General features: G+C 39.7%; 1 protein-coding gene across 1 annotated transcript; it reads left to right on the top strand.

The window, feature by feature from the left end:
- Positions 1-48,904: 48,904 nt before the first annotated feature.
- Positions 48,905-133,616, top strand: TGFBR2 (transforming growth factor beta receptor 2). Its single transcript, XM_074267632.1, has 7 exons — positions 48,905-49,425; positions 88,532-88,700; positions 93,223-93,413; positions 114,359-115,155; positions 120,705-120,846; positions 128,198-128,325; positions 131,104-133,616. The coding sequence occupies exons 1-7, from the start codon at positions 49,332-49,334 to the stop codon at positions 131,281-131,283; spliced, it is 1,701 nt and encodes a 566-aa protein (XP_074123733.1). The 5' UTR covers positions 48,905-49,331; the 3' UTR covers positions 131,284-133,616.
- The last annotated feature ends 10,563 nt before the right edge of the window (positions 133,617-144,179 follow it).

The following is a 144,179-nucleotide window of genomic DNA, read 5'->3' as shown; positions in this document are numbered from 1 at the left end:
GAGTCACAAAAAAAAGAATATCAGGGACACTTGAATTTGAATCCAGCCTCAGATACTTCATATCTTTGTGACCCTGTACAAGCCTCTACAAATTTCTGGGTCTCAGTTTCCTAATCTGTAAAATGAAGAGATTGGATTCATGATCCCCATTGTCCCTTTTGGTTCTATGACCCCTTGAGTCTATACTTGGTGCTGAATCATCCAGTGAGAGCTCCAACATCAACAGAGAATCACGTCACCACAAAGCTATTGCAATCAGCTCACTGGATGGGACCTCACCTTCTAACACCACAAACTGGCCCTGCAACATTCCATACCTTGGCACAAATGTTGGTGCAACAGAAAAAAATATTTTCAAAGAATCATCTAGGAGAGAATGGGGGAAATGTGCCTCACAAGGCATTTCAAGCCACTTTGCCTCTCCCCTAATTTCCTTTTCACTTAAATATAGTCAAAAGCATAAAAACATGGACAAAGCAACTTGTGGCTACTATGCATTTAAAAACCCTCTGACCCTTTGGAAGTTGATGAGTGACAAATTCCTTTCTTTTCTGGAAACTTGTGAGGTGTATTATAACCCTTCACTAATATTTTTGGGTGCTATATTCTCTCTAAGCAACATGATAAAGTGGAAAGAGGATCCACTAGATCCAGAGTCAGTAAAACCTGGATTCAAATCCTGACTCACATTGGCTAGTTAACATGGACAGGCTTTTTCCCTCCCCCAAGCCTTAGGAAGTGCTCCAGACCATGAATGTATCCACTCACACCAAAATCAAAGGTCCTTGGGCATATTAAAATCAACTTTAGAATTATGTTTCCTTTACTTTGCCATTCCTTTTGGGAAACAAAGATGGAATTAGAAACGTCCAAGTGACACCTACAAAAAGAAGAATTAAGATGGTTGCGAGCAAGCAGTGAGGATATTTTCTTACTTCGATTTTGCCTCTTTGACCTCTCCAAATCATGCTATTTATACCATTATGTGGAATAGGAGGGAGGATGAGAATCACTTCTACTGAGCAGAAACATAGCTTGCTCTGTCCTAACACTGTGGCCAAAGACATGTCCTAGAAGAGCCAGGATGGTGCTACTTTATATATATATATATATATATATATATATATATATATATATATATATATATATATATATATATATATATATATAAATTTATATTTATATATATATTATATATATAATTTATATATATATCATATATATAATTTATATATATATATATCATATATATAATTTTATATATATATATATATATATATATATATATATATATATATATATATATATATATATATAGTTTTTATTTACCAGATATATATGCATGGATAATTTTACAACATTGACAATTGTCAAACCTTTTGTTCTAATTTTTCCCTTCCTTCCCCCCCCCCAGATGACAGGTTGACCAATACATGTTAAATATGTTAGAGTATAAATTAAATACAATATATGTATACCTGCCCAAACAGTTGTTTTGCTGTACAAAAAGAATCAGACTTTGAAATAGTGTACAATTAGCCTGTGAAGGACATCCAAAATGCAGGTGGACAAAATTAGAGGAATTGGGAATTCTATGTAGTGGTTCATGATCATCTAGAGTTCTTTTGCTGGGTGTAGCTGGTTCAGTTCATTACTGCTCTATTGGAACTGATTTGGTTCATCTCATTGTTGAAAATGGCCACATCCATCAGAATTGGTCATCAAATAGTCTTGTTGTTGAAGTATATAATGATCTCCTGGTCCTGCTCATTTCACTCAGCATCAGTTCATGCAAGTCTCTCCAGGCCTCTCTACTGGTCATTTCTTACAGAACAATAATGTTCCATAATATTCATATAGATGGTGCTACCTTTAAAAAAAAAAAAGAAGAAGAAGAAGGCAAGGATCTCCACACCTAATAGATGCTTATATCTCTATATAGAGAATATGATGTAGATCAGTGGCACAAGTTGTTGCCAGCTGCCAAACATCACAGAAGGTCATAAGACTTCAGAGATTATTTGGACTGCCCTTCTTATAACACATGAAAAAACACTAGAGCAAAGAGACCAAATGACTTGCCCTATCGCTGGTTCCAACAGATCTCTGACATCCTGTGCCATACTTAGAAAAGGGAAAGGAATGGATGAGATGAGTCTGACTTCTCAGGCCCCAACAGACACACAGATAGCATATCCTCAGGCACCAAATGCATATTAACATATGCCATGATTTGGGGCTCTATTTCTCATAATATAGCTTCAATTTAGAGAATTAGCATAGCATACTGACTTGGTTGTCAGAAAGGCAGGGTGTAAGTCCTGTCTCTGGAACATCAGTAGCCAGATGAGTCACCTATTTTGCTTCAATCAACTTTCTCAATGACAATAAATCACAGATAACTGGCTAATACAGTAGAAGGAGGGAGCATGATTGAAGTTTCCCAAATACCAATGAAATCACAAACCCTAAATCACTCCTTCTCTCCACTCTACCTTTAAAAGCAAACAAACAAAACTCCTTAGATGTATGAAGGGATTTTAGATTCAGACCTCTAAAGCAGGCAGTTGTTCACCATTTTTTTTGGGGTGTGTGTGTGTGTGTGTGTGTGTGTGTGTGTGTTTGGACCTCTCTGGTAAAAGCCTCTAGGCTCCAGCTTAGGCTAATGTTTTTAAAGGCATAAAATAAAACATACAGATTTACAAAGAAAACCATGTATATTTTAATATAGTTGTAAAAAAATATTTTTAGATTCACAGCCCACAGGTTAAGAATTTCTTAGAAGAGTTTCTATAGGCAATTTAATCCAATTCATTCTTTTTACAAGGAGGAAGCTGAGACCAGAAAGAGGTAGATATTTCATCATCGGGATCCCCAAGGCTGTCTAATTAGGAAACTAAGGCCTGGTTTCAAAACCACTATATAAGACTATCTATAGTAAATATCCCATTTTAAAGCATCAAAAATGAGAAATAATAACCTTTACAAATTTCAAGATACAACACGAACTCTTCCTAATGTAGATTTCCAAGTGTTTAGAAAGTTTCCAAATGAACACCTTCAACAAGCTGCCTTTGTAATATCCTTGTCCTTAAATGTATATAAAACATGAAACCAATCCTAACACAATTACCCTTTCTGTCCAACTGCCTCCTTCCGCCCCACTGCACGTATCCTTGCTCTCATTTTTATACCATCATTTATAGCTAAAGCCACCTGTTTCTCTGCATCAGAATTTTGGATGCCATCTTTTCCTATAGCACCAAGACAGGATTGGACCTTTCTCTGTTCTTTGAAAGACCCCATAGCATCTATTTCAAAGCTTTTCCAAGGATGAGTATTTCTGATCAGAAGATGAGAATATGTTGCCTCATGAGATCATGTGCTCATCAGGCTTTCTATCCATGCTATTAGTATTTATAATAGACAGACACAGATAGAAAGACTTTAAGTACTTAGTATATCCCAGACACTGGGGAAATGATGTGGAAGCTTTATCATTGGTAATACAGTGGGAAAGAACTAGAGCTTTAGAACTCAAAGACCAAGTTTTAAACCTCACCTCAGGCAATTAATATCTATGTAATCTTGTGCAGATCATTTATCTCTCAGTTTGTTTCCCTTCCTCATCTGTAAAAAGGGGGGGGGGGGAGGAGTGGAGGCAGCCTATGAGATCCTTTCCAGCTCAGTGAAGGGGGCTTCAGAGAGGTCATTGTCATTACAAAATCACAAAGTGCAAAGGGCCACAAGAATCCCCTCATCAAATATCCTTGTCATGTGGTCATCCAACCTGTCTTTCTAGTCCTCCAATGAGAGGGAAAGCTATTCCTGTCCAGGCAGCCCATTCCATTTTGTCATCCCCTTATTGCTAGTTAGTTGTTCTAGGCATCAAGCACAAATTTAGGATTTTGCAATGCTCACCCATTGTTTCTGAAGCCAAATACAATGTTTTAAGACTCTTCCCAAGGGCATTCTTTCAAGTATTTGAAGCCAGTTCTCATATACCCATGATTCTTCTCTCCTTTGACCAGTCCTCATCGTATATATTGGCTGTTTAGAATTTAATTCAGGTTAAAGCATTATCTACTCTTCCAGTAACTTTCACCCCTCCACCAAGGGCTACACCAGCTTTCTAGGTTGTATGGCCTTAGCACACTCAGGGAAGGTTGTGCTATGTCATTGGGGGAATCCCTGAATGTTCTCATAATGACTTATGGAGGGGTGGAAGGAAGTAGGGTAGAAAACCAACTTCAGCATTTTGATCCAGGAAAAAAAACTAGATTTTAATAGATACTTCTATTATTAACAATTTGACTTGACCCATTGATCCCTGAATTGATTTAGGTCAGGGGTTCTCAAACTACGGTCATATGCAGCCCGCTGAAGACATTTATGCGGCCTGCTGGGTTATGGCAAATGGGTTGAAGAGAGGAGATAGAGAGTGAGGTTTTGTTTTTACTATAGTCCAGCCCTCTAACAGTCTGAGGGACAGTGACCTGGCCCCCTATTTAAAAAGGTTGAGGACCACTGAGTGATAGAAACTGGAACTATGATTTAATCTGAGGAGAGGGAGAAAGCTAAGTACTTAGCAGTAATTAGAACACCAACCCTGGAGTCAGGAGGACTTGAATTCAGATCCAACCTCTTACTAGCTATGTGACTCTTGGCAAGTAACTTAACCCTTATTGCTTCAGAAAATTAAAATTTAAAAAAAGAATTGGTATAGGAAGCTCTCGGTTGAGGAGACACCATGCAAGTTAGCACTTGCCAGTATTTTTTCCTCAACTGATAGTTTTAAAAAATTGTTTAGGGCACTGAGAACTTATGACTTTCCGACAAACTATGTATATATGTATGTGTGTATGGGAATAATATATGTAATAATTCTACTGTAGATGGATTTTATATTCATATATATGAATATGTAGACATTAATATATAGATAATTTTTAAAACACACACACACATATATATATATGCACATGATTACAAATACAAATATGAAAATGTGTGCATATATTTTTTCTATTTTAAAAAATGAAATATGATCAATTCTATCCAAAGGAATATTTAATAGTTTCTAATTTACCAATAGGGACTTTATCATGAGTTTAAAAGCATTTAAGCATTCCATTTGAATTCTTAAATATGCAGTGGTGATGAGATTTGGGGTGGCTTGGTAAATTCATCGGAAGCATTCTATTAATCATTTCTATATGCAAATGTTCCCAGTAGACAAATGCAGAACTTAGAAAAGGAAAGAAAAGTGTGTGTGTGTGTGTGTGTGTGTGTGTGTGTGTGTGTGTGTGTGTGTGTGTTTTAATTTTGGGCTTCCTATTTATTGCCATCACATGTGAAAATGACGGATGTACCCATTGCAGCCAAATTCAATAGGAGACTCATGAATCCCGTGACCTATTTTCCATTCTCCTTGTGAATACAATTAAAATGATTTCCACATTAAGAGCAAAATATTGTGGGTTGGAAACACCATCCCTCCCCGGAACCCCCAGTGTGAACACCCACAATGCTCAGACCTCACTGAAAACAAAGCTTTCCTGAAGGATTGAAGAAAATATGCCAGATGCTTTTATTTCACAGAATTGTAGCAGGGCGCTGGTGGAGAAGATCATTTCGTAGGGTGAAGGTCTGAGTGTACATATTTTCACCTATTAATCGTCTGTCCTATCAAGTGTTTTACGAGTTAAGGCAGGGGAGGGGAAAAAAAAAAAAAAAAAAAAAAAAAAAAAACCTCTGACTCTGGGAAATCTCATCTGTTCCATTTGAATCCCCTGCATTTCCAGCAGGGGCCATTTTCTGCATTTCTCTGGGCCCGAAGAAAAATTAGGAAGTTCTCAAATCTCTGGCTCTTTGCAGGGCCTTTATGATTTTCAATTAATTCTCATCAAAATGCTGGGATACAATGAGGCCGATATTAATCCCATTTTCCAGATAAGGAAATGGAGGCTCAGAAAACTTACCCACAAATTTCCAGTCAAGGGTTCTGATTCTGAGGCTGGTGCTTCTTCTTCCATCTGTCTCTCTGGAGAAGTGTCACAGAAGATTCTAAGTCATTGAATGGTCCTTAGATGTCCCAGGTACCTAAACAAGGAAGGAAGGGAATAAACATTTAAACAGCACCTACTATGTGCCAGCCACTGTGCTAAGTTTTTACAAATATCATTTCATCCTCAAAACATCCATGAGAGGTAGATGTTGTTGTTATCCTCATTTTACAGATGAGGAAACTGAGGCAGGCACACATTGAGTGACTTGCTTGGAGTCACACAACTCACAAGTTTATGAAGCTGAATTTGAACTTGAGAAAATCCTCACTGTTTCATTCTAGACCACTGACTATCCCCAGTCTTTATTGTAGAAACTCCCACTACCACCCCAATGATAGGAAACCCACTACCTCCCAATTCAGCCCACTACCTCCTAATTTAGTCCATTCTATTTTTGGATAGTTCCTATCCTTAGGAAGTTTCCTTTCACATAGATTCTTTTTTTTTATTTTAATAGTTTTTATTTACCAGATATATGCATGGATAATTTTACAACATCGACAATTGCCAAACCTTTTGTTCTAATTTTTCCCCTCCTTCCCTCTACCTCCAGATGGCAGGTTGACCAATACATGCTAAATATCACAGATTCTTTGCTATTTTCTCCTTAATTTCAATCCACTGTTCAGGTCTCTAGGAACTGATAGGCAGAAAAAGAAGAATCTTTAGAATAAGAGCCCTACTTCCTGGACAAGTCACCTAACCTTAATTGTCTTATTCCCCCTTCCAAAAAAAAAAAAAAAAAAAAAAAAAAAAGTTGTTCTTTTTTAATTTAAGCACCTACAAACACATTCTAACTAATTTCCGAACAAAAAAGAGAAAGCACGAAAACATGAAATATAGTTCATTTCCTCAAATGTATATATGAAATTGACCTAAAAACCAAATTTGCTCCATTTGTAGCCCATTTGTAGTCCCTTCAGAACTTCTTTTGATTTACTTGGAAGCCCTTGTCTAAGAAATAAGTGTAATCAAGAAAAACAAATCAATATCTTGCCGTGAATGAAAATATTTATCTCATTCTTCCTGATTAGATTGTAAACTCCTTGAGGACAGGGTTCATTCTTGAGTGGGGAGTGTTATAACTCTTTGTTATAAAATCTGGTGAGACTGTTCCATTGTGTCCTCTGGAGCTTCTGTTTAATGGTCAACTGACAGTCCTTTTTTTTTATTAGATTCATGCCCATTTCTAGAAATTACTTTGTGTGTGTATGTGTGTATGTGTGTGTGTATACTGTGTGAGTATATATATATATATGCAAGTGTCTATGCCTATATATACATGCATGTGTGCACTTATATACTGTATATATCAACATATACATAAAAACAGAGACTATTTCATTTTTCTTGGTTTTTCTATTTATTTTTCTCTTAACACCAACAGTGTCTGCAGTATAATAATATTTAAAGAATATTTGTTGACTGGACAAACAAGGAAGAAAATATACGTGTTATTAGTCTCATTTTCCAGATAAGGAAACTGAGGTACATTCCTCAAGTAAATTGAGGAAACTGATTTACCCATATTCACTTCAATAGGAAGTGTTTGACACAGGATCTAAATTGCATATTCTCCTGAGTGTAATCCCGGCACTATTTCTATATCACCCAGTCTTCATGTGTTAAATTAAGGAGTCTTGTTAGCACATTGTTTCAAAGGCTTAGTCCAAATTCAACAACTTAGAGCCTAGATGTTTCCCTTCTCTCACCTTTTCTTCCCTCACAGACTGTGGCTGTTGCTTCCACAATGATCCTTCTAGTCCTTCAGACTAGAAAGTGATTTCCCTGGTAATATAACAAAGTCCTGGCATCTTTATGGAACAATAAGTCCACAGCCTCTTTGTTCTAATGATTCTAGCAGACTTGGCTTGCTTCCCAGGTGTGGTTTGTAGAGTGATCTCAGATAGATTGACTCTGTTCAGTTGTGTGATTTCAGATACCTGAAGTAGCCTCAGAATCTCAGAGTTGGAAAGGACCCCAGAAGCCATCTATTTCAACCAGTACTTGAACAAGAATCCCCTTAAAATATGGCCTACAAGTGGCCAACCAGCAAGTGATCAAAGACCTCTAGAGGATAGGAGTTCAATGTATTCTAAGAAAACCCAATCATACATACATACACACACATATACATAAATATATATAGTTATATATATACATATATATGTGTATATAAATGTATATGTTTATTTATATATATATATACACATATATATATGTGTGTGTGTATATATATATATATATATATATATACATATACATATACATATAATATGTATATACTATGCCAGGCTCCACTATTTTTTTGTTTAAAATAATTTTTAGTTACAATCCCAGCTTTCTCAGGAGCTTCTCCCTTACCTTGGACATCAACTGCCTCTTTGTTATATTTGTTCTAGGTCAAATATCATTTTCTCTTTTTTTGTAAGTAGTACTTTATTTTTTACAATTATATGTAAAGATAGTTTTTAACATTTGTTTTTATTAGATTTTGAATTCCCAATTTTTTCTCCTCACTTAGATGGCAAGAAATATGATATACTTATACATGTGCAATCACAAAAACATATTTCCACAACAGTCATATAATGAAAGAAGAAACAGAACAAAAGGGAAAAGCCACACACACAAACAAACAAACAAACAAACAAATAAATAAATAAATAAAAAGTGAAGCTACTATGCTTTGATCTGTATTCTTTCAGAATCTTCCAGATTCTTTCTCTGGATGTGGGAAGCATTTTCTCTCATGAGTTCTTTGGAATTGTCTTAAATCATTGTATTGCTGAGAAGAGTTAAGTCTGTCAGCTGATCATTGCACAATGTTGCTGTTACAGCCTTCTGTACACAGGTTCTGTTTATTTCACTCAGTATCAGTTCATGTAAATATTTCCAGGTTTTTTCTGAAATCCACCTGCTCGCTCATCATTTCTTATAGCACTGGAATATAGTATTCCATTATATTCACATACCACAATTTATATTCATAGACACTCAATCCAAACTGTTGCCACCACAAAAGAGCTGTTATAAATATTTTTGTCCATCTATGTCCTTCTCCCTTTTTTATAATTTCTTTAGGATACACACCCAGTATTGCTACTGCTGGATCAAAGGATAGCTCATTCTCCTTTTAAGAGAAAACAGATGCTAAATAAAGGGTGAGGAGTTCTATCTTCCATCCATCATCTATTGTCATCATGTCACCTGTCATGGTTCTATCCCTTCTTCTCTCATCTTCCCTTCCCCAATTTAGCAAAAATAAACAACACTCCCCAGCAAAGCTTCTAACACTTTGTGTTGATTGGTTAATAAGAGTCAAATTCAATTAAAAATAAAGTCAAGCTTCTGCTACACATTGAAGTGTGATCCTGGGCAAAGCAACTCAGCCCCTTAAGGATCCAGGCAGCAGTTGAAGACTGTAAGATACAGAGATAGCTAGATTGGTGCAATGAATAGAGCACCAGCCCTGGAATTGAGAGGACCTGAATTCAAACTTGGTTTCAGACTCTTAATACTTCCTAGCTGTGTGACCCTGAGCAAGTCACTTAATCTGAACTGACTCAAAAAAATACTTTTAGACACAGAGAAGGTAAAAAGCTTCACAAAGAGGAGTTTCTGCATCTAGGATTTCCCTATCCCCAGGAAATCACAGATCCAATCCCTATTCCCTCTCTTTTTTTTGTATATACATTTAAAAACAATATGTCCAACACTTCTGAATTCAGTATATGTTAAAAGGGATGATGTCATATAGTTCTGATGGGTTTAGCACAGCTCCCCAGAAACAAAATCCAAACTCATATGGAAAAATAATAAGCATGAGAATAAGAATTACTACCACATCTAGCATTTATTTAGCACTTAAAAGGTTTGCAAAGTTTTTTTTTTCCATGTGTTATTTTGTTTGATGCCCACAATGACCCTGGGAGGTAACTACTATCCTCATCTCCATTTTACAGTTAAGGAAACTGAGGCAGATAGAGGTTCAGTGACTAATTACTTGGTTGAGGAAGCATTCAAATCCAAGTCCCCGGACTACAAATCCAGTGATCTTTCTCTTTACCAAGGGTCAAGAGAAATAACATTTGCAAAGCCCTTAAAGTGCCTAACACATGGTAGTGACTCAATAAATCCTTGTTCCCTCACAGGGCTCTCCATCCAGCTTAACTTATTGGAGACTCATCATCTCCGAAATTTAAGACTTTGAAGGGAATTTATTGCACAATTAAATGGATAAGCCCACTTCAATAAAATATGCTCATTACTCTGAATAGGCTTCATTTTCAGTAAGTGATACCACATTAGTAGACCGAGTGGCCGGTACTGTGTTCTTAAATAAAATGAGATAATACTTCTAACATGCTTACCGAAGTGTCTAAATAAATGCCCTTTCTCTTCTCTCCCTTCTTTTCACTTCCCTTCCCTCCTCTTTATTTTCCCTTCTTCCTTTCCCTTCTTTTCCCTTCCCTCCCCTTTTTCTTTCCTTTCCTTATCCATCTAATATTGTACCAGAAAAGTGCTAGGAAGTGAAAAGATACTGCCTTCCTTGAGCTTACATACTACTGACGAGGAGGGAGAGACAGACAGACCACACACAGAGAGAAAGACAGACAGAGACACAGAGAGAGAGAGAAAGTAAGGGAGGGAGGGAGGAGGGAAGGAGGGAAAGAGAAAGAGGGAGAGAAAGAGAGAGAGAGAGAGAGAGAGAGAGAGAGAGAGAGAGAGAGAGAGAGAGAGAAAGAGAGAGAGAGAGAAAGTACAAAGAATACAAAATAATTTCAAGTAGGCCCACCCACATGCACATGCTCAAAGACCTCAAACATTTTCTGATTTGTAACTGACATGGCTGATTCATCTTGTTCTTCCAACTCCAGGAAGAATTCAGATACAGGCACTGAGTCATAGCTGGAACATCGCCTCCGGCCTTCCTTATAAATTCATTTTCCTGTTATGGTACTAACTTGTTGAATAAAGTGAACCATCAAAAGATATGAGTGTGGTTTATGAAGCTAAATATTTATCCAATAAAATCTTATTTTCAAATGTGTAAATTTTCAAGAAGAGTCTCAAAAATTCAAGTCTAGACTGCCTAAAGCAATGTCTTTCAGAGGTGACTTTGTAAAGTTTTCTCATTTCCAAAGTCTATCGGAAGTGACTTTGTAAGACTTTCTAATTGCCCAGCTTAGAGTTGGGAGTGACATAAAAATCATCTCAGCCTCTCTGCACCTAAATGATGATTATTTTAACAATATTCTCAACAAATGATAATCAAACCTGTGCTCAGATACCTTCAGGGAAGAGAAATTTACCACTTTCCCAAAATAACCAATCCCACTTTTAGAAAGCTCTCCTAGGTTTTCCCTTCTTTAAAACTAAATCTGCCTCACTGCAACTATACTCCTTGCTCCTGATTTTTGGAGCTAAATAGAAAAAAAAAACCTACTACCTGTTCTTTGTGCAAAGCCTTCCAAATGTTGAACTCACATATAACATAGCCCCCTTCCCAGATCTTCTCTTCGGCAGTGTAGTCTCATGCTCCCTTTTCATCAGCCTCTTACAGCATCAGTCACAAGTCTTTCATCATCTGTTTGTTGTCGACTAGAAATGCTTCAAAGTGGTAATATTCTTCTTTATCTATAGCTTTTCTATTTTAAGAAGGTTGGGGACCATTTCAGCACAAAGTGGCCTGATCCACCCCACTCCAACCAGGCTCTACTCAGTGTTACTCGGCGCCTTCTTGAGACTTATCAGTTTCAAAGAAATTTTCAAGGCTTGGGTGCTAAGCTGCCAGGAACAGGACAAGAGCTAAAAGTTAGTCACTTACCTTACCTATGGAAAAAGTGAGCACTGGGGTTAAACATGATGATGCAAATCTGTAATCTCTGCTACTAGGAGTGTCTGAAGCTAGGGCATTGTTTGGTCCAGGAGTTCTGAGCTGCCACAGGGCTAAAATCAGAGGGTCTGCATTACATTTGGCACTAATGAAGTAAGTACTAGAACCAGGGAACCACCAGAGGGGTCAATTGACCCAGGACAGAAATGGAGGTCAAAAACTTCTGGGATGATCAGCAATGGGGTGGATTAGTGAATGGTCACTGAATTTCCAATTGGGATGAAATTGAGAGATTTATTCTAAATAAACAAACAAATGAATGAAAGAATGGAGGAAAGAAGGAAGGGAAGAAGGAAGGGAGGAAGGGAGGAAGGGAGGAAGGGAGGAAGGGAGGAAGGGAGGAAGGGAGGAAGGGAGGAAGGGAGGAAGGGAGGAAGGGAGGAAGGGAGGAAGGGAGGAAGGGAGGAAGGGAGGAAGGGAGGAAGGGAGGAAGGGAGGAAGGAAGGAAGGGAAAGCTGTAAGAACAGATGACAGCAAGGAGATGAGAATCACCAGCTTTGGTAGAGAAGAAACCCATGAGTGAACGAGGTCTGTGTGGTTAGAGGGAAGCACATCCAGAACCAAAGGGGTCTCTGTGACTGTGTCAAATAATTCCAATAAGGAGGAGCCAAGAAAAAGAAAAGCATAGTCAGGGCCCAGGACAAAGAACTGGGAATGGTTTTCTCATCATGACACTTTCCTTCTTCTCCTTGTAGTAGGAGGAAGGATTGTTCTTTTTTATTTCCCTTTCCCAATGACATGGAGAATACTTTTTCCATATATTTAGGGGTAGAAGTAGGAACAGAATATAGAACAAATAGCAAGAAAAATCAAGTAATAGATTGTTTCTACTTTTATCTAATTTTAATTTTATTTACTTATTTACATTAACTTTATTTTTATTTAATCCCAATTAAATGCTTTGCTATTTGATATGTGAAACCAAACTAGGAACCTCCTTGATTTATTATAGAGGATGTACTGGATTGAATCGAATTTTCATAATTACAATGGCCCATCCACCCTTTACACATACACTGAACTATGGATGACAAGAGTCCAAGATTCCTTTTCTTCTACAACTTCCTTTGGGACTGACCTTTGATTTCAAGATCTGGTCAAAACCACCCTTTTGTATTCCAAGAGGAAAGAGCCATATCTGAGCCAGTTTGGGCTGTACCCAGCCCCCACCGGATCTGAGCTGGCTTGGGTTTTCAGCCCCCATTATCTGCTCAGGTTTCCCCAAAACAGTTTCTTCCTTATCTGAAAAGCTTGCCAAGAATTTGGCACTGCCCTAGGCTCCTTGAAGCAAATAAAAGAACCAAGGTGGAATCATCCCTTGGCGGAGAGTTGAAATATGCCAGCATCACAGAGTCTCTGTCCCACTGCTTTTGGTGTATTTCTTCCTCTATCTAATACCTTTTACTAACTAGACTTTAACCTTACTTCCAAACCCTACAATAAACCTCTTTTTATCAATCTAGGTTTTTGGGCCGCCACTAGACCTCATTTAACTTTGTATCCTTGCGCCAAATCCAAAGGGGTTGCAGGGGAGCTCCATTTGACACCCTGTACCCTGAACCTGCCACTAGACCTCAATTAATCCTAATTTAATGAGGTATAGACCTCATTAGGCAAGATCACTATTATACCGTGTCAGACTCTTTGTGATTCCATTTGTGATTTTCTTGGTGAAGGCACTAGAGTGGTTTCCCATTTTCTTCTCCCACTCATACAAATAAGGAAACTGAGGGAAACAAGATAAGGTGACTTGCCTAGGGCCACAAATTTAGTAAGAGTCTAAAGTTGGATACAACACAGGAAGATAAGTCTTCCTGATTCCAGGCCTAGCTCTCTATCTGACACCCAGAGTTGTCTACAATCCTCTCTATATTGTATAACCTGAATATTTATGCTTCTCAAGCCACTCAAAGTTTTCATTTTTTGATCATCACATTATTTTCAGAATGTAGTAGAATTGCAAGAATGGTTAAGATACATGTGATGAATTTCAAGAACTCATCAGTTTTAGTTCATACTGAGAACCCCAGGCTCCCTATACACATAAAGTGCTTTGTGTTCTTCACAAGTCCTTTGTTTACAAACTCAAGCATTTGCGCTATGGGGGCCTACTGTTGTAACTCAAAGAAACTTCACTGAAGAGTTATTTGATACAGTCAGTGATGAAATACATAAGCTGTTGTATTTGGGGAAAAGGTTTAATAGGAGACAAGAACACTCATAGGAAGTGGTAGAGAGGATAGGAAAAAGGTTCTAGGCAATAGCCATCCCTTCCACCATTTGTAAAGCTGTTGATACCTCCCAAATTTGGGTCTTTTGACAGCTACCTGTGCTGGAGTTGAGATCAAAACCTCCATAGGTGGATGGAGAAAGGCAAGTAAGGAGTATAATCAGTGCTGTTGCCAGAGAACTTAAGGTATGACTCAAGTCCTAGAACTAAGAGGGAGTTCACATTAGTTTTTCAAGATATTGCTCCTAGCATTTGGTGTATCATATCAGGTTTTCTCTAGTTTAATAAGTGGGATTCCAGAATATATACCATGTATCTGAAAAAGTCAGGATTGCTGGTTTTCTATTTGCGATGTCTTATGTAAGAAAGCATCAGTTAGATAGGAATCTATAAGTATCTAGCTTACAATCTGTAAGTATCTACCTTAGAAAGAAATTCCAGGCAACGAAAATTCTAAATGTGAGGGAAGAGAGAATTTACAGAAAAGAAACAAGTGATTGATGACGATGATGATGGTGGTAATGATGATGATGATGGTAAACTACCAGGAGGAATAAAGAAGTATAAATAAGGGAGAGACAACCTATCAAACAGAGAAAGAAGAACCCAAAGGAAAAGGTTCATCAATAACAAACAATAAATTAAAAAATTCAAATGAAAGTCATCTCCTGCCCCAACTCTGCCCTTTTGCATACACTCTATTCCATTACTCGGATATTGTTCGTTGCCTTTTGGGCACCTACTACAACATCAGCCTGGAATTATCTCCAAGAAGCCCTGACTACTGAACACTGATCTCTGCAACAAGGGCTTTGTGAAACAATCAACCTCATTTTTCTGGCTCTTGTATCTTTGTAAAGCACCAGGAACTTAAGACTTGCTGTATTGGAAGAGAACAATGGGCCCTTTAGTTCCACATCCTGTCTCTGACAGTGACCAATGGGGAAGGGTTAAACAGCACATAAACCAGTCATTGTGGAACACTCCATCAAACTTGGAGTGGGGGAGTCAGGATGAGTGGGGGGAGAGCCCTTTTCTCTTCCTGAAGTTCACTGGGAGCATGAACAATAATCACTCATTAGAGCCTTTGAACGTGGCCTTCCGCACTAGCTTAGATCTTGGGGGCTCTTTGCAAAAAAGACTTTTAAAATGTAGGAAACGTGCCGGGAATGGTGAAGGCAGAATCACAGGATGTGGGGGGGCGGGGAGGGTGGAGGGTGGGAAGAAACCCCAGTGGCCATCTAGACAACCTGTGCCCAAATTTCCTGAACATGATTTCTATGGCTTTTGTTTACTGTCTAGCATGGCCTTCCAAATGGTAAAGATTTGATGAATTATTTGACTTTTCTTTGACAGTTGAATGTAAGCTCCTTGAAGTCAGGTGTTATTTCCATTTTCTCCTGGTATCTCTAGTATCTGTATATTTACTATCATCTAGTAGGCTCTTAATAAATGCTTGTCAATTGACTGAGTAAATTCTTATTGAATTGTTTTTTACATTGTGTGAGCTATCAGAATAAAATTAGGTTGTAGGAGAGCAGTTGACAGGGACCATCTCCTTCAATGGACAGCCTATAGCTGACAGAAATTTTTTGAGACTACTATAAGATCCTAGACTGGAGAATATATAAGTATTTTTGCATCAAAAATTGCCATTTTTATTGTTTTATATATATATATATATATATATATATATATATTGTTTTAATTTTAAAAACACATGCTGTCAGTTTTCAACATTCACCCTTGCAAAATCTTGTTCCAAAATTTTTTCTCACTCCCTTCTCCCACCCCCGCCCCACCCCTAGACAGCAAGTAATCCAATATATGTTAAACATGCAATTTTTCTATATGTTTCCACAATTATCATGCTGCACATGAAAAATCAGATCAAAAAGGAAAAAATGAGAAAGAAAACAAAAGTGAAAATACTATGTTGTGCTCCACACTCAGCCCCTTTCTCTGGTGCTTTCTCTGGGTGTAGATGGCTCTCTTCATCACAAGACCATTAGCCTTAATCACTTGTTGAAAAGAGCTACATCCATCAGAATTATCATATAATCTTGCTGTTGTTGTGTACAACATTCTCTTGGTTCTACTCATTTCACTTAGTATCAATTCATGTAAGTTTCTCTAGACCTTTCTGAAATCATCCTCCTGATTGTTTCTTACAGAACAATAATATTCCATAACATTCATGTGCCATAATTTATTCAGCCATTCTCCCACTGAATCCACTCAGTTTTCAGTTTCTTGACACTACAAAAAGGGCTGCCACAACCATTTTTACACATGTGAGTCCTTTTCCCTTTTTAATGAAATCTTTGGGATACAATGCACAGTTTGATAGCCCTTTGGCCAGAGTTCCACATTACTCTCCAGGATGGTTGTATCTGTTCACAGTTCCACCAACAATGTATTAGTGCATGAATAAGCATTGATTAGGTGCTTATTATATACTAAGAATTGTGTTTATTCATTAAGCTTGTTAAATTAAAGAGAATCCCCTCCACAGCATACTTAAGAAAGAGTCAAAGTGGAAAGGAAAGGGAGCATTTATATTGGAAAGAACCATCAATTAGAAGTACTGAAATTGGTATCTGAGTTTGCAACAGCTCTGCCAATTACTACCTCTGTGAGGTGAGCACAGGCAAATCCGTTAATTCTTTGAATCTGAGTTTCCTCATCTGTAAAAGAAGAGAGCTGGTTACATTAGCTCAAAGGTCTCTTCTGATTCTAACTCTAGGATCCTGTGGCCTCTGGTGAGGGGAAGCTCCTTGTCCTTAATTCAGTCCATTGCATTTTGAGTTAGCTCAGTTGTTGGGAAGTGACTCCTATCTAGCTGGAAATCGCTTCTGTTTCTTCCACCCACTGCCTCTCGTACTGCTCACTAGGGTCAAGAACATCTTAGCCCAGTCCTTAACCCTGAGTTTGCTCTCCTCTTCAGTTCCTCCTTCCTCTTTTATGAGCTCTTGTGAGTTACTTTTCCTCTCCTTTTCATCATAACAAAATCTTGGAGTATTTGTGATGCAACTGATAACGATAGGAAACATGGCTCTTCATTGCAAGGAAGGAAACATGTGGCAAGTTCTTGGCTATGTCAAGGAAAGCAGGGCTTATGGCCCAGGCCCTGTGTTTTAATGAGCTGCTCCATCGACCACCCAGGTGACTACCACCTGGCTTTTTGGTATTGTTCCCAGCATCATTAAGTCCCCACTAAAATCCCACCTCCTACAAAAAAAGCTTCCCCAGCCCTTCTTGATTCCCCCTGCTAATTACTTCCTTTTTATCCCGTATCCAGTTTGTTTAAATATATTTGCTTTCATGTAATTCCTTCCATAAGATTTTAAACTCTGAGGGCAAAGACTATGTTTTGTTTTTGTTTTCTTTGTTAAATCCTCAGCATTTAGCATATTGCCTGGCACATGATAGATATTTAATAAATACTTGTTAATTGATAGTTCACCTCTTTTGAATAAGCCTTCTTAATGGTTTCATCCATCCTAAATGTTGGGGGGAAAAAACAGGGCTACTCTAACCTTGCAAAGGGTTTAAAAAAATAGGCCATAAAGCATTCCACAGAAAAGGTAAAATGCTTTCGCCAAATACACCTTTAGGATTATCACTCTCCACATTATTTCCCAAGTGATCAAGCCTAGAAAGTGTCAAAAGATCTTAGAGGCTTTGGAGTACAAAAATCAGGATAATTTGGATGTGTGAATAGTGAGGGATCTGGAAGGAGAGCACTCAGAGGCTGCCTAGTCCAACCCTTCCCAGCTCCACCTACATTTTTACAGATTCTGAAATAGGTCCCAAACAAACAAATTACTTGGCTCAGTTGATATCAAAAGTAAGGGGGGAGCTGAGATTTGAACCCAGGTTGTCTTGACCCCTCAATTGAATGTTCTTTCTACCATGCCAGGTAAGTGTCTGACTCCGGCAAATCCCACTTTCACATGAGATCAAAGTATGTGAAAATGGATACTCAGAAAATTATAGATCTCGAGCTCCAAGGACTGTAGTCCAACTGATTCCTGGAGAAAAATGTCGTGCCCAAAGTCCTCCAGATAGCAAGAGGCAGAGCCTGGTCCTTTGCTGCAGCAGACTGTGCTACCTCAGAATTGTGGTCCAATATGCATTAGGCCCACTCTCCAGTTCTCTTTGGTCTCCTGGGCCAGTGATGAATCAATGATTATTTTCATTATCAAAGTAATTTTCTTTCTAATTGAAATGGCATGGCATCCTGGGTAGAGCACTGGACTTGCAGACAATAAGACCTGGATTTGGATCCCACTTCTGAGATTGTGTTAATTTTACCTCTCTCAGCCTCCATTTCCTTATTTGCAAAATTGGTATAATTGCATTTCTAGAACCTGCCTTCCCAGTGTTGCAATAAGAAACAAACAAGATTGTGGGTGTGTGTGTCAAATGCTTTGAAATTATTCTTTAAAACACACTAGCTAAATACACACATAATATACATAATATACATCAATGATCACTATTATTTTCCAACCTGATTATTTTGCAAGTGTTGGACCTGGGATGGTTAAATAGCTTGTGGAAGGTCAAATTGCTCATCTGTGTCAGAGCTAGGCCTAAAACTGAGTTTAGCTTACTCCCAGGCCAGTATTCTTTCTTTGACATCACCATACTTTGGAATAAGGAGTACTGTTCAGTTAGTCACTCTTTCCAATATATATTGATACACTTGGTTTTGGTCCAGTTTATATTTAAATCCCTCAGATTTGGAAGACCAAAAAATCATCCTAATTATGAATTAATTTATGAATTACCATTTTTGAAATGATAAAATGACTATTCTGCAACACACTTTTTAGGTAGGCTTACAATTATTCCCTGTCACTAGAAAGATTGGACAAAGGCTGCATTCAGCTGGGACCTGATAAAGAAAAAACAGACATATTGAGGCGAAATTTCAGGGAAATTGACGGGACACTAACTAGCTGCGTGACCATGGGCAAGTCACTTAACTCTGATTGTACACAAGAAAATATAAAGGCCTCAACTCCTTTCAGTTCCTATTGACTAAATTCAAAGGCCAGGACTACCCATTCTAAGAGTTCTCAAGGAACTTCTTAAAGAGTCAGTAACCAAGAGAAATTGAATTAAAATAGTCACAAAATGTAAAGAGTGAGATAGAATGAATTCCATCTTTAGGGAGCAACAGGTGAGTAAGCAAGGCAGCTTCCCCACCCTAGAAATGGACCCCCTTTTCTGACAAGGCCAGTATAAGGGTTTGCTTAGATTCTGTGCTTTTGTGACAAGGAAGGGTTTTTATTTTTGCATAGAGGAGACAGCAGAGGAGTAGGGGAATGTTGATAGCGATACTAATATAAGAAGTGTGTCTCACAGCTCTCCAAAGCCAATTAATGAGATGCTCTGTTCCCTGACACCTCTATCAGATAATTGAGTTACAGAATAAATCAAATATGTAACTGGTATTCCCAGACACCTCTACTCTATCAAACAAGGAAGCAAACATGTAAAGTAGTAGAGAGGACAGAAATTATTCCAGCTGTTTCATTTAAGCAGATAGAGAAATGTACTACTGTATGATCACAGTAAGTACTTCTTTCTAAATGCTAGTTGGTTCTGGCTGATTAAGTAATGGAAGGAGTGGGAGCTTATAAGCAAAAATACAAGAGAAACCTCCAACCCTTCTAAATTATATATCATCTAGCTTCCAATGCTGTTTTTTTTTTTTTTTAACATCTTGTTTTTACATCATTCTAATTTATGACTCTAGACCTTTCCCTCCCTCTCCAATGAACCATCTTTTGGAGAATAAAGCAGAAGGGAAAAAAAAAACAGCTCAGCAAGCCAAGTAAGACAAGAACTGAATCTGATGGCAAATCTGAGGGTCCACACTCAGAGTCACCTAACTTTGTAGTGTAGAGATCAAGGAGAATTTTCTCCTTCCTTTTCCACAGTTAAATTTAGTATTTCCTAATGTACACCACTCAATTTGGTATTTTACTTATTCTTTTCAGGTACATCATTGAATTCATTGTGTATATCTCAAAACTGGTTCACTAATTTCACTTTGTATCAATACACAGTGTCTTCCCAGACTTCTCTGAACTCCTCGCGGTCATCGTTTCCTTTGGAGAAGACATATCCCTATCACACATCAGGTACCACTTTAACCACTTTCTAATCAATAAGCAACTACTAAATTCCAGTTCTTGCTGACCCAAAAGGGGGCTGTTATGAATATTTTGTTCTAGGCAGGAAGCTGTTTTTGGACTCCCGGGGCATATGTCCTAGCCATGGGATGCCTGGGTCAAAATGTGTGGATACATTCTAGTCACATTTTTAGCATAATTCCAAATTGCATTCCAGAGTAATTGGACCAGCTCCACCAGCAGCCTATTAGTGTAACTGGATCTCTGACCCCTTTTCCCAACTATTGTCATTTTTGCCAATTTTACTGGGTGTGAGGTAAAAACCTCATAGTTGTTTTGGTTAACATTTTTCTCATTATCAGTTATTTGAAACTATTTGTCAGAATTTGCCATTCTTCTAAAACCTAATTTTTTTTTCATACCAGTTGATAACTTACCCATAGGAAAGTGACTTTTGAGCATGAATTTTATTAGTATTTCACTCCCATGATGCTTTGGTATGTACTCCCACCTGCTTTGTATATACTGCTTTATAGCAGGGAGAACCAAACTAGCTTTTTAAATGAGGGTCTCTAAGAACTCTGGGATAAAGCCCCTTGGATAGGGTCCAGATGAACTCATGCTGAATCCTATCTCATGGAACTTAGTGCTTGTACTGGAGTCTCAGGATACCTAGCCTGCATGATAAACTGTAACTTTCCTATCTCATGGTGGAAAATGGATGGGAGTGGCCCTGTATCCTCCCACCCCCAACAGCATGCAAGTCATCTGCCCCAGAGACAGTCATGGTTCCCAAAGTTAATCACGTCTGTTTCCATCCCATGAATGATGAATGGTGCTTGATTTTCCCTTGGTTTATAGTATTCAATCAGAGAGTTCTCTCCATCTTTATTATGTTAACACCCTAGGTTTTGCCAGAAGCAAGGTACCAAGAGCATTTTGGGTTCCCACCAGCACTTTCTTTCCACCTTTATGCTCTTAACTTCTAGATTTGAACTGGAAATTTGGAAGCATTCTTAAATGTGATTTTGGGAGCTGTATCTCTAGGTTCCAAGTGAAATGAGAAATTAAGGCAGTCAAATGGGTGATTTAACTCAGAACAAGGCTTGTGACTCAATTACACGAATACTGTCAGTGAATGTTTTGAACAAGAAGGATCTGGAAGCTTGCAGCATATCTTTCCTCTGTTTTTATGTTTATTATTTTCACTTTGTATATATGTCATAGCTTTGATGTTATTTCCCCCTTCTTTTTAATGCATCTTCATGCCTCTCTCTTTGCATCGGGCAACAGGCTTCCCCGAGTTATTTTAAAAGGGGAGGGCTTTGCTTTGTCTTCTCACCATTTCAAAACTATCATTTCATCTCTTTCCTCTCCTTCTTCTGCTGTGATTCCTGCATCAATTAATAAGCATTTGTTAAAATTTCAATATAATCTGGCCACAGTGCTAGTGCTGGTTATTCAAAGGCAAAAGCAGCAGTCACCGTCCTCAGTCAACTGATATTCTAATGATGTTTCCCATTCACTCTTTCCTCAGTCCCTTTCAACCTGGCTCTGTTTGGGGAAATTTTACCTTATCATCAATTCTAGCCATGGGTAGGCTACCATGTAGGAACTTTCTATATCCCTATTTTAACTCTTTCCTGGCCTGTATTGTCTTTCCCTGTTTAGAATATAAAGTACTTGAAGGCAAGGACTATATTATTTGATTTGAGCTAGTGCTCAAGACAGTGCCTGGAATGATTTTTCATTAATCAATCGAACCCACTTACTACATTGAAACTACATTCTTAATGGGAAATGCTGGCTTCTTAATCACCATTGATTTTTTTTTCAGTGATTCTCTTTACTCTCATAAATGGTTTCATTTGATATATTCTGGCCTTAATGACTGCTTCAGAAACATTTTTCAACTTCTCAATTTTGTTTCTTTCTCTTCCACTTTTCTCCCTTTTGGGGTATTTCCCTATGACAGGAGTTCTAAACCTAGAGAATGTGAACTAGTTGTGCTTTTCTTTAATTTTGATAACTATTTCTATATAATTGATTTCCTTTGTAATCTTGTCTATTATTTTTTTTTAAAGAGGCAATGCTGGGTAAGTAACCTTTTTCCCCTCAAACCTCCCAGACTATTTTGTTTTTCCCCTGTTGCAGTAGATACTTCTAATGTATTCTTAGATATATTTAAACTTCGCAAGTGTCCATTTTGTGATATTATATTGAATGCTCTGTATTTGTTTGCAAGGATGCTTCAAATCAATAATTGTATTCCACACACATACATATACACAAATGTATGAATATCTCTTTGTACATATGTGATATATTATATATACAAGCATATTCTTTTTACTTTGAAATGTACTATGACACTTTATCATGATTGTTTTAGAATTCATATGCTATTCTCTTTCAGAGCTGATAAACACTTCAGGGCAGGGAGACCATCAGAGCTTTAATAGCCAAGATGTCCTCTATCTGATCACAGAAAGTGATATTCCAGGAATGAAAACTTAATCATTTCTCCACTCACAGAGCCAACTAAGATTCTTTTGCACTGATAAGTGCCTTTTTTGCTTAATAGTGTACATGGTTCTTGGAAATTTAACTCCAAGAAATCAGGATTTCTTAATTTTTATCTTAATGACTCTTAATTCCAGGCAACAAATTGGTGATTCATCAAGTCCTCACCCTTCAGGGCTGATTATATGATTTAGGAGACAAAGGTATGACTGCCTACTCACACAAATAATGTTTGCTCAAAAGAATTACTTTTTTAAAATTTGGAACACAAAGTTTTACAAAAATTAATACTGAATTTGGAAAAACAAAAGGCTACTAAATTTTTTAAAAGAATATTTTTTTCTTATTCTCCATTTCAAAATTTTCAATTAAAGAATTTGTTTATTTTTTTTCCTGCTTGCATCACTGGCATTAGAAAATGAGAATAAAAAAATCTACATATCATGGACTCACATCACGCTTGAGAAGAATTGTGTAGGGTCATGGGAAATTGAGAGGAAAGGGAGAAACCTCTCAGATTTACTCTTGTTGTTATAATTAATGCTAGTAATCTACAATAATGGAAAAATAATGTTCAGATGGCATTAGAACAGGGGTTCTTCATGTTTTTTGTATCCCTGTGGGAATCTGATGAAGTCTTTAGGACTCTTCCCAGAGTGATCCTTCTAAATGCATAGAATAAAATGCACAGAATTACAAAGGAAATTAAATATATTGAAATAGAGTTATCAAAATATATATTTTTTAAATCTAGTCCATGGACCTTAGAATTAGAATCCTGATAAGAGGCAAGCTCAGACTCTCAACAATTTTAACAGAACAACGGAAGGAGATTGAGGGTTTCAATTGCAGGGACCACTGGGAATGGACAGGATGGTGACAAACAATGGCTGTGATTAATGAGATCAATGAAGAATTGGGTTTTGCCTCTCTCTTGGGCCTCTTCCCTTCCTTTGCTACCCTTCTCCACTCCCACTTCCCACCCCTCAACAGCTGGTGTTTTTCTTCACTCATTCATCTATTTCCTCCTTGGTATACTTCCCTTTGAAGGGGATTTTGTCTCTTGGAAAAACCCAAAGATCATAGAATTTAGACGTGGAAGGGATTTGGAGAGGGTTTAGTCCAACTCCCTCATTTTACAGATTAGGAGACTGAGGTCCAGAGAGAAAATGTTATTCCAGTGGTCCTTAAACTTTTTTAAATAGGGGGCCAGTTCACTGTCCCTCAGACTGTTGGAGGGTCCGACTATAGTAAAAACAAAAACTCACACTGTGTCTCCACCCCTCAGCCCATTTGCCATAACCCGGCAGGCCGTACAAATGTCCTCAGCAGGGCTATAGTTTGAGAACCTCTAACCAAGAGGAGCTGCTACATGGTATTGTGGATAAAAAAGGTTTCATCACTACTAGGAAAACCTGTGTTTAGTCCTGGTTCTCACATGGAATGGCTGTGTTATTACTCTAGGTAATTCTCTAAGATAGTGGTTCTTAATTTGAGGATTCATAAATGTAATTCAGGGGATCTGTGAACTAAGATGGGAAAAACTACAACTTTATTTTGATATAACTGGTTTCCTCTAATCTAATTATCTTTTTTTTTTAAATTTCAAAACACTATTTTTAGGAAGGGTCCATTGGTTTTACCACACCACTCAAGGAGTCCCTTACACCCACACCCAAATGATTAGGTCCTCTAAGACTAAATTGTAAGATGATGATGACCTGTGTTGGCAGAAAAAGCTCCCTATAATAGTCTGTCATTTGGCATTTATTAAGGCCTCTCTATGTGCTAGGACCGTAGTAAGCTCTAGAATTACAAAGAAAGACATCCCTATTATAGGTGAGCTCAAGAATCTAAAGAAATCATCAATCTGCTTCCTCCCTATCCTTATAACCCATCCTGAGTAAATAGCAGCACTAAAATTCAAATCCAATTCATCAGAATTAAAGTCCATTCCCACTATTTATATCATATTTTCTAGATAAGAGGGGAGCTCTATATAAAAAGCAAGATATCTTCCTTGACAGGTTGTTGCTAAAAGCAATTAAGTTAATAACTATCTCATAGGGAAAAAATAAAGCATCTTCATAAGACTAGACTTAATGTCAACTGAAAAAGAGGAAAATGTTTAAACTCTAAACACAAAACTAAGATATTGCTTTTCAATATTCAAAGATCATAGAGTTGCATCTTAGTTCTTCCCTCTCTTCCCTTCTTTGCGACCTTCCCTCAGAACCTCCATAATTCAATTACAAAATGTTTCACCCAAACTCATAGGTCCCATTGATGAAAGGGTGCTTTTTCCCCCCCTTTCTTTCAAAAAATGTTTAAGGATATCTAGATGACTAAAAATGGTCTGAATCCAACTAGTCAGGGTCCTAACCCTAATTTAGCAAAAAGATTGTACTTATAAAGTTATAATATATCCTTGGGAAGTCAACAACAGAAAGAAAATTCTCATATTACCAAAATATTTGTGGTACCACTTTTTGTGTTAAAAAGGAAAAAAAAAAGAAAGCAAAGAAAGCTTTAGATAACAGAGTGGATAGGGCACTTACCCTAGAGTCAGGAGGATCTGAGTTCAAAACTGGCCTCATACATATAACAAACTAGCTGTATGATCCTGAGGAAATCACTAAACTCCAAATGCCACACAAAAAAAAAAGAAAAGAGAAAAAAAATGGAAATTTTTAGTTGATACCCCTCAATTGTATAAGAGATGAACAAATTAGATTGCAGATTGTAGCTCTGTGATATGGAAACAGCCATTTAATTTCTGAGCCTTAATTTCCTCAGCTGTAAAGTGAGAAATTTGAACTAGATGGCCAGAGTTTATTAGGATTAAATATTTGTAAGAAGCTCAGCACAGTACCTGCTACATAGTAGATGATGCATAAAACATTCTCCCTTCCCCCTTCCTCCTCTAACGATCCCCATCCCACCCACCCAATTTCCCATGCCCCCAAACACATTCTTCTCCAGCACAGCATCATATTCTTCTTATCTTCTAATAGGAACAATCAAAGCTAAAAAGGAAAAAAAATTAAAATTTTTCACATGAAAATTTAGTAAAAAAAAAAAAAAAATCCACGCAAAAATTTTTTTGAAGGGGCACATAAGAGGAATGCATATATCAACAGCCACTATTTCACATTGCCTACTCTGAATCTTGGCCTATCTCTTTCCTATAATTAAGAACATTTAGATAAAAAGGAAAAACTTTATTTCCTTCTAGGTTGTATTCCAAACTCCAAGAACACTCACCATTAAGTAAGAAGTCAGTTACCAATGGAAAGAATGTCTTATTTGGCTCTGTAATATGAGTCTCAAAGGGACTCTAGTTATTAACATAGCCTGACTCCACATCCTTTCCCCAATTAGAATGCCCTCCTTCAATCATATCTGCCTCTTGATCCCCTCTAAGTCTCTTTCAAATCACATTTCCTGTAAGATGTATTTCTCTAAGCCTCTTAAGATCTGCACCTTCCTCTGAGATCATCTCCAAGCTTTCCTGTATAAATCTTCAATGTACACAGTTGCTTGCACATTAGATCCTTGAAACAGAGACTGTAGTTTGCTTTTCTTTGTATACCCAGCATTTAGCACAGTACTCAGAAAATGCTTAATCAATGCTTGTTCACTCTAGTCTGAAAAGACACAGCTAATAACTATCAGAATGACAATTGAAATTGGATTCCAGGCTCTCAAGTCCATTTTTCTTTCCATGAACTCATGTTACCTCTAGAAATAAGATAATACATCTGGCTATTTCTGGGCCTATCCACAGATATCTATTTAACTCATAATAAACATTGCATAGTATATATTATATATGTGATATATAGTATATATTATATAACTCATAACTGCAATAATAGTTCTATGAAAATAAATTATCGTCTTTTTTCTATCTTTTTATATTAAAAATGTCAATATTTCATTTTCCTCCCAATTACATGTTAAAATGTTAAAAGTCTTACCCCTCAAAATTCCCAGATCCAAATTCTCTCTGTCTGTGATGTTTCTACAGGAAATTGTATTCTTTGTTCCAGCCAAAGACACCAGAAAGCTCTTTCCAATAGATTACTGTTCTTCTCAGAAATGTTCATTATATCTCGTCTTTGAAGTCAAATTTCAACCTCTCTGCTTTGTATCCCTGATTTCCATAATGTCATACCCTATCTTTCCAGCCTTCTGGCTTTTCCCCTTCCTCTCAGTGCTTAAGTTTATGAATGTAACATATATGTTTGCCTCCATGTCACATCTGGAATGGCTTTGCTCTCCTTGTTACTATAGAATTTCTACACTATGCATTTTGGAATAGTAAGAAAATGGAAAAGGCTTAGAAACTCTTAGATAACTATCGCAGCAGTGCAGTTGAGTGGTTAGGAGAATGGGAAATGAAGGTAATGATAGAGGGTATGAGAGAAACAGGATTGTCTAAGAGGAAACATTAATTAGGTACAAAAATTTAATGTTTTTACCCAAAACATCTTCACTTTTCCCTTCTCTCGATAGCTGCCAAATTAATATCTCTTATGTCTTGCTTTGAGAGTGTCAATGTCTTGCTTAAGGCTCTTCAGAGGTCTCTATTGCCAGAAACCCTAGGGGTCTTCTTCTTCCAGACTGATTTTTTAAACTAGGTGAAAAAGGCCATTCTCTGCTTCATTTCTTACTTAGCCTTAGTCACTGAATGGGTGTTGCTTTAATCAAACTGAGACCCATTGAAGACCTTAACTTAAAAAGGCCAAGGCTTCCTACTGTATCCAGGACCATCTCCAATAATCCTGATCTATATCTGGCCATTGGATCCAGATGGTTCTAGAGGAGAAAGTGAGGCAAATGACTTTGCACAGCCTTCTTTCATTTAAATCCATTTCACTTGCACATCATAACATCACCTCCATGACATCATGATCCTCTTTGAGAACAAAAGGCAATAACAGCATCAGCAATATTGCTTATAAACAAATCCTTAGTTAAGTATTTCAGTGCTTTTCAATCTGTCCCTGATCCATCTTACAAAATGAATTCTACATTGTTCCATCCCCCTTTGCTACATCCATTCCAACTAGTCTGTTTGCTATTTTTCATACAGGATAGTTCATTTCCCATCTTTTTGCCTTTGCTCAGACCATTTACCATGCCCGGAGGGCTCTTCTATTATTTGTCTACTGGTATGCCTCAATTTCTTCAAGACCTTCAGCCTATTTAAGGGACCTTTTCTTATTCCTCTAGTTATTATTCCTCCTCTTTCCCCCCAAATCCCTTTGCATTTATTATATTTCTCTGTTTCCTCTTTAGAATGTGGGTATTTCCTTTTTTGTATTCCTGGAACCATACACAGGGTTTGGCACATGATTGGAACATAATAGATGCTTACTAAATTGAATTGTTTAAAAAGTAGGCAATGAGATGGAAGATTATCACAAATATTCAGTAACATAGCCCATTGAGTGAGAGGAGGAGCCCTAGAGCCTTCCACTCTCCAGGCAAAGACCTTGCATCAATAGATTTCACTAATGAGTTTTCAATTGCTTCCAATTTTGAATGGGTTTCACCTAAATTTAATTTTAAATTGATAGAAGAAACAGAAGATAACCTTAACAAGTCCCATTATCATTTATCTGCTCTAGGGAGTTCTGAATGATGGAAAAAAAATGGTGCCAGCAGCCCCAAATCACACTTGGTGACTTAGTGTGGCTATCAGCCTAGGAATGAATGCATCTAATGAGACTGAACCCTAGAATGATTGACCAGGGCTTGGAGTTGATATTTTCTTTGCAGATTACATCAGAGTAACTACTTCCAATGGAATTCTCAAGTCCTGCTTTTCTTGGTTCTATTTGTTCCCTTTCTTGCCTTCCCCAAATCTTGTTACACCACCAAAATTGAAAGGCAATTTCATGCAAAAAATTAATAATAATCATAGTAGGGGAGGGAAAGTCATGGAATTTAGTGACATGGAATCAAAAGAAATGAGTTTGAGACAGATCGAGATTTGAAAGAGCTATACCATAAACTGTGTGACATTGTACAAACCTCAGGTTCTTCATCTGAAAAATAAGTATAATTATACTTCCTATCCCATTTTTGTAGTTCAGTTTTTTCAGTTGTGAATGCATTTGGGGTTCTCGACAACAATGCAGAAACGGTTTGCCAGTTCCTTCTCTCGTTCATTTTCCATCCAAGAAAATTGAGGAAAACAAAATGAAGATATTTCCCCAAAGCTGCATTATCTGGTAAATGCCTGATTAGAACTCAAGAATCCCTGATCTATATCCAGCATTCTACCCATTGTACCACTTAACTGCCTATTCCTATCCTATAAGGTTTTTTAATAATGGCAGCTGATAAAAGTATTGTGTTTAATGGTTTTCAAAGCACTTAGCAAGCACCATCTCTTTGGAGTCCCCTGGACATCCCATCGAAGTAGGTATCATAGATAGTACTGACTCCATTTTACAGATGGGAACATTGTGCCTGAGCAGTTAAAATGATATACCCAGAGTAAAACAGGAGCAAGTATCCAAGAGAGGGAGTACTGAAATCCAGTCCTTTATGACTTCAGGTTATATGTTACATTCATTGCATGGTGTTATTGTTTCTAATCATAGCTATTATTTATATAATGCTTCCCCTATTTTTGAAAGTTTGTAACTTTCTTTTTAAATGTTATTTTTATTGACACCTTTATTGTTAAATTGCATTCATTTCTGAATAGATCTCCTTCTTTCCCATTACCTGTCAAATACTACCTTGCAAGGAAGATATAAAAAAGAAGGGAGGGGGTAGGGGAAATGATTCAAGAAAATCAACCAAAACACCAGCCATATGTGACTAAATGCCACAGTAATAGTCCCCTGCATCTGTAATGAAGGAAAGGTGACTCCTTTTTCTTCAAATCCTTTGTGTGCTAGATGTCAAAGATTGGCCATTTTAATTACACAGTGTCCATTTTTGGTTTATCATTCATGTCATTTATACAGCTGTCTGTCATTATGCATATCGTCCTCCTGGTTCTGCTTACTTCATTCTACATCAGTTCATGCAAATCTGATGTTTCTCTGAAATTCACCACTTGATTCACATTTCATTACATTTGTGTGCCATGATCTATTTAACCTTTCCCCAGACAATGAGCACCTACTTTGCTTTTAATTCTTTGCTATATAAAGTGTCACCATAAATATTGTGGTGTAAGGGATCTTTGTGTATTTACCAAGGAATTAAATCTCCGGGTCAAACTTCTGTGTTTGCTGCCAACCTGCTAACTGTGTGCCGAAGAAGAGACTTTGTGAATCTGATGGATCCTTTGGGATGCTCCCTAAGCCAATGAAACACTTCTATTTCCCTTTGCCACTCTTTGGGCAGTTTGATGACTCTTGCTCAAAGGAACTCATGAAGAGTTTGGAAAGTACAAAAGGTACCTCAGCATCTGGTGTTCCATAATTCAGATTTGCAACCAGGGGAGCACCGATACCTCTAGGAATACGGAGTGACCTTTGGCATCGCAACACACTGGGAGCTGAGGTAAGGGTTTATTAGATAGCAATAATATCTTTAGATATAAACTCTGTGGGACTGATGCTAAGTAGGAACTGAGTCTATTGAATAGAAGATTGAGGTAATATAGAGAAAAGTATGGCTCCAAGGAATTGTGGGAAATGTTTATGTTTTGTTCCTTCTCTATCTTCAGTATAACTATACCTTTGCAAAATCTACCTGATATTAAATGACTAAATGGAAATAGTGGCCAGTCACTAGCCCCTTACAATGAGGAGAACACAGATGGTAAGATCTTGAACTGATGGCAGTCAAGAAAAGATACTCCTAAAACCTTCAGGGTACTTTAGAACCCTCAGTGTGAAATGGAACTTGCTTGGCTCTGCAAAAATAAGTCAGAACATTTTACCTAGAGATATACACTGTGAAAGTTGGCTTCATGATTTCTAGTCACCCCCCTTCCCTTCCCTTTAATATACATTATATATGTGTATAAATATGTACATGTTTATAGATGCATGTATACATGAATTTATATGAATGAATATTTAACTATATTATATATTATGTATAGATCTATCTGTACTACATATGTATAATAGATATATACATATACATATATGAAAAGTGGATCCCCAAAAATGTCATAGCACAAGGCCACACTTCCAAATAGTGGTCAAATTAAGACTAGAACCCAATTGTCCTGACTAACAGTCGAGTCTTTGCCACCATACTACCAGTGTTCTCTCTGATCAGGTCAACTTATTTTGTTCCTCATAGATTTCTTTTCTGTTGTTCAGGGGAATTCCTGATTTTCAGGCACTTCAGAATTAAGGGAACCTAACTTATCTAGCCTGTATCTTGCCATGAGTTCTTGCTCTGAGTCCCAACAAGTGGCTTTTGAGTTTCTCTAGGGAGGAAGAACCCACTAATCCTAGAATCATCCCACTATTTTTACAAGGACATTTATTCTCACATCCAGCCTACATCTTTTAGGGCTGTTACTACTATGAAAACTAACAAACAAAAAAGATGAAGAATCTCATTCCCGGTGAAGTTAGAGCACTTGCTCATAGCCTTTGGATTGTTCCTTTAGTTCAAATATTGACTTGTGTAGAACTGGTACAGCACCAACTTCAAGCTATCTAAAGATTTTTCCAAAAGTCCCTTTCAAAGTGGAATGGGCTGCCTCAGGAGGCAGTAACTTCCCCCTAACTGGAGGTTTCAGAGTAGAGGCTGAGTGATCGCTTCTCTGGGAGGGGCAAGATTGTAGAATGTATTTTTTAATCAGAACCGGGCAAAAGGAAAGCAAGGGGGAGGGAGAGACAGACAGACACAGAGACACACACACAGACACACACAGACACAGAGACACACACACAGACACACACAGACACAGAGACACAGAGAGAGACAGACACAGAGACACAGAGAGAGACAGACACAGAGACACAGAGAGAGACAGACACAGAGACACAGAGAGAGACAGACACAGAGACACAGAGACAGACAGACACAGAGACACAGAGACAGACAGACACAGAGACACAGAGACAGACAGACACAGAGACAGACAGACACAGAGACACACAGACACAGAGACACACAGACACAGAGACACACAGACACAGAGACACACAGACACAGAGACAGACAGACACAGAGACAGACAGACACAGAGACAGACAGACACAGAGACAGACAGACACAGAGACAGACAGACACAGAGACAGACAGACACAGAGACAGACAGACACAGAGACAGACAGACACAGAGACAGACAGACACAGAGACAGACAGACACAGAGACAGACAGACACAGAGAGAGACAGACACAGAGAGAGACAGACACAGAGAGAGACAGACACAGAGAGAGACAGACACAGAGAGAGACAGACACAGAGAGAGACAGACACAGAGAGAGACAGACACAGAGAGAGACAGACACAGAGAGAGACAGACACAGAGAGAGACAGACACACAGACACACAGAGACACACAGACACAGAGACAGAGAGAGAGAGAGAGAGAGAGAGAGAGAGAGAGAGAGAGAGAGAGAGAGAGAGAGAGAGAGAGAGAGAGAGAGAGGCAGAGAGAGGAAGTGGGTGAGAAATGAGCAGTTTCTATAAAGCAAATGGCAAATAGTAGAAAGGAAATCATTAATTTTAAGAATAATATCTGTCAGTGTCAGAGACATGACTTTGGTCTCAGGAAGGTCAATGTTCAAGGCTAACCTTTAACACATATTTTTGGTGTGACCCACATTTAATTTCTCAATGTTTTGCGACTAGGAATTACAAATACAATTTACAGAAAAGGGGTCAACATGCATCAGTATAGGCAATTTCCTCATCGAGTCGTTCCTTATATCAATGAAAACATAGATTCTGTCCCTATTCCTGCCCACTTCCAAGTGAACCTTGGCCCTTGGCCCTTCCCCTAGAATTCTAAAGAACTTGTCCTGCCCTGAAAGCCAGCGAAGACTGACTACAAAGAGCAATAATTCCCTCTTTTTATTATTAGTATTATTTCTGGTAGATAAGAGTAGCTTAAGTCAATTTCAAACAGAGCTAATGAGGCTATTGTCAACTTTGTCAACTCAAGGATAGAGGTAGATCCTTTGAAATGCCTCCGATTCAATGCCTTCTTGATGATCTAGCCTATTAATCATTAATAACCTTTGGAAATTTCCCCCAATGGCAGCAGACTTCTTTCTCAAACTCATTGAGAAGAGAACTTGGGAAATAGTCTGTATATAAAAGGTGTGACTGAAGTAAGCCAGAATTTCCTAAGACTTTGGCAATGGATTTGTCTAAATAAAGACTCAACACTGAGTTCTGGCTTTTTCTTTTCTTTTCCCCCTATTTCTTTTCCTTTTGTAGTAGTAGAACAATCACTATGAGGAAAAATTTGACCCGTGACCCAGAGTGCCCCCCCAGGTTCTGGATTTATAGAGGCAGCGGTCCAATCCTAGGAACTGACCCCTAGAGAGTCCTTACCTCACTTTGTCTAGTCCATATCTGGAGTTCCTCTAGGAAAATTTTCCAAAGTAATTGTTTCAATCTTTCTTCAAATGTAGCTTTCCCCTGTTTTTACTGGCTGCTTTCCTAGTATACAAATAAAGGTAAAAGGGAGAGTCCTCAGCTCCTGGACAAGTACTCAAGGTAGAACCTTATTTTGACCCATAGAATATGCAAAAGATGAAAAGGACTCCCTGGGTCCAATCAATAGATGCAAGAAAAACTATCAGCTCTTCCCTCTCACCAGGAGGAACTGCATTTGAAATGCTTATCAGGGTTACCTTGGACATTCTGATGAATTCCTTTCACTAGACCCCGACATGGTTCTCCTCCCCCAACTTTGTGGTGATTCCAGAAGACCAATGATATCACAAAGTTCTTGACTTGCAAGTGGATTGGATTTAAGTAATCTTAGAATAGTATGTTGTATTTTTGACTTGCCCTATAAAAGCACTTAGAAAGATGCTGAACAAGTCCAATTACCCCTTCCACATCATGACTTTCTCCATGTGAATAATGAATGCGACTTCCATATATTGCAAGCTAGAATAAGATATTAATGGAAACTTGAGGGGAGTTTTGCAGAAGCCATAAGACAACAGTCACATGAAGGCCAGAAGATGCCAAAGAAATTTAGAAATTCAGAAATACGTAAAATATATGCAGAGTATTATATAATGTCAAGATATTTTATCTTTTAATACCATAATAATTCAGACTTTTCAGGTACATTTTTCCAGACTGTAGGTACACTATGCCCCAAACCTCTGTGACCTGAAGGGACAATTCTATCCCCTTCCCTTAAGAATCCCTGTTGTCCAGGTAACCGATGGTAAGAGTCAGAATGGCAAGGTCCAAGCCTGCTGCTTCTCTGCCTCAAGATGGCCCTTGAGTTCTCATAGTTCAGGAAACCCACTGGTAGTTTCCTTCTCCAAGAACTACTCTAGAGTGAAATTCCTCTCCTTTTACAACACTGAGACCCAAACTCTTGACTTGAGGATTCTTGAACTTAGCTTTTCTGATAGCTCCCAAAACTGGCACCAGTCTGAGGATTTGTGAGAAGTGTAGATTCAGATAGCGCACTACTTGCAAATTCCAAATGTATTCTCCTCTACTCAGGAGCTGGGATACACGCACATGGTCCATGAGCTGCCCAAGTATGGCCTTTGTCTTGTGTTCTGCAGGAGCAATCCAAGCTCTCGGGGTATGGAAGTCTATTCTAGGACATGTCCTTTGCTTTCTAACACCACATCAACTAGCAGGGAGCCAGATGGGAATCCATTGGTCAAAGATCAACTATCGCGGACACACACGCAGACACACACGCAGACACACACGCAGACACACACGCAGACACACACGCAGACACACACGCAGACACACACGCAGACACACACGCAGACACACACGCAGACACACACGCAGACACACACGCACCTATGACCTCCAAACAACATGAACATTATTAATAATAATACCATAAAGGATAACATTTATGTAGCTCTTTTGAAGATTTTATCATTTGAATCATCTTATATTATCTTAACCCTGGGGATATTTTATTCCCCATTTCACAGGTCAGAAAACTGAGGCAGATAGAGGTTAAGTGGGTAACACAGAAAGTAAATAACAAACACTGCATTTGAACATGAGTTCTCAATTCCAAGTTCAATTTACTACTGACTAGGCCACATAATGACATACTTTGATACTTTGAAGATCCAGGATTTCATACAAATGCGTATTTCCTCCACCAAAATAGATTCCAGCCCTTCTATAGATTGATTGATAACTTTTATGAATTGCTATCCTGTCCCTGAACAATCCAATTTTTCCTCACCTAGTATTCAGTCTGCCTTAACTTAGCTGGACATTTACCTGAATGGGCCCAGACTGGAAACTTGTCCACCATGGCCTGAGGTCCCAGCTTCTGTGCTGTCCTGTCATGCCCTTTAACAACCCAGGATTGCCTTTGTGTCTATAAAAGGAGGCTAGAAGAGGAAGGTTTATTAAAAGTACACAACAGGTAGTGCTAAGAATAAAATCATGATGAAATCTCTGCAAAGTAAATAGTAAATTAAAGTCAATCCTCCTATCTTGTATTTCTTTTTGGTTCCCACCTTTCTAATCTTCTTTCAAACAATTCACTTTTTATATGCTCTACATTTCAATTAAAATGAGCCCAGATTTGATAGGCCATTTCCAGTTTCCATGCATTTGAAAAGTCTATATCAAAATTATACCTTAGTAAGTCTTATGTCCCTTAAAGTACTAGTCCACTTCTGTTTCTCCTAGGAAGCCTTCTATACCTGTTGCCTTCAACTGACGGGCATCTTTCCCCAAATTTTCCTACAGTATTCTGTCTTTTGTTCTTACCATTCCTTTCTTTGAATTATACTTCTATGCATATGTCATATTCCCATGAGTAGAATATCTACTCATTGGGCATAGGGGCTCTGCTATTTTTATGAGTAATGAGTAAAGGCTATTTAAAAAGTCCTAAGTGCTCTATGTAAATAAATTAAATTTTTTCATTGCCCCATGGGTCATCCACAAACTTTGTTTCCTTGAAAATTATGGCTATTACAAAATTTTCAAGCAAACAGCATGGGCAAGAGAACATTTGTGTTAAAGAAATGAGTCATGGTACTGAGGAACAGCTGGGGATCATTAAAAGTCCTGCACAACTTCCGATATGCAATTTATCCTGCTTTCTTTTTCCTATTTATTCCTGTCCTGAGCCCAAGTAATTCAACTGTAATTTTCCAAATACATATTCTAGTTTGTCTTAATGGACTGTGTAATCAACTATAGCTAGGTGATGCAATACAGAGAGCACCAAGCTCAGTCAGGAAGATCTGAATTCAAACATACTAACTGTCAGCAAGTCAGTTAACCCCTTTTTATCTCAGTTTCTTATCCATAAAATGGAGACATCGGAGAAGGAAATTACAAACCTTTTGCCAAAAAATGCCACCGACTTTGGGGTCACATAGAGTTGTACACAACTGAATACAACATTGAAATATATACCACAAATGTAATTTTTTTCATTCATTTAATTTTGCTTGTGTAGCTCTGAAGCATTTTCCTTCTCTCTCTCCTTCTCTATCTCTATGCCTCCACCCACTTATAACACTTATAAGGGTGTTATAAGGCTTATAACACCCTTAGATTTCCTCATTCAAATGCAGCCAGGCTGGAAAGAGAAAAAGATTGGCTTGTCTTTACCAATGAGTACCTTTAGAACTCACTCTCACTTTGGGCTTGATAGCCAAAGTCATAAGTCCCAAGCCTTTCCATTTGTCTTGAACCTTTCTATTAATTATATTCCCCTTGAGGATTGTGAGTTTCTTGAACACTGGGACTGTTTTGCTTTTCCATTTGTATCATTGATGCTTACTTAGCCCAGTGCTTTACACACAGTAATTACTTAACAATTACAATAACTAACAATGACATATAAGCTTTGGCATATATCATTTCCTTTAATCCTCAATAATCCTGTAAGGCCTCTGCAAATTGAGAACTGGAAAAGATCTTAGTTTAGAAAGGTCAAGGTCACATACTATATCCTGGATCGGTCCCAGTCATCTTGACCATTGTCTTGCCACTGAACTTGGAGGATTCTGTAGCTCGGCCATGACATTCAGACTCATGATGTCATTAATCCTTTTACAAGGATGGACAGCAACAACTTTACAAGACAGGTGCTGTAGTTATGGTCATTTCTCAAAGGAGAAAACTGGTGAGAGCAGTTAATTGACTAGTCACACAGCTAATTAGTGTCTGGGGTGAAATTCAAACTCTCCCCTTCCTGCCTCAAGTACAACATTCTATCTATTCCATTCATCTTTAGGGAATACTCCTTCCATTTAGATTTGAGATTAAACATCTTCTGTGACAGACAATAGTGAATATTTTAAGTTTTTTGTAGATTTTCTTATTTCATGTCTTCCTTGATATTATTAAACAACATAAGTTAATGGGGTTCCTGTCTTTCCCCCTCTCTTTAATTGGTGCTTATTGAACCTTTGTGATCTCATTTGTCCAGGAAGAACATAATGTGGGTACATGGAAGCCATAGCATTGACTACGATCAAGATGGAGTACAAAAAGTATCACTGAAGGAGTACTTTCGAGGAAAGAGGGGCCTGACCATGGGGTGAGAAATAATCATCTCAGAAGCATAGAAGGATTTAAGAAATAGCCTATTCTCATCCACTCCCTTTATTCTGGGGAAAACTGAGACTGATCCAAGGTTACACATATATGCAAGAGGAGTACAAAGTTACTCAAAAGCTGAAATCCATTTTTGTTCAAGGTTTTCATTAGAGAACAATACTAGAATAGGGTAGTAAAAATGCTAAGATTTAAAAATATTTAAAAAGACTTGGGGTTATTTAGGTGGTATGATAGAAGACCCGAGTTTAAACCTAGCCTCAGACACTAGCTGTGTGACACTGTCTGTCTACCTCAGTTTCCATCATTTGTAAAATAGAGATAATAATAGCACTTACCACTCTGGACTGTTGTAGAGTCAAATGAGATGATGTATGTAAAGTGAATCTCACTTTACTGCTTTAGGGTTATTATCATCATTGACATCTGTAGGGAACACAACATGTAACTTTGCTTTACCTCTGGAAGACCTTTTCGTCTCTTCTTGTGAGAGGATGGTGGTGATTCAAGGAGACTGAAAAGCCATTGCTGTTCTCTGACTTCCCCACTGAGAGGACGTTGGGTTGTCTGACCTCTCTCCTCTTCCCTTTGCCTCCAATTTATCTCATTCCCAGTCCACAAGCAACACCTGTGTCAGTAAAGGCTGCTTTGTGACTCCTTCAGATGTGCACAGCTGTGGAGGCTCTCGGAGAATTGACTTGCCCGTTACAGTGCACTTAGGCATGGTCCTTAACAATTGTGATCTCCATGAGTGGTTCTAAACAAGTAATTTACATTTTGGAGTTCTAACTTCATTTGTCAAATAAAGGAAGAAAACCTCTAAAGTTTCTTCCAGCGCTTCAGACATCATCCTAGGAAATAAGGTAGATCCTGAATCTGAAAATGTTAAAAGCAAATTAACCATAACCACAACCACCACCATAACAACAACCTCAACAATAATAGTGATAGTAAGCAGTGGCTAAAAGTTAAGTAGAGAGGGGGAAAGATTTCAAATGATCGACCCCAAACATTACATAAACTCCTGCCCCTGCAACAAGTCTACATAGGCAAACCAGGTAGATCCACGATTAGCTTGATAGTTTTCCTGAAAGATCAAAATCAGAGATTTACAGCCAGAAGGGACATGACAAGCCATCTGGACCAGCCTCAAGCTATTGTGATTTAGCCATTTTCAGTTTCAATATATATAATATATCAATATAAATAATATATAATTTATAAATATATAATAAATATATTTTTTTTCAAAGATATTGAAATAATTTACTATTTCCTTCTCCAATTCATTTTATACATAAGGAAACTGAGGCAACCAGGGTGCTATGACTTGCCCAGAGTTACACAATTAGGAAGTGTCTGAGGCCAAATCTGAAATCACTTAGTTTTGTGTTCCTGCTTTCAGGTCGAGCACTCTATTCCATACATACATCATGTATGAATAAACATAGTACATAGAAGTTGTCTGACTGGCACAAAGTCACATGGAGAGCACATATTAAATGGGGAGATTTGAATCTATATTCTCTGCCTTCAAATCCTGATCTCTTCACTTTACCAGAATTGGAAACTTTGGGGATGCCTATGGACCCTCCCATATGGGAAGGAGAGAGACTGTAGCTGTTTCCTATGGAAACTAGGGTGGGATTTAAAACTTTTATATATTTTAGAAAAAAGGGAGTTGTGGTGACATTCTCTTGCTAGAGAAACTAGAGTTAATACCTCAAAGCATTCTGGTAGATCTTCTCATAAAATTTAGATGGGGAGGGATTTTGAAGATAATTTAATGTAAACCAATGTCCTCATTTAATGGCTGAGAACATTAGGGTCCAGAACAATGGTAACCAAATGGCTTATGGATTCCAAATTTAGGATCCTTTCCCCTCACCATGTTTGTTCTCACTATGAAATAATTAAGAAATCTATATTCTGTATATTTCACTTTCAGATCACCTTATCTCAGCAGAAGAATGAGAATAGTAGTACTAATCCATTCCTGGGGATAGGTTTGCAAGAGAAACCTAAGGATACAAGTTCTTAGGGTTCTTGATGAAAATTAAGATAAAAACCTATAAGATCCCCTAACAAATGAGTGATGATATGTAATGAAGAGGATCTCTGGCACAGGATATGGCACAGTCAGGATCAGATCAATGTTTAAGAACAAAGTGGATGAAATTATAAAATTAGAGAAGAGATTTGTCCTCCACACATGTCACTCTATCCTCAAAATCTATACCTTCATAGAGGTTAACCCCCAAGTCTGCAAGGCTATCTTCTCTTAATCAACTCTTGAGTTAATGCACTGAAGTCAGACAACCAAGCACTTAAGGCCAATTACTGATTGGACAATACTCTATTAGCATATGCTTGGAAAATGGCCCTTCCCACTATTCTGTGCTGGTTCAATCTTTTGGTGCATACAGAGAATTGTGGGAAGGATTGGGGGTGGAGTAAAACAAGTCAGAGTCACTTAGGTGGTAGAGGAGGAAAAGGAAGGTCACAGAGATCCTTCTTTCATTCCCTTCACTTTTACCCCTAAAGACCAAGAATAAAGACCAAGGACTTTTGCTTATCCTGACTCTAGCTAATTCTAAGGTATCCAGGGTGCTAACTCAGTCTTCACATTTGGTGCCCAACATGTGGACCAAGGATCCTAATTTCACTGAAGAAGTATTCCAGGGAACAGGAAATAGAGTATTTTAATAAGACAAACAGGGAACTTACTTTGTTAAGGGCTAAACTGGTAACCTTTTCTAGCTGAAACGGGGCAGATATTAGGAAAAGATTCTCCCCCATCCCTAACCCCACCCCTCAGCTCGAGGGGGAGCTGTAGAAATCATATTTAAGTTGATCAAGGGACAAGGCTTAATTGTAACTTGGGAAGAGATTGCTAGACTCTTGGGTACATTAGAACACACATCTCCTTGGTTCTTAAAGGAAGAAGATATAGGGCCAGATAATTGGAAACTAGTAGGAAATCAACTATGTGAATGCTACAATGATAAAGGTCCTCATTCATTTCCAAGGAAACATTCTTATATACAACATAATATACTTGGCCTTAAAGAATCCTGCAAGTTATAGAAAAAAGAAGTTTTCAAAACAGCCAGATGAGGAAGTGTGAGGAAAAAGAGGAAGACAAAGAACAGATTAATGGTGATATCACCAGAGGGCATGAAGAATGAAGTGAGGTTCAAGGGTGTGGTGATTCTCACTTTCACCAGGCAGCTTCAACTCCTACTACTATTACTACCTAGCAGACACTTGACACGCCCCCTTCAACTCCACCTTCCAGGATGGAGGCAGGAGGAAGAGTGGGAGGGGCAGTGATATCACCAGCACCTCTCCCCCCACCAATCACCCCTTCCTATGACTAGATTACAAAAGACAATACTTAAAGCCACAGAGGAAGGGCAAGATATAGCTGATTTGAAAATAGGAATGTATCCTGTGATTCAGCAGTTTAACCCTTCAGGTCAAGAAAGTAGAAGATATACTTCTTTTGATATAGAAATTCTCAAAGACCTGAAAAAGGCTTGCACTCTTTATGCGGCTACATCAGCTTATGTTAAGATGTTATTACAGAATTTGGCTTATGAAGATTTAACCCCTAGGGACTAGAAATCTATAGCAAGGACATGCTTAGAACCTGGGCAAAACTTTTTGTGGCTTTTGGAATATAGTGAGCTCTGTAGGATACAAGCCCAACAAAATAGTCATAGTGGAGTTAATCTTCCAATAACCTATGACCAACTAACAGGTGTAGGTCCTTATGCAGACATTTCAGTAAAGATTAATTACCCCATAGCAGCATATGAGCAAATTGCTGCTGCTGCTATTATAGCATGGGCTTTTCTCCCCAGTAAAAATGACAAGGGTGAGGCCTTCATAAAAAGTGCACAAGGGCCAAATGAACCCTTTGCTGATTTTGTGGGATGTTTGCAGACAGCTGTCATATGGACTAATGGTGAAAATGCAATAACAGAAATTATGATAAGGCAACTTGATAAAGAAAATTCTAACGAGGTTTGTAGAAGAATTATACTAGGATTACACAAGGATGCTCCTTTAGAGGAGATTATAAGATGCTGTGCCACAGTGGGCATAAATACTTTTTATAGTCAGGCTATGATGCAAACTTCCCAAGATCTCAACATGGAAAGACAGGGTCCCTTTTGGAAAGGGACTTCCAGAGAGTCAATGCTTTCAGTGTGGTAAAGTAGGGCATCTGAAATCTCAATGTTGGCATAAAGACAGAGTGCAAAAACAGGGTGGGAGAACAAGACCTAATACCCCATGTCCAAAATGCAACAGAGGCTTCCATTGGGCATCAGAATATAGACTGATTCAGGGAAACAGGATGAGGGGTCCAGGCCCAGGGACCAAGGCAAAAAATACTTGGGACATAATGGCAGCCAAGCTACACCCAGAAAGTACATAGAAGTTCAGTATCCAGACATAACCAATTAGCCAGGAAGAAATCTGATGGGAGAAAGGGGGTTACACAATCAATTACCGAGGAAGTAACCTGATAGGAGAAAGGGAGTACAATTGGGGAGAATAGAGTTGTATGTACCTGGGACAACTGAGATACTCCCTGGAGAGGTGAAATCTGTTCCTCTCCAGCCTATGGATCCCTTGTCTCCAGGCACAGTAGGCTTGACCATTTCATGTCCTGAGAGTACTTACAAAACAGTGTCCATCCATACACTGATGTGGGAAACTGGGGAATGTATAGATAATATTCCAGTCACTAACAATGTGTGACTTATCAACCAGGGGAAGTAGTAGCATCAGGTTTACTGATACAGACTCCTAATAAGCAATCTGGTGATAGTCGCCCAGATTCTGACTCCAAGCAACAAAATCCAGGAATATACTGGACAGCAACTGTGACAGCTGACTGACTTATGCTCACCTTCTATGTAAATGGCATACCATTAGAAGGACTGGTAGACACTGATGCAGATCATACTGTCATTAGAGGTGCCAATTGGCCCAGTCACTGGCCAAAGATTAAGGCAGTCACCTACATGTCTGGCTTAGGAAGATCAATAGCAGCTGAAGTTAGTGCTACCCCTTTGAGATGGATATTTGAAGGTGAAACAAGAGTTTTACTCCTTTGATAATTGAAAAAATCCCCATCAATCTGTGGGGAAGAGACATTTTACAACAATTAAGATTAAAAATGAATACTTCATTTTTTTTCGATAGGGCTGCTATTGAAGGCCTGCCAACATTTTCACCTGTTCCTATTCAGTGGAAAACTGATACATCAGGGTGGATAGAACAGTGGCCCTTAGGTAGTGATAAAATTCAGACCTTATTAGATATAGTACAGGAGCAACTTGACCAAGGACACTTACAACCTTCTCTGAGTCCTTGGAATTCCCCAGTATTTGTTGTAAGAAAGAAATCTGGAAAATGGAGGATGTTGACTGATTTAAGAAGGTAAATGAACAGATGGAAACTATGGGAACTCTTCAACCTGGACTTCCATCTCCTATTCACTTGCCAAGATAATGGCCTCTTTGGGTTATAGACATTAAGGATTGTTTCTATTCTATCCCTCTAGATAAGAAGGATATGAAAAGATTTGCCTTTTCAGTGCCCAGTGTTAACTTAGGTGAGCCTTATAAAAGATATGAATGAACAATTTTGCCACAGGGAATGAAAAACAGCCCTACTATGTGTCAAATGTATGTTGCTGCTGCTCTTACTCCAGTAAGAAAAGCATTTCCAAAAGTAATGTTATTACATTACATGGATGATATATTGGGATGTGCACCTGAGGAACAAATATTAGAAGTATGTCTACAGAAGACCATGGAAACACTAAGAGACTACAAATTGCACAAATTGTACAAATTTTCCAGAAAAAATTCAAAGACATGCTCCTTTTCAATATTTAGGATATAAAGTATATCCTAAGGTGCTTACAGCACAAAAACTTTCCTTAAGAACAGAGAAGCTAAACACCTTAAATGACTTTCAGAAACTGATAGGAGATATCCAATGGATGCATCTAGTATTAGGCTTGACTATCTGTCAATCACACCCATTATATGACATTTTGAGGAGAGACAGTGCTTTAAACTCACCATGCCAGCTTACAAAAGAAGGTCAAGAGGCTTTGAGAGAAGTTGAACTGGCTTTATCCAATGTGGTTGAAAGAGTCACTCAAAAAATTGGAAATATCAGTTTTTGCTACACAAGAGGCACCCATAGCAGTCTTTCATCAAGGAGACAGTGTGATAGAATGGGAGAATCTCCCAGCACAACCAGAACAAAGACTTACTTTTTACCCAATGCTTGTGGATAGAATTTTATTAAAGGCCATTAAGAGAGCAGTACAATTATCTGGGATAAGACCTGACAAGATATACACCTTTTATACTAATGCACAAATTAATGTGTGCTGTGAAACCATCCCAAAGTGGCAAATTTTATTAAGTATGGCTCCAAATTTTACACACGGGTCTCCATTAAAGATAACCAGACTATTACATAATTGGCAATGGATTCTTGAAGAAAAGATTTCTAAAGTTCCTCTTAAAGGACCAACTATCTTTAAAGATGCATCCAAACATAATATTTTTGTTGTATACTCTCATGACTTAACTATAAAGAGAGTAGTCAGAACTCCTTTTCAGTCCACTAAGCAGAATGAATTGTATCCAATCATTCTAGCTGTTATTTATTATCCAGGATATATAAATATACTATCTTATTCGGCCTATTCAGTAGGTGTGGTACAAAGAATTGCCACAGCCCAATAAAATTTATAGCCTCTAATATATATATATATCACTTCTTTAAGGAACATCAAGAGCAAGTGAGAAAGCATTCAGATAAGATTTATATCTTGCATGTCCACTCTCATAATGGACTTCCAGGTCCTATTTTTGATGGTAATTCAAAGGCAGATAGCCTTCGAACCATGTTGGCCAATACTCCTTTATTTCAGGCATCCCAAGAATCTCATTTTAAATATCATCAGGCTGCTCAAGCTTTATGTTTACAATTTGGAATAACAAGAGAGGAAGTTAGGAGCATAGTAAAAGCCTGTCCAGCTTGCATTCCTTTCCACGCCTCTACACTCCTTCAAGGAAGAACCCTTGTGGTTTGAGACCTAATAAAATTTGGCAAATGGATGTGACCCATGATAAATCTTTCGGTCGTCTGTCTTTTATCCCTGTTGTGGTAGACACCTTTTCAGGATTCACTTTTGCAATATACCAGCAGCAAAAGAGACAGCCTGAGTGGTCACTGAATTCCTTATACAAGCATTTGCAATTATAGGTGTGCCACAAGCAATAAAAACAGATAATGGACCTGCACATATACTTCTAAATATTTTGCACACTTTTGTGCACAGTATAAGATTTTACACACCACTGGCATAGGCAATAGTAGAGAGGAGAAACAGAGACATTAAGACACTCCTCCAAAAACAAAAGACAGGGGGAGCCACAGGTAACCCTAGAGAACTTCTAAATCTAGCCTTTTATGCTATTAACTTCTTGATCTTTGACAAAGATGCACTGGCTCCAGCAGACTGATTTTATAACCCACCAGAAGGGCAGTGTCCAGTGCAAGCTGTCCCACTATCTTTAGATAATAGCCAGGTGATGTGGAGAGACCCAGAAAGTGGTGAATGGAAGGGACCCGATACGTCAACTGCTTGGGGGAGAGGATTTGCTTGTATCTCCACAGATGGAGAAGGAATCAGATGAGTGCCAACAAGTTATATTCGCCTTGTCCATGGGAGAGAGATGGAGCAGACCCTTGAAAAGAAGGAGAAGACCCAAGAAACATCAGGTGTTTCTGTTGCTGACAGTCAGGAATCATTGAAATCCATGAAACATGAAAAGATTATTGTAGGACTTCAAAACCCTCAGGAATCATTGGATTCTCTGGGACATGATAAGACTGTTGTAGGACTTGAAAATTCTCAGGAATCATTGGATTCTCTGAGACATGATAAGATTGTTGTAGGATTTCAAAATCCTCAGGAATCATTGAATTCTCTGAGGCATGATAAGACTGTTGCAGGACTTAAAAACCCTCAGGAATCATTGGATTCTCTGAGACATAATAAGATTGTTATAGGACTTCAAATCCTTCAGGAATCATTGGATTCTCTGAGACATGATAAGATTGTTATAGGGTTTCAAAACCTCCAGGAATCATTGGATTCTCTGAGAAATGATAAGACTGTTGCAGAATTTCAAAATCTGCAGGAATCATTGGATTCCCTAACACATAAAAAGACTGTTGCAGGACTTCAAAAACTTGTGGGGATCATGAGATTCCTTGACATGTGAAGTAATGAACAATAGATTGGTTTTGCACTATCTCTTGGCTCCTGAAGGTCAATGTGTGAGTGTTGTTTAATTATACCCTCCTTCTAGGACTTCTGGAAATCTTTTACAACACCATGTTGATTTATATTGTTTGTTATATCACTACTTGCATGTATACTTCATGTTTGTTACACCACATTGAGGTTGCAATGGCTGTGGGGAGAGTCATCACTAATAGCCTGTGCATTATTGCTATGTGCTTGTGTAATACCTCCCATGCTGATGGGTTTGTGCATACCTGTTTCTAATAAGACCCTTCAGCCCAGAAATCCGCTAGCAATATCTGGCTTGACTCCCCACTTCCCTTTGGTCTTTTCATCTCCCTTCCTGAGAAGTCAAGGATGGTGTGACCACCTATTTTCCAAAACAAAAGAAAGTGGGAGATATAAAGGGCTGAACCTCTGAGCAGATGCACTGAGGTCGGACAACCAAGCACTTAAGGCTAATTACCAATTGGACAATACTCTATTATCATATACTTGGAAAATGCCCATTCCCACTATTCTGTGCAGGTTCAATCTTTTGATGTATGCAGAGAATTGTGGGAAAGATTAGGGGGTGGAGTAAGACAAGCCAGAGTCACTTAGGAGGTAGAGGAGGAAAAGAGATTCTGTGTCCATTCCCTTCACTTCTACCCCTAAAGACCAAAAAATAAAGACCAAGGACTTTTGCTTATCCTGACTCTGGCTGATTCTGAGGTATCCAAGGTGCTAATACAATCTTCACAATCACCAATAACTACAACTCATTTCATAATGAGCAAATAAAGGATTTTCCAAGAGTGTTTTAAAGTTTAAAAAGTGCTTTCCATACTAATTTAAGTCCTACGTACTCCAACTATGATTGATACCATTTCTCAGAAGAGGAAAAGAAGGCAAAGAATTAAGTAACATAGTTAATAAATGCCAGAAGGTAGATTTGAACCGAGGTTTTCTTGGCCCCAATCCAACAACATCAGAGATGATGTGGCTCTTTCTCAAAGATAATAGGGTTCCTTAAGAAACATATGGTAGGGGCAGCTAGGTGGCACAGTGGATAGAGCACCAGCCTTGAATTCAGGAGGACTGGAGTTCAAATCTGGTCTCAGACACTTAACGCTTCCTAGCTGTGTGACCCTGGGCAAGTCACTTAACCCCAGCCTCAGGGGGGAAAAAAAGAAAAAAAAAAAAAAAAAGAAACATGGTAAAGTATCAACCAATTTCTTGACAAGCAATTGTTAAGCATTTATCATGTCCTAGGCATTGGATATGCAAAGATAAAAAGTGAAAGCCTCCTAGTCCTTGTGTGTGTATGTGTATAATTTATTACATATATCCTATACATGTAGATATGTATGGTATGTATAGTATATAGTGTCTTATGTATAATATATAACATATTATTGATGTAGATATGTATATGTGTATATATTTATACTATGTATATTATATAGTATCTTGTATATGACATATATGTATTATATAGTATTTTGTACATGACATATGTAATATATATGCATATATTATGCATATAAATGTGTCTGTATGTATACATATGTATAATTCGTAGTATTGTTTATACCATCTTATGTATAATAGATATACTAGAATTCTATACATGTAGAATATGTCACATGCACATCTCTGTGTGAAAGTAGTTATGTATGTTTATATATGCATATAGTGTATCTATGTATACACATGCGTATTCATAAACATATACACTAGTATGCAATACTAGAAAGATACTAGAAGTAGTACTTCCTGCATGGGGAGAGCAAGAAAAGCTTGCTTAGATGGTAGCATGGAGAGAAGTGTTGATGGAAACCAGGGACTCTAAGAGGCACAGTCCTGGAGCAAGGGTCTCCAGGCTTAGGGACAATCTGCATAAAAAGCACAGAAATGAGAGAAGAAAAAGAGCAAGCCATCATTAAGCTGAAAAGATGGTTTGACCCTTGTGGGGAAAGGCTTTCAATGCCAAGTTGAAGAGTCCATATTTGACTCTAAAGGTAAGAGGAAGCTGATGAAACTCATTGAGCACGGCAGTGACACTGCCAGAAATAGGCTTTAGGAAGCCCATGGTTAGTCCAGTGGAGAAAGGGAGAAACGGGAGGCAGGGAGGTCACTTGAAGTCTAGCAGGTTGCTGCCCCCTTCCCCATTAAAACTTTAACTTTAAATTGCAGGAGGACCTTTGGGACACCCTGGATGATCCAAAATGGCCCAGAGAAGGCAGAGCCTGTTGAACTTGGCCTTTATATCTCTGTCGTTCAGCACCGGACTGGGCTCTTTATAAATGTTAGTGGGTTGAGCAGGGGAAGGCCTCAGCTCCAGGCATCAGTTGTCAAAAACACTTGAGGAAGCCGCTGGTTTTTAGGTTGGGTGAGAAAGGAGCTGAAAGTGGAGGCAGAGCTTTGATTTCCATTTAATGTCTGGGGGGCCTTGGCCACCTCAGGTCTCCTGGAGCCTCAGTGTTTTCACTTGCAAAATGAAGGGAATTGGGGTGTCCGGGCCAGCTCACGGGTGCTTTTTGGAACCCTTCTCTGGATCAGATTTTTAAATGCATAAAATACTTCGGATTATAAAGAAAAGCAATTTTACCGAATTCATCAAAATCCTCTCAGTCAGAACGTCCTAAAGAGAAAACAACCCCCCAAAGTGAAGTTCTCTGAGCCCAAGCTAAGAAGCCCGGCTCTAGGAGCTCCAAACTCCACCCCCCAGCTCTAAAGCCCCTCCGAGCCTAGACTCCCCCTGGGGCTGCAGGCTAAAGCTCCGGAGTTCAGTCCCTTCCCAAGGTCACCCCCTTTTGCTAAAACTGTCCCGGGCCCGAAGGTTCGGGAGCCTGCGGGCTGCGAGCGGAGTGGGTGTGGTGGGTGGGGAGGAGGGGGCGAGGGCTGCGAGGGGGTGGGGAAGCTGAAGGGCTGGCCCGGGGAGTGATTGACGCCCCGGCGAGTGGGGAGCCCGGAGGACGGGCTCGGAGCTCGGCGGGTTGTGCCTCGGAGAGGTCCAGCCCAGCTGTTTGCGAAGATTTCCTGTTTCTCCTCCAGCCCAGGCTCTATAAGTTAGTGAGTCACCCGCACGCATACCCACACACACGGCTCCTCACACACTCACACACACACACACTCACGGACTTCGGCGCCGGGCGAGCCGGGCCCCAGCAGCACAGCCGAGCCCCCGGGCCAGCCTCCGTGGCCCCCAGCTCGGCCCGCGGCCCGGACGCCACATCTGGCCTGCACATCTGCCGGGGAAGGAGAGCCGGAGCGAGGGCGCGCGGGGCCGAGCGGGGAGAGCCGGGCCAGTCCGGGGGGCTCCCCCTCCTCCACCCCTTCCTCCGTCCGCTTCCTCGCCGCCCGGCCCGGCTGCTGCCCGGCTCCCGCTCTATGCGGAGGCGGAGCGGGCTCGGCCATGAGTCGAGCTCTGCTGTGGAGCCCGGGGCTGCTGCTCCTCTTCCTGTGGACGCGCATCGCCGGCACCATCCCTCCCCACGTCCAGAAGATGGGTGAGTGCGGCCCGGGCCGGGCCGACTGGGCGGGGGGAAGTGCTTGACACTCGGGGCTGCGGCGGGGCGGACGCCGGGGAAGTCTGCCCCGGGCCGGGCGGGGCGGGCGGGCTGCGCCGGAGCCAGCTCGGCCCAGGGAAGTTTGCGAGGAACTTTGTAGAGCGGCTGCCGCGGGGCCCGCACGCAGCGGCCCCTCCTCGGCTCCCGTGCCGGCCCGCGCGGGGCGCACCTGGCCGTGGCACCCCGGCTTCCACGCGCTCTGGGGTCTGGGACCCCAGGCGTGACTCCTGAACCATTCCGACGCTCCCCGCCCCCTCAGAATTTATCAACTCTAAGGGTGGCCCTCGAGCCATCAGTTTTTAAGCACCTACTACGTGCCAGGCGCCGAACTACACGCGGGACACGGCCCCTGCCCTCAGGGAGCTCCCCAGCTCCAGAGGGAGACGGTTTGTAAAACAGTGACCGCTCCAGGCTTGGATGTCAGATGGCTTGCACCCCCTGCACCCGGCGCCCACCGGGACTTTCTATTCCCCAGTTTAAATGTGGGATTTACAGTTTTCGTTGTCTTTCCTCTCCCCACCCAGGCCTGCATTAGCTTGTGAACTTTTGGAGGCTGAAGCTGTGTATGGCGCTGGTTTGTGTCAGCAGAGTTTAGCTTGTGCTACCTCTGCCCCCAACTTACTTTCTAATAGGGGATTGGGCCTAGCTGGGGAAAGCCCTGGAGACAATTGGGGGAGGGGAAAGAACGGGACCCGGTTAGGATCTTTCAAATTTTCTCATCTGAAATTTCATTTCTGCAAATATGCTAAGCCTCACTTGGCTGGCATATTATGGGCCCCCAGGGGTTCCAAACTCGGGAGGAAGGAATGATTTCCAGGCTCCACCCTAGACTGGGTGGATGTCTAGAGCTTAGGTAGTACCCCCTCCCTTCCTTGCACATTATTGTTCAGTGGGGAGTCCAACTCTAAAGGGCCTCATTTGGGATTTTCTTGGGAAAAACACTGAAGTGGTTTGCCATTTTCTTCTCCAGCTATTTTTACAGATGAAGAAACTGAGGCAAACAAAGTGAAGTGACTTGCTCAGGTTCACACAACTAGTAACAACTAGTCCAGATTCTGGACCCAGGCTTGTTAAGACTCCAGGCTTTTTCTATGTGTCCTCTCACTGCACCACCTAACTGCTCCAGGGCCTGAGTTCAAATCCTTCATCAACTTGTTATGATTTTCAACAAGTTACTCTTCCTCTCTAGATCTTGTTTTCTCAGTGAAACACTGAAGAGATTGGACTAGATGGACTGTAAGGGCCCTTTCCCTTTCAAACTGTGATTTTTTGATCCCCAAGTTCCCGGATTTGTGTGCATCTAACGAATGTTCGTTTACTAAACATAACTTTTGTGTAATTTGCTAAGGTACAGAATGTGAGGGACTTTGTACCACACCTCACTTTTGCTACCCACTCTGTTAGAGGATCTAAATTCTGCAGCCCAGGCCTATGGGAGCTCGAGTACTGACAAAAGGACTGGAGAATTGGGCCCAACTACTGACAGTTACTAAACAGAATATCTCAGATGGCCTTATTACCCATTGTTGAAGTTTCAAGGAACCTTTTTTATTTAAAGAAATATAAGCATATCATCAATTAAATCCCTAGGACCTCTCATTGATCTGAAGTTTGGGCGTTAATAAATGCCACTATTTCTCTTGGAATTTTTCTGGTTTGTTAAAATTTGTCCATTTCCTCCCTGTTAGCTGCACCTGACTTATGTTGTTTAGTCGTTTTTCAGTTGTGCCTGATTTTTCTAGGTAGCTCCCTATCCTTCCTTGTATGTGTGTTATTGTTCCGCTAGTGTCTAACTTATTGTGATTCCATTTGGAGTTTTCTTAGCAAAGATACTGGAGTGGTTTGCCACTTCCTTGTCCAGCTCATTTTTTACAGATGAGGAAGTTGAGGCAAAATGACTTGATGGGTTTCCACAACTATAAATATTTGAAACCAGGTTTTCCTGATTCCAGGCCTTAGCCCTATTCCACTTAGCTGCTTCTGTGTGATTTATGAGGTGATAAAAGAATTACTTAGTTCATTTCATAGTTTTATTCTGCTAGTGAAGAAAATTAAAGTCAGTGAGTCTGAATTACTGAACTATTTGAGATTTATTTTGTTTACAAGACTAAAATTTAGCACGAGCCTATTGTAGACTCAAATAGCTTATTGCTGCATCCATTTTGGCCCTACACTATATGTGTGTGTGTGTGTGTGTGTGTGTGTGTGTGAGAATTAAAAAACTTGGCCTTCAGCATCTCATCTTAGGAAATCTTAGCGACATTTTATTTGTTTTTCCCTTAATCAGTTTTCAGAAAGCTACAGTTTTAATAACTGAGAGGGATTAAGAAACCCAGCTGGTTGGATTGCTGAGGAGAGGAGGAGGGAGATATTGTTTGTGATCTTTATCTTTTTATCTCAAACTGATTAAAAAAAAAAAAAAAGGATTGAGAAACAAAGCAATAGGTTTGTGAACTTAATTTGTTTAATTGCATGTGCTTTGCAACAGGAACACTTAGGCTTTGAACAGTGAATTTTAAAACAACAACAACCAGCCAGCTAACCCTAAAAAAAACTTTTATTCTTAGTGGGGTGAATTAAAACAACAACCAGCCAGCTAATCCAAAAAACAAAACAAAATACTTTTCCCACTGATTGGGAATCAGTTGCCCCCAGTGGGAAAAGTAAAGTAACTGATTTTAGGGCCTCCCAAGTTGATTACTTGCTTTTATCCTCTACAACGATTGTTTGTACATAATTGTTGGTATGTGGTCCCCTTCATCAGACTGAGGGTCCTGTGAAGACAGGGGCCTTTCTTTGCCTTCCTTTGTATCCTCAAGGCTTAACACAGTGCCAGGCGCTCACCATAAGAACTTCTTAAATGTTTATGGGCATTTTGAAAAGTTAGAGGTACTCTTACTGCTGAATTTAGGGTGATTTAGCTGGGGATTGTGGGATTGTGTATCATACAGGTAGCTGCACCTGTATGTTTAGTCATTTCATTCTACTCTTTGTGACTCCATTCAAGGTTTTCTTGGCAAAGATAGTGGAGTGGTTTGCCATTTCCTTTTCTAGCTCATTAAACAGATGAGGAAACTGAGGCAAATGAGGTTAAGTGACTTGCTCACTGTGTCTGTGGCTTGATTTGAACTCAGGTACATAAAGTCTTGGCCTGGCACTTTATTCTAGAATCACTTAGATGCCCTGGTCAGAGGAAACAGTATATGGACACTGTGGGATTAGGAGATCAGAAAATTAATAAGGGAATTTAGGTATTAAGAACAAGTTTCCTAAAGAGATACATTTTGACTTCTGTTTCTTTAGTAAAATCCTTTCCTGAACAGTTAACCACAGAACTTCAAATGCCTTTATATTTATAACATGACTTGTGTATTTGGAGACTCTCAGACAAGAAGCTTTCCCTTCTTCATTCCTTGTTTTTGGTAAAGAAATGTTGAATGTTTAGCTCTGTCCAGATGGGAGAACTTTGGGATATTTTTTTCCTGTGATTTGCTAAGTATTTATATAAAAGAGGAAGAAAAGTAAAACTCAGAGCAGTCACCAGTCTTCCATGTGGGGACACCATTCTTGACCACCATTCATGCAGTGTTATGTACTGAGAACTTGTCATGGCCTATGAATCTACAATCAGCAAGACAAGTTCAAATCCATCCTCAGGCACTTAGGGCTATGTGATTTTGGGCAAGTCACTTAACTCCTCTATGTCTCATTTTCTTACCTCCCTGGATTGTTGTGAGGATCAAATGAGATGACATTTGTATAACACTTGGCCCGGTGTAGAGCCCGGTATTAAATTTTATTTTTCATATCTATGGGGTATGTGTTTTCTGTCTAACCCTATCCTTGCAAGAGTATAAACATCATCCACTGTGCCACCTAGCTGCCTCGGAGGCACGAAAAATAAGAAAATTCAGAGGAGAGGAGGGCTGGGGGCATGGGAAGAGTGTCATGGGAGTTTCTTTAGTCTTGTGGCAAGAAGCTGTGGAGGGAGAAAGGAAACTCTGGTTTCATGTTCTTCCAAGTACCTTTAGTACTATGTGTCCCTCTGCAAGTCATTTAAACGAGGCATCTAGAGAGAGCCTCGCCTTCCCCATCTTGCTCATCTCCACTTTCTCTTGTTTGCAGCTTGTTGGTATTTAGTTGTTATATTGCTATAACTTCTATAGATGTTATAACTGAAGCTCTTTGAGAGCAAGAACTTTCTTTTGCCTTTCTTTGTGTTCTCTGAGCTAGCCAAATGCCTCCCACACGGTAACCACTGAAGAAATGCTTGTTGACTGACTAAAGAAAAGAGATGACAGGGATACACACACACACACACACACACACACACACACACACACACACACACACACACACACAAGAATGAAATCCAGATAAGAAAATTGAGCAGTTAAATTGAGAATCTGAAGGGATGGAGGATGGTGAGGGGGAAAGTAAGAATGGAAGAGGGAGAAGAGATGAGAGAGGCAGAGAAAAAAAGAGATGAAAAGAAAAGAGAGATGGGGAGAGTAGAGAAAAAAGGAGAGGAGAGACAAAGAGGAGAGAGGGAGAGACAGAGACAGAGAAGCAGAGAGAGACATAAAGATAGAGACAGAGAGGTAGGGAGATGAGGGCTACTGGGTCTTTCAGCATTCCTAATCCTGTTAGGAATTACATTTGCCCGGTTTTCTTGAGAGACATGGATTAGGAGCCAGAATGTTGGTAAATTAAGAAGTCAGTAGGAGGGGAAAAGTAGATGGCAGAATTACAGGTGGCTTTTGAGCAACAAAGCATGTTCTGTAAATGCTGAGGCTCCCTTGTAAATGCTGCTTCTCCATTGGGAGCTGTTTGGCAATAAAGCGAGGCAGCAGACTCAGGGCCTGGGGAAGAGCACACCTTTCTATCTCCCTTCTACAGCCATAGATCCTTTCCAGGAAGTGGCCCAAATGTCACCAATGCTGATGAAACTTGGAGGTTTCTTGACACCCCTGAGCACTGAAGAACCCAGATCTGGCTCTTGAACCCAATGATTGCTCACTCCCTCTGTGTCAGTACACTTACAGAGTGGAAGGCACCGGGGAGAGCTATGTGGCCTGACCATCTCAGGGCCCTGAGGTGCAGGCTGTGGGATTTGGGGTTTCACTTTCCTGACCTTCCACATGTGGATATTTATGTAGTTTCAGGCCTGACTCTCCATGACCCCATTTGGGGTTCTCTTGGCAAAGGTCCTGGGCTGCTTCAACCCGAAACTGAGGCAAATGGGGCTACGTGTTGCCCAGGATCCCACAGCTAGTGTGGGGCCAATTTGAATTCAGCTCTTCCTAGCTCTTCAGCTCCCAAACTGCCCCTTCAGCTAAATATACATTGGACCTGATAGAGTATTTGGACTCTATTGAAATAACACCTCATAAAGTAAAACCCCAAACCCATGAGCTTTAAGGTCTGGAAAAGAAGTGTAAGAATTATTGTTGTTCTCTTTAGAATTTTGAATTTTTCTGGTCCCCAACCTGATTCACCAGTATCTCTCTGCCTAGCCTCCCCCCTTAATTTTTGTGAGAGCTCAATTAACTTTTTGTCCAAGTGAATTGGCTGAGATTTCCGACTTGACTCCTGACTCCCAACTCTCCTCAAGGGTCTTAATCTCTTTTAAATTTCCTAATCTGTAAACTGGGGATAATAAGCTCTGATCTCACCTAGACTTCCAACAGAGGCTGATGCCCTTTTCCAACCTTCAAGGGCATTATCAATGCTGGCATTGTCAGCAGTGCAAGGGAGCTGCTTCCATTATGCCATATACTAGGCTAATAAGCACTTTACAAACATCTCATTTGAAAACCAGGTGTTCTTGAGAACTAGCAGCTAAATCCACTTCCCTGAACACTGAGTTCCTTGCCATGGGCACGGGAGGGCAGAGCCCCAATCATCAGGGCCTAGTTACATTTTTGCAGTGTTCGATTTTGAGCTGGAATACGTGCCTGGATTTGAATCCTGGCTCTCGCCTCTGCTATTTACTGCCTGGGTGACCTTGAGATAGACAGCCTCGGTTTCTTGGACTAGATCCATAGATTCCGAGGTTGCTTCCAGCTCTGGTTGGGATCCGACATCATCAATGTTTAATCTACTTGGATTGAATATTCTCTGTCTGAATTCTCCTATCTGGAAGGAGAGGGAGGGGGGTGGACCAGGTGATCTCAGATCCTTCCAACTGTACATTGTATGGCTCCTTTAAAAAGTTTCACTAACGTGTTCAGGGAATTATCTCGTAGATGTTACAACCCATCAATCATCCCAGGTGAATTTAATCAATGATACCTTTTTCAAAATTAAGAGCCGAAGGCTAAATCATGTGAGGTGGCTTTCTAGGAAGTTGTAGAATTGGGTGTTCAGGCAGGCAAGCAAGTTGAATTGATTTAAGTCCTCCATATCCCCATAGCAGCCACTTCTTGGAACTGAGGAAACTGAAAGTATATTATTTAGTCCTGACCAAAACCATGTGTAAGTAGCCAAATGGGATAAAACCATGTAGGGCAAGGAGACTGGGATTTTCTGTCCATGAATCCTGAAGTTCACATTTCTTATCCTAAGGGACCTTAGAGAGCTTTTCCTATCCCCTTTACTTTACAGAGAAGGAAACTGAGGCCTGCAGTAGGCCTGATGAGATCCCATAAGTAATTTAGAGCAGAAGGGGCCAGCCCTTTCAGTTTACAGATAGGAAGACTGAGTTTTAAGTGACTTGCCCATGGGAACCTAGGAAGCATCATAGGAACAAAGGTTAGAGCTGGGAAGGAGGCGCCATAGAAGCCATTAGTTTATAGAAAAGGAAGTAAAGTGATTTGGACAATGTCATATAAGCAGATTTCTTATGTATGAGCCTGTAGATAGGAGAGAAAAGGGGTATGGATGTCTGCTGGGGTTCCTGCAGATGTGGACTGGCTGCTCCAGGCTGGTAACTCAACACCTGTGCTTTCAGAGCTTTCAGATAAGTACCCTCTCTCCCCAGATTAAACCCTATGGCTGGGCTGGGCATAAGTGAGTTGGAGGCAGCAGTTAGGTACTTACTGGTGTTCAGTGCTCCTTCTCCAGCATATTTTACAGATGAGGAAATTGAGGCAAACAGGATTACGCGGTTTGTCCAGGGTGACAACACTAGGAGATTTCTAAGGCTGGATTTGAACTCAAGTTTTCTTGATTCCAGGCCCAGTGTTCTATCTACTGTGCTAGGCTGCCCCTGGAAAACATGAGTTCAAATCCTACCACAGATACTTAAAATGTGTGATCTTGGACAATTCACTTAAATTCTTTGTGTCTCAGTTTACTTATCTGTAAAATGAGCTTGGCCCCTAAGGATCCAAATCTGGAGTGTGGGGAGGCCGAATCTGCACCTCACTCCCCCACAAGAATTCATTTCTTGCTTTTCCTTATCAGTGGAGTGAGGGGCTGGAACATTTGTTAAAGGCTCTTCCAGTGATCCCATGATTCCAGTGCCCAGCACATGCAGACCAAGTCTCTAGAACCCTTCTGGACAAATTCTGTATACAAATATTGCTGTGAGTAATGCTTAGAAACTGTTCTGTTTACTCAGCAGGAAATAGTGATGATCGGGGTGGGTGTGTTGGAAGGCGGGCAAGTTGGCATTTGCTGGTGAATAGCAGTGGGCATGGCTTTCTGTAGCTCCTGGACTTTTGAAGTCTGACTTTTTGAGAAGGCTTTTCTTCCTGCCTCATTCAACTCTTTTTCAAAAGCTCTCCTGCCCTTGTGGGCTTTGTTACCCACGAGCCCCCAACAAAAGACATTTGTCAATGGAATCGTACCTTAACTGATGTAAGGCAGCTCCGGAGTTAAAAGGGAATCACAGCTTTTCCTTTGTGAAGTGAAAAAGCTTTTTGTCCCGTAAGTCATCAGATCCTAGCTGATCGTTTTTGTGACTTCATATATACCTCTGTCATGTTTTCTCAAAGTGGTAACCACTTAAATTAACGCAGTTGTTTTAGCTTAACTCAGCTCAACAGATATTATTGTTCAGTTTTTCAATTGTATCTAACTCTGTGACCCTTTAGACACCAGTACTGTCTATGGGGTCTTCATGGCAAAGATACAGGAATGGCTTGCTATTTCCTTTTCCTTTTCATTTTACAGAAGAGGAAATCGAGGCAAACAGGTTTAAGTGACTTGCCCAGGGTCACATAGTCAGTCTGAGGTCACCTTTAAACCCTGTGCTCTCTAGTACTTTATCTACTGTACTAGTCAAAATACCAAATGAATACCTGAAAAAGCATTTAGAAAGGTCTTATTATGTGCAAAGCTAAGTGTGCTAAGAGTGTGGAAAAAACCAGTATAGGTATTTGCATGTAATGAACATAATATAGTATTTGACATGGTGGATAGACAATTGGTCTCGGAGAAGAGTCTTAAAAGATGTGACTTCCAGTTTCATCTTTAATATTTTTTAGCTGTGTAACTCTTATAAGTCACTTAAACTTCAATAGTAGTCAGTCAGCCCGTAATAGTAGTAGTAGTAGTAGAAGTAGTGGTGATGGTAGTAAGTAGAAGTAGTAGTAGAAGTAGTTATAGTGGTAGAAGAAGAAGTAGTAGAACTACTGGTGGAGGAGGAGGTGGAGCAGTATAAGTAGTAGTAGCAGAACTAGAGGTAGTAGAAGTAGTGATGGTTGTAGAAATAGAAGTAGTGGTGATAGCAATAAGTAGAAGTAATGCTAGTAGTACTAGTACTAGTAGTAGTAATAGTAGAAGTAGAGGTAGTAGTAGTAGAAGTGGAAGTAATACTAGTAGTAGGAGTATTAGAAGAAGCAGTAATAGTAATAATATCTAGAACCAAGCACTTTGCAAATATTTTTGACTGAACCTCATCACAACATTGGAAGCTGGATGCTGTTATTGTCTTTATTTTATTGTTAGGAAATTGAAACAGAGTAAGTTCCCCAAGATCACACAGGTAACATCTGGGGCAGGATGGGAACATAGGTTTTCCTTACTCTGGATTCAGAGCTCTAGGAAGTGCTCTACTTAGTCGCGTGTTCCTTGGAACCTCTCAAGTAGTGTCTAAGCTGTAAGATACAAAGATCTAATCTGCTGTATGGATTCAGTGCTAGATTCTTTGGAAGGAGGAGCCCTTCTCCCTGCCCGAGGTCATGTTTTCGGTTCATCTGGGAGTCCCAGCCGGAGAGCCAGAAGAAAGCCTTGGCCACTCAGCTGAGATCCTCTACCCCATTTTGCTGTTGATGCCAGAGTCAGGTTTAGTGAATGATTACAAGATCCCATCAGGATGGGGGCCTCAGAGAGGAGGATCTCAGCAGGGGACACGGTACTGGCCGAGCTGTACATTAACCTAGGAAAGAGTGGGGAAAGGCTGAAGGGCAGATGACTGAAGACAAATTGAGGTCATTTCTCAGTAAAAATCCTTAGAACTAGAAGCCTGTGGAGAGACCAGCTTTCAGACCCAGCCATGATTCTTATCTCAAACCCCAAGCTCTCCATAAAGCCTTTCTTGATCCCAGCTGCTGCTGCCTCCCCCTCCTTCCCATTTCCTTGATCCATTTTGCATAATGGAAGGTCTGGGATATGGAGTCAGGAAGACTGAATTTCAAAATTCATCTCAGACATTTACTAGCTACATCACCATGGGCAAGTCACCTAAATTCAATTTGCCTTGGTTTCCTCACTGTAAAGTAGGATTAAGAATAGCACCTACCTGTACAGGTCAAATGAGATAATAGTTGTAAAACTATTCAGTACAGTGCCTGGCACACAGTAGGTGCTATATAAATATATAATCCCCTCTGTGGCTCTTGAGGGGAAAGGAAGGCAGGTGACTTTGCCCGGTCCTTCCTCACTTAAATCCAATTCACTTGCCTGACATGTCTCTGATGTCAAAGTCCTCTTCAAGAGTGGATAGACAGAAACAGCCTTTCCTCACCTCAGTTTCCTCACTTATAAAAGGGGTATAATATTAACCTACTAGTAGTAGTGATAGTAATAAGTAGTAATCAAAGTCCCTGGGTTGCTCTGAGGATCAAATGAGTCACTGTATGTAAACAAAGCACCATGTAAATGACTATCACCAGCAGCAGCAGTAGTAGTACCTGTGGTCACCTCAACTAGATTGTGAACTCCTGAGTCTGAATAAATTTTAAGTTTTGTACCACAAAGTAAGTTCTTTTTGAGGGCAGTGAGCTTCCCTCTTGACTTTGCATCCTTAGCTAAGGCTTCCTGGATAATTGTTGGCTCATTTGCATGAATTATAAACAAAGTCATATGATGTTTCTAGATCTCAGTTTGACCGTCTATTAAATGGGAATAATTTTATAGCTATAAGTCCAATGAGGATCAAGTAGGAAAATATATGTCAAGTACTTCAGAACTATAGGAGTAGTAGCTGCTATTATCAAACTTTAAGAAGTGGAGATGAGGAGAAAAATATTCCAGACATGGAGGCAGCCTGAGTAAAGGCGCAGAGCTAAGAGATGGGAGGATGGAGTTCAAGGAATAGGAAGCTGATTGTGTTATGTCTGTGTAGGACAAGTGAGATCAGGCTCGAGCTGTGAAAGCATTGAAAACTATCTTGCTTATTTTTCTATAACTTGGCTGCTGTGTAGTTTCCTAGCTCTTTTAGTTCAGGGAGACTAAGGTCCCGGGGAAGCCTTGCCCATGAGTCACAAATGGTGGAGCTGTTATTTCCTCTGCCAGCATCCTTCTCTAATGTCTCCTCCTGTTGGGGAAGGGATTTGGGGTTGTTTGAGGTTATGCCAATCAGTCAGTAAACAAGTCTTTATTTAGCACCGACTGTTTGCCAAGCACCATATTAGGTGCTGAGAATCCAAGGACTAGTGAAAAGCAGCCCCTAGCCACTAGGAGCATCCATTAGGAGCCCAAGTTCCTGTGAAGATCAAAGGCCATTGTGTGTTGATCCAGTGATAATTATCTGTTTGTTCTCCAAGGATCTGCCTAGTTAATCAGAGATCCATCCAATACCAGGTTATCCAGCTAGAGGTGAACTTTTGGGTTGTAGCAGCTCTATAGTCACTCAAAACCAGATATAGTAGGGAGGACGAGGGAGCTCCATGGAACATCCCTTCAGACTGAATCCTATATCCTTGAAGCATCAACAAATTTATGGCTATGTTTGCATTTATTCTACCCAGGGGAAAAGAAGGAATGTGGCTTTGTCCTTCGGAGCTTTCTTGGAATTTCCAAAAGCATCTTAAAGGAAAACAGGAAGTCGCCCCCTTATAATACCTTGGTAGAGACAAAGAGGGAAACCCACATGGTCATAACTAGTGTTTATTCCTTTTCAGGGATTTCTTAACCAGCCTTCTTAAAATACTCAACATAAAAACAAGCTACTGTCTCAAAGAGGAAAGGTGGAACTGTACCCTATCTGCCCTCATTGTTCCATCTCCCACACCAATGCTGGTTGACATAAATGCCAATTGGAGAAACCAAATGGTGGAATTTGTAGGGATTTTTATATTTCCAAAGCAAATTTTGGAGCTTTTATTTTTACACCCCCTCAAATTCATATAACTTACAGACCTCTCTCTCCCCTTTCATGGGATATTCTATAACCCTAGTCCTCCACTTCTACAAAGAGGTGCGACATCCTGGCTTGGAGAGTCTCACTTCTGAACATTATCAGTGAGGTGGCTGATCCTGCCCTTAATGTTGTGGATGGTTTTGTTTCCTACTTCTTTCCTCGATTTTCTGTAGACATCAATGTTCATCCCTTCCCAAAGTACAATGATGTTCTTTCACATCATGGAATACCGCATGTTTCACCATTCCCCGGTCAATGGACATCTTTTGTTTTCCTTTCTTTACTGCCCTTGAAAGTTCTTCGGTCAAGATTTTTTGCTAATTATTGGGCCTTTCTTTTTCATTTCAGATTATTTTCAATGATCTTGTAATGATGGTACTACTACCACTACTAAACTACTATTGCTGCTGCTATTACTATTGTTTCTACTGCTGCTATTACTACTATTGCTATGGCTACTATTACTATTACTGCTGGCACTACTACCACTGCTACTATTATTGTTACTACTGCTACCATACCACCACCACCATTACTATTACTATTACTACCCACCACTACCACCACACCACCACCACTACTACTACTACTACTACTACTACCACCACCACCACTACCACCACCATTATTACTACTATTATTACCACCCAAAACCATCTCCTGATGACCATATTTTGTCCTCACTTCTTAATTTCCTGACACTTCTTATAAGCTATCAAAGTTCTCCTATGGCTTAAATAGAAATTACTACCTCAACATAAACTCAGAATGAGTCACATGGATCGGTGAAGAAGTTTGTTTCTGTAAATGGAATGCAGGGAGTTTTATGCACAAGATTTATTTATTCAAGGTCTTGCAGATTCCTTGTGAGTTGTGAATCAACAGCTTTGTTGAGTCTCAGCTGTGCGTAGCTGCCATAAGGTCATTGAGAGAAAGATGCTCCATGAAGCAAGTAGGTGGGTTCCACACTCCCATATGTGAGTCCATTTTATAAGCTAATTCTTTGTTCCAAGTAGTCCCCAGTTCTTTAGATTCAGATCAGGTCTTATTATTGCTACACATGAAGTACCTTGGGTAGAAGTAAGACTTATATTTCAGTTTTGATCCCCATGCATCATTTTGGGCCTTTATAACCTGGAGCAAGAAGTCCCTTTAGTTTGGGATACCAGGTTACCTCTATAAACTGAAGTTAGCTGCAAATCTTGATCAGTAGAAAGAATTTTTACACTGGAAAATCATCATTCTGAGTTCTTCGGCCTGGATTTTCCTCCTTTTCACAAGTTTTTATATCTCCCTGGGCCATCAACAACAATGTGTGTATGTGTGTAGACATATGTGCCACATGTGCAAATATGTCTATATTATATATATATATATATAATGTTGTCTATATTATTGTTATATATTTTATTTCATATATTATATATAACATTTATTGTATATAATATATATATATATTTCTGTATATTTGTTCAGTGAATCAGTTCAATGAATTCATTCTGAGCCCCTTTTTTGGATGGCAATTTTTAATCCTCTATCTCCCCATTTCTTTTATCACTCACAACTTATTTGATTATCTTTTAATAAGAATTTGTTTGCACTATTTAGTATTTATTAATTATTATTATTATTATTATTTTCCATTCCACAGATATATTATTGGGGTATTATTAGTTTTTCATTCTATATCTTACCTTGCCAGTCATGATTGTCAGCCTGTGGTGATACCATTTTTTGGCTAAAATAATCCTTGCTTCTTGTACCCTATTCCTAGTCCATCGGTGATGGCAAGTAGTAACTTGCCTGTCCAGAATGATTTAGGATTACAAAACACTGTCACATCCATTCTCTTATTTTGATTCTTACAATAGTCCTGAGAAGTGGAAATAAGAACAAGCCAAAAAATGCCACTTAATATGTTACCTTTTCATGTTGATACTTGTAATTATCCCCATTTTGTAGATGTAAAAATTAGACATTGGAGAGTTTAAGTTTTAGAGGCAGGATTTGAATCCTGATCATTTCTTTTTTAGCCCCAATCCCAGACTTTCTCCTTCTTCTGCTTTCAGAGCTTTCTATCCTTTGTAGTTCATCCATGAAAAGTGGGTTTCGCCACTTTTCATTGTTTGCCTCCTGTCTGCTCTGAAATAATTTTTTTTTCTGAAATGTTTTCTTCCAAGTCCCAATGCCCTAAGTATGTTTGTAAAAGGAACTTAATCATCAGGAATGGAAAGGAGCACAAAGAAAGAGATGATTTCAGCTTTTCAAATATGCTGCTTCTACCTCCGCCCAGTCACGCCTTTATTATCTCATACCTAAGCTATGGCAGTAACCCCCTCACTGGTTCTTTGCAACAACCTTGGCTAGAGAGATATTATTATTATTATTATTATTATTATTATTATTATTATTATTATTATTATTATCTCCATTTGACAGATGAAAAGACTGAGGCAAAAAGTGTCCTGTCAAGAGTCACACAACCAGGAAGTGTTTGAAGCTGGATTTGAATTCAGGTCACTTTGTGTCCCTTATCACCTGAAGGACAATGGTATGGTACAGGTGTGAAAAGCCACATAAGATCTTGCCACTGAGGGAATGGTTAAAAGTACTAGGGATGTTTCATCTGGAGAAGACAAGACATGTGGGGAAAGGTTACTGGCTTTAAGTATTTTTTAAAATGTCTTCGGAAGGAGAGATTAGAGTTGTTTTGCTTAACTCCAGGAAGCAGAACTAGGAAAAATGAGTAGCACTTCCCAGTGGAAGATTTAATAATAGGAAAAGTGTTCTCACAATTCGAATTTTCAAAAGTGAAATGGGCTGCATTGGGAGATCATGGCTCCCATTCAATGGAGATCTTCCAGCATAGGCTCAATGGTCATTTATTGGCTCTCTTATAAAGGCCATAGATTCAACTTCTATCTTGACTGTCAGACTTTACAAATTCCTTCTATTCTTAATTTAGCCCATTGAAATCCCATTCATAAAAGTCAAGTTCAAATGCTACCTCCATTAATTCTTAGAAACTTTGTTGACTGCAATAACTTGTCTCAAAGTGTCCTGTGCAGTAGTTATTTTTTGTACACCGTAGGCAGTATTTGTTGAATTGAATTGTGCCGGACAAATATTTTACTGAGTGCCTGCCTTGAATACAAGCAGAATGTGACTTAGGATGTAAATGGAGAAATGGCAGATGCAGCTGAAGTCAAAATTTAACATTGTGCAGGCAGAAGAAAGGATGGGAACTTTTGAATAAAAGTTTGAAGACCTGAAGCTTTGAGTTCAAATCAGACCTGATACTTGCTAGCTGTGTGATCCTGGCCAATTCATTTAAACCTTTTTGCTTTGTTTTTCTTATCCATAAAATAGGGGTGATGTTGAGAAGTAAATTAAGAATGTACATACATATGAAGTAGTTCACACAATTTAGTGTGCTTTGTTAAAAATTATTATTGTTGTTATTGGTAATAATTTGAATCTGCCCCACAATTGCTGAATAACTCAAATAACTCAATGGAATTTTCTCAGTTCACTTACAAAACTCATTTAGTTCTTTCTAGAAGAAAGAAAAGTGAGGGGGAAAAAATCTCTAAGGAGACTTGCAAGTGCTCTGTGAAAGGCTAGTTTACTTCCTGTTCTGCTCTCCCCACTCTCTTCTCCCTCTCCCCCCAAAGTATTACATGATCAAACTTGGGGGTGTTCTTCCTTTGCAGGAACCTATAGGGGTGGGGAGACTTGTGGTCTTTGTGGGATACCTGTGAAAATGAAATGTACAGGTGCTCTTCTGGCTTGCCACACTTCTCTTCCCCCTCCCCCATCCCAATTTGTATTTTTATCTTGAGCCACATTGACCCAGACACTGTTTTATGTTATTTTTAACACCTCTCCTTGGAAAATTTTCCTGTTTTCCTTCCTTCCTTCTTTCCTTTCCTTTCTTTTTTTGCTTCCTTCTTTTTTTCTTTTTTTCTTCCTCTTTCCTTCCTTCTTTCTTTTTTCCTTCCCTCCCTCCCTCCTTCCCTTCTTCCTTCTTTCCTTTCCTCCTTCCCTCCCTTCCTCCCTTCCTTCCCTCCTTCCTTCCTTCCTTCCTTCCTTCCTTCCTTCCTTCCTTCCTTCCTTCCTTCCTTCCTTCCTTCCTTCCTTCCTTCCTTCCTTCCTTGTTTCCTTTCCTCCCTCCTTTCCTTCCTCTTTCCCTTCCTCCCTTCCTTCCTTCCCTCCCTCCCTTTTGTCTTTTGTACTCGTTCCAAAGATGCCACAGAGATAGCAGATGTCCTATAAAGAGAAATAAGGGATGACTCAAAACAATTGTTTTCACTCCTTTCCAGGTTTTGTTATTCACAGGTTTTCTTTAATTACTAGTTTGCTGATGGTGCAGAATTTGGAGAAATCTAGAGGAGAACCTGAAGCCACGTCCCTTAGGAGAGACCACATCCCCTGGGTAGCCACACCCCCTCCTAGTCACTCAAACACATTTTCCAATGTGCAATGCTCAGGGCATGACTTCTCTGTTGTACTTGGAAGAAGCCCAGTTTCCTCATCCTTTTTTCCCCCAGAGTTCCACTTAAATGACCAACATGGCCTTAGAGCCAAGTAGCCCTGGCCTTGAATCACACTTCTGACTTGAATGATCTGTGTATTCTGAGGCAAGAAGCTCTCCACCTTGCTGAGCCAGGTTCCTTGTCTGTATTAATAACGGTAGCAGTTAGCACCTACCTCTGGGATGTTTGTGAGACTCCAGTGAGATAATGTTTGTCTAGTGCTTTTTGAAAATATTTTATGTGTCAACGCCCTGCCCCCCATGTTATTATTTCTTTAATAATTTTTTTAAAAAAGATTTTTGGTTAATGGCCACATTTACCAACACTTTGGATCTTGATATTGTGCTTTTGCTGATTTTTTTTTTTCTGGACGGTGCTATGGAAGAGATGATTATTGGGAAATGACGATATATTCAGGACAAAAATATATTAATTAAGCTTCCCACCCCCAGCATTTCTCTTTTTCCAAACAGATTTTAGGATGCACAAAACAACAAAAAAGAAAGGACTTTATATGAAATTGACTTCTGATGTGCAGTTAAAAAGAAATGCATATTCAATTTAACATGACAGTAGCAATATAGGCCTGAGAAATATTTATCTAAAAATCTCATTTCCCCCCTAAGTGTGAAACTGGATCCCAACATGCTCCAACCTTTTGTGCTGTTAATTCATGGCATAATATAGCAGGATTCAAATCCTGCTTGGGTTAATTTTACAATTTGTGACCACTTAGCCTCATTCATTCAGTTTCCTCATAGGCGAAAATGAGCATATTAATGGTTGTGAGGATCTGATGAGGAATTAATAAGAGCACATCTTAAAAGTTTTATAGATGGGAGCTCTTTTTAGGTTTAATAGTCCCTTGGTTTTATGTTAGCCTTGTTATTCTATAGCTTTTCCACTGAAGATCTACATCGATATCTCATCATGATATAGACATTGTCTTGACTCCTTGGGTTGTACTGGCAAGTTGCTTGGACTTCAAGTACCATCAGAGAAATGACCTAGGTAAATTGAAGATCATCAACAGAAAGATGGCCAGATAGCGAATGAATGCTTTAGGCCCCAGCAACTCATGAAACATTTTTACTAAAGAAAGAAGGACTTATGATTAGCATAGTAGAAAAACCACGTTGATAAAATAAAAATCTTTTGAGATAATAGTGCACAAAAATTATGGGCATCTAGATAGTATAATGCTTAGCATATCAGAGCTGGAGTCAGAAAGACTCATCTTCCTGAGGTCAAATCTACTCCCAAACATTAGGTATGTGATCCTGGACAAGCCCCTTAAGTCTGTTTGCCTCAATTTCCTCAACTTTAAATAAGTTAGAGAAGAAAATGGCAAATGACTCCAGTTTCTTTGCCAAGAAAACTCTAAATAGGGTCACAAAGACTCAGACACAAGTGAATGACAGGATTTTATAACATCCACCTATTGAAGGAAAAGAATATGGAAATACAAGGGTATATCTCACTTTTTCCCGATCATATTTTCAGCATAATTGGTTTGCTTTTTAGTCCTTTCTGTGCATTTAAAAACTGAGTAATGGATGTGGAGTTCACAGGATTCCCCTTTGGGAATCACTAGAGTGCCTCCATGTCATAGCTTTGGTCTGGTCTAATCCTTGTATGAATGAAAAGACAAGCCATGAATAATTTCAGAGCAGGCTTCTGACACCTGATCATTTGCACTCTGCTTGCTCATTTTTATCATTTCTTCCCATTTAATTTTGATTGACATTTCCTATAACCCTTCTGGAATCTGAGACAGCTGACTCTGAAATGCCTGCTGCCATTTGTTGTCCCTTATGACAGTCAGTTTCATTTTCTGTTATGCTGCATTAGAAGTTCTAATGAGCATCCCATTTTCATGAAGAAGACTTTCTTAGTGGACAATTAAGAAATTACTTCTCAGCTTCTCAATGATGTTATGCTGAATTCTACAAATGTCAGTTTAGAACACAGAGTGTAATCCCATCCCTTCACTTTATAAAAGAGAAGAGAATCCCCTTCCCCTAGAGGTGACATCATTTGCTTAAGTAAATAGCAGGGCCAAGATTCAAATCTCGAACTACACATCCAGGATGTAGCTCTGATCACAATCACTCTCTTGCTTAAAACTTGAATCCAAAGATTAAGAAGGTTCCAAGTGAATACATTTGAAAAAGTAATTCTACCATCAACAAAAATATAACAAATCAAAAAAGGAAGGGAAATGATAAAGAGTCCTATTCTCAATGGAATATTCAGGTGGATATGAGGATACCTGGATTTGAGTCTTAACTGCTGTCAGTTACTAGCAGTAAATACTTACTCTCCATTCCTTTTTGGGCTCTATCTCAGACTCAGATTTTTTTTTCACCCTGGAAGTTCATTTAGCCCCTGTGGCCTTCTGGTTTTAGAAATTCATCCTTCACACCACTAGCACCAGGGACTTCTCACTCTGAAATAACACTCAGGATTTTTGATCCCTCTCTCCTAGAACCACTATTTTTGGGGATTTAAGTTTGAATTGTAGTTAGTTATTTTATTTTATTTTGGATAGTATTTTATTTTTTCAAATACACACAAAGGTAGTTTTCAACATTCACCTTTGCAAAATCTTGTGTTCCAAATTTTTGTCCCTCCTTCTATCCCTCTTTTCTCCATCCCCAAGACAGCAAGCAATCCAGATTTTCTTCACCATACCCCAAAGCAAGGACCTTCTTTCTCTTTCTTCCCCCCCCCCCATTTTAGTTTCATTTTGTGTACTATCCTCCATAGTAGAATGCAAGCTTTCTGAGATTAGGAATTAACTTTCAGTTTATATTTTATATTCCTAACTCTTAGCTTAGTACAATGAGTGACAGTAAACTTTAATATGACAGAGTCACCTAAGATTTAATTTACAGAAGAATTGTTAGTATACATTGATGGAAGCTTTCCTTCATGGATTAAATGACAATTTAATTATTGCCTCCTCTTCCCCCAAAAAATCCAGTTGGAGATTTTCTGGGGTTTTTGTCTTCATGCTGTCCCAGACTTGTGATTTTTACCAAGGTAGAGAACTTCCAATATGGAAAGTTCCTTCTCCATTCCCTTCCATTGAAGTTCATTGATTCGTTTATTACTTATATTCTTGGAGAGTTTTCTGGATCCCTGAGAAGTGACTTGCTCATGTTAATATGTCAGAAGCAACACTTGAACCTATGTCTTCTGATTGCCTTTATTCACTAATGCCTCTGATAGAGATATCTAAAAAAAGAAGATCTTAACTAAAGATGGGTATCCCAGAGTCCTTTGTGGCATTGATAGTTGAAGGTGCGTAAGATTCCCTAGGAAGAGAGGAGAGTGACTGTCCTACTATAAGGTCTTTATATAGACATCAGGAGAAGGAAGAGGGATTGCTAAGGAGAACAGCCAGTGCTTCAGAAGTTGGGAAGTTGGTGGCTGGTCCCAGAAAAACTTCCCTTGCTGAATGTTACTGGTTTCATTAAAGAAATCTCACCTTCTGCTCACATCAGCTCCAGTGAATGGAAAAATGACACCAGAATGTCCTTCCTATATCCTTTCCTCCTTCAAGCTTTTGTCAAACCTGTTATCTTTCCTTCTCTCTTTCCTTCTCTCTAATAATAATAATAAATTAAAAAAAACTGGAGCCAAAGGCAGATTCAGGGATAAGATCTATTATTTTTTTGATTGGAATCGGGGCAGTAATTAATTTCAGGTTCAGTAGCTTCTGGTGCCAATGGCTTTCTTTGTTTGGCTTTTTGGAATGAGATTCCGCAGAGTTCCCGGAAGATTGTGGAATCTGACATTCCTTCTCTTAGGAAAGTTGGTGTCATATTTCATTACTCTTTTCTATGAACTGTAAGGTTCAGGCAAATTCGCTTTCTTGGATTCATACAAAGGGCTAGCTCTGGCAGCTCAGCAAAACTGCGTTCAAATACCATCTGCGCCACATATTACCTGGACGTGTAGGTTGCTCAGTAGACAAAGTACTGGACTTAGAACTCGAGAAGATCTAAAGAAGTGTCAGCTGTTATCATAATTTTCTGTTCTTAAGTGGGTTACAAAAAAGGGTATGCTGGGAAATATTTACTTAAAAATGACAGAGGACTCGCTCATGTTTAATTTGCATCATTAACATTTTCCCCATCATATTCTTAAGTCTAGACAATCAACAGAACACGAATCAAGTTCTTTTTTGGAGCATTATCCATAGAAGCTGGCTCCAGTATACTCTGAGGACCTATAATCTTCTCTGCTTGACAGTACACCCGGTAAAAAATGGCAGCAATCATTTTTATTGTCCAAAAGAAAATTGATGGTTAGGGTGGGGGAGAGGGGAGAAAAGCTTCTAACCTGATCCCAGCCTGTCAATATTGATGGCTCACCACTAGTAGACCAAGGTATTATTTATATAGGAAATGCCATAAGGATTTCATATCCCGGATGTGGAATGGCCCCGGCATGGTATATAAAAGGATTTCCTGTCATACTGCTCCATCCTCAGCCAGGGGTCATCAAGCCTGCTTGAAGACCCCAGTGAGCAGGACTTCGGAACCTCCCTTGATCCAGTTTGGTATTATTCAGATAAGTGTGCTATTGGCCCATTTCCCCTGGAAAAGTAAAAGTAAGGATCAAGCCACAGACCTCAGGGACAGAATTGAGCTTGGTAACCAGGATCTCAGTGCCTATTTTCTGATACTATACATATATACACATATATAGTATCTCTGCTATAATGTCCAAGGAACAGTAGACAGAGAGTGTTGGAGGACCTGAGTTCAAATCCAGTCTCAGACACTTACTATGTGATACTGGATAAGTAATTTAACTACCATTTGCCTCAGTTTCCTCATCTGTAAATAAAAGCATTTACCCTGCAAGGTTGCTGTGAAAATCAAAAGTGATAATAATTGTAAAGCACTTAACACAGTGTCTGTATACAGCAAGCACTACATGTTATTATTATCATATGGTTGGACAAGTCCAAGGAAAGGACATCTACAGGCCAAGTTTTGAGAGGAGACAAACCTTCCCACTCCCCCTCCTTCCCTCCTCCCCACCAGAGACCAGCCTGAGCTGATTTGGCCTTTGCTTCAATACCAGAAGTTCAACAGGAGTTTCCACCTGAGGATTTTCCCTTCTTGCATCTTGCCTGTCCCATGGTTAAGCTGTCTAGGAAATAGCACCCTCTCTTTATTGTGGCTACATAGTGTCTACTCACTTTCCCACTGATCAAACTGGGACTCCACTTGTGCCCTGTGATTTCCTTGATATGGGGAGCTTTCTCCACCCACAAAGATCAGCCATTTCTCACCTGAGAGCTATAAGGGGCAATGAATTGCCCAGGCTTCCCCACCAGCCAGTGCAGGTCAGAGGTGGTCTTGAACATAGGTCTTACTATCTCTGAAGCCAGCTCTCTGTCCACTACACCACACTTCTGACCTTTTCAGTGTGAAAAGTTGGGTCTGCCGCTACTCCAAATTCTCAAGGTGATAAAATTCATGGGGACCATATGTGTGTTTTAAATCCTGGATTTTTCTCTCTTGCATCTAAGGAAACAAAGGCCTCTGTGGTTTCTCTATGCCTTCCCTTTACTCTGGACCACACTCTAGGAAGGACACTTCTCCAACTTCTAAGTGCTTTTGATTTTTTTTTTCTGCTTAGCCTTTTGAGTTTTCATTGTCCAAACTGACTTCCTATCATACTTGTCTTTTAATAACTTTAACACATGACAGCCTAGGACAATATGACATTCATATTATGGACTTGATGGCAAGTGACTTAATAATATTTTATAATAATACTAGTTTACAAAACATTTTTCATATTTTCTGAAACTAAATACCTATTTTAAAGTTGACAAAACTGAGAGGGAGTGGACTTCAGCCCAACTCTTTCTGAATCCAGATCTAGCACTAAACTGCCTCACCCCAAGGACAGTATATAGTCGAGCTGGATTGCCAATTTGAGGCTTTTTTTTAATTGCAAGTCTTTTATTCTTTTTAGTTCATTTGTAGACATTGCTGTAAACACCAGGCTAGCAAATAGCCCTTTCAGCATCCTAGAGTGATTTGTGGGCGCCATTTTAAAAATATTTGACTATGGATAGAAATCATTATTTGTCTTTTTGTTGCAAATGTAATAATCCAGTCTACAGAGTGTAGGTAGGCCAGCCATTTCACTCTGAAATCCAGAAGGAACTGTAGGAGGATTCTGACCAATCTTAAGAGGAGGCCACATTGAGGTAGACAGTCTTAGCCCAGGTAGAATAGAGATTATTCTGCTGCTTCCTTTTAATTTTTGGTCCAAAAATTCTTTGATGGAGAGAATTCATACCAGTGCAGGTAGGCAGCTACAAGTGATTGTCTGGGATTGTCTCCCTGTGGTGAAATGACTGGGTCAGTGCCACATAACCAGTACTTGTCCAGTCAGGACCTGAATCCAAATCTTGATGAACTTGGCCTTTTATTCTTATATGGTGAAAAATAATTTTTCACCCAGGTTTGCATTTCTCTGATCAGAAAAATTTGGGGGATGTTATGTTTGCTGCCTTTGTTCCTTGAAATTCTTAGTTCTGAATTATTTCTGTAACTAAATGCGATACTTTACAGGAAGGAGCACTCTTTTTAAGCAGGGAGAAGCAGAGACAGAAAGGAAGAGAGAAGAGAAGGGAAATAGACTGGGAGAAAGAGAGAGAAGGAAAGGGAGGGCAGGAAGGAGGGAAAAGGAAGGAAGGAGACAAAGAGAAGAAAGAGGGGAAGGAGACAGAAAAAAGAATAAGGGGAAGAGAGACAGACAGACAGAGATAGAGCAGGAGAGAGAAGGAGAGGGAGAGAGAGAGGAGAGGAAGAGAGAAAGAGAAGAGAGGAAGAGGGAGAGGGAGAGAGAAGAGAGAGAGGAGAAGGAGAGAGAAGAGAGAGAGGAGAAGGAGAGAGAAGAGAGAGAGGAGAAGGAGAGAGAGAGAGGAGAAGGAGAGAGAGAAGAGAGAGAGAGAAAGAGACAGAGAGAGAGAGAGAGAGAGAGAGAGAGAGAGAGAGAGAGAGAGAGAGAGAGAGAGAGGTGGAGGAAGGGGGAGAGAGGGAAGGTGGAAAGAGAAAAGAGGAGTGTGTGTGTGTGTGTGTGTGTGTGTGTGTGTGTGTGATTTTTAGATGGTTGAGTCTCCTGAATTATAACATATCTTTGGATCAGGAATGGCAGTAAAAGTGCCCCTTCTCGCAGGTACTCTTGGGAGTAGCGGGAGAGAAGGAGTTGTAATCTGCTCACAGAGCAGCGAGCCCCGAATGCCTCAGCCTCGAGTTTACCACAGACTTACCTTTCAGTCACCGAGATGCCAGAAAGGCAAGCTCAGGGCGCTGCTGTCTCGTTCACTCCCTGGGTTGTGAGAAGGAGCAGAATTGCCAGGCTGAGGGCAGATTCTCAGATTTAGTTTCAAATTTCCTGTCCTTTGTTATACTTTCTAGAAGCCCTAACAATGAGTGAAACTTGTTACTTTGAGATTTGACTTCCTCTGTTTGAAAAACACATCCAGAGGCTTTCAGAGTACACATGTCCTTGGGTTTTCTTTGAAAATCTGAAAATCCAAAGTAAATGGAGAGCCTTTTCATCTCTTCCCCCAAACAGGGAGGGAGGTTGTGCAGCTGGGAAAGGCAGTGGAGAACAAGGAAAAAAGATTGGGAGCCATAGGACCTGGGTTCAGATCCCAAGCTATCTGTCTGATCATGGTCAAGTCACAGTTTATGGATTTTGTTTTACTCATTTGTAAGATACGAGACTTCTGTGGGGTGATAGGTGATGCAGTGGGTTGAATGTCAGGTTTGGAACCCCCAAGACAAGTTCAAATCCAGCTTCAGACATTTCCTAGCTGTGTGACTCTGGGCAAGTCATTTAATCCTGCTCACCTCAGTTTTCTCATCTGTAGTATGAGCCAGAGAAGGAAATGACCAACCCCTCCAATACTCTTCCAAGAAATCCCCCAATGGGGGCACAACTAAGCAACAACAACGCCTAAACATGTAGACATATATTGTATTTAACTTATACTTTAACATATTTAAGATGTATTGGTCAACCTGCCATCTGGGGGAGGGGGGGAAGGAGGGGAAAAAGTTGGAACAAAAGGTTTTGCAATTGTCAATGCTGAAAAATTACCCATGCATATATCTCATAAAAAGTTATAATTTAAAAAAATAAACAATGCCTAAAAGGTGTGTTCTAACTCTATAAGTCTATGGCTCTGTGATTATCCATTAAGTTTCTCCAGGATCTGTGTCAGTTCCTTGAGGACAAGATTTCAAGGTGTTTGTGTTTATTTTTGTTATTTTGTTATCCCCAATCTCAGTGCCTTTTAAATTGGATGTGGCTTAACATTAAACTTTGCTACTTGTTTTCTTAAAGTGTAACAAACACTTCCTTTTCTTTATTTACAGCAGAAATTAAAAAAAGCTTGGGGTTGATTGGACCTTCCCATTTCACCTAGAGCTCAGAGATTGTGCGACCAGCCAAAACAGAAGTGTGTGTGTGTGTGTGTGTGTGTGTGTGTGTGTGTGTGTGTGTGTGTGTGTTTTGGTCAGGATGGGGGGAGGGGGATGAGTAATTATTTCCAACAATTACAGTAAACGGGGGCTGAGAACAGAATTTGTCATTTTCAGTTCAGTTTAGAGGAAATGCTTACAAAAGGTTGTGTGGAAAGTGGTTCTTTTCTCACCCAGCATCATTTCCCTTCCCTTTGACCTTGGGATCTAACAATATTCAATGATATTTATTAAACACCTCCATGTGCCAAGTGCTGGATGAGGCACTAGGGACCCAGGACAGGGCCCTCCCTTTGGAAGTTTACCAGGGAAGGAGGAAGGAGATCCAACAAAATGTACCTGCTAAGTGGAGGTGGTCATTTTCAGGTGGGGGTGAAGGGTGAGTGGATGGCTTTCTCTGAGACGGTGCATTGAGCCAACAACAGGAGGAATGGGCAGTGCTTAGTTTCTGTGACCCACTGGATGTTTATTTATTGAGTGTTTGCTGTGTGCTGCATCTAGATAGATCCTGAGGACATGAAGATAAAAGTGATTCCAGACCTCAGGAAGAGCTTATTAGAGAAGATTTCTAATCAATACAAGGCAATGGGAGGAGAGGGAGCTACTGAATGTCTGGGAGCTTTGTGTAGGCCTGAGGTTCTTAACCTTTTGTATAATGGACTCTGTTAGTGTTCCAGCAGAACTTATGGATCCCTCTCAGAATAATGTCCTTAGAGATATATATTTCAAGGGAAGCCAATCACTACTAAAAATGAAAACTTCTAAAAAGTTTTCTCAGTAGCATTTTATTTTTCCAACTACATGTAAAATATTTTTCTGTAAGATTTTGAGTTTCATTTTTTTTCTTCCTCTCTCTCTTATCTCCTTCCTTCCCAAGACAGCTAGCAATCTGATATAAATTACTCATGATAGAATCATTTTAAATATAGTTTCATATTTGTCATTTTGTGAAAGAAGAATCTGAACAAAAGAGAAAAACCACAACAAAGAAAAAGCAAACAAACAAGCAAAAAAATGATGAAAACGCTATGCTTCAATCTGCATCCAACTTCTAAAATTCTTTTTTGGATTTGGATAACATTTTCTATCCCAAGATTATTTTATTACTGAGAAGAGCCAAGTCCATCACAATTGATCATCACATAATCTTGTTAGAGTTTACAATGTTCTCTCAGTTCTGCTCACTTCACTCAACCCCAGTTCATTTAAGTCTTTCCCAGGTAAATACTTTTTTCTCATTCAGATTCACAGACCCTCTGCAATTTATCCACATGTTTCTTGAAGGTCTCTGGGCCTGAGGTTAAAAACACATACTGTAGAAGGTTTCATTTCATTCTGGGCTGCCCCAACTTGCTTCACTCATTATTTCCAAGCCATGTGGGTGTATGTATGTAATCTTGGAACTTTTTCAGGCAAGAGAACATGACATTTAAGAGGGACACTGATTTTATCCCTCAGAGGCAAACCATTTGGTTGTCAAGATTCTACCCTCCACAGAGCTCTAGATCAAAAAACAAAACAAAATGAAAAACAAAAATTCTTATCTCATTGCTAACTTTTTAATGAATAGGGGGAAAACAAAAGAAAATATGTGTAAGGATTCATTGGTATCCTTGTTCTATCTGGGATCCAGCTGGGATCCCTTTGAACTCTCTAAAACCTTAATTGTTTCAGACTTCAGATGAGCATTTAGTGCCATCATCCCATTTTATAGATGAGAAATCTCAAGCTAGGGGAGAGGGCAACAACATGATACAACCTGGACTTTTCCTTATTGCAAGAGATTCAAACTTGCATCCTTTTCTTTTCGGGGAGATTTGCTCAGAGTCTCTATTCACTGGCCAACTGACTTTCCTGAGGTTAAATTTTTAAAGGTTGCATGGGAATTGGCATAGTTCCAAATTACTTTCCCAAATGGTTGTATACCATTTCACAGATGCACCAACAATGTATCAGTGTACCTGTCTTCTGGTAAGCTTTGTAATCTTTGCCAATTTGTAGCATATATGGTGGAAATTTAGGATTGTTTTGATTTGCATTTCAAATCAAATCACATTGATTCATGATTTGGAGTATATTTTCATGTTGATATAAATCCATTGTATTTCTTTTGAGAATACTTTCTTCACAACTTTTCCTTCTTATCTTAGATGCTTTAATGTTGCCTCTATAGAGTTTTAAGTACTCAAAGTTATCTTTTTATTTTTTGGCATTGCTGCTATCTTGTCTCATTAAGAATATATCTCTTAAATATAAAAAGAATATATCTCTTACCTATAGCTGTGATCTATTTGTCTTTTAACTTTTTTAATAGCTATGACCTTTCATATTAAATTCATGTAGCCACATAGAATATATTGTGAAATATGGGCAAGGTGTTGTCCTGTGCCTGATTTCTATCCAATCATTTTCCAGCTCTCAATCAAAATTTGTCCCACTTTATCAAAAACGTTGTTAATGAGTTTTATGGTTTTTGAATCTCCCATATCTAGTCTGTGCCATTTATCTATCTTTATTCTTTAACCCTAAGTGGATGGTTTTGCTGACTGCTGCTTTATAATTTAATTTGAGGTCTCTAAGCTCTCCTCCTTCTCTACTTCATTTCATCATTTTCTTTGATATTTTAAACTTTTTGTTTATTTAGATTAAACTTGTCATTTTGTCAGTTCTCTAAAGTATCCCCTTGGTAATTTGATTGTTATGGCTTAAAAGCATGAATTAGCTTTGCTAGCTTATAACTATTTAAGTTGTTTTCTTTTGTTTGTCTTTAAGAAATACTTTGTAACTGAATTTGGTCTTTTGTGTGCTTTGGTAGGTTGATTCCCCAGATATTTTATACTATAGTTTTTTGGTGGTGGTTGTTCTTTGTCCTTACTTCTTAATTCTTTTTTTTTTTTCATTAATTTTATAATTATGACATTTTTTGACAGTACATATGCATAGGTAATTTTTTACAACATTATCCCTTGTACTCCCTTCTGTTCCAAAATTTCCCCTCCTTCCCTCCACCCCCTCTCCTAGATGCCAGGCATTCTCATGCATATTAAGTATGTTATAGTATATCCTAGGTACCATATATATGGGCTTTACTTTTTAATTCTTAAGTCCTAAGTCATCAAGGAGGTGATACCGTGACATGCAAGTGAATTGGATTTAAGTGAGGGAGAAGTGTGCAAAGTCACCTGCCTCTCTTTCTCCTCCAGAATCATCTGGATCCAGTGGCCAGGTATAGATGAGTCTGACTGGAGATGGCCCTGGATAAAGTTCTTGGGAATGGGGGTCTGACGTGTACCAGTATTTATGTTCTGTATGTCTGCATAGTTCTGGGCCATCAGAATCTTCCACCATTCCTTTTTTTTTTTTCCCCAAATATCATCCATGGCCCACAGTTGAAGGCAATGTGAAGCACAAGAGTCTCATATTTGAACAACACATCTGTATCTTGTTAAGGTCCAGCAGAAGACTTGGTCTACCATGTTTCCCATTCTCTCTCATACCAGGATCCCTGAGGCAATTTCCTGCTTGAATCGAGTGCCAATAAAAAATTGGTTTCTTCAGAAAAAAATTATGTGCTTTTTTTGGTCAGAATACGAAGTCTCTGTAGCCCATTTCCCTTTCTTCCTTCAGCTGCCAAGAAATTTGAGGGCCAGAGTCCATGGTCAAGGGTAGAAGCAGCTTATCTCTAGATACATGCTGGTATCTCTCTGAACATCTGGTAGTTCGATGCTTCCTTGTTTTTTGGGGTGTGTGTGTGTGTGTGTGTGTGTGTGTGTGTGTGTGTGTGTGTGTGTTTTGTTTTGTTTTTGTTTTTGTTTTTGTACTATGACTAATTTATAAGCAAATGCTTTTGGCAGAAGGCCAGGCATGTACCCCCCTTAAAAAGTTGAAAAGAGGAAGACAGCATATTGCAACAGAAAGCTTTCAATTTGCAGTCGGATGATGTGGAGTTGAATCCTATCTCTTCCATTTCCCATCTGTGTAACCTTAACTTCTTTAGGACTTACTTCTTATGTTTGTAAAGTGATCTGGAGGAGTTCTCAGGTCTCACCCAGCTCTGCACTTAGTATCTGGTTCATCTTTTCATCTCCCAAAGCCTCAGTTTCCTCATCTCTGAAATGAAGGGGACTAGAGGAGATGACCATCATGAACCGTTTTAATTCAGAATCTGTCCCTGATGTTGCCATGAAATTGGACTAGAATAGATTCCCTCCCAACACAAAATCTACAATTCACCAGTGTCATTTCTGAATTTGACATTGTTCTCACAGCACTCAGTGTTGCTCATTTCAGCTAATTTCTCTAATCGAGAATCAAGTGGGATTATGAAGACACTTTCAAGCTTCAGTCCATTTCTTGCTCGCATCATGCACTGCAAACCAAATTTGGTTTGTTAGTGAAGGAAAGAGCTTAGTTAATCATCTTTCATTTCCAATCATCTCTGTGTTATTTTCTTTGTTGCTACAACAAGGACCATCCCAGCAACATTCACGGAGAGAGGGTTGTTTTCTTGGTTGACTGCACTTAACAAAAAAAAAAGGGGGAGTATATTTATATTTTTTGAGTAGCTACAAGTTATTACTATATGTTAATAAGCAGTTAATGTGCACAAATCTGCATTTCTACCCCTTTTCTTTGTTAGGCCATATTTTTTCTCTTCAGCTCTCTCTCCTAGCCCTGTTAGTTTCACCCCATGCTTGCTTTGCTTCTTGGCACTTCTTGAAATCCCTAGACTAAAATCCTGCCAGACCGATAAGCTGCCGAAGCCCAGAATTCTCCGCTCTGGCAACGAATTCCACCTCTGAGAGCACCAAGCATTGACAGCTGTGTTTTCGGCAAACTGCCCCCCCCACCCCATACCAACTTTGTAAAGAGGTGGATTCTATCCACATGGTCCTCATTAAAGGCAAATGAGAGTTGCAGAACTCTAAACGTCACTTTGCTTTAAAAAAAATATACATCTATCAGGGGAGCTAATGCAGCCCTTGGCAGAAATAAAAATAAATTGCCATCTGCAAGATTAATTTAAAAATATTTCATAGGATCACAGACTTAGTGCTGGCAGGGACCTTAGAGGTCATCCATAATCCGATCCATTTATTTTACAGATGAGAAAATAGAAGCATTAAGTGGTAGTGATTGTGTCATAGATAGAAACTGAGGCAGGATTTGGACCTGTGTTCATCATATAATTCAAGAAGTAAAAAGGGGGAAGAGAGGAATAGGAAGTGAACAAGCCCATAGAAGGCAACAACAATCCCCTGCCTGTGTATGGATGTGCACTTTGTCTTTTTGTTTTTTCCAAAAAATATGTTCTTCAGAAGAGCCATGTCATTTAGACTCACAGAGAAATGATTTCACAGAACAGTCAGGCCAACCCTCTTATTTCTTCCAGGTGAGGAAACTGAGACCTAGAAGACTGAATTGATTTGCTCAGAGATTCACAAGCAGAACTGGTGTTTGAACTGATGAGTCACTGAGGTTAAATTATAGAAACCAGAATCACTGCAATCTGTGACCAAAATCCAAAATCCCCCAGCACTGGCCTTGCCATGTTGCTCCTGCTCAAGCATCTAAAATGTCTCCTTTTAGGATCAAAATATAAAAGTTCCTCTTTGGTATTTTACAAGCTGCTTCCAGACCATTGTCCCAGGACATCCCCGTGGCACTCCACATTGGCCATTATGGGATCTTTGAACCTTTGTTCAGCCTGGCTAGGTCTCATGTCTGCAAGTTCCTCCTCTTGTTTTCTAGCTCCCAAGTGGAGGGACCATCTTCTAGCCAGAGAACATATTTCCTAATCCTACCACTTATTAGCACTCCCTCTCCCACCTCTCCCCTCAAACTAAATCTTCTATAAACAAATTGTTGTTGAAGTCATTTTGGTTGTAAATGGCCCTTTACATCCTCGTTTTTGGAGTTTTCTTGGCAAAAATGCTGAAGGGATTTGCCATTTTCTTCTTCATCTCATTTTACAGATGAGGAAACTGAGGCAAATCAGTATCTAGTAAGTATCTGAAGTCACATTTGAACTCAAAACCTCTTGACATTATGTCCAATACTCTATCCACTTATGTACCTCCTAGCTCCCACATGTAAGCAAATACCTTTATAATGAGAAACATACAATCTGCTATAAAGAGGTAATATATAATTTTTTAAAGATTATAAACAAAAATGCCTTGTGTCTATCTGTGTACTTACCACTCTTTGATTCATTAAATTATATTTACTATTATGAGTCGGACACTTTTTAAATAAGTGATTTATAAAAATTCTTGTCTTGGGAAATAGGTTTTTACTGTTGGGGAAATTGAGACAGGAAAGTTACATAGCTAAAAAAAAAAAGTCAAGTCAGCATTTGAACTCACTTGTTTCTGACTCCAGGCCCAGGCCTCTACCCACTGTGCCACTAGCTGCCTCTGCCATTGGAAATGTAAACTCCTTGAAAGCATAGACTGTTGGCTTTGTGTCCTTGGAACCTAGCACATGCTTTGCACATAGTAAGCACTTAATTGTTGAATGAACCTTCATTAGGCCCTAATTCCTTGAAAAATTGGGGTGAAAGAGGGAGTTTGACTAGCAGAATCGGACTGTCTATACTGCTCCAATCCACTGGCTAATTGCGCACCCTTCACTTCACTTTTAATGGTGTAGGCCTGGCACTGGGATTATTTTTATTTCTTTCTGAGAGCCCTATCATAGACTTCGGTGCCTCTACTTGTAGATTAGGTTCTGGGCTGTTCGCTTTCATCTGGGAGTTTAGCCAAACGTTCACACTTTCTCTGTGTCCACGTTGTAAAACTGGATCTTTCCACGTCAGCCTTATTAACAAGTCATTTCAAAGCAGTGGCATCTCAGAGGCTTAACCTTCTTTTCTGTAAAAGAGAGCAAGTCAGACTTGGACGTTCGTCCATTGCTTTTTTGCCTTCCGGAGACTGACCGGTTATGGACGTGTTTGCTCCTCTGCTCCCCGGGCTCTGTTCTGCCTCTTCCCCCAGCTGGACTGTTTGCTCTCCTCCCTCTTCTCTGTCTATTTAAATCTTATCCATCCTTCTAGGAAAACACACATCCTAACTCTTCATTAAGTCCTTTCTGCCTACACATATTTTTCTATTTTCTCTTCTGCCTTCAGTGCCCCGAGGGCAAGTATACCAGCTTAGATAGGCATGGCCTATTTTTTTTTTTTTCATGTTTTCTTCTCAATTCATCCGGAAGCATCTTGATGAAAGGAAATTGTGGGTCAATCTCCCCTCCCCTTGGAAAAGGGGAATAGGCTTCTCAGCAGCTCAGTTAACCTGTAATCTTAGCGAGATACCCAGAGCTGTTAGTTTTTGGTTTTTTTGGTAGGGGGTGGGGAAGAATCCTTTGGGGTTAAGTGACTTGCCAAGGATCACACACACTAAGTCTGACACTGGATTTGAACTCAGGTCTTCCTGACTCCAGCTTGGTACACTGTACCACCTAGATGCCCCTACCTTTGACCAAGGTCTCCCAGCTGAGATGTGTCAAGAGTCACAAGTTGAACGCACGTCTTCCTGCTTCTATCCAATACACCATGCTGTCTAGAACCTTATAAGACACTGTCTTAGTCACCGTTTGTTATACTGGTCTGTGGTTTCTAATAATTGTTCATAAGAGGGAGTTGAGTATCATGGACCAGAAGGATGTAGTTTTGAATCTGGGTTAGCCATTTGCTGCTTGTGGGGAAATGATTTAACCTCTCCACCCCATTTGCTCATCTGCAAAATGGGTATCTATTTTATAGACTTGTTTGTGACGATCCACTGTAATCTGTGTAGCATCCTGTGCAAATCTACAAAGTGCTCTCTAAATGGTGCATGTGGTTGAAGTCATTTCATTTTTTTCAGCAGTTTACTGAGCACTCATTTTGTTCAGGATGTGGTCCTAGGCAGGATGGGAGATGCATAGATAAATCAGATATGGCCTCTGGTTTGAAGGAGCCCAGGGCTCAACAGAGGAGCAAAGTTACTTGGATCTAAGCTCAGCTGTCAGGAGGGCCACAGGAGAGAAGCCGGCAAAATGCTCTGAGTTTGCAGAAGTGGAAGGCGATACTTTTGACTAGAGAGATCTGGAAAGGCTTCTAGGAGGAGGAGCCATTTGAAAATGAATGGGTAAAATGGCATATAATCTCAGAGTAGGAAGGATAAAATGAAAGGGATATGGGGAGGGAGGAGGGCATTTGTTAAGTGTCTGCTATGTGCCAGATGTGATGCCAAATGGCATCTTTACTTGTCCTGATCTATATCTTGCCACTGGACCCAGATGGCTCTGGAGGGGAAAGTGAGGCTGGTGACTTTGGACACCAAAGTTATGATTTTTATTCTCCAGTGGAAAAAATAAGAGGCAGACAATTAGTAAATGTCTCGAGCAGGGTCATACTGCTAGTATCATACCGAGGCTGGATTTGAACTCAGGTTTTCCTGACCACAGGCTTGGAGTTCTATTTACACACCATGGAACTGCCATTAATTGTCAGGGACTTCAGGGATCAGTGCAACCAATATTTTCAGAAGATCCTCCTCTACAACTCATCTGTCCATGGCTGTTCTATTTTCCTTTGAAGACCTCATGAGGGGGCTGGAGTCCGCCACCCCCTTTTATGGCAGTTTGTGACTCCATTTTCTTGATAACTTTGATTGCTCAGAAGTTCTTGCTGATACTTTGACTAAACTGGCTTCTTTGGACCTGGCATTGCCCCCCGCCACCGGGAGCCAGGAGCAAGTCACTTCCTCTTCCACACAACCACTCCTTGAATACCTGGTACCAGCTTCCTCACCTCCCAGTCAGACATTTATAGTGACTTCAGCCCACCCTCAAATGGCACGACCCCAAGAGCCATCCATTTTCCATTGATCCCACAGTGATTCTTAGGTGGAACAAAATACGTTTTCTCTTCTCAGGTTTCTGTCAGAAATGATTGCCCCGCCCTTTGAAGAGAGTCACCAGGATGACTTTTTCCTTCTTTGTTTTGTTTTCATCGCAAAAACTGTCTGCATGAAAATGAAAAGTTAATACTTTGGGGTCACTTTCTGTCTCTCTGCCCCCGATCTTTCCTTCTCTGTGGCACCTCCTTGCACTTGCTGATGGGAACCTATTCTGAAGTTCTTTGGCACCGAGTGCCAGTCACAATAAACAGCTTGGAAAGTGGACATTTTAAGGAGAAACTGCTGATTCCTGAGGCCTCGTGTGGACAGGAGTCTCAGCTTTGGTGACAGTTTTTTCAAGAAGGAGAAAATGGAGTCAGTCTTATATTTAAGGTCATTGGGTTATATATTGGGTAGAGGAAGGAGCATTGAGAGATCATTGTCTGATCCAACTCCTTCATTGGACAGATGAAGAAACTGAGACTCAGAGATGTGGCCAAGTGCCTTGCTTTAGCTGCCTCCCCTGCTTGGAAGGCTTTCCCTTCCACCTCTGCTCTTAGAATGGATAGCTTCCTGCAGGGCTCACCTCCTAAAGGAGGCATTTAATAATACTCCCATTTGTTTGTACTCTCTCTCAAAGTTGGAGAGAGAGAGAGAGAGAGAGAGAGAGAGAGAGAGAGAGAGAGAGAGAGAGAGAGAGAGAGAGAGAGAGAGAGAGAGAGAGAGAGACAGACAGAGAGAGACAGAGAGACAGAGACAGTGTGTGTGTGTATGTGTGTCCAATAGAATGAGAATTCCTTGAGGGCAGGGCCTTTGATTTTTTTTTTTTTAATCTCTAGGCTCAGCACATCATAGGCCCTCTATAAATGTGTGTTGAACACCTTAAGTAGTGTTGACTTGTCCAAGTTCACAGAGTTAGCAAGTGACAAAGTAAGTCAGCACCTCTTACTCCCAATCTTGAGTTCTTCCCCCTCCCTCGGAACTCCCTGCATGTAGGACTGAATAATACCTTCAATAGGAGAAGCTCAGTGACCTCAGGCAACTCCTTTGTTCTCTATGCCTCAGTTTCTCCATCTGGTAATTAGGTGTAATTGAAGGAGCATCTACCTCAGAGGTTTTGTTGTAAGAATTCCATAAGATAAGAAACTGTAAAGGGCTTTGTTAGTGTTTGAATGTTAGCTTTTTTTTTTTTTTTTATTACATCTAGTCGGGAAGATGTGATGTTCACATGAAAAGATAACAGTGTATTTACTGGCTGGAGGAAGAGAGGTGACAGTAAGTGATAAAAGAGTTCATCAAATATTAGACTATTCCTAAAATAGCAAAATGTTTTGTGGTTACCACATATGATGAGAGGCAGTCTGGAAAGACCCTGAGTCTTGAGTCAGAAGACCTTTAGGTTCCTTTTCTGTTGTTCTAAACAATAAGCATTTAATAAAGTTAGTGTGTAGTAAGATCTATATACTAAGGGCTAATTTATTGTCTTTAGTCTTTTTTTCATTCTAATCTGACTTTTCATAGAGTTTTCTTAGTGGAGATACTAGCAAAGTTTGACATTTCCTTCTCCAGTTCATGTTACAGATGAATCAACTGAGGCAAACAGTTAAGTGACTTGCCTAGAATCACACAACTAATAAGGCTCTGAGGCCAGATTTGAATTCAGAAATCTTCCTGGTTTCAGGCCCAGCCCTCTGTCCACTGTGCCATCTAGATGGTTCTCAATGTGTGATCCTTTCACTTGGCTTCAGATCACCTCCCCTTATCTTCAAAATTTCGGATTGGGGCCAGATAACCAATTGCTTAGGTCCATGTCAAACTTAGATCTATGATTATGGCTAGAATTACAGAATTTTAGAACCAGGATCAGATTTAGAGCTCTGATCTCTGAAAGCCGATGATTTTCAAGTTGAGAAATATAAATATCTGGCTTAAGAACATGCAGCTAGATAGTGTCTGCAATGGGATTTGAATCCATATCTTCTGACTCCCAGCCTAGCATCCTTATTCACTAATTCTGTGCCGACATTCAGACCTCAAAGAGCCCTGGCCCACATTTTTACCTGATGATCACTGAGCCACCTGGTTGACAAAATTAGGGAAGAGCCCAGAACCTCTCTATTCATGTTGGGACAGCTGTGGTTTTTAAGAAGTTTTTCCTGACTCCAAGCCAGTGATTCCCACTCATGGTTCTTTTGGGGGGCCAAATAGAACATCTTAATCCTCATCTCCTATGATAGCCTTTCACATGCTTGGAGAAGACAGCTACAATATATCTGCCCAGAGTCATCTCTTTCCTAGTCTAAACATTCCCAGATTATTTTCAGTCTTTTGAGAGTAGTTGGCTAAGACTTAAAAAAGCACACTTAAAAACTTACTTCTACTAGGGATTTATAAAGTCCTTGTGAAAAATCTGTTTTACTCTTTGAATCACTGCTTGAGCTAATTTAAAATACCATTTTGGTGTCTTTTAGTAAACTCTCCTCCGAGCATTCTCCCCATTCTCCCATAATTTCTAAGACTTTCACATGAGGCCTTTCTCAGGGTCCATATCAGTTTCTTGTCTCTCTTGGACATGCTTCGGTGTCGGGAGCCCCTTTTCTATGAATTATGGGCTGGTGGCTAGCTTTTTATGAAGTTCTGGGATGTATAAAGTCAATATTGTTTCTCCTTAGATTTTTTGACCATTATTTGGTCTGATGCAAACTTCAGCTTTGCTGGAATGAGCACAATGACCTGTTTTCCATTCAGCCAATTATCCTAGTAGGAAGTCCAGTTAATGGATAAACTGGGATCTTCTTGGATATCCTTGCCTTCTCCTGAAGAAAAACAAAATACAACAAAACATGCTGGTATCTATCCACTGTATATCACTCTAAGGAGGCCCTTCTCCTAATCTGGGGAGGAGATTCATGTATACACTTAGTGCCCTTCCCCCAGTTGGCTTGCGCTTCTTTCTTTGCCAGCATTGAGAACCCCATTGTCTTGGAGTCATATGGCTGCTTCCAGTGTCTTGCTCTGAAGTGCCAATTCCAATTAAAAACCTACTTAGAGAAACTTGTGGATCCAGATGGTGACCAGTGCTTTTGGGCCCGTGAGCCTCTCAAAGCCTGGGCTCAGCAAAGGAGCTCCAGGAAACAGCAGTCAGGGTTGGGAAGCCTGACAAGGCAAGAAATCTGTTTTTCTGTAATAGCTTGAGACAGAAGGAATGTCAGAAAGAAGGATTATGTCAGGTTGGAGAAGGGGCTCTCAAAGGAACCATTGGGTGTTCCACGTTAGCTCTCTTACCTGGAAGAGATTTCTTTCTCTTCTAACAATTTCAACTTTATTGGGCTTCAGAGTCCTTCAGTGTGTGACTCAGTCAGTGATCAGCTAAAGATGTAGGAGTCCTAGCAGAAGTCTAGTGTTTTCCAGCATTCTGAATAACATTGTTATATCTTACAAAGCAAAATGGGGGAAAGTCCACTGTCTTTATTAACTAGAGACCTGGGTAGTTGCAAGAGTCTCAGTCTAAGTAATCAAATATTATTAAATCTACTCTGCAAAATGCCCATAAATTGAGGAAAATAATTCGTACAAAGAACACAACCAAACTCTTCCCATCAGACAATGCTTCTTAAATTGATACTTGATATTTGTCTGAAAATTTGGAGTATAGAGAGGGTACCTTGGCTATTCACTGAAGATGCACATCACAACAATTTTTTTGAAAGTATCGATATAAAAAGGACAGTCAAAATTTCTAGGTTTGACTGAATTTTTTTTAAATTTTTGCTTTAGCTATATAAAGTTAAAATTGTATGTGAACAAAACATATTCGACTCCTATCATAGTAGAAAAATACATTGTTGTACTAATCCCAAATTTAACATGAGATCCAGAAACATGGCTGCTAGTATTTATAGTTTAGCTATTTTTGAAATGCTCAGTGTCTCCCAGACCAACATCCCTGTGCTTGTTACCTAAAATACACTTCCTGAAATATACTTGAAGCCCAAGAGGAATGAATGGGTCTTTTGAAAAAAAAATTTTCTATATTTATTGCCACCACAAAAAAGCCAACCTAAAGTTATATGTTTTGTGTGTGTGTGTGTGTGTGTGTGTGTGTGTGTGTGTGTGTGTGTGTGTGTGTGGTGACCCAGGAAACAGGTGAAATGCTCATGGGACAGTGGAGTTGGTGGTGGGGAGTGGAGAGAAGGACAGAAAGGGACATTCGAAGGCCAGTTTAGCCATCCCCCTGCCTTCAGGAGAATATTCTTGGAAAGTCAGAATTGGGGGTTTTTACAATTTGCTCTTTATGCCATATTAGCATTCAATGCCTTCCACAGAACTCTGGATGTTCACACACTAGGCAATTGAGTAAATGTTTGTTTATTCCCATGATAGGAGCATTCACTTAAATCAGGATGTACTTGGAAAGAGCCTTGACTGTAAACTGAGCACCCAGGTCCAAATTTCAGCCTGACACTTCCAATTAACACCATCCATGTCATTTCACCTCTTCATGTCCCAGTTCCTTTTGTAAAGTGTGGAGTGAGAAGAGAGATGGCTTTGGGGTTCCACCCAACATTAGATCCTCTAGGGACCCGTAGAGTGGTCGGATTGGACAGAATGGCTTCTGGGGTCCCTTCCTTTCTGATCCTGTGGTCCTTCCATTTTCTCCAGCTTTTTGCAATTGTATCAATTTTATTCATCCCTTTTTTTTTTACTTTTCAGAAAGAAAGCTTGTTTTTTCATCTTGCCCTCTCTTTTGAGAAAGAGAAGAGGGTCAGTTGATACTGACATTTACTAAGTGGGATTCCTACATGCCCACTATGTGGGCCAGAAAAAAAGGAAACAATTTTCAACAAAACTTTTGGTCTTTATTGTAGACAAATGATCTTGCCTTTGTGATATTAAGTGAAAAAGAAACAGAGGGACTAAACCACTTCACAAACCATAAAGAGCCACATCAAAGTGATTATTATTTGATTATCTTTTGTTTCTCTCTTGCCCCCCCTCCAACTAATACTGGTCTTGTGTCCAGATTTTCTCAGAAGATGATTGTTCATCTAAGCGAAAATGTGATGTGATATTAAAGGGACTTGGGCAGCTGGGTGAGACTATGGGTAGATGTTGGATTTGGAGTCATAAAGTCCGGAATCCTGAGCCTCAGACACTTATTAGCTGTGTATCTCTAGGCAAGTCACTTAACCCTGTGTGCCTCAGTTTCCTCATCTGTAAAAATCTGCAAGATAAGGAAATAAGCCACTAGTTATGCAACCTTGAGAAAGTCACTTTACTTAGCTCTGTATGCCTCAGTTTCCTCATCCATCAAATGGGATGGAAGAGGAAATGGCAAACCACTCCAGTATCTCTGCCCAAAAAAACACCAGTGGGGTCATGAAGAGTCAGATAGGACTGAAATGGTTTGATTTAACATTAGAAGGGTTTGAGGTAGCTTCTTATCACCAAATGATAGAGCTTATTTAAGATGGTAGAGGGCTCGCTCCCCTGTTTTCTGGGGACCCTCTGAGAGATACTGGTATTTGCCAAATGGTCTCATGTCTTTGTGATGTTCTTCTCCCCCAGTTGATGGAAGTCTGGTCACCGAGGAAAACGGTGTATTAAAGCCCGCGCTCCTCTGCAAGTTCTGTGATGTACAAGCAACCAACTGCACCAGCAATGACAGGAACTGCTTAAGTTTCTGCGACATCACTTCAATCTGTGAACAAGCCCATGAAATCTGCGTGGCCGTGTGGTAAGCCGTCCTTTAAACCTTTTTCCCCACTCCCCTTCTCATCTCCATCTTCCCCACTGAGGGCCCTTTCTTTCCTCCCTCCTACTCCTTGAGTATAGGCATCTTTGGGTTTTTGTCTCTGTGGCCCTAATGCTTGGGCAATGCCTTGTATGCCTAAGGTGATTAATAAATGCAGTTAGCATTGAATTATTGAATGATGTTGCTTAGTGTCTTTCAAACTAATGGTAACATTCAACCAAGTGATTCCTCCCTTCCTTACAAGTATACTTATGTACCTTTTCCTACACAAGGCCATTTCCTGATGCCCCTAGTTATTCTTTCCCTTTCTCTCACTTCCTCTTCTCTTTGTCTCCTCTACTTTGCATATATCTATTTCTTGTATTTCCCCACTGTAGAATATGTGCTTATTGAAGGCTAAGGCAATTTCATTTTTTCTTGATATATCCAGCAACATACGTTGACTGAGATGAAATGTCCAGAGAGGAGAAAAGAAGCCCGCCACTTTGGAAGACAGCAGCTAGGGTGACTGAGTCTTCCTAGAATAAGGAAGACCTGAGTTCAAACAGTAGTATGATCTTGGATAAGTCACTTAACTTCTGCCTTAGTTTACTCAACTGTAAAATGGGAATAATAATAGTACCTACCCCTCAGAGTTATTGTAAGAGTCAAATGAGATAGGATTTGTAAAGAGCTTCGCATTGTTCCAGACACATGACCGAGGTCACGGGAAGACTGTATATGAAATCATGTATCAACATTTCATATTACTTGAGATATAGATATATAGATATAGCTATATAGGTAGATAGATTTTATATAGATAGAGATAACACACATAAATATATTTTTTAATTACTTTCAAATCTGCTCTCTTGGCTGTCTTTCCTTTTGTTGTTCTGAGCATTAAAATAGTTGTTGATGTCATTTTTAAGATCCCCATAATTCCCTTCATTGTAACTTATATCTGTTACCTCTCTGATAGTTGCATTTAAAAATATACTTTATTATTCTCTACACTACCAGCAAAGGGTACCTAGAAAGGGGCTTTTCCTTCCTCCCTCACAATAACAGGATACCACATGGGAGAGGCTGGGAGGTACTCGGAGCTTCATTTAGGACTGATAGAGGTCCTAAATGGAGGATGGGCATTGAGGGATATATCAATAGGAAATGGGAAACGCCAAGAGATTCAAATTATCTGGCTCACAGTTCAGTGGTTTAAAGTGGCAGAAAGGTTTTGAATAAAGGGAGCCAAACTACTTTCCAGCTCTTCTCTCTCCCCTGCCACAGCCCTGGTGTTTTTGATGGTCTCCAAGGACATGGACATTGGTTTTTTATCTTTTCTAGCAGAAGAGACTCCCCACAGAAAGCTTGTGCTCACACAACTATCAGAGGTCCAGCAGGTAGAATTAGGAGGCTGAAAGATTCATTTTCAATGCTTCTTCTTTGAAAATAGTTTCTTTTTTTCCTCAATAGTATTTTGTTTTTTCCAAATACATGTAAAGATAGTTTTCAACATTCATTTTTGTAAGACTCTGTGTTCCAAATTTTTCTCCCTCCTTCCCTTACCCCCCCCTCACCAAGACAGCAGGTAATCTAATATAGGTAAATATGTGCATCCCTAGGCAAGTCACTTAACCTTGTGTGTTTCCTTTTCCTCATCTGTAAAATCTGCAAGACAAGGAAATGGCAAGCCACTTTACTTAGCTTTGTGTGCCTCAGTTTCCTTTTAAACATATTTCCATATTTGTCGTGTTGTACAAAAAAAAATCAGACCAAAAGAAGAAAACCACGAGAAATAAAAAGCAAAGAAACAGATTAAAAAAGGTGAAATTGTTACGCTTCAATCCACATTCAGTCTCCACAGTTCTCTATCTGGATGCTGATGGCATTTTCTATCCCAAGTCTATTGGAATTGTCTTGGATCACTGATTTACTGAGAAGAGTCAAGTCCATCACATTTGATTATTACACTGTCTTGCTGTTACTGTGTACACTGTTCTCTTGGTTCTGCTTACTTTTGAAAACAATTTCTAGCTAAATAGGAATCCAGCTCCTCAGAATAGACTAGAAAAGGCTAATGTGGGCTCTTCTCATGTTGAGATCCCTGCTTTAGAATCACCCTGGGATCAGAAGAATTCTGCATTTTCCCACGCTCCCCCCAGTCTCTCCTCTTCAAGATAGAAGTATTTGAAATCCCCCTGTAGCACAGTCCCTCCTGACTGAAATTGTAAACTAGTAGTGAGAACAGGGCCTTGGTCAGAGGGGTGACCTTTTTAAAATACTCGGAATACCCAAACTATGAGGATTGGCAACCTGCCACAGTCAACGAGACTGTTAGCCTTCAAGTCAGAGATAATTGCAAATTCCACCACTCCTCTTAGTTGTGTACCCAAGAGCAAATCACTCCACAGCTCCTGAAGCTTGTTTCCCTTATCTGTAAACCTGTCTAATGAGGTAATGGAAGGTATATGTTTCTGGGGCTCCTCCCTGATGTGAGAAAGAGAACATGTGTAAAATGATAAAATCTTTAGTTAGAGCATTAGTCCCCTAGCTTTCCCCTGCTATTTAATTTTTATTATAATTTTAAATTAGTTTTATTATTTGTTTTTACCTCACTTTTATTTCCAAATCTATTCTTCTTCCCTCCCTTGTAACAAAAAAATCTTAGAAAGAAGGAAAAGAAAAAACAATTTAGCAAGACCAATATTTGTCCCCCATCTCTACAAAAAAAGGGGAAATACGTTTTCCTACTTTTTTTTCCCCTAAGGCCCGCTTGTTAAGTTAGCATTGTTATCATTGTTGTTGTCATGATTTATAAAAAGGTTTCAAGATTTCCAGAGTGTTTTACAAGTGTTATTTCATTTGATACACACAATATTGCTTGGAAAGACAGTGTTCAATTTTGCCTTGTTTTAATCATTGTTTCTTTTATACAATGTTGTTGTCATTGCGTATATTTTTTTCCAATTCTGCCTTTCATTGGCTCCCCATGATCCCTTGTATTCATCCATTAGTCAGCTTTTCTTAGAGGCCAGGAGTAGTCTCTTAACTTCACATATGGCCCTAACCCAAATGATAGATATCTGTTTAACACTCTATGTACATGGAGCCATCATTTCTGTTTTGAACTTCCCTTGATTTTACAGAAGAGGAAAGTAATGTACCAAGAAGGCTTATGACTCACTCAAGAGTCTCACTTGAAGTTAAGTAGAAAAGCTGAGTCTAGAATCCAGGTGTCCAGTCGGGGAACCTCATTTAGACCCCTGGAACTGGGTTTTCTTTCTCACTTAAGGATAACTATCACTTTGTCATCCCTTACCCTTCTTGGAGGTAATACAGGGGAAAGATTTGATGGCTATACAGCATAGAGCAGAGTGAAGTACTTCCCTCCACCTTTGTCTTCCTCCCTTCTCTTCTCTTCCTCTCTCCATCTCTATTTTGCTTTTATTCCCAAAACAGTGCCATGAATGGAAGGGAAAACTTTACAGAACCAGGCTGGCAATTTGGATGGTAGACCAGCCACGTACATAGAAAAACCATCAAGGCAAATGGTTCCAACCTTCCACCTCCCTTGCCTTTCACCCTTGAAATTGATTCAAGGACTCAAAATCAGAGTCCTTCTAGTGAGTAGCAAGGGGCAGTGGATAGAACACTCAGGATAGACCTGAATTCAAATCCAGCCTGATATTTACTAGCTATTTAACATGGGAAAGTCACTTAACCCCCAATTGCCTCAATTCCTCAACTATAAAATGGGGACAGATTAGAGAAGGGAATGGAAAATCACTCCAATATCTTTGCCAGGAAAACCTAATGGACAAATCTGTGGGATCATGTAGAGTGAAAGACAGCAATAACAATAACAAGTGGCAAAGACAATTTAGATTATTGACAAGTCTCTTGAGTTAGGGGAAATCAAGAGACCCAAGCCCCAGCTCTTCCAGTTACTAGCTGTGAATCTCAAGAAAGACATTCAGTTTCTCTGTGCCTCATGTTTTTCATCTCTAAAATAAGGAAGTTAGTTTAGATGAACCCCTCCCCCAAAGGTTACTTTTAGTTCTGATATTCTGAAAAATATAAGCCTCTGTTTTATATATATATATATATATATATATATATATATATATATATATATATATATATATATATATATATATATATATATATATATATATATATATATAATTAGAGAGAGAGAGAGAGAGTGAGAGAGAGTGCTATAGATAGATAGTTATAGATATATATAAGTCTATATATATCGTTCTCTCTCTATATATTTACATATATGTGTGTGTGTGTGTGTGTGTGTGTGTGTATTTATCTCCTTGTAAGCAATCTCATGAATAGACTTGGTGAAAAGAAAAATGTGATGAGCAGGGAGAACTATACCTGGCTCCCACTGGTGTGACATTGATAAAACAGCACAACAGTTTTAGAGATTTCTCTCTTGCAGGAATTACCTATCCCATTTTCTATCATATCCTGGAAACCATTTCATCTCTCCTCTTTTCATTTTCAGGAGGAAGAATGATAAAAATGTAACCATAGAAACTCTCTGCCATGATCCTAGCCTCAAAGTCCATGGCTTTACTCTGGAGGATACTACTTCTGACAAATGCTTGATGAAGGAAAAGAAGGTCCCTGGTGAGACCTTCTTTATGTGTTCCTGCAGGAAGGAGGAATGCAATGACATTTTACTCTTCTCAGAAGGTGAGTTTTTTTTTTTTCCTTTTCTTCACTGGCTCCTGGACCCATTTTAAACCAATAGCTTTTTTGCGCTCTAATATTAATTTTTTTTCTCTTGCCTTATTCATTTTTCCCCAGAGAAGTTTCTGTGGTCACTGATGCTGAAAAGTTGCCCATTTATATGTACTCTTATTAATTATCAACCCATATTCCAGTGGGCTCCTTTCAGGTTGATTTATATTAGTTTATGCTGTGATCCTCACCTCCTCAACTCCAATAGCTTTCTCCTGAGGGACTTCTCGATCCATTTGTGCATTCCCTCAAATACCCTCACCTTCTGGTCTCCAAACCATTCAATTCCCATGAGCTCCTGCACTCAGCCTTAGCACCATTCAGGGATAATGGCACTTCATCTCGTTCTCTCTCTCAGATAACTTTATTTCTGTGATAAAGAGCTATGAAATTCCTTGCTCTGATCATAATCTTCTGTCTTTCCATCTTTCTCTATGACCATTGACTTGTCAAGAGTAAGTCACACCTCACTTTCAGTCTTTCAGATTATTGCACAGGACCTCCTCACTGCTTACTCCTAAGGCATGTTGGGATTTTACCTTAACAAGTGGGATAAATTGATGAAAATATGAATTTATTCATTTATTTATTTATTTATTTACTTACTTACTTACTTATTTATTTTTTAAGATTTATAAGTGAGGCTATAGAAAAATAGAAAACACTTGCTCATGCAGATATATAGAGATTCCACTGTTTTCTACTTAGACTCACCTTCAAGTTTTCCCTTTCAATAATACTTTTTCCCTTTAAATAAATTAAATAATTAAAAGTTTTCCCTTTAAAGAAATAAATAAACTAGTTATTTATCAACAAGAAGAAATGCACCATTTATTTACAATAAAAAGGCATTTCCTAGAGTTAACTACTCCTTTCCGGCAAAGCAAAATGAGCAGAATCTTCGGTGTTATGCAACTCAGGAAACCCAGCCATGTTTTGCAGCTTAGTTCTTTTGGCCTGACTTTGAGAGATGCTTGGCTGGTATTGACTTGGTTTTCTTAAAACTTCCTTTCTTCCATGAGGGTGGATTTCCACCACTTTATCTGGAAGCATGGCTACATCATTTCTTGCTTCTCTTTCCCTATCCCCACTTCCTCTTTCATTGAGTCGGACTCTTGCCAGGTCATGGACACTTGGCTGACATTGTCTTGATCCATTGCTCTTAATTAGCAGCATACTGAAAGCCAAGCCACTGCCCTTGAGGATTCTGTATTTCCAGAGACGGACTTGTGACATGGGAAACCCAACCTAGAAACAATTACGAGCCATATGGGTTCATTGATAGAGTTAGAAGGGAACTCAGGAGTCATTTAGTTGCCTCATTTTACAGATGAGGAAACCAAAGCTTAGAAGGCCTAAGTGCTCAGGGCCACACAGATGAGTGATTCTGAGTAAATTGATTGGGCTCATAGACTTGGAAGAGGCTTCAAAAAGCCATCTATATTTTTATAAACACTAAACTCTGGGCTTAGTCTTGAATGTTTTGCTGGCTGATGAACATAAACCTTAAATCAGTAATTAAATCAGTAAGTTCTCTCCTCCACAGACCTGGGGGGGGGGGCATTTTTGCCTATGAGGATGACAACATTTTGATGTATCAGGCCATTCAAATACCCGCTTAGTCTGTGTCACTAACGGGCTTTTCTGGCCCTGCTGTGGGTAGTCTGCCACGGCAGAAAGTTAAATTTGCTTTGTCTAGGACTTCTTATCAAGCTAACCATGCCTTTTGCATCTTGGGCTAATTGGGACCTGTTCGGTGTTCCTGGCTTATTGGGATGGGAAGCCTGCTGGAGACTGTCTCTGTTCTTCAATATGCAGAATGATAATGGAACTCAGATGATGAGGCCATAAATCCTCCCACTTTGTCTTTGTGGATCAACTCTCCACTTTTTAAGAACTACATAAATGTGCTGTCTGTCTTGTTGCTGTCCATGTTGCCCTGGCCAGTGGTTGACTTTTCCCTCCTTGGTGGTGGTAGTCACTCCCACTAGTCCTTTCACTGTTTCCCCCAGCCTTCCTTGTGTCCACTCAAATTAGGATGCACGTGGAGGCCATGGGACGTAGTTTGTTGCAAAACACCCCATACTGGGATCAGCCCTGGGCTGGAGACCTCATTTAGGGGTTCTTGCCAATTAGTTGAGAATGATGAAATTTTCATAGTCACTAAATCTCAGAGTCAGAGGGACCTCAGAAACTTTGTGCCTGATTCAGAACCCTCTTGACAACTTGTCCAGAAATGTGGTCATCTAACCTTTCCTGTAAGATCTCACTAAGGCAGACAATTAGCATTTATTAAATAGTTAAATATCATTTTTCCCCACCTCCTGAAATAGATCATTCCTTCCCCTTTGGTGCAACCATAGCAACTTTTGCCTCTTATTCTGGGTTCTGCAAAACAGAACAAGGCTAATCCTGCTTGAAATCAATCAGCCAGGATAGTCTACCTCTCAGAACTGTGGAGGAGGAAGGAATTATGACCAAAGGAGAACTAGAGATCATTATTGATCACAAAATAGAAGATTTTGATTACATCAAATTAAAAAAAACTTTTGTACAAACAAAACTAATGCAAACAAGATTAGAAGGGAAGTAACAAATTGGGAAAATATGTTTACAGTTAAAGGTTCTGATAAAGACCTAATTTCCAAAATATATAGAGAATTGACTCTAATTTATAAGAAATCAAACCATTCTCCAATTGATAAATGGTCAAAAGATAGGAACAGACAATTTTCAGAGGATGAAATTGAAACTATTTCTACTCATATGAAAGAGTGTTCCAAATCACTACTGATCAGAGAAATGCAAATTAAGACAACTCTGAGATATCACTACACACCTGTCAGATTGGCTAAGATGACAGGAACAAATGATGATGAATGTTGGAGGGGATGTGGGAAAACTGGGACACTAATACATTGTTGGTGGAGTTGTGAAAGAATCTAGGCATTCTGGAGAGCAATTTGGAACTATACCCAAAAAGTTATCAAACTATGCATACCCTTTGATCCAGAATTGCTGCTATTGGGCTTATATCCCAAAGAAATACTAAAGATGGGAAAGGGACCTGTATGTGCCAAAATGTTTGTAGCAGCTCTTTTCATAGTGGCTAGAAACTGGAAGATGAATGGATGTCTATCAATTGGAGAATGGTTGAGCAAATTATGGTATATGAATGTTGTGGAATATTATTGCTCTGGATGGCAGGATGAATACAGAAAAGCTTGGAGAGACTGACATCAACTGATGCTGAGTGAAATGAGCAGAACCAGGAGATCACTTTACACTTCAACAACAATTATGTATGAATATTCTGATTGAAGTGGATATCTTCAACATAAAGAAGATCCAATTCATTTCCAGTTGATCAATGATGAACAGAAACAGCTACACCCAGAGAAGGAACACTGGGAATTGAATGTAAACTATTAGCACTACTATCTTTCTACCCAGGTTACTTATACCTTTGGAATCCAATTCCTACCGTGCAACAAGAAAATTGGATTTACACACATTTTTGTATCTAGGTTATACTGTAACACATTTAATATGTATGGGACTGCCTGTCATCTAGGGAAGGGAGTAGAGGGAGGGAAGGAAAAATTTGGAAAATGAATACAAGGGATAATGTTGTAAAAATTACTCATGCATATGTACTGTCAAAAATTATAATTATAAAATTAATTTTAAAAAATATGGAATCAATTCCTCCCCTTTTCCCTGAAATGAGGTGAGCCATTTTCGAATATTAAATGACACTGGAGAGTTCTGTATTCAAGATGCAAAGCAGTTTGTTTATGGTCTCAGGTTCATGGTTGAGAGAGTAGGAAAGATCAAAAAAATAAACAATCAGGTACTTAAGCTCCTCTGGATGAATCCCCTGCCTTAGCATGATCATCCTCCAGTATTGTGAAGAAATGGTCACCTGGTGATGCTTAGCTTCCCATTCCTAAGGGTTTGAGGGAACCTGTTTGGACAGGTTTGTGAGCTGATTGTTAACAGTCAATGTGAGCTGTAAAAATCTGAGAATTAACTAATGCTACAAATCAGGGCTTGATTATTGCTTTATTTGTTTATTGCTTTGCTGGTTACCTAGACTTAAAATGATGGAGAAAATATTGATTCTACAGATCAAACTTAAAACTGTGTCCCGAATGTGCCAAAATGTTTGTGGCAGCTGTTTTTGTAGTGGCTAGAAACTGGAAAATGAATGGATGTCCATCAATTGGAGAATGGTTGGATAAATTATGGTATATTAAGATTATGGAATATTATTGCTCTGTAAGAAATGACCAGCAGGAGGAATACAGAGAGGCTTGGAGAGACTTACATCAACTGATGCTAAGGGAGATGAGCAGAACCAGAAGAACTTCAATGCTGTATGAAGATGTATTTTGATGGAAGTGGAAATCTTCAACATAAAGAAGATCCAACTCACTTCTAGTTGATCAATGATGGACAGAAACAACTACACCCAGAGAAGGAACACTGAGAAATGAATGTAAACTATTTGCACTACTGTCTTTCTACTCAGGTTATTTATACCTTCAGAATCCAACTTTTAATGTGCAACAAGAAAATTGGATTTACACACATATATTGTATCTAGGTTATACTGTAACACATTTAATATATATGGAATTGCCTGTCATCTAGGGGAGGGAGTAGAGGGAAGGAGGGGAAAATTTGGAAAAATAAATATAAGGGATAATGTTATAAAAATTACTCATGCATATGTACTGTCAAAAAATTTTATAATTATAAAATTAATTTAAAAAATGTGTCTCGAATGCATGTTTTTCTTGGGGAACCAGTTGTAAAAACATTTCCCAGCGGTTTCCTGTTCTTCTTTCCGATGTCTTTAATTAAAACTATTGATTGGGGGTCCTAAGAGGAAGGAAGGATCCAGTGAGCAGGGGATGGTAGAGAGCCATTCAGGGATGAGAAATGAGATATCTCAGGCACAGAGATGAGCCCCCATGTGTGCAGATGCAGACTGCCATTATGGGGATCCTAATTGTTGAAGATGACCCACACCATCTCCAATGCTTCCAATACAGTGAGGTAGACATAGGTTCTGCCTGATTCTGGTGTATGCATTCTGCTGTTTTTAAATAAGCACAGAAATAGTCTAAAAAGTTCAGTGTGTCTGAGTGCCTCCCGGGGGGAGGAATCAGGTAACATAAAGAGGAGGTTGAGGCGGAAGGAGTTTTCATGAAGGTATGTCTTATTTTTGTTCCTTGTTAGAAAAAAAAATATGTTGTGGATTAGAGTTTCTTTTAAATAAAAACCACCTTATTGCGTTGCCTGCCTGGTTAGCCATGGCAGGAAGAGGAATGATTTTTACAGTATCAGACATGTGGTTTCCTGTCTGTGTTTAGCTTTTAGGCAGAGCATCTTAGCCAGCTGGTCCCCTGCTCCTCGAGACAACTAGATAATGGCTGGAAAAAACTGGTTTCAAACTACAATACAAACCCAATTCCATATATTTCTCTCATGCCTTGCATACTTTCTCATCTCCTCCCCTGGGAGAAAGGAGTGTGTGTTTGTGTGTGTTTTCCCTTATTCCCCTATGTATGTATGTATTTTGCTGTTTTTTCCCTGTGCCTTTATTTTTTCTATTTCTAGCCCTTATGTCAGAGGTGTCAACATTCTAGCAGAACTCATAGTCTAGTTGTCAGTTGCTTCAGAAAGGAGAAGAAAGAAAGCAGAAGTGGCATTGGGGAGGCCCCAAAGCATTCTGGGTACATGCTATCTCTTGTCTGATGTAATTGTCCAACAAGGCTGTTGAACCAACTGACCTTGTCATCTCTAGTGGGAAGCAAAGCAGACTCCTAAATACAGAAAGAAAATGGGGATGCTTTTGGAAGAGGAAAAAACTAAATTAAAATAAAAGTCTCAGCTTTGTGAGTTTTTCTTATCACACAAGGTGATGGATCAGAATTAAAGCATCCTTTGCTTCTAGAAAGGCAGACTGTAATAGGGCCCCTAGAAATGTTCTGTACTAGACCCCCCAAAATAATGAAACTCGTGACAGTTAAAAAATGCTTCAAAAGCTTTGGAAGTGGCTTGTAACAAAGCTTCTATCTTTGGAGAATTTGTTTTTTCTAAGCAGCAAAGTAAACAAAATCCACTAGAGCTGGATAAATTGACTGGATGCTTGGACCCCATGTATATCAATTCATACTCTGTTCATAGACTGTGAGGATTCGAAAGCAATCTAGACAATATTTGGTCCAACACTGAATTTGATTTGTTTTTGTTTTTGTAAAATTTTAGAGAAGTACTCTTCCCCCTTTAAATAATAGTGAATAACCACCTTCTCTACTGCCATCTCACCGAACCCTCCCTTCTGACAAAGAAAAACAATTGATCCAGCAACTGAACCTCCAGAGAAGTGAATGATATGATTCATCATTTATGTTGAAACAAACTGGGTTATTAAAAGCACTGTTTAGCTGTCATTCATTCAATTTATTTTTTTCATTTAGATGATGTTAGTCATTATCTATACTCTTCTAAAGTTGCTTGCTTTACCCTCCATCATTTTACATCAGCCTTCCCATGCTTCTGAATTCTTTCCATTTGTTTCTTATAGGACAGTAGTATTCAATTATACCAATATTCTGCAGTCTGTTCAGCCATTTTCTTGTTAGTCGATGGGAACTTGCTGTTTCCAAGTTTATGCTGTCACAAAAATTGGATATTTTGGAATATAGGACAACTCTTCCTCCTCTCATCCCCACCTGCCATCTTGAAATTCCATGGGCTCTGTGCCTAGTAGCAGGATTGCTGAGCCAATGGCTATGAGTAGAAAGAATTTAGGGAAGTTTCTCACATTATTCCAAATTGTTTTCTAAAACAGCTGGAGAAAATCACAGCGTCACTAACAGTACATATTAGCGAGCCAGTCTTCCCTAGTTCTGCCAGCACTATTTTTGTCTTTATGATTTTGGCAAATTTACTGCAACCTTTTTGTTTTTCAAAAGAGTGAGCTGAATTTCAGGGAAGTGCCTTTTGGGCTTTTGGACACAGTATCTGACACATAGTAAGCATGTAATAAATCCTTGTTCTTTCCCTCTTCCACGTTCCCTAAATGTGCAGAGTAGGGCAGTGGCTCTGAGCACAGCCCCGGGGTTCCCATGAGAATGTATGCTTGCTGGAGGCAGGGATTGTATGTACCTTTCTTTGTAAACCCGGTGTTTAGCACAGTCTTCGGCACAGAACTTTTATAGCCTATTATCTCCATGCTAAAGAATGTATCAGGATGGGTTGGGCCCATCTTGGACTCCGTTCAAAGGACCATAATTATGGCAGGACAAAAGAGCTTTCATTATAAGGTGATCTTTCCTATAGGTGAATCACCTATCTCTAGCCCCTAATGATCATAGCCTTGTGCAACATGAGGATATTATTCTAGGGATTCTCTGCTTCTCCCAGATAACCTCGTCCTATTCCCTTGTTATTGCTATCTTAATACAAGATAGGCAAGCTTGTCTGAGGAGAGCGCTCAGCTTACAATAGTCATTTTAAACATTTGAACAATAGAAAACTACATAGTAAAACAGTTAATCACAGCATAAATGAGCAAAGCTACCCACTATTCATGTCAGGCTAAGCTAAATGTATCACACCAAGTAGACTTTTGAGGATCTTTTGTTTTGGAAAAAAAAAATTTCCCTCTGAATTTAAATTAAATCTGTCCACTGCTAATCATCTTGCATTTTGGTTTTTACCAGAAATAATCTTGGCTTTTAAAAGATGTAACAAGTAACACACACACACACACACACACACACACACACAGAGGCAGAATACATTTCCCTCCTTCTTTTTCATTATTTAATCAAACTGATCTTATAATGATGTATAAGATTGTCAACAAATAATCTTTCTAAATTTATTCATAAAAATACTCTTCCCTTATTCCCCTTGAGCAGTTCAGCTTGGCCTGAGAGAGAGGGTGGAGACAATCTGTGCTGCCCATTTCTTTCTTTCATATTTAGAATCTTGGAGTCATAGCTAAAAGATTTCAAGCTAAAAGAGATCTGAGATAACTAAATGGCTTCTAAGGTCTCTTTTATAGATGAAAAGACTGGGATTCAGAAAATACAAGAGACTTGCATAAAGGTCAAATACATTGTAAGTGTCATATAGAATTTGAATCTAGGATCACATTGACTTCCGAGCCAATGCTCTTACTATACTACTACTGTAGCTCTCAGCAAACATTTATTAAGCACTCATTTTGTTAGTATTCTAAGTGCTGAAAGGCTCTGTGGGAAACATCTTTTGCTCATTCATTCTACAAACGTTTGTTAAACATCTCCTATGTACCAAGTAGTATGTTTGCATTGAGAATAGAAACACATTATAGTCCTTGTCCTTGAGAAATTTAGAGTATTTTGCAGGAAAGCGTGAAAACAGACAAGTAAACAACAAACGTGTTATTTGGACTGAACCTTTATCAGGAAAAAATACTTGGATTTGAATTTTACAGGTTATGTTTCCCTCCAGTAGAGTATGAACTTCTTGAGAACAGACTGTTTTTAACCTATTTTTTCTCCCAATGTTTGGCAATGCATAACACATAGTAGGTGCTTATTAAATGTTGGTTGGCCTTTAGAATCATGTGCCAAAATTACTTAAACCAAAAAATAAGGGAATTCCCACCTCTACCATCATTTGGCAGCTTCCCAACCAGTGCTTATCACCATATCTAGGTAATGGCCCAGGGATAATTCATTAGGGATGTGAGCTCTTTAGGATCATTATTTTTGTAAGGACAATTTTTTTTTGTTAGCACCCCAGTGAAACATCATGCCAATATTTCTCTGTATTTCATAAGACTCAGATTTTGAGGCTCTCTTTAAATTCTATGGATCCCTTGGGTGCTCATCTTACTGCTCTGCAATTCTAATGCTTTTCCTGACCTGTGAATTTAATCTTAAGTTATTTACTGGGATGATGGACAGAGATTCAATCACTGACTTTAGAAAATTCACACTGGCTTAAGACAGGGCACTTTGAAAGCCATCTGCCAAGAAGGCCCTGCTGTCTCTCTCGAGTGTTTTTGCAAATAGTTCACTTCACTTTGACAGGATACCAAAGCCCTTAATTCTGAGTTGACTCTTCATTTGCAAAATATCACCTTCCCTACCACCTAGCTGCCAAATGTGGTGAAATATTTGACAGGAGATTTTGAACTCAGAGGAAGAGGTTATGTATTCAGTGAGGAAATTTTATTTGGGATGTGTGTGTGTGTGTGTGTGTGTGTGTGTGTGTGTGTGTGTGTGTGTGTGTGTGAGTGTGTGACAGAGAGAGAGAGAGAGAGAGAGAGAGAGAGAGAGAGAGAGAGAGAGAGAGAGAGAGAGAGAGAGAGAGAGAGATTCAGAGACACACAAAGAGAGAAAGAGACAGACAGAGTCAAACAAACAGAGAGACATTGCACTTACTTTTGGCTTCAGGATTAAGATACTACTTGGAACCACCATTTGAGGCAGCAGGGCCATCTTATATGAACAGCCATTTCATCAGTGAAATTAAAGATGAGAAATAGATTTGCTTCCAAGATAAACAGCCAGATGGTTTCATCTAATCAAACAAGGGACCTGGAAACTGTCCCCTATTTCCAGTGAACATTATTGTCACATCTATCCTGTTTTCTAAGGCAAGACACCTTTAAAATATTGGGAAGACATTGAAACTATTTTTCTATTGAGTGCCCATTCTCTGTTAGATTTCCATGGAATTGGAATAGTTTACTATCCACAATGCAACAATAGATTTCTTTTTTTATTTATTAATTTTATAATTATAATTTTTGACAGTACATAAGCATGAGTAATTTTTTACAACATTATCCCTTGTATTCATTTTTCCAAATTTTCCCCTCCTTCCCTCTATTCCCTCCCCTAGATGACAGGCAATCCCATACATATTAAATGTGTTACAGTATAACTTAGATACATTATATGTGTGTAAATCCAATTTTCTTGTTGCACAGTAAGAATTGGATTCTGAAGGTATAAGTAACCTGGGTAGAAAGACAGTAGTGCAAATAGTTTACATTCAATTCTCAGTGTTCCTTCTCTGGGTGTAGCTGTTTCTGTCCATCATTGATCAACTGGAAATGAATTGGATCTTCTTTATGTTGAAGATAGCCACTTCAATCAGAATATATCTTCATACAGTATTGTTATTGAAACGTATAGTGATCTCCTGATTCTGCTCATTTCACTCAGCATCAGTTCATATAAGTCTCTCCAAGCCTTTCTGAATTCATCCTGCTGGTCATTTCTTACGAGCAATTATATTCCACAACATTCATATACCATAATTTACCCAACCATTCTCCAATTGATGGACATCCATTCATTTTCCAGTTTCTAGCCACTACAAAAAGGGCTGTTACAAACATTTTGGCACATACAGGTCCCTTTCCCATCTTTAGTATTTCTTTGGGATATAAGCCCAGTAGGAGCACTGCTGGATCAAAGGGTATGCACAGTTTGATAACTTTTTGGGCATAGTTCCAAATCGCCCTCCAGAATGCCTGGATTCTTTCACAACTCCGCCAACAATGCATCAGTGTCCCAGTTTTCTCACAGCCCCTCCAACATTCATGATTATCTTTTCCTGTCATCTTAGACAATCTGACAGGTGTGTAGTGATATCTCAGAGTTGTTTTAATTTGCATTTATCTGATAAGTAATGATTTGGAACACTCTTTCATATGAGTGGATATAGTTTCAATTTCATCCTCTGAAAATTGTCTGTTCATATCCTTTGACCATTTGTCAATTGGAGAATGGTTTGATTTCTTCTAAATTAGAGTCAGTTCTCTATATATTTTGGAAATGAGGTCTTTATCAGAACCTTTAACTGTAAAAATATTTTCCCAATTTGTTACTTCCCTTCTAATCTTGTTTGCATTAGTTTTGTTTGTACAAAAGTTTTTTTTAGTTCGATGTAATCAAAATCTTCTATTTTGTGATCAATAATGATCTCCAGTTCTCCTTTGGTCATAAATTCCTTCGTCCTCCACAGGTCTGAGAGGTAGACTATCCTCCTCTAATCTATTTATGATCTCATTCTTTATGCCTAAATCGTGGACCCATTTTGATCTTATCTTGGTATATGGTGTTAAGTGTGGGTCCATATCTAATTTCTGCCATGCTAATTTCCAGTTTTCCCAACAGTTTTTTTCAAATAATGAATTCTTATCCCAAATGTTGGTATCTTTGGATTTGTCAAACACTAGATTGCTATAGTTGTACCCTATTTTGTCCTGTGTACCTAATCTGTTACACTGCTTGGTCTATTTCTTAGCCAATACCAAATGGTTTTGGTGACTGCTGCTTTATAATATAGCTTTAGATCAGGTACACTTAGACCACCTTCCTCTGAGTTTTTTTTCATTAGTTCCCTTGCAATTCTTGACCTTTTATTCTTCCATATGAATTTTGTTGTTATTTTTTCTAGGTCATTAAAATAGTTTCTTGGGAGTCTGATTGGTATAGCACTAAATAAATAGATTAGTTTGGGGAGTATTGTCATCTTTATTATATTTCCTTGGCCTATCCAAGAGCAATTAATGTCTTTCCAATTATTTAAATCTGACTTTATTTTTGTGGTAAGTGTTTTGTAATTTTGCTCATATAATTCCTGACTTTTCTTTGGTAGATGGATTCTCAAATATTTTATACACTCGACAGCTGTTTTGAATGGAATTTCTCTTTGTATCTCTTGTTGTTGCATTTTTTTGGTGATGTATAAAAATCCTGAGGATTTATGTGGATTTATTTTGTATCCAGCAACTTTGCTAAAGTTGTGAATTATTTCTAATAACATTTTATTAGAATCTCTGGGGTTCTCTAAGTATACCATCATATCAACTGCAAAGAGTGATAGTTTGATTTCCTCATTATCTACTCATATTCCTTTAATCTCTTTCTCTACTCTTATTGCTGAAGCTAGCATTTCTAATACAATATTGAATAGTAATGGTGATAGTGGGTAACCTTGTTTCACTCCTGATCTTACTGGGAAAGGTTCCAGTTGATCTCAATTACATATTATGCTTACTGAGCAACAATAGATTTCTGACCAATTTTCAGTCATTAAGTAGCATCTTGAGTCCAGGGCTCTATCTGTAGGATTTCTGTTTGCCCTAGGTACCTCTAGAATTTAATGGAGACCTTGATTTCTAGGATTCTATGTATGGTACTCTGCAGGCTCTGCTGTACCTATTCCAAGAACAAAACATATACTTCAATTGCTTTAAGATATAATCTTAAGGGAATGAATACAGTGTTGATAGATCCAAGCTCACTCACATCTTGACTTTGCTACTTACTGACAGTGTGACTTGGGGTGGATCTCTGAGATTCTGTTTTCTCACTTATAAAAACTAAGAAACAGATCCAACTTTCACCAAATGGTCACTAAAGTTGCAATTGATTTCCCTTCTAAGAAAAAAAAAAGGGGGGAGGTGGTAGACAAGAGTGCTGATATAGAAGCATGGAGCTTGGGGTTAAATCCCAGATCTTCATGATCTTATAAAATGAATTCACCTCTAATCCTCATTGTAAAATTCAAAAGTTGAATCATGTGGCCATGAAGGTAGGTCTTTTAGTTCCCAGATCATGATTGTATCATTTAGATATAGTTCATCAGATATCATCTGGTCCAGTCCCCTCATTTTACAAAGAAACCAAGAAATTGAATTAATAAATTCACTTCTTCTGTAAAGGATACCAATTACTGGACTGCTTCACTGCCCATTAGAAAAAAGATTCAGTTATACTGGCTTCATCGGCACCTGGAATACCAAGCTGATATTGATTTCTGGGTATATCATGATGGGTGTATACCATTGCTTATCATCACACATACTTCACTAACCAGAGTTCAGCCTTAGAATACTGAAAGACACTCAAAAAATAGTTGTTTTTTGCCCACTCCAGAATGTCTCTGTTCCTCTCTCAACCAAGAGTCTGCTCTTATTCCTACATCTTAGAATCTCTAGTTTTTTCCAAGACTCATCTCTAGGGCCAGCTACTATATAAAAAAATTCCAAAAAATTCTTGTTTCTTTCTCTTCTGAAACTATTTTGTATTTACTTGTATTTCATATTTATTACAATTCGGTATTTAAATTTTATATTTCTTTCTTTCTGAGCATGTTGTTTCCCTACAAAACAATGTAATCATTGCCCAGGCTACCAGCCACCTAAGTGTCTTATTTAAGTCAAAGATAGGAAAAGATGTCTTCTTGTCTTTGGGGCTAGCTCCTTCTTCTCTAGATCAGAGGAGTGTGGCTCAAACCAAAATAAAATGTAATTGGGAAGCATTTAACATAAATAAATGAATACAACAAAACATAGTTAATATTACATCTTAAAACTAAGTCACTCTGTGGCCCATAAGCATCTTTAGTGTAGGATTAAAGGATCCATTTTCTTTTTTTTTTCTTTTCTTTTTTTAAGTTACAAAGGACTTTTATTTTTTTTAACATTTTTTTTATTTTTACAAAAATTTTATGCATAGGTAATTTTCCAGCATTGACATTGCATTGTTTCAACTTTTCTCCTCCTTTCCCCCACCCCTTCCCCCAGATGGCAGGTTAACTAATACATGTTAAATATGTGAAACTATAAGTTAACTGCAATATATATATACATGTCCAAACAGTTATTTTGCTGTACAAAAAGAATCGGACTTTGAAACAGCGTACAATTAGCCTGTGAAGGAAATCAAAAATGTAGGCAGACAAAAATAGAGGGATTGGGAATTCTATGTAGTGGTTCATAGTCATCTCCCAGAGTTCTTTCACTGGGTGTAGGTGGTTCAGTTCATTACTACTCTCTTGGAACTGATCTGGCTCATCTCATTGTTGGAGGGGGCCTCATCCATCAGAATTGATAATGGGCCCATTTTCATTTGACTTTGAGACAACGGTCTTAAACTACACTTCTACTTTAAGTCAAACCACTAAACATTAAATGCTTTTTATATGCCAAGGACTGTGCTAAAGGCCTTGTTATAAAGAGTGGTTAAAAACACCCCAAGCCCTGAAGGAGCTCAAAATCTATTGGGGAGATACAACATACAAATAAATATGTGCAAACAAAATAGATAAAGGATAAATTGGAGATAATATCTGCAAATATTGTACTCGTTTAAGTAGGATTAGAAAAGGTTTCTTGGAGGAGACAAATTTTAGTTGGGACTTGGAGGAAGCCATAGAAGCTGGAAGATAAGCATAGAGATAAAAAAGGGGGGATAGCCAGGCAAAAGATCTAGTATTAGAAAATGGAGTGCCTTTTTTTGAAGAACAGCAGAAAGACCAGTGTCATTGGATTGTAGACGTACATGGAGGAAAGGAAGATGTAAAGATGAAAAAGAAAGGGAGGAGAAAAAGGGCTAACTGAAGATTTTGTATTTGATCCTAGAGATAATGGGCAACCAGCTATTGGAGCTTATTGGCATGGTAGTCATTGGAATTGATTGCCATGGTCTGATTGGTGCTTTAGGAAGACCAATCAATAAGATGTGGCCATTGACACCACAATGGTATCAAAAGAGAGAAGGGGTATGGGATCAAGCTGGCAGTAAGCTGGAGATGGGGGTTTAGAGATACCTCACTCATGATCCAGGATAACTGGAGAGGAAGGTGGTGGTACTCTAGACAGGGTTAGCAAGATTAGGAAGAGGGAAGAGTTTGAAGGGGCGTCATGAGTTCTGAAAATAGTAGTCATAATAAATGGATGTGAGTTTGCTGCAGATTTCCTCCCTCCCTTATATCCTCTTCATACTCAGTCTCCATCTGTGGGTCTCAGCCTGAGCAGTTTTGCTTTTTTGCAAGATCAGAGGAAGTTCCTTTATCAGTTTTCACAGGAATCCACATAGATCTCTGTGTTACACAATACACTGAAGCCTTTTTTCCTTGTAAGATACCCAGGGAAAAAGTTCATGGGGCCCTGCCTTTATCTCTACCAGCAAGCAGCTATCTGTTTACTGAATCATTGCCCCACTCCCCCTGTCCAAGTCACTGCAAAACTGGCTAAGAGAACCTGGCTTGTGGCTGAGCCCTTCACCCACAGATGGGCCCCAGGCCGTGAGCTCACTTTCTTTTCTTTCCTCTACAATCTTATTCGTAATTGGCATTTGCTGACATTTCGGATCATGCATTGAGGAGTTAAGGTTTTAAGTTACCTTTAGAAAAACCTATTTTGTAATCTTCCATGGTAAGCAAGGAGTGGGGTGGAAAGCAAGCAAATGGTCTCTGAGGCTAAGATTCACCAACCTTCCACCAAAGACGGAGCGTAGACTCCCACCCCCTAAACAAGAGTCAACCACCAGGGGATTTCCCTTTGATGATTTCAGTTACTTTGGGGTTTGCTTTAGTCTGTATTCTTAATCTTAAATTCAATCTTTACCAAAAAGTTTGTCTTTATTATTGTCTTGTTCACGGATCCCTTTTAAAGGTAAATCTCATCTTTCCCTTGCTAAAAGGCTTGCTAAGGAGGTTTCTGCAGAAGAGTCTTTGGATTGCCAATGTAGGCCTTGGTGGTTACCATAGAGGATTCCTATTCCACACGAGAGTTCTCTTGTAACTAAAGATTGTTCCTAAGGAAGTAGGACACTGGATTGAGACTATAGGACTTGTGGACACACAACTAGTAAATAGTAATAAGAACAATAGCTAATATTTATGTAGTGCTTTAAAGTTCCCACATCCCTATATATACACCCAAATGTACATATATATAGTATTTATGTATAGGGTTTTTGAAGCCTTAAAAGTATGTCTATATGTACACACTCACATGTTTATATATATATATATATATATATATATATACATATATATATACATACATACATACATACACACATATATGTGCATGTGTGTGTATGTGTGTGTATAATAATATAAACACACATCCATGTATATTGGTAAGTATATGCATTTGATTAATAGCAGAGCTGATTCTTCCCCAGATCCTGTGACTTCAAATCCAGTGCCCTCTTACTGTATCCAAGGCGACCCTTGGATGAATAAATGAATGACAAAGTATTTAGTACAAAATCATTAAGAATCAGGCACGTGCTTGGAATACAAATGTGAATAAGGAAGGCAGCCCTTACCTTCAAGAAGGTTAATGGAAGAGCTGGTTTTTATAGTCCATATATCTGATTCCAACCCCAAAGACCCCTTCATCATCACCAGCATTCTCACCACCACCTAATATCACAGTGCCTAGAGCATATATAATCGCTAATTCCCTTTGCAATAGTAACAATAATAGCTAGCATGTATATGTGTGTGTGTGTGTGTGTATAATACAGTTTTATTATGTATGGTATATATATATATATATATATATATATATATACCATACATAATATATATATATATATATATATATATATATATATATAATAACACTTTTAAGGTTTGCAAAGTACTTTAAAATATCTAATCCATACAGCAGCCAAGGGAGGTAAATACTATTTTATAGATGAAGAAACTGGGCAACCATGGGAAGTGATACTATAATTCTCATTTTATAGGTGAGGAAACTGAACAATCATAGGAGGTAGATACTGTTATTCCCATTTTATAGGTGAGGAAACTCAGCAACCATGGGAAATAAATGCTATTATCTCCATTTTATAGATGAAGAAAAAAGCCACATAGCCTCAGCTGTGCTGCTTGTGAATGTCTGAAGCAGGTTTTTAACTCTAGTTTTCTTGATTCCAAAGTCTAACCCTTTCTCACCTGTGTCAGCTATCTCTGAGGGCTCCTAGGGGTTAGGGAGTTAATTACTTGAGTACAATAATTGCATCATTGGCCCATATAATTCCACCAGGGCTAGTCTTTGTGACTGTGGCTAAGCAGGCAAATTGGATTCAAAGGCTTCTAAGTTCTAAAGCCACGATTTATTTTTTTTATAATATCACAGAGAAAAGTATATCCTTAGATTTGAGTAAGGGCCATATACGATGAGAACCTTAAAAAATGGAATAGAAATTGGAAGCATGTTCTAAGTGGCCCTTTTTTTTGGTAGAGAGGTTCTACCTGGACACTCTCTGGTGGATCTCTGATTAGTGTTAGGTGCCCTGGGCTGGCCTTCTAGCAGACACAAAGGCTGGTTCTGAAGAGGGGAACAATGTGGTTGAAAACTTCCCCGTGGGGATAGGAGGATGCAAGTGATCACTTCTGCCTCCCGTGAACATTTGCTGCTTCCCTGCTGGGATGCACATGCTTGCTTGTTTTTATCATGGCGCCTGCAGCAGCCCAGGGGTTAATGTTGTCTGACAGGGCGTAGGGACCTCTTGTTTAGATAAAGCTGTCCATCCCCAGGAAGCTTCCTTTTGCCTGCTTTGCTTTTGTTAACATGATTTTTTGGACAGGGCCTTTTGAAGTTTCAAGAATGACAGATGTTGTTACTCAGTAATTTCCCCCAAAATTTTGCATGCCGATGTTAAAAAAAGAAAAAAAAAAAAAGAAAGCTCAGGAAGTTGGAGGGGAAAGTGGAACTCTGGTTTGCTGACCTCAAAGGGGGGATTTCTGAGCCTCCTCCTTCCGAAAGTGCTTTTGTAGATTTCAGGTCAACTCGTGTTTGGGTTTTCTCTTCCTGTAGACTGAAGAGGAGAGCAATGAGGACGGGCAGGTCTGTCTACAGGGTAGATGTCCGGCTCTGATGTTTTAAATTAGGGATGGAACTAGATTGGACCTGAAAGTCCTTCTTATAAAGCTCTCTTACATAGCTGGAAACTATCATACTAGAGTATTATAGGTAGTAATAGCAGTAGTAGTAGCAGTAGTAGTAGTAGAAGTAGTAGTAGTAGTAGTAGTAGTAGTAGTAGTAGTAGTAGTAGTAGTAGTAGTAGTAGTAAGGACAGAGATGGTTAGGATTTGAACTTAACACCTCCAATTCATTTGCATCATACCACATATTTTACATAGGGTATGGAGCTCATAAGACCATAGATTTTGAATTGAAAGAGAAAACTCCCATCATCTGAAAGCCAGAGAATTTAGATGATTTGCATCAGGTCACACAATCTGGACATGAGTAGAATTCATTATCCTAATGAATAATGAACATATGAAAATAAAATATTTTAATTTTAAAAAAATTAAATTAATTTATTTTAATTATCAATTTTTTAAATTATTACAAAACAGATACATGTATGGCTGGTTTTTTGTTTTTTGGTTTTTTTTTAATAGCCTAATGGAAGACCAGAATAGCAGGGAGATATAGAGAAAAGACCACTGGATCTAAAAAGAGAAGCTCTGATTTCCAGTCCTGACTTGCTACTTAGTGCATGTGTGACCCTGAGCACAAGCCACTTACCCTTTCTGATTTATCTATCAAAAGAAAAAAAAAAAAAAAAAAAGGTTTGTTCTAAATGACCTTTCACCTTAAAATCTATGACCCTGTGAAGTCACTTAATCCCAATTACCTCACCAAAACCCAAAAGCCAAAAAAATTCCTAATGCCAATCTGCAATATATTGGAACTGCAATGGGGAAAGTCGTGCTGTGGATACGATAGCTGGACATAGCTATATGATGACAAAGGTCCCCTCCTTATGCAATAGTGTGCTACTGACTGGCAAATGAGTAATAAAAAGAGATGAATGAATGGGACCTGAGACAGTGATAGATTTATGAGGAAACAGGCCAAATGGAGCCAGGAGAATACAAATGTTCCCCCAACTGTATGGAAACCGACCCATTCCTTCATTTGTCTCTTTGTCTAGAGTTCTCTCATTCAAGTCCATTCCAAGATGGAAAGTTGATTAAAAAAAGGAGATCAGGTACACAAATTGAGTATACCGGGAAGTGCATTAAATCCTTGAAGCTTGGAGGCTACCCTCTTCATGCTGTAACTTAGTCATTCCCCTTTGCTTTGGAAGCAGTTAACAACTCAGCCTGATCTGAATCAAGACCTTTGGAATAAGGCCCTTTGGTTATGTTAGGATTTAGTCAGTGTTTATGTGACACTATCACATGTACATGTGTGTTTATCCACTCATGACATATTTATGTGTGTTATATATGTATAGATTTTAATATATATGTACATATACATACATATACACTGGAAGAAGCAGCTCCCAGAATTCTCCAAATCCAGCCTTCTTTCTGGTAAAACTAGCTTTGTTTGCAACTCACTGTAAGATATCACCCAATCAATAGATATTTAGTAAGTGCCTGCTGTGTGCCAGGCATTGTGCTAATTGCTAGCAGGACAAAGATTCCCTACTTGCAAGGAGGTTACATGCTAATGGGAGAGACAAGAAGGGTTTATAATTATAAAGAGTGGATGTGTGTGTGTGTGCGTGTGTGTGTATGTGTGTGTTAAACAAAGTAAGGGGGTTGCTAATGTCTGGGGATGTCTGGGGATCAGTAGGCTTCTTGGGTGGACATAAGAATTTTTGTTCATAAGTAGTATGATCTAAGAAAAACCTTGAAAGACTTCCATGATGGAGAGCAATTTAGAACTATATCAAAAGGGCTATCAAACTTTGCACCCCCTCTGACCCAGCAGTGTTTCTACTGGACTTGTCTCCCAAAGAGATCTTAAAGGAGAGAAAGAGACCCACATGTGCCAAAATGTTTGTGGCAGCTCTCTTTGTAGTGGCCAGAAACTAGAAACTGAGTGGATGCCCATCAGTTGCAGAATGGTTGGGTAAATTGTGGTATATGAAGGTTATGGAATATTCTTGTTCTGTAAGAAATGACCAGCAGGATGAATACAGAGAGGCTTGGAGAGACGTATGTGAAGTGATGTTAAATGAAGTGAGTAGAACCAAGAGAACAATGCAGATTATATGATGATCAATTCTGATGGACATGGCTCTCCTTAACAATGAGATGATCCAGGCCAGTACCAATGATCTTGTGATGAAGAAAACCATCTACACCCAAAGACAGGACTGTGGGAACTGAGTGTGGACCACAATATAGAATTCTCCCTCTTTTTGTTGCTGTTTGCTTGTATTTTATTTTCTTTCTCATTTTTTTCCTGTTTTATTTGATTTTTCTTGTGCAGCAAGATAATTGTATAAATATGTATGCATAGATTGAATTTAACATATATTTTACCATGTTTTACATATACTGGACTACTTGCCATCTAGGGAAGGGGATGGAAGAGGGCAAGAATTGGAACACAAGATTTTGCTAGGTTTAATGTTGAAGAATTATCTAGGCATATGTTTTGAAAAATAGAAAAGCTTTAATAAAGGAAACAAAAGACTTCCATGAGCTGATGCAAAATGAAATGTACTGTGTACAAAGTGAAAGCAATATTTTAAGATGATCAGCTATTAATGGCTTTCTTATTGTTAGCAATACAATTGTCTAAGACAAAATGTTATCTATAATGTGTATAGTGGAATTGCATGTGCTTAACTAATATTGGATCACTTGCTGACTAGGGCAGGGGAAAGGAGGGAAAAAATTAGAACACAGGATTTTGTAGGGGTGAATGTCAAAAATTATCCATGTATATATTCTGACAATAAAAAGCTATAATTTTAAAAAATGTTGTCCATATCTAGAGAAAGAACTGATTATATCTGAATACAGGTTGAAGAATATTTAGGAAAAAAAAAGAATTTATTGATAACCTAGATGGTGTCCTTGTAACTGGAAGTAAATGAGCACTAGGAACAGGTTTCTTGGGGTCAACAACAATCCAAGAAGTTTTATCCCTTTATGGGAGATTAAGTACCCAGAGCTGATTAGCAAATACATTATAGTTACTATCTTTGAAATGATGCTAATTGTGCATCCACTCAGCTGCGTCCAGTACGTCCCCTTCCCACAGAACTGACACCTCTCCCTTGTCTCTTGTTTTCCTTGAGCAGAAGTTTTTGACCACTCCGAGCTTTTGGCCATCATCTCCAAAGTAACCATCATCAGCCTCCTTCCTCCCGTGGGCATCGCTATCGCCGTGATTGTTATCTTCTACTGCTACCGGGTGCACCGCAGGAGAAAGCTGAGTACCGCCTGGGAGAGCAGCAAGCCACGGAAGCTGGTGGAGTGCAGCGACCGCTGTGCCATGATGATGGATGACGACCGCTCGGACATAAGCTCCACCTGCGCCAACAACCTCAACCACAACACAGAGCTGCTGCCCATCGAGCTGGACACCCTGGTGGGCAAGGGGCGCTTCGCCGAGGTCTACAAGGCCAAGCTGAAACAGAACACTTCTGAGCAGTTTGAGACAGTGGCGGTCAAGATCTTTCCCTATGAGGAATATGCTTCCTGGAAGACTGAGAAGGAGATCTTCTCGGACATCAACCTTAAGCATGAGAATATCCTTCAGTTCCTGACGGCGGAGGAGCGGAAGATGGACTTGGGAAAGCAGTATTGGCTCATCACTGCCTTCCATGCCAGGGGCAACCTGCAGGAGTACCTCACCAGGCATGTCATCAGCTGGGAGGACCTGTGGAAGCTGGGCAGCTCCCTGTCCCGGGGCATCGCTCATCTCCATAGCGACCACACTCCCTGCGGGAGACCAAAAACAGCCATCGTTCACAGAGACCTGAAGAGCTCCAACATCCTAGTGAAAAATGACCTGACCTGCTGCCTCTGTGACTTTGGGCTGTCCTTGAGATTGGACCCTACCCTCTCTGTGGATGACTTGGCCAACAGTGGGCAGGTGAGTTTGAGCCCAAGCCCATGTCTGAGGGTGTCCTTTTTGGGCTGGGGAGGTATGAGCAAGGGCGTTTATAGATAATAACATTCTGAAGGAGGGTCTTCCATCATGTGGTATTGATAAGCGCAATGCTCATGCATAGTCCTAGTCCTCTGGGCTGCCCAAGTCAGGGTGATTTGGTGGGACACACTGTTATGAGCCACAGGACATTTTGTGGACAATGGGAGGGCAAAGAGACATGAGCGTGGTATGATGCGAGTTGTGTTGACTTGCGTTCAAATCTCCACTCTGGTGCCTAAGTATTTAGAACATGTGATCTCTTATCACCACAGACACAGGTAGTCTCAAATGTTAGGGAAGGAAAACATTAGTTGAAGTAATTTATACTGGTCAACCTGAGTTTTAAAAGTGTAATAATTAGAATTGTCCAGGTCCTTAAAAGGTGGTGAGTTCCCCCTCCTTGGAGGTCTTCCGACAAAGGCTGGATCGTGTCTTCTTGGGTAGGTCATAAGATTCCTTTGGCTTGGAGTGATTCTCTGCCATACTCCTTGCTATATAATTAACAATGGATAATTTGCTTAATTTCTCTGAGCTTCACTATTAACCTCATCCATAAAATGGAAAGAGTATTGCCTTTTACCTTACAGGACAAGTGATGGGAATCAAAGAGGTAATCCATAGGAAATGATTGCCAAACTTGGATCCATTACATGCACAAACCAGTGTTATATTTCTGTTTTTCTCTATAATCTTACCAAGAAGCTTGTTAGAACTTTAAGAAATCCATACAACCCACAGTACCGAACATAGGTCTTTGTACCTTAGAAACATTTTTCTGGGATGTTGTTGTATTAACCCAACTGAGACATAAAATTAATGCATTCCCAAAAGGCAACAGTCCAGAGGCTGAAAGGAAACTCTGGTCCTGGGTGAGGGAGCTGTTTCTTCCAAGGCTATCACTCCATGATATGCATCGTCTTCTCCCTGTTAGGATATAAACTCCTTGACGACACAGTCTTAAGATTTAATATGGATATTCTTGACTGCCAAGCAGGAGAAAGGTGGAAAGTAAGCATTTACAAAATGCCTACTATGTGTCGAGCACTGTGCTAAGCACTTACAAATATTATCTCACTTAATCGCACAACAGATGTGGGAGCTAGATGCATTTTCTAGTCAAGAAAGCTGAGGTAAACAAGGCCTAAGTCACACAGATCGTGATGGTCTGAGACTAGATTGATCTAAGGTCTTCCTGATTCTGTCTGTATCCTACTTAGATATCTCAACTATGGCAACTATTAGCAATGTGGCACAGTTAATAATTAATAAATGCGTTAAAAAAATTAAACACCTGGTAGATACCAAGTACTGTTTTGGCCCCTAGGAATTCCAATACAAAAGAGTCAGACAATTGCCTGCCCTCAGTGAGCCTGCATTCTATTGGGATACAAGATATAAAAAGTTGTTTCAGGAAGGAGAAAGAAAACTAACATTTGGGAAGATTAGTAAAGGCTCATGGGATGTCTTACCTGTGCTTTGAAAGAAACGAGGGGAACTAGAAGGAAAAGATGATGCTACTAAAGAACAGAAAAGTATAATATATTTTTAATTTGAATCCTAATTTCAAAACATTTATAAAGTAGGAAAAATTAGGAGATGAGAAATCATATACTCAACAAACATTAAGCACCTACTGTGTGTGAAGAGGCAATATGGGAAAATGGTGATAGAACTGGCCTCCTTCAAGTCTTGTTGCTATCTGGACTTTTTTTTTCATCCAAAAATTGGGGATTTGATTCCTTCCAATTCTAAATCTATAATGTTGGGAAAGCCTGCTGGATTTTAAGCTGGAGATCCTGGGTTCAAATTCTGTCTTTCCCACATGCTACTCGTTTGACTTTGGACAAGATGTGCTATGGATATGACTTTTAGAGGCCTCAGTTTCCAGACTTATAATACCCGGGTTTGAATTAGAATAATCTAAAGCACATCCTAGCTCTGACTCTACAGTTTAAGTAGGACTTAAGTCATAATTCTATTTGTATACCCAAGCCCTGCCAGGATGGATCTGATGGAGCCCTTGATTTTTCTGGACAGTTTAAAAATACTCAAAAGCTGAAATCAGCTCAAAAGCTGAAATCAGCATCTTTGTAGAACTCCTTGTTAGTTAAATGCACGTGACTGGACCCAGGCCACATACTGGATAACACCTGACCAGGGACCTGACCAGAGACCTGGCCGTGAACGACAATGCTATTCCACGTAGCATTCTTCACTCCTCTTGATGTCAGAATAGTTAGGCTGGAAAGGCAATGATTCTCACTAAGGATGGCACTATTTATGTTTCAGTGAACACATCTCCTAGTTATATCTGCTTGTTTCAAGGACCAACAACCTTTTACTTTGGAAAGTCAGGTTTTTGCTAATTGGGAAATTGCATTTCCTCCTTCTGGGGTCTGGGATATCATCTTGTACTGCATGAGATAATTAAAGTCCCCTCCAGCTGTGACATTCAGTGATGGTGATCAGTTTCCTCAAACTACTTTCTAATGAGTAATTGTCTTATATATCTGTACCGATTTAAAGTTAATGAAACTCTTTCCTTGCAACAACCCCATACAAGATTTATTCCCATTTCACAAATGGGGAATTTAAGGATTAACTTTATTGTCACCTTTCTGTTGTTCCCATTATCATTTAATTAGAGAGCATTTATAAGTGCCAATGTTGTGCCAGGCATTGTTAGGTACTATTTATAAGTGCCAGTGTTGTGCCAGGCGCTGTTAGGTACTATTTATAAGTGCCAGTGTTGTTCCAGGTTCTGTGTACTGAAAATATAAAGACAAAAGCAAAAAGTTCCTTCCTTCAAGGATCTTACTGCCTGAGAGAGATAATGGGGATGCAAACACACATATACAACATAGACAATTCGGGCATTTTGGAAAGGGAAACATTAGTTGGCTGGGCCATGGCCTGCTATCCTGACTTGTGTCTCTGGACTACCATGACTTGGAGGAAAGAATGAGGATGACAATTACATCCAATTCACGAGCAAGTCAAGCCATCCCCCTTCTGTAGTCATTAGTCACCCCTGAAAATGAAGGATGAAAAAAAAAGAAAAAGAAAAAAAAGTGAAAGATGAACCCAGCAGACATTAGCACTTAGGACGCCTCAAGAGGGGCATTATTTAGAAGGCAGTGCTTGAGCTCAACTTTGTTGGAACCTTGGAGGATTCTAAAAACAAACATCAGAGGAAGTATCTTCTCAGCATGGAGCAACAGTTTGCCTCAGAGAAATAAAGTGCTTTGCCCTTTATTCAAAGTTAGGAAGAATCAGAGGAGAGATTCATACTTAGATCTCGATGAAGTCCACATCTAGCTGTATTTCCAGGTCAAAGCTCTGCTCTGCTCAATGACTGCTTGTAATATTGCCTTCATGCATATTTCATGGCAGCAGACAGCTCAGCCTGAAATCATTCACGTTTAATTGCTACTGTCCTTGGTGCTTTTAAAATAAAACAATAAACCCAAGAACCCTTTGAAGTAAGTTTTGCAAGAAAACTGAGTCTTTATGGTCACTTGCACATCTTTCTGGTTTCAGAGACCCTTTTTGCTCCCAATGGTCCCAGCAAAAACCCTTCCCACTTAGATTGCCCCAGTATCTCCACTTCTTACCAACTCAGTGGACCACTGGGTTTTTACAGCAGCCTTGCCACTGCGACACAAGGATACCTAAACTTTGTGGCTGGTCACACTTCTCCCATTTTAATTCTCATTGCTTGACTCGGCATAAAGTAAATGCTTTTTCTGCTTTTTCCATTCCATATTCGAGAGCTGAAAAGTATCCATCCATCTCAATTCTATCGTTTAACCTATTAGGAAACAGGCCCAGGCCAAAAGGCTATAACTTGTCCATAGTCACACAACAAGCTAAGAAATGTCCGTGAACTTAGATCTTTCCAGTCTAATGTCCTTCCCACCACAGCACTTCACAGTAGCAACTTCCCCCTGTAGCATTTTTTTTTTCTTTTTTAGGGGATGGCTATAGAAAGGAGGGAGGAGTGTTGTCTTTTTCTGGGCCTTTAGAAAACCAGCTACAAACCAAGAAACTCTGTCATATGGTATCTTCTCGCTTTTACAGTTTCCAGCACAATGTGGTCAGGGATGAAAGCGTCTTCATATTGCAGAAACAAAGTTATAAGCTTCCCACATGACAGAATGACAGTCGTATTTTTTCTGTTGCTTGTTAGGAGGTGGATGAATAATGCTCTGACATATATTGAAGGGAGAGATAAGCAGACCCTGAGGTTTGGCACTTCCTTGTTTGCTGTGTTAGCTCGGCAACCTTAAAAAAATGGTCTTCACGTAAGAGCACATTATTTTTGTCAGTTCTCCAATACTGTATTACTATATGTTGCCTAAACTCGAACTATTTTTGTAGCCTTCTGGGGAGGTGGGAACCCTGTACCCATTTTGATTCCAGTAAACAAGGGCTTATTCAGTGGAAGGCATGGGGCCAAGAACTGGATAATAAATAATAGCTGATATTTCTGGAACCCTCTTTGAAAGCTTTGCAAACTGCTTTATATCATTAGTCTATAACCTGCAGAATAATTACTATGGCCATTGTCTTTGCTTTTTTTTTTCCCCCCAAGATGAGGAAACAGAGACTCAAAATTATTTATTGAAAGATAGTAGATATTTAAAATTAGAGTCAGCATGAGATGCAGTGCGCCATAATGGATACAAAGCTGACCTTGGAACCAAGGTTCATGTCTTGCCTCTGACACAGGCTGGCGAGTCACTTCTCTGGGTAACTCTCTGGAAGTAGACTAGACTGATTGAGAAGAGGGAGTTTCCGTACCTTCTAGTTCCTTATACGGATGAAATCACCTGTCTCTGACTTGAAAGTTCTTTACATGTGTGCATATGTGTATTGTGATCATGCTAAATACTTTATTAATGCATAATAGCATTATTAATTAAGCACTTAAATATCCAGCCACACATCATTGTCTTGGTCTCAGGGGTTGTCCAGAAATCCAGGCACTCTCTCATGGAACCTAGGGTTTCCCTTATAATCTTATATTCCTATCTTCCCAGGATTGCTTCTGTTTCTTTCTGGCCAATTCCCTCACTCCTATGGAACCCAGTCATTGTTCTTAACACATTTTCTTTTCTTTTTTTCCCTTTTTTCCATCCTTCTTTTTCTAAAAGAGGCCACATTTATTAGGATGAAATTTGTGGAGTTGGCTGATCCATGTTCCCATAGTGAAATACAAGGAAATAACTCCCCCAGGTGCCACTATCACCTCACCATGTACCATTCGATCAGGGTATGCTCTGCTAGGCCTGTAGCATCTCCACTCTTGGGCCCATTGTCATCTCTCTGGTTGAACCCATTTTACCTTTACAGATTGAACTGAGAAGATGTTGTTTTAAAAGAAGTTTTAAGACCTTTTTAAAAAAAAATCCCCAAGGTTTTAACTATAGACATGAATACTATCCTATTCTGAAAACCAAACTACAACTGGTTTTTCTGTTTGGTTGCAGGTTGGGACAGCAAGATATATGGCTCCTGAGGTTTTGGAATCCAGAATGAACTTGGAAAATATGGAGTCCTTCAAGCAAACAGATGTATATTCCATGGCTCTGGTTCTCTGGGAAATGACATCTCGCTGCAATGAGATAGGAGGTATGTATGATTGGCTAGCGTGTATTTAAAATGGCACTTCTTAGAGAGCAGCTGACTGGGTTGGAGAAGGGAGAGATATCTAAATTGAAAGTCCTTTGTTTCCTAGAAAATGGTGGATTTTGCATAAAAATATTACTGTTTCCAAAGGATGAGTTTCTTTATTGTGTATTTTTAAAATTAATTCTTAATTTGGGATTACAAGACCAAATCTTTAATCTCCTTTTCTAGTTAAGACTTTGGACAAACATCCTTTCCTCTCTTAACTTATCTTCATCTACAAAATAAGGGAGTTGAGATTAAGCAGCCCCAAGGTCTCTTCTGTTCTAAATCTGTGATCCTCTGACTCTCAGAGAAGCTACCTACAACACTGAAGCCAAATATACTCATTTATTTATTTGTTCATCTATTCATTAAAAAAATAAAGGTTGTCTTTTTTTTTTCCAAAGTCCTACCATATTAAGTGTATCACTGTAGGCATGGAAATATCAAGAGATCATTGATTTAGATTTGAAGAGAATTTACAAGCCCCAAATGAGTAAGCCAACTTACCCATTTTATAGATGAGGAAAACAAAGCCCATAAAGGTGAAGTGCCTTGCTTAAGATCACTTGGGCATTAGAGGTAGTGTGCTATAACAAACACAAACGGACTAGGCCTTCAATGAGAGGTGGGTCTTAGTTCTGGTCCATCATCCATGAGCAAGGTGTGGGACTTAGCAAATCAATTCACTTCTCTAGCACTCATTTTCCTCATTAAAAAATGGGAGGAGTAAATTAGATGATACCTTACATCTTTACCATCTCTCATGTTTTCTGATTTAGACAACCTGCCTGGCTCTCAAGACACCATCTAAACTCAGAGGTTTCCCTCTGAGACCTGATAGTGCTAATTGTGAAACTGTGAGAATTTCAATAAATTCTTATTTTTTTTTTTTAATCTGAGGCTATTGGGGTTAAGTGACTTGCCCAGAGTCACACAGTCAGGAAGTGTTAAGTGTCTGAGACCAGATTTGAACTCAGATCCTCCTGACCTCAGGACTTTAGGTGCTCTATTATGCACCACCTAGATGCTCCTAATAAATTCTTAATAAAAAAAAGAAATAGATGTCCTTGGAATTTAGAAAGCATGATAAAATGATTTGGGATTTCTTTGATAAGTTTATAAACCCATTTACATCTTTTACATTCAAATGGAGGAAGCTGTACTGAAGCAAAGTTAGACATGATGTGAAAGAAAGTGAGTTCCATTGAAAAGAAGTGAGTTCTCTTTCCTTTAAAGTCTTCAGGCAGAGACTTATTATTTGTGGGATATGCTCCCCACACACATCCCACAAGTAGGGACTTGTGGGATAGAGGAGAACTTGGTTTTCTGTGTCAGCTACACTAAATGGCCTCTAAGGTTCCTTCCAATTTTTCAGATACCATTAAAGTGGGTATTCTTTTGAGAGGTGTATATGTAAATTGTATTAAATGACCACTTAGACAATTTTCTAGGATTATGGAAGCTTACGTGAGATTCTTGTCTTTTCCAAAGTTCAAAGTAACTTGATATTTCTTTGCAGGTGAAACTTATTTGACCAGGTTTTTATTGTTGCTTTTGTTTGTGTTTGGAGTTGGGAGTGTTCAAATAGACCACAAGAATGATTTTCTTTGGTGTTCGAAATTTTAGTAAGGGAATTCTCTCCACCAGTGCCTTTGCTTTGTAGTTTAGGGACAGAGAGAGTCACCTAGGATTCCTGAGAAGTTAAGTCCACTGTGTGTCAGAGGCAAGAAAGGGCCCCAGATTTTAGACTCAATTATCTTCCAACCTGTTTCAGCAAAACAGTTTGAATCTCAAAAGGTTTTGACTCAAACGTCTAATCATTTCAAAATGAAACCTTTTCCAAAATGGAGACTCATTTCAGAGATTACTGATGTCATTGACAGAAGAGAACTTAATCTCTCCAAATCAGTAGTTGATAAGTAGCAGGCAACTGTTAGCCATATCTCTCATGCCTTACTAGAACAAACGGCTTATGAAGGGCTGGATGTGGGCTTCCGGCCTTGGAATCTCTCATTGTTATCCATCATCCCAAACTTTTCCTGTTGCTCTTTGCTGAGCCTGGCAGAATTGGGCTGATGGGGGAGAGCCAAGCTCCCTGCTCCTCCCTTCACAAAGACCTGAACTCAGAGGAGATATAAACACAGTTTCCCAAGGAAGGAAGAGTGAGTGAACCCTTTATAACCTTCAGAATCAGACCAGAAAACTCTTTAGGAACAGGAAAAAGGCGACTCCAGCCTTTCTTTGGTTTGATCTCAATCCCACCTTCCTGTTTCTTCCCTCCCAAGCCCTTTTGAAATTCTCTGGAAACTAATGCTGGTTTGGTCCAATGCCCTTCTTTTCTGTTTTGGTATTCTAATGCCCTTCCCTCCTATGGACTTTGAGATAATGATGATACTAATAAATAATAATAATAATAATAATAATAATAATAATAATAATAACCAGCCTTTTATAGTGCTTAAAGGTTTGCAAACTATTTCACATATGTTAATTCATTTAATCATTCTCTAGGGAAAGTTTACATAATATCAGGTTTCCTCTTCCTCAGCATAAAAAGAGAATCTATACATTGAGAGCTGGTTTTAGATTCAGAGAAACCTGAGTCCAAGACTTCCCTCTGATTTGCTTTTGACACCACGATTTTGAGTGAATGAGCCCTTAAATCTTATTCCCCTTGAAAACTCAAGACAGTGCACCTAGTTTAATATTTACAGATAAATATCTTTTTACTCTCAGGGATCACCATTGCCCCTTGCATAAAACAACAAACTTTTTATATATTTTTAATAACAATACTATTTATTTTTCAAAATACATGCAAGGATAGTTTTCAACATTCAAGCTTGCAAAACTTTATGTTCCTCCTACTCTCTTTCCCCCTCCCCTAGACAGTAAGTAATTCAATAGAGGTTAAACATGTGCAGTTCTCCTAAAAATATTTCTACATATGCCATGCTGCACAAGAAAAATCAGATCAAAAGGGAAAAAATGAGAAAGAAAAAGAAACAAGCAACCAAAGGACAACAGTAACAAAAAAGTGAAAATAACTATGTTGTGATCCACATTCAGTCCCCATAGTTCTCTCTCTGGATGGAGAGGGCTCTCTCCATTGGAGTTAAATCATCTCATTGTTGAAAAGAACCAAGTTCATCACAGTTGATCATCACATAATCTACAACAACTATTTATTAAGTCAGACACTGTTCTGAAGCACTACGATTCAAAGAAAGGCAAAAACAATTTACCCTCAAGAAGTTTATAATCCAGTGATAGACAGCATGATAATAACCATATGCAAACAAGACACAAGGAGGATAAATACCAAGGCATATTAAAGAGAGAAGGATTTGAACCCCAGTTATTACCCTTTGTTACCCTTTCTTTGGTATGACTTGCTTCCTTGGTATATATACTGTCTCAATTTTTAGTGAAGTACCCCAAACAATTAAATCTCCAGGGTAAGCCTCTTAAACTTTTTGTTTGGAGTCCTTTGAGACTCTGATAAAAAACAAAACAAAACATATAGACCCCTTCTCAGAATAATTTTCTTAAATTCACAAAATAAAAGAAGTGAAAATAAAAATTTGAATTTTTCCCTATTCAAATTGATAGACTGCTAAAATCTCCAATACTTAACTTCTCTTAGGAGATATGAGAGAAATTAAACTCTCTTTGCTTTGCTCATCTATATCACTCTGAAGACAAAGTTAAGAACCATTTATTCTAGTGTTTCTGTAGTATACCTAAGAAACCTTAATGATTGAGAGTGCCTGGAACAATTTTAATTCCTGATCCCTACGAAAGTCATTTATATGAATTTGTGGTAGTAGAGTATTCTCACTTCATCAGAGAACTAAAGTTTTAAATCACATCCTAATTGCTCCAAAGTCGAATTTCATTTTCAGGCCTTAGTTGGAAGTGGAGAGAAAGGGGAAATGATGGGAGGTGGGATTTAGAGTTAACTCTTTGTTTTGTTTTTAAAAGGGAAAGTGGAAATTAGTCTGCTATCTATTAAGGGATGAGTTCCCTTTCAAAAAGATCACTGATTATTCCAGTAGGTGGGCCTAGTTTCTAGGTTGGGGTTAGGGGAGGTAATGGGAGTAAATGATAACAGCACAGACCCTTTTGGAACAGCCCTTGGCAGAACAAGCCAGTTCCATTTTCACGTCTTCAGTCAGTGCTGGCCATAAAACAAATGCTTCCCAAACCCGAATGCTTTGTCTCCTGTGGGGCTGGCAGGGGAGCAAAGCAAGCAAGAATTGAACTTGAGAGCCACAGAAATGGCCCCATGAAGGGCCATTGAGGTCATCCTCCGGTTGCTACAAGAACAAGCAGACCCCCCAATAAAGTCAGTAACAGAGGGGAGGAAAATCAGAGGCTAGGCTAGCCTGAGTTGCCCTGGTTTTCCTGGGGAGCCTCATTTGGAATGCAAATTGAGAAACTCAGGGGCACTGCTTGGGGAAAACTTCCCCATTCACTTCATCAACAGCACAGCTGTGTGCCAGATGCTGGAATTCCTGAGGAATATTATTTCTCCCCCAAAGACCTGCCTTCGGAGTGAAGTAGATGGAGCGAGTGAGGAAAGCTAAATTTCTCTTATGGCCAGAAATTAAAGAGCACTGGCATCGGTGCTGGAGTTTGCTTGTGACTCTCTCAGTGAGTTGGGGCCCCGAATCCAAAGGGAGGAAAACTTGTGCTCCAACAGTCAAGGAATGAAGTTTCTTCACAAGGGGCTGCTGTGACTTCTCAAATAGAGGAGGGAGAGTTAGGGCGGCTGGTGAGTGGTCTCTGGAGCCAAGGCAGAAACAGGAACTGGTTTTGATTAAAAATCCCTGCTGACTTGGCAGGGCATGATTTAAGGAAGGAGGAAGGTTGGCTATTACATCATCTTGGTGAGGCAGCATAGCCCCTAGGGTGTAGACCGTCCAATAATAGATTTTGGGAAAAGAGAAAAAGGACTGATTTGTACCAAAAAGTATATTTATTGCAGCTCTTTTTGTGGTCAGTGATATCTGGAAATCAGGTGGGCGCCCATCGATTGGGAACAGGCGAAGCAAGCTGTGGTATATGATTGTGATGGAATATTATTGTGCTATAGGAAACGACAGGCAGGATGATTTCAGAAAAACCTGGAAAGACTGAGATGAACTGATCCAAAGTGAAATAAGCAGAACCAAGAGAACATCATATATAGTAATAGTGACATTGTAACGAAGACCAATTATAAATGTTTAATCCCAGACCATTTTATGAGTCTAACCTCTTCATGTCACCAAGAAACCATGACCCAGAGCAGGGACGTAATTGGTATTTTAGGTCAGAAAGGCAAGAGTTGAATCCATATCCAAATCTGGCCAAGATGCCGTCTAAAGCCATTGATCCTGAATAGTAGGCAGCTGACACCTGATTGTATTTCTTAGTCAGAGGAAGGAGAGAGTGATGGATTTGAGAGTCAGAGCACTGGGGACAAATAAATAGTGAGTTTTCTCCTCGATAAAATGAAGGCTCCTGTTCTGTGATCCCATGATCCTTCTGGTAGTTAGGGATCCTTCTGGCTCCAGCTCTGATGCTTGATATGTGGGCTTCTCACCACAAAAAAGTCAGGCTCAAGACTGGGCACTGTTCTGAGCAGGAATTCAGAGAATTAATGTTTATGCGTTATCGCCACAAATCTGGCTGTCCATGCACTGATAAATAAGGTTGTCACTTAAAAAAATTGATTTGCCCATTCTCAGGGTGACAAACATCCTCCCTCCTCCCACAAAGAACAAAAGGGGCCACATTTAGAGCAGGAATCAGTTAGATGTGGCCGTGGCTTTTAGTAACAAAAAGTGGTCAATGAAGCCATTTACTGGTGGAAGGTCTTGGAGAAGGGACATTGTTTAGGAGTAAACAGCAAAATGATTACTTCTCAGAGTTGACATAATTAGGAGGAAGCCTAGTCAGCACAAATATAGTCACATGTCATGTAACCTATAAAGGTCTGGAAGAGCTAAAAGTATTTTAGAGACTATGTGCCCTAACCTCTCATCCTACAGAGGAGTTACTTAGGCCTGGAGGGCCACTAGGGAGCTCCATCGTGCACAAAGCTCTAGGCCTAGAGTTACTACCCAGCCCCAGAAGTATTCTGAAAGAAAACACTTTTTTTTTTTTTTTATCATTATTATATTACAAAAAAAAAATAAATTCCTGCCAATTGGTGTCCCATTACCCTAGGGACTGGCAATGCCAGTGGCCAAGCTGTTTGGGCTATGCTCACTGGCCCAGTGATTGGTGCTCTCACTCTCTGTCTCTGTGTGTCTCTGATCCTCCCCCCTCATACACACATGTAAACATACGTGTACACACATGTACATGCACACACATACCTACACACCTGTATATACATACACACATATGTGTGTCTATGTGTGTCTATGTGTATATATATACACATACACACACACATATTCAATTAACAAACCTTTATCTATTTATCTACAGTTCCCTGCCCTTAATTGGGGGAGGGAAGAAGCCCCAGCCCTTCATAAAAGATATTCACGGTCAAGCAAAATTCCCAAAAATGCATGTCTCCGTCTGCACCCAGATTCCACCATCTCTGTCAGAAAATGGATAGCTATTTTTAGCTGGTGGGGCCATACCCCAAACAGGTGGTGGGCTGGAGTTTGTTGATCCCTGCTCCAGGCAGTCTAAATTACAAAGAAAATGGGGATTGTCCTTGGTAAGATGGAGCCGTCTGAAATTGGGAGATAAATGTACGAGTTTCTTAGGCACTTCCTCTGTGTGTGTGTTGGGGGGGTCTTCTACTTACTGTGTGCTTTGGAGATGACCCTACACCGTGAAATTGCTTATTCCTGCCCCTACTCTTATACATGATACAGGACTAGGAGGGATTGTAAAAAGTGTATAGAACAATAACCTCATTTTATAGCCTCTATAACCTTGGACGATCACTTCTCTTCATCCATAAAATAAGGGGATTGAACCCTCTCATTATATAGATGAAACGTTTCTCGTTGAAGATAATAGTGACAATCCAAGAAAGTTATACGATTTAGCCAGAATTGCAAAGGAGGAAAACTCAGAGGCAAAATTTGAATCCAGGCCCTTGACTCAAGAACCAGGATATGACACAGAAACTGCCTACAATTTATTTCACTATCTTATCTGTTCTTTCCCACAGTCCATGGGGCATTACACATGCCAGCCGGCCCCCTTCTACTGCTCGATGCTAGGCATTTATTCATTCAGTCCATCCCAACACTGCTGCCCTTCTCAGTGGTTTTGTCTTTGTGTATTCTCTCGGCAGAGGTCAAGGAATATGAGCCGCCGTTTGGTTCCAAAGTGAGAGAGCATCCCTGTGTTGAGAGCATGAAGGACAACGTGCTGAGAGACCGGGGTCGGCCTGAGATCCCCAACACATGGCTCAGCCACCGAGTGAGTATTGGCCAAGCCCAGCAGGGGTTGGGTTGGTGGAAAAGGAAGTGGATTTAGAGCTGTTTTCCCAGAACTCTGTGCTTGATGGCCTGGTTGTTTTTAAGAGAAGATCCTATTCCTATAAATGTCAGTCCCAGACTAGCAGGTGCTTTCTAAATAGGGCATTCAGTATAGAAGGATTTAGGAGGATATGTCATTTTTTCCGAGCTGTTGTCCCACTTCAGCTGCCCCACTGTCAGAGTGTATTACATATAATATTTATATTTAATTTTCCCCTCATTTTCAGTCCTTGAACAGAAAAACTTTACAGCTAGGAAAAGGTGTTTTTTATATGTTACTTAAGCTGAGATATGACTTAAGATGCAAGTGTGTGTGTGTGTGTGAGAGAGAGAGAGAGAGAGAGAGAGAGAGAGAGAGAAAGGAAGAAAGAGAGAGAGAGATAGGACAGAGAGGGAGACAGAAGGTGATGGGTGTAAGATGAGAGGAAGGATTGTGGATACAGAATAGAGAGAGAAATATTTGATTTGATTATACAAGAGAAGGCATGAGAAGAGAGTAGTTAGGAGCAAAGGGAAACAATGAAGAAAAGGGAATTGGACATGGGTGGATCAGAGAAATTCCTGTTCAGGAAATCCTGTGGCGTCTTCACCAGAGAGTGTTCTTCCCTGAAGTTTCCAAAGCACTTATCAAAGGAGCATAGATTTAGTTAAACAGAGCTGTATTTGTGCCTACTATGTGCCAGGCACCAAGTTAAGTGGGGGAGGGAAAAAAGCCAGGTGAAAAAGCAACCCCAGTTCTCAAGGGACTCATTGATCCCAAGTAGGTCATGTTGTATTCGGGAAGACATGTCAACAGCCACGTCTGTACAAAATAAGCCTTTGGTACATTGGAAGGAAATCTCAGAGGGAAGGAGCCAAGCAGCTAGGGGGATGGAAGAGACCCTTCACAGCAGTGAGGATGAGCTGTGAAATTCATCACACACATACACACACACATCCATGTTTTGCAGATAAAGAAATTGAGGCTGAGAGAGGATGAAATAACTTTGTTGAGATCACACAGGGACACAACAAAGCTGATTCAAACTCCCCTTCTGTGACCCTGAATTTAACCTTTTCTCCATGTCACCACATTATTCCATGAACTAATGAAATGATAAGAGGATAAAGAATCCAGAAGGACATGAATAGTCATACAAGATATCACTGATAAGATAACACGGGAGATATTATTAAGGGGTGTGAGAGAGAGACAGACAGAGACAGAGAGAGAGAGAGAGAGAGAGAGAGAGACAGAGAGACAGAGAGAGACAGAGACAGAGACAGACAGAGTTGATTTTTGTGATGTCCACAGAGAAAGACCCTTGATGTAATGCTACTGCACATGCAGTGAATATCCTTGGCTAATCCATAAGATGATGCTAAAATTTTCTGTCAGCCATTGGAAGTTTGTACCAAGGTACTAAGGTTCCTATCAGGGCAGGGCATGTTTGGAAAAGAAATGAAAACAATCAATATAACTCAGCAAGATAGATGGAGCAGGAAGAACCCAGTCTGTGCCAGGGCTGAAATCCAGTCCTTCTGACAAAGCCCAGGCCAGCCCAAAGACGCTGCAGGCCCAGCCTTGGTCTGAGGTACTTCCCCTGGTGGCTCAAGCCACGATAACCTTTCCCCTCCCAAGGAACACAGCCCCCTTTCATGTATGGCCAGAGCCAGCCAGGGTTCTCTCTCTGCTGTATCTTCCTTCCCCTCCCCTGCAGTAGGTTTGGAGTAATGAAGCCATTATTCATGGTGATAAAATTCTGGAATGAATTTGCATAATACATTTTTCCTCTTAATGAGATTTGTCGCACTATTGATTTCAAGTTAATGCTTAATATTTAATTTAATTTACTGCCTGTAATTACAGCGGCAGAACAAAATAAATGTTGCTTGTGTACAAACAATAGCATTCCACTATTAACAGCACTATCCGTCAATACCACCAATTAGGTAAATGATGCAATTAATTCAGCTTCATGAAATCATGAGGTGGGGGAGGGAGACTTTGAGGTTTTCTAGAAATGGAGTTGTGGGAGCAGTCACTGAAAATCCAGGCTCCTATGGCTCTGGCTGTGATTTAATTGTAGAACTGGGAGCAGCCAGAAAGTGGGGTCATTTGCAAGGCTTATTGCCCCCATGTTCATGGGAAGCAGACTGTTTCTACCGGCTGGCTAGGGAAATACTCAGTGATGTCAAAATTTGGGGGAGTCAGATTGGATTTCTGGAAGTGAGGCTTCTGGGGTATCAGAAGCACTCTCTAGAACAGAGGTTCTCAAACTACAGCCTGCGGTCCAGATGCAGCCCGCTGAGCACATTTATGTGGCCCACCCGGTTATGGCAAATGGGCTGAGGGGCGGAGACAGAGTGTGAGCTTTTGTTTGTACTATAGTCCGGCCCTCCAACAGTCTGAAGGACAGTGAACTGGCCCCTATTTAAAAAGTGTGAGGACCACTACTCTAGAAGGTGAGCTAAGATAGTGTCATGAATGGATAGAGGATCCGACAAACCTTGGTCAATCAAGTAATTGCCTTCACAGTGTAGGCAACTCAGATTCTGAGACAGTATTGTGCTTTGGAGTGAGGTATCTGGGCTTGAACTTGGACTCTACCTAGGGAGAAGATAAAGGACCTCACACTAGGAGACTTCTCAGGCTATCTCCAGACTCTTCCCTCATGGCTGAGCTTTTCTCTATGCTTCCACCTGACTCCCCGATCTCTCTCGACCTTTCCCCTTCCAGGGTATACAGATGGTCTGTGAAACTTTGGCCGAGTGCTGGGACCACGATCCAGAAGCGCGACTGACCGCCCAGTGCGTGGCCGAACGTTTTGAAGAACTGAGCGATCTGGACCGGCTGTCGGGGAGAAGCTGTTCCGAGGAGAAGATCCCCGAGGACTGCTCCCTGAGCACCCCCAAGTAACCTCAGGCTCAGCTCGTGGTGAGGGCCAGGACGCTGCCCATCCACTCCGACGGCCGAGGGCAGGAAAACTCCATCTGATAAGTGCCTTGGTCTGGCTTCCTGTGAAACCGAGGGGGTCCCTGCACTCCCTTGAAGCCGGGGCTCCGGAGAGGAACTGGCTTTGGTGGGAACCAGCAGCAGGCGGGGAGTGGGTGACATAAAGCATTCTACGCCTTTGACATTGTCATAGGATAAGCTGTGTTAGCACTTCCTCAGGAAATGAGATTTTTTTCCCCTTTCCTTACAATAGCCAATAACAATTGCACTTTATTAATGCCTGTATATAACTACGGAATAGCTATGTTTTATATATATATTATATATATATAAAAATATATATATCTATATCTATAGTTCTATCTACAGCCATACTCTGTAGAGACGTGGAAGCCGAGGAGATTATATTTGTGTCAGAAGAATGCGGGAATGGGAGGCCGCCCTCCAACAGCATTAGCTCCTCTCCCCTCCCCTCAGATAGAGGCAAATAGCCACTAAGGAGTGAATTGCGGCATCCCGCATCCCTGCTTTTTCCCATGTTTCCTAAGAATGCCAAAGCTCACTCCTGGCCCAGACCAGCACTTCTCAACCCTTGTTCTTCTGTGCTCTTTGGGGGTTCAGATGATTCTAGCTCGGACTTCTGACCGAGTTCTCCTGGCTTCCGACTCTGGAATCGGAGTCTCTTGCACCTATCTCACCGTTGGTCAGGAGCCTTTCAGAATCTGTCACCTGCTGTGTTCGTAGGCTAAAGAGAAACTGGGGGGCAGCTCCCTAGGTGCCCCCACAAAAATCAACCAAAGCCAGACAGATGTTTCCCATTTGCCTTACTTTATATTATGTGGTTGTGATTTTCTTTATGAAGAAATGGTCATGTATTTAACTCCTGAGCCCTCCGCCACTATTTACTTTAACTCCCCACTCCCCCCCAAAAAGAAACCATTTGGCCAAATCTCTGCTCCCTACCCCCACGGGATGTGTACCCTGTCTGTCTCTTGAGCTCTGTTATTTTAGCCTCTATTCTTCTATGCAAAAACCAATGAATTCCATCTCTCCCCACCCCCTGAATGCACTGGGACACTTTGGCGTTATGGAAAGGAGATGATAGATGATATTGTTGTAGGCCTGCTTCCCTAGACCTTGTGGGAAATGGAAGTTCTGCTCTAACCCTAAGCTTGCACCATCGTTCCTCTGGTTACTCCTGATGAGTCCCTGGTTTCTTCCTCCGGGAGGTATGATCCAATGGGATTGATTTCCTGGCTCTGCCATCTCTGAAGGCTCATTTCGCCATCCAAATCTGAATTGATAGAATTATGCTAAATGACTTTTGAGGTCCCTTTCAATCTAAAATCTGTGCCTTCTCCCCCACCCCAAATCCCAAACAAGATCTAAAGATAGAAAAAACTTAAGTCTCTATTGGAAGGTAAAGGGACGGGAACATCTCCCGATATGTTTCTTTAAGGCTTTGTCTCCCACAGGCCTTTGCTATAAGCATCGGTCATTCTCCAAAGCAAGGGTTCCCAGGTCATATTAGGGAATCTTTGTCAGTGACTTTAGAGGGCCTTGCTAGGTGGCCCAAAAGGAATACTATTTCTGTACTTTAAGAGCTTTAAAAAAAAAAAACTCAGGCAAAGAAGCTTGACTAAAAAATGTTTTTGGAGCTCCCTCTCATCCTCTCTTTGAGTCATGAATGTCTCAAAAGAAGGGAACTGCAGACAAAGGGGTCGCTCAGATTTTTTTTGAACGGGGTGGGCCATGTAAAGAGAAACTGAGATAGAACATGAAGGGGAAGGGCACTAGCCACCCCAGGAGACTGCATTATTTGGGGGGGAGGAACCTGAGTCTCTGCTGTCTGTCCTAAAAAAGCCATTTTCATGTCTAGTGCCTTTGGACAGCTGGGGCCCATTGACCCCTAGTGGTTGATGGGTAGAATCCTCAGGTACCAGCTCATTTGAGGTCTTCCCCCTGGCAAGTAATCAACATAAACTGGAATGTAGTATAAAGTTATACTGTGGCCTGTTTGTTTTTTCTCATTCAAGGCAAAAGACTAAGGAATAATGTCCTGTAATTCCTGGAGATGCCAACTTTTGTTTTTGTTTTTGTTTTTCTGAAACTACTACACCGAAAGGGAAATCTTTATTCTTTTAAGGAACATTTCAGCTGTACATGACATATGAAATAGGAATGTGAATTATATATATGCTTTTTTATCAGATGTTTCAAGCACTTATTTCCACTCTAAGCCGTTTTTTTAAAAAAAACAAATCTAATGTTTAAATCAAATAAAACAATAATGCTCAGGAAAACCGAGTCTGTGGCTCCTTTGGATGTTGGCAAAGTTGGCAGCTCTTTTTATATTTGTGTTACACACGTGTGTGCCCCCCCACCTACAAATACACACGTTTATATAACACACACACACATGCTCACGCGACACTCTCTGTAGGGCAGCGTGTGTCAGAGAAGAACTCAGCTTCAAGGAAACACCTACTGTTCTAGGATGATTGGCAGATAAAATCAATCTTACAGTAAACTGTTATTAAGCCACTACGGGGTACAAAAGGAAGCAAAGATGGTCTCTGCTTTCGAGAAACTTACAATCTAATGGGGGAGATGCATGTGGACAGATATGGACAAAGCAAGCCCTAAGCAGAATAAATAGGAATAATAATGGACAGGAAAGGCACTGGAAGTGAGAGGGGTTGGGAAAAGCTCATGTAAAATTATAATTGGGACCTGAAGGAAGCCAGAGAGGTTGGTAATCAGGAACTGAGAAGGGAGGACATTCAGGGTGTGGGAGAAGAGCCAGAGAGCAAGCTACAGAAACACAAAAGCTGCCCTCAAGGAGTTCGTGGTGATGGGGATCTGGGTGGGGAAGAAATAAGATATGTTACAAATTCCCAACTGCATGATTTATTAGAATGAGCATTTATATAGCACCTAAGCTCCATATGAACTATTATCGCATCCTGGCAACAACCCAAGTAGATAGATGCTGTCATTATTCCAATTTTACAGATGAAGAAACTGAGGCAGGCAGCTCCATTGCCTCCACCTGTTGTCTGAGGACACATTTGAACTCTGGTCTGACTGGAAGCTCAGTGTTCTGTGCACTGTGGCACCCCCTAGTGTGTCAAGATGCCATCAAATCTTTGAAAACTTTAAGCTGGTGCTTGAATAAGGGATAATGGGAGATGATGGTCTGGTCTCAGTTGCTCTTTTCAGCCCTGTAGGAGGAAATCAAAGAAGGTCTCCCCCTGTGGCTGAGCTGGGGGAGGGGAGGGACAAGGGTGTCCCTCATCGAACAGAAAGGATAGACTGCCCTTATCTTTGGAGGGACTCTCCCACCAGTGAGATACAGAACCACCTTTGCACATATTGTATGTCTCATTGGGTCTGGATTTATCTCCTGCACGTGAATTAAGCCTTCCTGGGATCGTGCCTTATTTTGCCACTTGTGTGATCTCAGGCAAATGCCTGGCCCCAAGTCTTCAGTAAAAGGGGGTTAGGGAGGGACATTAGGTGGTGCAGTGGATAGAGCACCAGCCCTGAAGTCAGGAGGACCTGAGTTCAAATCTGACCTCAGACACTTAACACTTCCTAGCTGTGTGACCCTGGGCAAGTCACTTAACCCCCAAATGCCTCAGCAAAAAAACAAACAACAAAAAAAATGGTGGATCCTGTGGCTATTGATTAAATCTATGATCTGACTTCCCAGCTCTCCCTATGATTCTGATTCCAGGAATGGTGTGAGTTTAACCACCAAAGTGTCTACCAAAGCCAATGATCCAGGACAAACGTCCTCGACCCGTGTGCTCTGCCAGGGGAGCGCAGCTCAGGCTTATTCAGCTTGGCTGGCAGGAGCACCCGGGACCCGGAAGGAGAGGCCCGACGGCCTCTCCCAGTCTCCGGCAGAAGCTCCGTGCCCAGGAGCCATTGTCTCTGTGCAGTTGGCGTTATCATCTTGCACCAGAGTGGGGTGGTGGGTGCAAATGAGCGACTAATGAGATCAGTCTCCTGGGGAAATTGCTTCCACAAAGCTGCAGATAAGGCTTTCAAGGGGGAAAGTAATCAGTTCGCGCCTCATTCACTCACCACAAAAGCCACCCATGTTGAAGAGTGTTTGCATCTTCTCCTCCACTTGTTCATTTTCTTTCTGAAAGGGGGAGCTTCCTCGGCGCTTATCACATTTCCAATTAGGCCGGACTCGTACAGAATTCTCATAATTCTCCATTCCTTAGTGGTTCTGCTCCCGGAGCTCCCTCTTCCTATTTAAAGTGGGAAGATAAGGAGGGGACTGTGACAGGGGGCACCTGCTGTGGCTTCCATCATCCCACTCACTTGGGTGATTTCATTCTAATATGCCTCCTAATCTAAAGTGCATTTTTAAATAACTCTGCTAATTGGCTTCCTGTCCTAATCAAGCCAAAATTGCACACAGTGTGAATGGCTCTCCAAACTTTGGGCTGATAGGAACCATAAAGCAGGCGGTTGCTACGACTGAGAGGGAGCTTTACAGAGCTGATCATCCAGATCAAGATGGAGACTTTTGTTGTTGTTGGGGTGGAGAAGAAGACACATCCACTCCCATAATTTCATCTGTACCCCCTAAGGGAGCACTCTCCACAAGCCAACAGGGGTCGCTGCTCTTTAGCTGTGCTGGCCATGGACCTGGTACTGGTATTTGAAGGGAGGGGAATGATGAGCTGAGCAGTATGGCGTGATAGTGAAGGAAATGTAGGCTCCAATCCAAGCTCTGCCAGGAGCTACCTGTGTGATCTTGGCTAAACCCTCTCTCTTCTCTGACCTCAGTTTCCTCATCTGTAAAATAAAATGACCTCTGACAAGATCTACCTGTCTAATCTTGGCTAAGGCCTTTCTCTCTTTCCTCATCTGTAAAATAAGATGATCTCTGACAAGATCTACCTGTGTGATCTTGGCTAAGCCCTTTTTCTTTTCTCTTACCACAGTTTCCTCATCTTTAAATAAGATGACCTCTGATATCTTGTCAGATGTGGGCTGTGACACTATGACAAGGCAGAGAAGAGGGGGAAGATAAAGGACTAAACCTTGAGTTGAGAATGTTTTTGGGAACCCATGGAAGAAACTGAGAGCAAAGCATTTGATCCCAGAAGCCAAGGATAGAGAGAGTTATGGAAAATAGACCAAAGGCTCCAAATGACTCTTTGACAATCACTCTATGCTACTTAAGTGGTGATTAATTCATAGTATCATGTTATCTGCTGCTTCTATGGTTTCCAGAATCCAGACACCAGTACCTAGAAGTGTTACCTCTTCTTGTGAGTGGGTGATGATGATGATGATGATGATGATGATACAAGGAGACTGTTGCATTGTCTGACCTCTCTCCTCTTCCTTCTGCCTCCAATTTATTTCATTCCCAGTCCACAAGCAACACCTGTGTCAGTAAAGGCAGCTTTGCAACTCCTTCAAGTGTTATGATTCACAACTGTGGAGTCTCTCGGAGAATTGACCTGCCCTTTGACCCAGCATGGCCCTTAACAGTATCACAGTTCACAGACCTAGGAGGTAATTTATTCTGACCATCTCATTTTACAGGTGAGGAAACTAAAGTCCTGAGAAGTCAACACAAAGTCATGTAGTTGATCAAAGATAAAATGGAGATTTGAACCCAAATCTCTTTGGCTCCATTCTTTAAACACCAAGTCCACTGCCAAGCCTTTCCAGACCCTCTCAGGTCTGGAACAATTTTCTCTCTCTTATTTCCCATTTTATTTATAATAAAATATAACTCTTTAAAATTTGCAAAGCTCTTTACAGGGGCCTCATTTAATCTTCATAACAACCCTGAGAAATATGTGATGTTATTATTATTCCCATTTCATAGATGAAGAACATCAGAGAGATAAAGTGCCTTGTCTTCAAGGTCACATTGCTGGGAAGTTCCTGAAGTCAGATTTGTATTCAGGTCTCCCTGGTTTTGGTGCTCTCTGCGTTGAGCCACCCACCTTTCATCGACCTCCAAAGCACAAGAATGTACCAGGAACAACTCACTTCCTTTAGAAACCTTTCACAGATTTGTCATCCATTGTGAAATGGGCTGGGCCAGACATTGGAGGTTTTATTTTAAACAAATAGCTTAATCCCACTTGTCAGATCTCAGACATGCTGAGGATCTCATGTGAGCAGTTTTGGGACCCATCACAAACATAATAAGGGGACAAAGGGTGTAATTCACAGCAAGAAATCTCTGCTGGGATGATTCTGCCAGAAATACAAGTTGGGGGAGAGGAGTTTCCAATCTACTTTCTGGGGAACGACAGAGAAAAGGAGAGTTGGAGGTTTCAATTCAAGCAAGCAATGGACATCTATAATGTGCCTACTGTGTACAAGGGTCTAAAATACAAATCCAACTTTTAATAGTCACTGCTTCTAAGAGCTCATATTCTAACATAGAAGGCAACATACATGTTTGTTAATTTTTCCTAAAATTATCTCCTTTAGAAGATAGTCTCTTTGTTATCAAGATCTGAGAAAAAAAATGGACACTTCTTTAGCTTTACCTCTAGCAAAGAACATTTTCTATAAGGCAGGAAGTAGGGAGTAGCAAAATCCCCATTTAACAGATGAGGAAATTGAGGCCCCTCTCAGTGATAGAACTCGAAGTTACCCTGGTTTATGGCTAAAACACTTTATAAACATCTCATTTGATTCGTTCTCCAAATCTGTGAGTTAGGCACAACATTTCCATTTTATAGATAAGGAGCCTGAGATTCAGAGGGGTCATAGATTTATTTTTTCATAATAAATGATATTTGCATAGAACTTTGAGTTTTTCAAAGCATTTGACATATAATGCCTCATTCAATACTTCAGTCACCTTCTGAGAGATCCATATAATAGGGATCATCAGAGCCATAACTAGGATGAGGTGCCCAGAGTACCTAACATCTGGATAATGTGCTTACTCTTCTGCTCATTTTGAGCATAAAAACCAGACCAACATCAAAATAATTGCAGTTTAAGTGTCAATATGTGCTAAGGGGCTGAGAATGTCTGAGAAACTTGACAACGTTTTCTAAGCTCCATATGTACATTAGAGTGGGTGACTTCAATGCAAAGAAATATAATGAAAAATGTAATTTGGGGACGAGAAATGAAACTGATCCAAGAAATGTAGACACAGAAACTTGAAGCTTATGTAACATATCCTCTGGTTCTTTCCCTCCAACTTGTACTGGTTTTTGGAGATTGGGACCCAAGGTAACTTGGCAAGTATCTTTCCTTTTATTACTGTAGCTCACAACCCCCCACCAGTGTTCATTCCCTTGACAATGAGTCAGTAGACTCAATTTTTAGCAAAGACATCTATTCAAATGGTAAAATAAGAATAGAAACAAAGCATTTTCTTCAAAATTCAGATTTTAAAACGGAGAGTTGGGGGGTTTCAATTCATAGAAGGGTTTCAAGCAAGCAAGCAATGAATATCTATAATGTGCCTACTGTGTACAAGAGTCTAAAACACAAATCCAACTTTTAATAGTCACTGCTTCTAAGAGCTTACAGATCTTTCTGTACTTTCTGGGGAACAACAGAGAAAAGGAGAGTTGGAGGTTTCAATTCATAGAAGGTTTCATCCCACTCAAGCAAGCAATGGACATCTATAATGTGCCTACTGTGTACAAGGGTCTAAAATACAAATCCAACTTTTAATCAACGGATACACAGAAGGAAGGAAGAGTAAAACAACAACCTAAAATACAATGGTAGTGAGATATACACGAAAGGAAGACCTGTGGCAAAGGCAACTTGTAACTCTGGAACTACAGTAACTCTACATCCTTTAGTTCTCCAGATGGGCCCTTTGAAGTTGATTTTGCTCTATGATATTAATCTACAGAACAACTGGACCAGATTTTCAAAGGGCATGGCATCTCAGCTGGGTGGATTAAACTGTTGCTAGGCTGGGTTAAGCTGACCATTTAGCTGTGGGGTAGGTTCTGGGCTCAGCCACTATCAGCTTGGGCTAGGAAGTTAATCAATCTGCTGTGCAACTGCTGACAATCTAGTACAACAATCTCAGCTGTTTACCTCTCCCCAGGATACAGTGTCCCTGGATAAATCAGTCCACTGGACTTACTTTTTGATAGGTAGTTGCAGTATTTGTCACCTTTACCTTTGGCTATTGATAAAGTGCTCTTCTCAGCAAGAGCACTGAAGTTCATACATTTAGAGAGTGAAAAGACCTCTTAGAGATCATCCAAAATAATCCCAATATAAGAAAGTTCCATACCAATCTAAGATGGAAAGAGATATTAAGTTTCTTATAGAAAAGACACTCAGAAGGGTCCAACAAGGATGCTTAGAATAGAGATCCATTTAGTTCCATCATTTTGAGAGTGAATTTTCTTCTTTTCTTGGCTTTGTCTTTGGACAACTTTTTCATTCTCTTGATTTGGTTCTTGCTGTGCAAATTTCCCTGTTTTGCTTTTGAAGTAAATTTTGGTTGATTGTTGTATATTTACATCATTAGTGTAATTGCTTGTAATTATCGACTTGATGTGAAAACACGTGATTGTAGAGAGCTGATTCAGGATTTTGGTGTATGTTTCTCTTAGCCTCCACCTGGCTTTCTTCCCGCCAGAGATTTTTTCATGACAGGTGTGTAATTAGAATTATTTTAACATATAATCACTCAAAACTTGCTTCATGTATCCAAGACAAAGCATGGGGGCCTTTGTGTTGGAAAGTGGCTAGACAACAGTTCATCTGAAAAACATCTGGGAGAGGGTGAACAATCAGAATTAATCAACAACAATGCACAGAAAAAAAAAAAAAAAAAAAAACTAGCACAGGAAAAGAGCCCAGAAATGAGGGAGGTGGTTATTTCAAGGTACTATGCCTTGGTTGGACCATATCTTGAGAGCTGTGTTGAGTCCTGGATGCCATGTTGAGGTGAGGCACTATAAAATTGGAATGGGTCCAAGTTGACAAAGGAACTTGAAACTGGGCCAATAGAAGATCCTTTGGAAGAGACAACAATTTTCAGCCCACAGAAGAAAAGCCTTATTTGGAACAGGATCGTTATCTGTGTGTGTGTGTGTGTGTGTGTGTGTGTGTGTGTGTGTCTTTCTGTGTATGTGTTTGTGTCTCTGTGTCTATTTCTCTGTCTCCATCCATCTTTGTGTGTCTCTCTGTCTCTATGTCTCTGTATCTCTCTCTGTCTCTATCTTCTGTCTATCTTTCTCTAAGACAATTCAACAAACTTTTATTAAGTATTAAGACAAATTTGGTGCCAAGAGATGGGGAAACAAAAGAAAGATAAAATGAAACAAACTCTAATCCCTGATCTCAATAAGGTCATGATGTAATGGGAGACAAAATGTAATCAACTGTGTAAAAATAAGACATAATCACAATAAATGGGAAATAATCAACAGAGGGAAGGAATTAATAGGGTAACCCAGAAAAGTTAGCTGTAGGCAATTAGGATTTCAGCTGAGGGAGAGAATTGCATGCACAGGGAATGAATGGCCAGTGAAAATGCTCAGTTGGAGAGGAACAGTAAGGGATCTAATCTTATTGTATCTAACAGACAACACCTTTCCAGGATCCTTGCTGGGTCTTATCTAGGTCACACCCACTAACACTGGGGATCCAAAGGACTTAGTCCTGGATGCTCTTCCACTTGTAGGCATATCCACCTGTATGCTATTTCACTTGTAGATCTCATTAGCTCCCACATATTCAATATGATTCTTAAATCTATTTATAAGGTAATTAATGTATTTGAAGAACAATCCTGCTTTGAACTTTCTCATCTTCCCTATTTGCTTTCCCCACCCTGAAGAAATGTCCATCTTGAAGGAAGGAAGGAAACAAGCATTTATTAAACACTTACTGTGTTCCAGGCACTAAATTGAGTACACCATAACTATTATCTCATTTGGTCCTCATAGTAATCCTGGAAGGGAGATGCTGTTATTATCCCCATTTTGCAAAAACCAAGGCAAACAGAGGCTATGTAATTTGTCCAGTCATAAACCTGTTCAATATCTAAAGGTTTCTGGCTCTGTCTCTCGAGTAATCCCCTAACTTCTCCCAGCTTCAATTTCTTCATCTATAACAAGACGGGGTTAGACTACATGACCAGGTTAGACTACATGACCACTAACATCCTGTCCACTCACAGTTTACGATTCTATGATTCTTAGAGGAATGAAAGTTACTCTCCTTGGCTCTAAAGACTGGAGCTAGGGACAATGAGTGGAAGTCTCAGGGAGGCTAATCAAGATAATGCTCAGTGAAAGTTTCCTGTCAATGAGAGCTCACCAGAAGGGGAATGGGCTGCCTTGGGGAAGAAGCCAATTTGCCCTCACTAGAACTCAAGCAACGGCTTCCTCTGGTCTCTGAGCTCCCCTGTCTCATCCGTTTCTCATCTCTATCCTCAGACAAATAATCTGATTAAACTCATTGTACATATGTAATAATATGAGGAAGTCCTAGGAGCTCCTTAGGGTTTTGAGCTACATGTGTCATTTCACTAAGTCTTTCTGGGAAAAGTACTTCAAACACATCAGTAATTGGCTCTTTGGTCTTTCTGTTGTGTTTGCACAAATTAAATTACATTTTTAAAATGTATAAATCAGGAGGAGCTAAGTGGTAGGTACAGTGGATAGACTATCAGCCCTAGAGTCAGGAGGACCTGAGTTCAAATCTGAACTCATTGGGAAAATCACTTAATCTCAATTGACTCTGAAAGCAAGAGATAAAATTAAAATAAAAAAAATGTATGAGCCAGTACAGATGATAGAAAAGACTAAAGGGGAGACATGATAGGTCCTTCCTACCTAGTCTCTCTGGACATTCTCCAGCTTCTCTAAGCACTTCCTGAAAAGTGACTCCATCAACTGGATAAATTAATTCAGATGTATCCTGACATGGGCAATACAGTACAATACAATAGGATGCAACAAAATTATAATACAATACAATATAATACAATGTACTCACATGATATTACAAATATTATTCATGATATCATTATTACTTGTAGTACTAAAAACCTATGTTACCTAATTCCACGGGGAATCACTTTCATAATTCAACTGGGGACACTTGGAAGTCTTGTCTCCTAGCTCTTAGATTCCCAATTTCTCCATGTGTCAGGCTAAAGAAAGCTACATCTCTCATTTTGGAAAGTAATGCTGCTGACTTTCCTTCCCTGGTCCTGGGAACTGAGATCCCAGATACCTTTTCTGCACCATAGAATAAATAATACTATTCATAGGCCGCCCTCAAGTACAGGTTTCTCTTGAATATTAATCATTTAAAATCCCTGTTCTTTAAACAGGTGCTCTTCTATGAGAGCTGTTCCAGACCAGACCAGTGGGGATTTGTTGTAATGAATGCATTCCTGAAGCATTGTGTATAATTTTTGTAAATCAAATTATATTTCCTCAGTGGTTTAGATTATAAGTTCTCAGATGTGCTCCCATAGGAAAACTAAAATAGGCCCTGAGCCATCATAAAAATAATCCCCTTTGAGAATGTGGCAAATTAACAGAAAACCAGTAATTTTGTAATAACATTATTAAATACTGCATGGAAGAGACAGGCAGGCCCCGACATATGAACAGTTTGTATTCTAAAAGTCCAGCTGTGAAATGGATTGTTTGGAAGTCAGACCACATTTTCCCCTAGAAGTAATCTTACAAGTGGTGGTTACATTCCTAGAATGGTCCAAAAAATATATTTAACCCAGAATACACCTGTAGTCTCACATGGTATTACAGTATTACTCATGGTATTATTATTATTTGTTAGTATTGGCCATATGTAGCATGATTCTATGGAGAAGCATGTTTATAATGCAACTGGGGACACTTGGTCGTCTTGTCCCCTGGTTCCTAAACTCTAAATTTCTCTATCTATCAGAGAATGAGAGTAGAAAAGCTATAACAAGCTAGTGATGCTTACTGATTTTCTGGTATGAGGCAAAGACTTCATTGGGTCAAAAGCTGGTGATGCCAGGGTGAGGAACTGCAGAATCTCAGAACTGCAAAGGACCTCCATTACCAACTCCAACCCAAATATGATGAGAATGCCCTCTATAATATAGCCAGCAAATAATTATCTTACTTCTGCCTAAAGACAGCAATTAAGAACCCATTGCTCCTGCTATACTCATGGCACTTTTGAGTACCTTTAATTGTTGTGTACTTCAAGACTTCAATGGTTCTCCAAACTCATCCTTGTGGCAATATTCTCCGATAATGTGAATTTTGACTCATCTTGTTGAGGGCAGTAGCCCTTTGATATTCCTTGTTTGATCTCCAACTCCCTTTGGGACTTGGACCTTTGATACAAGATCTGGTGAAACTAGTTTGGGCTATCTGAGCTGGCCAGGGTTTTACAGCCCCCATTCTAATCTGCTCAGATAGACCAAATGGCATCGGGAAATTCCTTTTTGGGAAGAGACTTCTGTCTGTCCCCAAAAGATAACAAGAGAGTCCTTATCTTATTTACATCACTGCATAAAAGAGAGAACTCGGGGATCTTCTCTTTGCAAATGGCCTTGTACCATGCAGCCATTTTGCCCACCGGCTCTCTGGTGTTTCCATTCTAATCAATAAAGACTATGTTTCCATACAGCATTAAGTAGCAAATTCCTTTGCTGCCGAACCCGCCATTGGTTACTTTGGAGAAGGAAGGAGAGAGAGAAAAGGAACTGACCCATCTTTGTTTAGACCACAGTTTACTCCTCAATTTACTCCTCATCAATCTCCATCAATATTATCTCATCCCGTGCAATTTTTACCCACATCCTTTCCACAGAGGATCTTCCCAATGCTCTATACTGTATTATTTAAAAACTTGAT

This window comes from Sminthopsis crassicaudata, chromosome 5 (genome assembly GCF_048593235.1).
Source record: "Sminthopsis crassicaudata isolate SCR6 chromosome 5, ASM4859323v1, whole genome shotgun sequence".
In the NCBI taxonomy this organism is placed as follows: Eukaryota; Metazoa; Chordata; class Mammalia; order Dasyuromorphia; family Dasyuridae; genus Sminthopsis; species Sminthopsis crassicaudata.
The sequence above is the reverse complement of the archived record's forward strand: the minus strand, read 5'-3'. Positions and strand labels throughout refer to the sequence as shown.

Coding starts and splice junctions, on each gene's coding strand:
- TGFBR2 (XM_074267632.1), top strand. CDS start 49,332: ATGAGTCGAGCTCTGCTGTGGAGCCCGGGGCTGCTGCTCCTCTTCCTG. Junction 88,701..93,222: donor GAAATCTGCGTGGCCGTGTG/GTAAGCCGTCCT, acceptor TTTCATTTTCAG/GAGGAAGAATGATAAAAATG. Junction 93,414..114,358: donor CATTTTACTCTTCTCAGAAG/GTGAGTTTTTTT, acceptor TTCCTTGAGCAG/AAGTTTTTGACCACTCCGAG.